Source organism: Lissotriton helveticus, chromosome 10, assembly GCF_964261635.1.
Source record: "Lissotriton helveticus chromosome 10, aLisHel1.1, whole genome shotgun sequence".
In the NCBI taxonomy this organism is placed as follows: domain Eukaryota; kingdom Metazoa; phylum Chordata; class Amphibia; order Caudata; family Salamandridae; genus Lissotriton; species Lissotriton helveticus.
Window position 1 is genome coordinate 1,196,161,811 of NC_136071.1, and position 144,179 is coordinate 1,196,305,989.

Here is a 144,179-nt window from a genome sequence, read left to right on the forward strand (position 1 = left end):
TAAAGTGTGTTTCACGGTCACTTGTGATGTGGTAGGGTACTTCGGACCGAGGGACAACATTCTGCAGTCATGATGGGGATGGGTGGACACACACCGAGAGTTTAGGTTCCCATTGAAAGTCCTTTCGGGAATAGTTGGCATTTTGAGAACATCAACTCCTGCCTGAAAGCGATGTCCAGGGGCACTGAGGATGGTAATGGACACAGGGACATCAGGATGGGACTAAGGGCTGTACCCGCTGGGATATATCTAGGGTCATATGGGGAGAATGGGCAACAGGTCCAAAGTAAATTATTTCAAAGCCAAAAATTCACTAAAAACATGTTAAATGGAAGCTGGGGTTTTTACTCTGGTTAAAGAACCAGTGCCTTGAAGCTCTCGAGGGAGAGGATGCAAGTCAAGGGTGAGCCCTGTGGCCTCGGCGGGCAGTTGACATGGTCCCAGGCATGGAGGCCACACCCCGGGCCCAGGGTGTGCGGGGCATGGTCAGAGGCTGTGCTGCAAGGCTCTTGGGGTGAGGCATGGCCGAATGTCTACAAATTTGATGTCGTCACCCCCTCTGTCTAGTATCTTGTGGGCAGTGGGATTGGGGCCCCCTGTGCCCAATACTTGCCTGGTATAACCATATGCTGAGCTCTGTAGATTTTTGGAGCAACAGAATACATCACTACAAGGCCAGCACATTCTCCAGGTTAAAATAATAAGCAGCCATTTATCAGAGGAAATAGCTTGATATTTGACCTCTGTTTTTGTATGGACAGAACAGCAACTCTGACAAGATAAAAACACACTTTAAAGGCATCCTTGTTACTCATTCACCTTGGGAACTGCAGCATGGTTATTTTGGGGTTGCTGCTGCACCCCTGCATTTCTACTTCCAGCGCCTATGTTGATGAGATGCGCGGCTCTTGGTCGGAGATGGACGGATCGCACATGCGCACTGGGCCTCTTGTGGGTGCCAAGTAGTAGAAAACGCTGGTTAACTGGCAGGTGGCAGGACACCTAACGCAAGAAACAAGGGATGAAGGGCAGATAGGTCTTGGTGGCTCTTAGAAGCTATAGATTGCTTCTAGGGGTTAATTGGATCCGCAGGGTTACTGGTAAATGCCCTAATTAAGCGGTCTAGGCTCGGTGGAGTGAGTGCTTTTATGCATGTTTGGGCAGTGGCCAGTATGGAAGACAAGAAGAAGCAGAAGAGGAAGCCCTAAGGTCTGCTCCTCCCTCCTCCGGGGAGGAGGTGCATCAGTTCATTGGATGGCGTAAGTGGTCTGAGACCTCTGATAGCCCTGCCCTGCTTACAGCATCTCTGGCGCAGGGCCTGATAGAGGAAGGTGTAGCAAGCGCCTAACTAAACCTAAAGATAAGATGAAGAGAAAAGCCCCTGACAGATCACCTGAATCTGGTCCTTCATGGAGGGGCGCAGCCCTACCTCGTCGGGTAAGTTCATCTCTAAAGAGGACCTGGCACAGATATTTCAACACATCTGAGATAGTCTGGGCTTGAGGTGGCTCCACCGCAGGAGGAAGAGGGGCTACTCCGTGAGTATTCGAAGCGTCCTGTGCTAGCCCAGGCACTCCATAAAAGAATAAGGGAGTTGATATTCAGACAATGGAAGAACATTGACCAATGCTCTTTGCCGAGGTTTTTACAAAAAATCTATGCGTGATTGGAAGGGGAAGAGATTTCAAGGTGGATTTGATTTTGGGCCCCCTAATTGGAAGGACAGCTATCAATCCTGATGACTGAACTCCTGAGGCTGCTCACCGAAAGGTGGATAGCATGCTGAAACAAATCGTCTGTTGCTAGTAATTTGTCTTGAAAAGCTGCGTCTTATGCCGCCCACACCTCCCAACCATTGGTGCAGGATTTCAAAACCCTTTCGGAGGCAATACAGGAGGAGACAGATTGTTCAGAGATCATTCTGCAGAAGCAGCAGAAAGATAAATTTGTAGCCGATGTATGTGAGAAGTTGGCCTGATGTGCAGTGTTCACTATTCTAGTGATCACTATATATCAGTCCAAACAACCCTTATTGATGATTGGTTGTAAGTCAACCTTATATACCAGCTATCCTAGTAGCATGGATACGAGCAGTCTAAGGCTAAGACTCTAGAGGGCGTGTTAAGCCAGCTGTTTTACCATCACATTACCCCTTGAACACCCAGTGAAAGGACACCACACAAGTGTTATGAAAATAAACAGTGTATTTATTAGAATCACAACAACCCTGTACTCTTTATGAGGACAGGGTGCTAGGCACACAACAAAACTCTTACGAAAATACTTAAGTTAGCACGTTATACACAAATGCCCGAGGGGCACGAAAAACCATATATTCTAAAAGTGGAATGCGAAATTACTAGCAGGTAAGTACAGTACTAATAGGCTTTGGAATCGCTAGGACTTGACTATAGAATCGTTAGATTACTTCTAGGAGGCCTAGGGGACTCGGGTGCAGAGTGTGCACTCTCACGCGGGATGCGGGACAAAGTCTATGGAAGCTAGTAAAGGCAAAGTTAGTGTTCACGGGCGAACCCGACCTGGTAGGAGGAAAACGACAGTGGATCCTGACCCTAGGATAGTGAGGCTATGCTGGGACACCGAAGTGCCGAAGTTACCTAGCCCAGGGGCTGCAGCTGCATAGGTCTGAAAAGACGTCGGGGATCTCGTTGCCGGACCAGGAGCCTGGAAGAAGGGAGTTGCTGGCAGGCGACCAGTGAAGGAAAGTTCGTTGGATCCAAGCCTGGATCAAGGAAGAAGAAACCTGAAAGCAGAGGGGACCAAGTTCTTGAATCACTAGCCAGTGATTAAGTGGGCACCAGGATGGCACCGGGCGAAGTCACCTCGACTAGGTGAGTGGGCGACGCTGGCTCTGCAGATCTCACGGACCAGGAGGCGTTGTCGGCGACCAGGATGGAGATGCGAGCTGTCCCACGATGGATGAAGCTGTCGGCGTCGAAGTTACCCAGGATTGGGCAACAAGCCTTGGCTAATTCAAGCCCACGCGGTGGACTCAAAATGGCGTCTTGAGTGGACCAGGAGGGTCCGGGGGGCTCCTCTTTTGGAAGGGAGCAAGGGCCAGCCTGGAGCAACCAGACCAGCAGCAGAAATGTCGTCGGGCGTCGTTCAGAAGGCCACAAGCCAGCGGGCTAGTAGCCTAACAACGCGGTGAGCAGCAAAAAGCAGAAGGGCCCCACGCAGATCGTGGAGATGCTGGGAGGCTGCACTTCGGTGCTGGAGCTGCTCAGGGTCGGGGCTTCTCGGACCCCAAAGCACTCACCAGGAAATTACTCGGCGGGCTTGCTGGAAAGAAGTCGTGCAGTCTTGAAGATGGCCGGTCCCTCGAGGTCTCGTCACACCCACGAATCTCAGCGTGACTGATGATGCAGGTAGAGGTCAGAGGTGCCAGGGAAGCCGGTTCTCGTCGAGCTGGGCAGTCTTGATCCGGAGGAGAGACTTGCAGCAGACCGCAGTGTTCTTAAGATGGTGCCTGCGGATGCAGGGTGACTACTCCTTAGTCACAAGGGAGAAATCTTAGGAAGAAGTCTTGAGTTCCTTTCGTGGAAAGTAGTTTCAGGATTCAAAGATGATCTGATTTGGAAGGGGGCCAGTTCCTACCTTTATCCTGTAAAAAGGGGCTGGCACGCGACTAAGTCCTGCCCTAGGGGTGGGACTAGGAGGGGGGTGGTTACACCCACTTCCTTGGCGGGCTTTTCCCCAGCACAGGGTCTGGAGTGACCCTGGAACTGGTTCCAGCCAGCCTATGCACAGTGAGCACCGGGGTGCCACGTGCAGTCACCTTCCTCTAAAGCCCTGCCTACCTACAATACACAAAACCCTGTCTGGGACGGTGCTGGCACCGCCCCTGGCAGGAAACCCTTTGTCCTTATCTCCTGCTCTGGGAGGACTCCCAGCAGCAGGAGGGCAGACTTGTGTCTCGGTGGCAGCATCCATTTTGTGGAGCTGAGGCTCTGTTTGACTTTAACCGGGGTTAGGGGTTACATACATGTCGTGTCCCTCTAGAAGGGTGGAATGCTAACCCCGTCGCCAGAATTGGCGAGGGGTTAGTATTCCAATTCGTATGACACCTTACTCGACATGTTTTGATAAAGCGATACCAGAGTTGGCATATAACCGCGAGGATTATAATGCACTTAAGAGTATATGGTATGCGATATCATGGAAACGGCTAAGGGATGGATCCCGAAAGCCGCAGACAGGCTCAGCTCATGCCAGAGCACCATCTCACACGATTCCAAGCACTCTGCCTTCAGGATTGTTAAGGCCTGCCATAGGAGTGACTGATAGGAGATCTGTGTGTCCATTTTTAGGGTTAGATATAGGTATACTATATCTAAAGCAAAGGGTGATTACACCACCTTGCCCCAGCTGTCGTGCAGCCAGTTGTGTCAGTTTAGTTAGTCAGCCCAGGGGTGGCATAATACATGCTTCAGCCCCTGGGAGACTTCTGGGTACACCTCAGCCCTGGGTACAGGGACTTGGAGAGGGCCCAGTGCCAATTCAGTACCTGAGTACAATTTGGATAGAGAGAACAGCTAGGCTGTGGGTCTGATTAGCAGGCCCACAGCCAGGGAAAGTCGTAAACCAGTGCAGCAAAAAGCAAAAAATCTGGGTGATCATAGGATTGCAGACCCTACTCTCCTACATGACCCCCCCCCCCCAAACTTTGGGACAATAAACTAACCTTGACCAGGTGAGTCTTCTTGCTCTAAGTGGAAATACCTGGAGAGCCCATCAGCATTGCTGTGATCAGTACCAGGTCTATGCTCCACTGTAAAATCCATCCCCTGTAGGGAAATGGACCACCTAAGCAGTTTGGGGTTTTCACCCTTCATCTGATTTAGCCACAAGAGGGGCTTATGGTCTGTCTGAATGGTGAAGTGAGTGCCAAACAAGTAGGCCCTCAGCTTCTTCAGGGCCCAGACCACAGCAAAGGCCTCCCTCTCAATAGCTGACCAATTTTTCTCTCTGGGTGTCAACCTCCTACTAATGAAAGCAATAGGCTGATCATTACCATCAAAATTCAGTTGAGACAGAACAGCCCCCACACCCAACTCAGAAGCATCTGTTTGGACAATGAATGGCTTGGAGTAATCTGGACTCTTTAGGATAGGTGCTGTGCACATGGCCTGTTTGAGGTCATTAAATGCTTTCTGACAGCTTGCTGTCCACTGAACTTTCTTTGGCATCTTTTTGCTTGTCAGGTCATTAAGAGGGGTCACTATGGACCCATAATTTCTGACAAACTTCCTATAGTACCCAGTCAGGCCCAAGAAAGCTCGAACCTGAGTCTGGGTGATTGGAGGAGTCCAGTCCTTGATGGCCTGTATCTTACTCTCCAGTGGCTGAACCTGGCCTCCACCTACAAGGTGGCCCAGGTATACAACCTGTGTCTGCCCTATCTGGCACTTTGTGGCCTTGATAGTGAGGCCTGCCTTTTGCAGGGCCTCTAACACTTTCCTCAGGTGGACCAGGTGATCCTCCCAGGTGGAGCTAAAGACAGCAATATCGTCTAGATATGCTGCCCAGAAGTCATCCAGCCCAGTGAGGACTTGATTCACCAACCTTTGGAAGGTGGCAGGTGCATTTTTCAGTCCAAAGGGCATTACCACAAATTGATAATGCCCTCCAGGGGTAGAAAATGCTGTCTTGGGTTTGGCCTCCTCAGCTAACCTGATTTGCCAATACCCAGCTGTCAAATCAAATGTACTTAAGAAGTTGGCAGAAGCCAATTTATCTATAAGTTCATCTGCTCTTGGTATTGGGTGGGCATCAGTCTTAGTGACTGCATTGAGGCCTCTGTAGTCTACGCAAAACCTCATCTCTCTCTTACCACCCTGGGTGTGAGGCTTTGGCACTAGAACTACTGGGCTAGCCCAAGGGCTATCTGAGGGCTCAATGACTCCCAGCTCCAACATTTTCTGCACTTCAGTTTTGATGCAGTCTCTAACATGATCAGGCTGTCTGTAGATTTTACTCTTGACAGGCAGACTGTCTCCAGTGTCAACATCATGGGTACACCAATCAGTTTGGCTGGGTGTCAGAGAGAACATATGTCTGAAGGATTGCAAGACTTGCCTGCAATCCTGTTGCTGATGTTCAGTGAGGCTGCCACAAAAGACAACACCATCAACTGATCCATCATCAGGATTCTGAGTGAGCAGGTCTGGGAGAGGGTCACTCTCTTCCTCCTGTCCCTCATCTGTGGCCATGAGCAAGCTCATGTCCTTCCTGTCAACATATGCCTTGAGCCTGTTAACATGGAGCACTCTGAGAGGGCTCCTGGGAGTTCCAAGGTCCACCAAGTAGGTAACCTCTCCCTTTTGCTCAATGATGGTGTGGGGCCCAGACCATTTGTCTTTCAGAGCTGCTGGGGCCACTGGCTCCAGCACCCACACCTTCTGTCCTGGCTGGTAAACAGTCAGAACAGCCTTTTGGTCATGCCAAGCTTTTTGAAGTTCTTGGCTGGCCTCAAGGTTTTTGGATGCCTTTTCCATATACTCAGCCATCCTGGAGCGGAGACCAAGTACATAGTCCACTATGTTGGTTGCAGGCTTTTTGAGAGGTCTCTCCCATCCTTCCTTCACCAAACACAGGGGTCCTCTTACAGGATGCCCATACAGAAGCTCAAAAGGGCTGTAGCCAACCCCCTTCTGTGGGACCTCTCTGTAAGCAAACAAGAGGCAGGGGATCAGGACATCCCATCTTCTCCTAAGAGTTTCAGGTAGTCCATGAATCATCCCTTTCAGGGTCCTGTTGAATCTCTCAACAAGCCCATTGCATTGTGGGTGGTAGGGTGTGGTGAACTTGTAGTTCACACCACACTCCTTCCACATTGCAGTCAGATATCCTGACATGAAGTTTGTACCTCTGTCAGAAACGACCTCCTTAGGGAAACCCACTCTGGAGAACACTCCAACTAGGGCTCTTGCCACTACAGGTGCTGTAGTGGTCCTAAGGGGAATAGCTTCAGGATACCTGGTGGCATGATCCACTACCACCAGTATAAACTTGTGCCCTGATGCTGTCTGGGGTTCCATTGGACCAACAATGTCAATCCCCACTCTTTCAAAGGGAACCCCCACCACAGGTAGTGGTATGAGGGGGGCCTTTGTTGTGCCACCTGACTTACCACTGGCTTGGCAAGTGACACAGGAGTGACAAAACTCCTTGGTATTCTCATTCATATGGGGCCAGTGAAAGTGTGAGACAAGCCTGTCCCAAGTCTTTGTCTGACCTAAGTGACCTGCAAGGGGAATTTCATGGGCCAAGGTGAGAAGGAAACCTCTCAGAGACAAGGGGATGACCAGCCTCCTGGTTGTACCAGGCTTGGGGTCTCTTGACTCAGAGTACAGGAGTCCATCTTCCCAGTATACCCTGTGGGCACCTGTGGCATTCCCTGCAGCCTCAGCAGCAGCCTGCTGTCTGAGGGGTTCAAGGGAAGGGCAGCTCAACTGTTCCTTCCCCAGGTCTGCTCTGGAGGGTCTCCCTGAGCCCAGAAACTCAACTTGATCAAGTTCAAGCTCTTTAGGCTCAGTTTCCCTCAGTTCTCTCAGATCAGCCTCCTAAGAGACTTGATCCTCAACCTGGGGTAAGGGGGAAGGCAAAGCCTTACCCTTACTGCTCTTCTTCTTGGAAGGTGTCTGGTCCATCATTTCAGGATCCAGCACCTGTTCAGTGGGGCATTTTCTGGCCTGTGACCTAGTCACAGCAAGCACATGTGCTGGCAAGCCTAACATTTCCATGTGAGTCCTCTGCTCCACTTCTGACCATTGTGACGACTCCAAATCATTGCCCAACAAACAATCAACTGGGAGGTCTGAACTGACTACAACTTTCTTTTGTCCCTTCACTCCACCCCAGGAGAAAGCCACAATTGCCACACTATGACTAGTAGTGACATTGCTGGCATTGGTCACCAGGAAATCAGTACCTGGCATGATCTGTCCAGGGTCCACAAAGTTAGGTGTCACCATGGTGACACTGGCACAAGTGTCCCTATAGGCCTGAGCCATTTTGCCATTAATCAAAGGTGTCTGCCTGTATTTGCCCAAAGTATTGGGACTTATCTCAGGGGACATATCCATATCCCCTGTACAGACAAGGACAGCCTGAGTGAGTGTGCCAACTAAGTTGTCAGACCCCTCAGTACCCAAGGTTAACCCAACTAATGCCTTGGGAGGTACACTACCACTACTGACTGTACTAGGGGGTGCAGTTGCCTTAGGGGCTGTAGTGGCAGGAGTTTGTCCTCCTCTTTTGGTGCACTCACTAAACCAGTGAGATTTACTTTTACAGTACTGGCACCACCTTTTTGACTGGCCTTCTTGAGTCTTCTTCTTCTGGGAAGCCTGACCCCCACCCTCTTTGGTTTGTTGGGGACCTGGTGAAGACTTCTGGTCATTTTGCTCATTCTTAACATTACCCTTCTGGTCTGCTTTCTTCTGACCACCCTGGTTCTGGTTCTGGTTCTGCTTGATCCTTGTCCTGACCCATTTGTCTGCCTTCTTTCCCAATTCTTGGGGAGAGGTCAGATCTGAATCAACAAGGTGCTGGTGCAGCAACTGGTTCTGACAATTGTTTAAAATTTGTTCTCTCATCATTAGATTATACAATCCTGTGTAATCTGTAACCTTGCTACCCAGCAACCAGCCCTCCAAAGCCTTAGTGGCACAATCCACAAAGTCAGACCAGTCCTGAGACTGAGTTTTCTGGGTGTCTCTGAACAGCAACCTGTACTGCTCAGTGGTTAAACCAAACCCATCAACCAGTGTATTCTTCAGGACCTGGTAATTGTTAGCATCCTCTACTCTTGTAGTGAGGAGCTTATCTCTACCTTTACCATCAAAGGAGAGCCACAGTATAGCTGCCCACTGACTCTGGGGAATGCACTGCACAGTGCAGGCCCTCTCCAGAGCAGCCATCCATTTCTGGATATCATCCCCTTGCTTAAAGGGGGGCACTATTTTAGTCAGGTGTTTAGTATCTAAACCCTTCTCTCTATCTCTTGGGAGATTGCTGCCACCAGTGGGTGCTAGCCCACTCATCTGCTGCTCTCTAGCAAAGGCAAGCTTCTCTTTGGCCAGGGCAAGTTCTTCCCTTTCAATCCTCAGTTCAGCTTGTCTCATTCTAGCTTCATGCTCTTTTCTCTGAGGGGAAGTAAATCTCCTCTGTGGAGGATTCCTTCTCCCCTGAGAAGAGGCATTAGAGTACAGAGATCTACTGGAGTCCCTAGAAAGAGATCTATCTCTCCTAACTCCAAGGTTAGGCCCACTTCGGGTTAGTACTGGGGGTCCCCCAGATCCTAGCCCAAGTAAGTCTAAGTTGGCCCTGGTTAGCCTTCTGACTACCTCAAGACCTTTGTCTACCTCATCCCCAGAGAGTTCCTCTTGATCCTCCTCCTCAACTGCAGTAGCAATGTTGGGGAGATCTGGATCCCCAGAGGTGCCCTCTAAGGCTGGCATGTTCTCATGTAACTGAGAAAGCTTTCTGGCATCATATGTCTCTAAGAGACCTATCAGAAAGGGAATGGTGGGGTTAGACCCCTGCTTCAGTTTTCTGGAGACACAGATCTGTCTCATCTCCTGGAAACTGAGAGCTGCATATCTTGAAGTGACCTGTGGAGGGTCAACACTGACCAGGGGAGTCTCAGTAGAATCTCCCTGGGTAGACATGCTTTTCTAGTGAGGTGTAAGTGGTGCACTTACCTACACTATATGTTTGCCTACTGATCCCTTGCTAGAGTTGTAGTTTAGGGTGTGCTAGGCCCTAGGAGCTACAACAGCTGGTTCAGTAGAACTCAGAGTATTCTAAGCTAAGTTATATGTACCTTTAGTACTTATGTGATCTTTCACAAGATATTCTTAGGGCATGTGTGGTAAAACAACAGCAAGCTCAAATCCCAACCGCTGCTCACCAATGTGAGAAGTTGGCCTGATGTGCAGTGTTCACTATTCTAGTGATCACTATATATCAGTCCAAACAACCCTTATTGATGATTGGTTGTAAGTCAACCTTATAGACCAGCTATCCTAGTAGCATGGATACGAGCAGTCTAAGGCTAAGACTCTAGAGGGCGTGTTAAGCCAGCTGTTTTACCATCACATTACCCCTTGAACACCCAGTGAAAGGACACCACACAAGTGTTATGAAAATAAACAGTGTATTTATTAGAATCACAACAACCCTGTACTCTTTATGAGGACAGGGTGCTAGGCACACAACAAAACTCTTACGAAAATACTTAAGTTAGCACGTTATACACAAATGCCCGAGGGGCACGAAAAACCATATATTCTAAAAGTGGAATGCGAAATTACTAGCAGGTAAGTACAGTACTAATAGGCTTTGGAATCGCTAGGACTTGACTATAGAATCGTTAGATTACTTCTAGGAGGCCTAGGGGACTCGGGTGCAGAGTGTGCACTCTCACGCGGGATGCGGGACAAAGTCTATGGAAGCTAGTAAAGGCAAAGTTAGTGTTCACGGGCGAACCCGACCTGGTAGGAAGAAAACGACAGTGGATCCTGACCCTAGGATAGTGAGGCTATCCTGGGACACCGAAGTGCCGAAGTTACCTAGCCCAGGGGCTGCAGCTGCATACGTCTGAAAAGACGTCGGGGATCTCGTTGCCGGACCAGGAGCCTGGAAGAAGGGAGTTGCTGGCAGGCGACCAGTGAAGGAAAGTTCGTTGGATCCAAGCCTGGATCAAGGAAGAAGAAACCTGAAAGCAGAGGGGACCAAGTTCTTGAATCACTAGCCAGTGATTAAGTGGGCACTAGGATGGCACCGGGCGAAGTCACCTCGACTAGGTGAGTGGGCGACGCTGGCTCTGCAGATCTCACGGACCAGGAGGCGTTGTCGGCGACCAGGATGGAGAGGCGAGCTGTCCCACGATGGATGAAGCTGTCGGCGTCGCAGTTACCCAGGATTGGGCAACAAGCCTTGGCTAATTCAAGCCCACGCGGTGGACTCAAAATGGCGTCTTGAGTGGACCAGGAGGGTCCGGGGGGCTCCTCTTTTGGAAGGGAGCAAGGGCCAGCCTGGAGCAACCAGACCAGCAGCAGAAATGTCGTCGGGCGTCGTTCAGAAGGCCACAAGCCAGCGGGCTAGTAGCCAAACAACGCGGTGAGCAGCAAAAAGCAGAAGGGCCCCACGCAGATCGTGGAGATGCTGGGAGGCTGCACTTCGGTGCTGGAGCTGCTCAGGGTCGGGGCTTCTCGGACCCCAAAGCACTCACCAGGAAATTACTCGGCGGGCTTGCTGGAAAGAAGTCGTGCAGTCTTGAAGATGGCCGGTCCCTCGAGGTCTCGTCACACCCACGAATCTCAGCGTGACTGATGATGCAGGTAGAGGTCAGAGGTGCCAGGGAAGCCGGTTCTCGTCGAGCTGGGCAGTCTTGATCCGGAGGAGAGACTTGCAGCAGACCGCAGTGTTCTTAAGATGGTGCCTGCGGATGCAGGGTGACTACTCCTTAGTCACAAGGGAGAAATCTTAGGAAGAAGTCTTGAGTTCCTTTCGTGGAAAGTAGTTTCAGGATTCAAAGATGATCTGATTTGGAAGGGGGCCAGTTCCTACCTTTATCCTGTAAAAAGGGGCTGGCACGCGACTAAGTCCTGCCCTAGGGGTGGGACTAGGAGGGGGGTGGTTACACCCACTTCCTTGGCGGGCTTTTCCCCAGCACAGGGTCTGGAGTGACCCTGGAACTGGTTCCAGCCAGCCTATGCACAGTGAGCACCGGGGTGCCACGTGCAGTCACCTTCCTCTAAAGCCCTGCCTACCTACAATACACAAAACCCTGTCTGGGACGGTGCTGGCACCGCCCCTGGCAGGAAACCCTTTGTCCTTATCTTCTGCTCTGGGAGGACTCCCAGCAGCAGGAGGGCAGACTTGTGTCTCGGTGGCAGCATCCATTTTGTGGAGCTGAGGCTCTGTTTGACTTTAACCGGGGTTAGGGGTTACATACATGTCGTGTCCCTCTAGAAGGGTGGAATGCTAACCCCGTCGCCAGAATTGGCGAGGGGTTAGTATTCCAATTCGTATGACACCTTACTCGACATGTTTTGATAAAGCGATACCAGAGTTGGCATATAACCGCGAGGATTATAATGCACTTAAGAGTATATGGTATGCGATATCATGGAAACGGCTAAGGGATGGATCCCGAAAGCCGCAGACAGGCTCAGCTCATGCCAGAGCACCATCTCACACGATTCCAAGCACTCTGCCTTCAGGATTGTTAAGGCCTGCCATAGGAGTGACTGATAGGAGATCTGTGTGTCCATTTTTAGGGTTAGATATAGGTATACTATATCTAAAGCAAAGGGTGATTACACCACCTTGCCCCAGCTGTCGTGCAGCCAGTTGTGTCAGTTTCGTTAGTCAGCCCAGGGGTGGCATAATACATGCTTCAGCCCCTGGGAGACTTCTGGGTACACCTCAGCCCTGGGTACAGGGACTTGGAGAGGGCCCAGTGCCAATTCAGTACCTGAGTACAATTTGGATAGAGAGAACAGCTAGGCTGTGGGTCTGATTAGCAGGCCCACAGCCAGGGAAAGTCGTAAACCAGTGCAGCAAAAAGCAAAAAATCTGGGTGATCATAGGATTGCAGACCCTACTCTCCTACATGACCCCCCCCCCCAAACTTTGGGACAATAAACTAACCTTGACCAGGTGAGTCTTCTTGCTCTAAGTGGAAATACCTGGAGAGCCCATCAGCATTGCTGTGATCAGTACCAGGTCTATGCTCCACTGTAAAATCCATCCCCTGTAGGGAAATGGACCACCTAAGCAGTTTGGGGTTTTCACCCTTCATCTGATTTAGCCACAAGAGGGGCTTATGGTCTGTCTGAATGGTGAAGTGAGTGCCAAACAAGTAGGCCCTCAGCTTCTTCAGGGCCCAGACCACAGCAAAGGCCTCCCTCTCAATAGCTGACCAATTTTTCTCTCTGGGTGTCAACCTCCTACTAATGAAAGCAATAGGCTGATCATTACCATCAAAATTCAGTTGAGACAGAACAGCCCCCACACCCAACTCAGAAGCATCTGTTTGGACAATGAATGGCTTGGAGTAATCTGGACTCTTTAGGATAGGTGCTGTGCACATGGCCTGTTTGAGGTCATTAAATGCTTTCTGACAGCTTGCTGTCCACTGAACTTTCTTTGGCATCTTTTTGCTTGTCAGGTCATTAAGAGGGGTCACTATGGACCCATAATTTCTGACAAACTTCCTATAGTACCCAGTCAGGCCCAAGAAAGCTCGAACCTGAGTCTGGGTGATTGGAGGAGTCCAGTCCTTGATGGCCTGTATCTTACTCTCCAGTGGCTGAACCTGGCCTCCACCTACAAGGTGGCCCAGGTATACAACCTGTGTCTGCCCTATCTGGCACTTTGTGGCCTTGATAGTGAGGCCTGCCTTTTGCAGGGCCTCTAACACTTTCCTCAGGTGGACCAGGTGATCCTCCCAGGTGGAGCTAAAGACAGCAATATCGTCTAGATATGCTGCACAGAAGTCATCCAGCCCAGTGAGGACTTGATTCACCAACCTTTGGAAGGTGGCAGGTGCATTTTTCAGTCCAAAGGGCATTACCACAAATTGATAATGCCCTCCAGGGGTAGAAAATGCTGTCTTGGGTTTGGCCTCCTCAGCTAACCTGATTTGCCAATACCCAGCTGTCAAATCAAATGTACTTAAGAAGTTGGCAGAAGCCAATTTATCTATAAGTTCATCTGCTCTTGGTATTGGGTGGGCATCAGTCTTAGTGACTGCATTGAGGCCTCTGTAGTCTACGCAAAACCTCATCTCTCTCTTACCACCCTGGGTGTGAGGCTTTGGCACTAGAACTACTGGGCTAGCCCAAGGGCTATCTGAGGGCTCAATGACTCCCAGCTCCAACATTTTCTGCACTTCAGTTTTGATGCAGTCTCTAACATGATCAGGCTGTCTGTAGATTTTACTCTTGACAGGCAGACTGTCTCCAGTGTCAACATCATGGGTACACCAATCAGTTTGGCTGGGTGTCAGAGAGAACATATGTCTGAAGGATTGCAAGACTTGCCTGCAATCCTGTTGCTGATGTTCAGTGAGGCTGCCACAAAAGACAACACCATCAACTGATCCATCATCAGGATTCTGAGTGAGCAGGTCTGGGAGAGGGTCACTCTCTTCCTCCTGTCCCTCATCTGTGGCCATGAGCAAGCTCATGTCCTTCCTGTCAACATATGCCTTGAGCCTGTTAACATGGAGCACTCTGAGAGGGCTCCTGGGAGTTCCAAGGTCCACCAAGTAGGTAACCTCTCCCTTTTGCTCAATGATGGTGTGGGGCCCAGACCATTTGTCTTTCAGAGCTGCTGGGGCCACTGGCTCCAGCACCCACACCTTCTGTCCTGGCTGGTACACAGTCAGAACAGCCTTTTGGTCATGCCAAGCTTTTTGAAGTTCTTGGCTGGCCTCAAGGTTTTTGGATGCCTTTTCCATATACTCAGCCATCCTGGAGCGGAGACCAAGTACATAGTCCACTATGTTGGTTGCAGGCTTTTTGAGAGGTCTCTCCCATCCTTCCTTCACCAAACACAGGGGTCCTCTTACAGGATGCCCATACAGAAGCTCAAAAGGGCTGTAGCCAACCCCCTTCTGTGGGACCTCTCTGTAAGCAAACAAGAGGCAGGGGATCAGGACATCCCATCTTCTCCTAAGAGTTTCAGGTAGTCCATGAATCATCCCTTTCAGGGTCCTGTTGAATCTCTCAACAAGCCCATTGCATTGTGGGTGGTAGGGTGTGGTGAACTTGTAGTTCACACCACACTCCTTCCACATTGCAGTCAGATATCCTGACATGAAGTTTGTACCTCTGTCAGAAACGACCTCCTTAGGGAAACCCACTCTGGAGAACACTCCAACTAGGGCTCTTGCCACTACAGGTGCTGTAGTGGTCCTAAGGGGAATAGCTTCAGGATACCTGGTGGCATGATCCACTACCACCAGTATAAACTTGTGCCCTGATGCTGTCTGGGGTTCCATTGGACCAACAATGTCAATCCCCACTCTTTCAAAGGGAACCCCCACCACAGGTAGTGGTATGAGGGGGGCCTTTGTTGTGCCACCTGACTTACCACTGGCTTGGCAAGTGACACAGGAGTGACAAAACTCCTTGGTATTCTCATTCATATGGGGCCAGTGAAAGTGTGAGACAAGCCTGTCCCAAGTCTTTGTCTGACCTAAGTGACCTGCAAGGGGAATTTCATGGGCCAAGGTGAGAAGGAAACCTCTCAGAGACAAGGGGATGACCAGCCTCCTGGTTGCACCAGGCTTGGGGTCTCTTGACTCAGAGTACAGGAGTCCATCTTCCCAGTATACCCTGTGGGCACCTGTGGCATTCCCTGCAGCCTCAGCAGCAGCCTGCTGTCTGAGGGGTTCAAGGGAAGGGCAGCTCAACTGTTCCTTCCCCAGGTCTGCTCTGGAGGGTCCCCCTGAGCCCAGAAACTCAACTTGATCAAGTTCAAGCTCTTTAGGCTCAGTTTCCCTCAGTTCTCTCAGATCAGCCTCCTAAGAGACTTGATCCTCAACCTGGGGTAAGGGGGAAGGCAAAGCCTTACCCTTACTGCTCTTCTTCTTGGAAGGTGTCTGGTCCATCATTTCAGGATCCAGCACCTGTTCAGTGGGGCATTTTCTGGCCTGTGACCTAGTCACAGCAAGCACATGTGCTGGCAAGCCTAACATTTCCATGTGAGTCCTCTGCTCCACTTCTGACCATTGTGACGACTCCAAATCATTGCCCAACAAACAATCAACTGGGAGGTCTGAACTGACTACAACTTTCTTTTGTCCCTTCACTCCACCCCAGGAGAAAGCCACAATTGCCACACTATGACTAGTAGTGACATTGCTGGCATTGGTCACCAGGAAATCAGTACCTGGCATGATCTGTCCAGGGTCCACAAAGTTAGGTGTCACCATGGTGACACTGGCACAAGTGTCCCTATAGGCCTGAGCCATTTTGCCATTAATCAAAGGTGTCTGCCTGTATTTGCCCAAAGTATTGGGACTTATCTCAGGGGACATATCCATATCCCCTGTACAGACAAGGACAGCCTGAGTGAGTGTGCCAACTAAGTTGTCAGACCCCTCAGTACCCAAGGTTAACCCAACTAATGCCTTGGGAGGTACACTACCACTACTGACTGTACTAGGGGGTGCAGTTGCCTTAGGGGCTGTAGTGGCAGGAGTTTGTCCTCCTCTTTTGGTGCACTCACTAAACCAGTGAGATTTACTTTTACAGTACTGGCACCACCTTTTTGACTGGCCTTCTTGAGTCTTCTTCTTCTGGGAAGCCTGACCCCCACCCTCTTTGGTTTGTTGGGGACCTGGTGAAGACTTCTGGTCATTTTGCTCATTCTTAACATTACCCTTCTGGTCTGCTTTCTTCTGACCACCCTGGTTCTGGTTCTGGTTCTGCTTGATCCTTGTCCTGACCCATTTGTCTGCCTTCTTTCCCAATTCTTGGGGAGAGGTCAGATCTGAATCAACAAGGTGCTGGTGCAGCAACTGGTTCTGACAATTGTTTAAAATTTGTTCTCTCATCATTAGATTATACAATCCTGTGTAATCTGTAACCTTGCTACCCAGCAACCAGCCCTCCAAAGCCTTAGTGGCACAATCCACAAAGTCAGACCAGTCCTGAGACTGAGTTTTCTGGGTGTCTCTGAACAGCAACCTGTACTGCTCAGTGGTTAAACCAAACCCATCAACCAGTGTATTCTTCAGGACCTGGTAATTGTTAGCATCCTCCACTTTTGTAGTGAGGAGCTTATCTCTACCTTTACCATCAAAGGAGAGCCACAGTATAGCTGCCCACTGACTCTGGGGAATGCACTGCACAGTGCAGGCCCTCTCCAGAGCAGCCATCCATTTCTGGATATCATCCCCTTGCTTAAAGGGGGGCACTATTTTAGTCAGGTGTTTAGTATCTAAACCCTTCTCTCTATCTCTTGGGAGATTGCTGCCACCAGTGGGTGCTAGCCCACTCATCTGCTGCTCTCTAGCAAAGGCAAGCTTCTCTTTGGCCAGGGCAAGTTCTTCCCTTTCAATCCTCAGTTCAGCTTGTCTCATTCTAGCTTCATGCTCTTTTCTCTGAGGGGAAGTAAATCTCCTCTGTGGAGGATTCCTTCTCCCCTGAGAAGAGGCATTAGAGTGCAGAGATCTACTGGAGTCCCTAGAAAGAGATCTATCTCTCCTAACTCCAAGGTTAGGCCCACTTCGGGTTAGTACTGGGGGTCCCCCAGATCCTAGCCCAAGTAAGTCTAAGTTGGCCCTGGTTAGCCTTCTGACTACCTCAAGACCTTTGTCTACCTCATCCCCAGAGAGTTCCTCTTGATCCTCCTCCTCAACTGCAGTAGCAATGTTGGGGAGATCTGGATCCCCAGAGGTGCCCTCTAAGGCTGGCATGTTCTCATGTAACTGAGAAAGCTTTCTGGCATCATATGTCTCTAAGAGACCTATCAGAAAGGGAATGGTGGGGTTAGACCCCTGCTTCAGTTTTCTGGAGACACAGATCTGTCTCATCTCCTGGAAACTGAGAGCTGCATATCTTGAAGTGACCTGTGGAGGGTCAACACTGACCAGGGGAGTCTCAGTAGAATCTCCCTGGGTAGACATGCTTTTCTAGTGAGGTGTAAGTGGTGCACTTACCTACACTATATGTTTGCCTACTGATCCCTTGCTAGAGTTGTAGTTTAGGGTGTGCTAGGCCCTAGGAGCTACAACAGCTGGTTCAGTAGAACTCAGAGTATTCTAAGCTAAGTTATATGTACCTTTAGTACTTATGTGATCTTTCACAAGATATTCTTAGGGCATGTGTGGTAAAACAACAGCAAGCTCAAATCCCAACCGCTGCTCACCAATATGAGAAGTTGGCCTGATGTGCAGTGTTCACTATTCTAGTGATCACTATATATCAGTCCAAACAACCCTTATTGATGATTGGTTGTAAGTCAACCTTATAGACCAGCTATCCTAGTAGCATGGATACGAGCAGTCTAAGGCTAAGACTCTAGAGGGCGTGTTAAGCCAGCTGTTTTACCATCACATTACCCCTTGAACACCCAGTGAAAGGACACCACACAAGTGTTATGAAAATAAACAGTGTATTTATTAGAATCACAACAACCCTGTACTCTTTATGAGGACAGGGTGCTAGGCACACAACAAAACTCTTACGAAAATACTTAAGTTAGCACGTTATACACAAATGCCCGAGGGGCACGAAAAACCATATATTCTAAAAGTGGAATGCGAAATTACTAGCAGGTAAGTACAGTACTAATAGGCTTTGGAATCGCTAGGACTTGACTATAGAATCGTTAGATTACTTCTAGGAGGCCTAGGGGACTCGGGTGCAGAGTGTGCACTCTCACGCGGGATGCGGGACAAAGTCTATGGAAGCTAGTAAAGGCAAAGTTAGTGTTCACGGGCGAACCCGACCTGGTAGGAAGAAAACGACAGTGGATCCTGACCCTAGGATAGTGAGGCTATGCTGGGGCACCGAAGTGCCGAAGTTACCTAGCCCAGGGGCTGCAGCTGCATAGGTCTGAAAAGACGTCGGGGATCTCGTTGCCGGACCAGGAGCCTGGAAGAAGGGAGTTGCTGGCAGGCGACCAGTGAAGGAAAGTTCGTTGGATCCAAGCCTGGATCAAGGAAGAAGAAACCTGAAAGCAGAGGGGACCAAGTTCTTGAATCACTAGCCAGTGATTAAGTGGGCACCAGGATGGCACCGGGCGAAGTCACCTCGACTAGGTGAGTGGGCGACGCTGGCTCTGCAGATCTCACGGACCAGGAGGCGTTGTCGGCGACCAGGATGGAGAGGCGAGCTGTCCCACGATGGATGAAGCTGTCGGCGTCGAAGTTACCCAGGATTGGGCAACAAGCCTTGGCTAATTCAAGCCCACGCGGTGGACTCAAAATGGCGTCTTGAGTGGACCAGGAGGGTCCGGGGGGCTCCTCTTTTGGAAGGGAGCAAGGGCCAGCCTGGAGCAACCAGACCAGCAGCAGAAATGTCGTCGGGCGTCGTTCAGAAGGCCACAAGCCAGCGGGCTAGTAGCCAAACAACGCGGTGAGCAGCAAAAAGCAGAAGGGCCCCACGCAGATCGTGGAGATGCTGGGAGGCTGCACTTCGGTGCTGGAGCTGCTCAGGGTCGGGGCTTCTCGGACCCCAAAGCACTCACCAGGAAATTACTCGGCGGGCTTGCTGGAAAGAAGTCGTGCAGTCTTGAAGATGGCCGGTCCCTCGAGGTCTCGTCACACCCACGAATCTCAGCGTGACTGATGATGCAGGTAGAGGTCAGAGGTGCCAGGGAAGCCGGTTCTCGTCGAGCTGGGCAGTCTTGATCCGGAGGAGAGACTTGCAGCAGACCGCAGTGTTCTTATGATGGTGCCTGCGGATGCAGGGTGACTACTCCTTAGTCACAAGGGAGAAATCTTAGGAAGAAGTCTTGAGTTTCTTTCGTGGAAAGTAGTTTCAGGATTCAAAGATGATCTGATTTGGAAGGGGGCCAGTTCCTACCTTTATCCTGTAAAAAGGGGCTGGCACGTGACTAAGTCCTGCCCTAGGGGTGGGACTAGGAGGGGGGTGGTTACACCCACTTCCTTGGCGGGCTTTTCCCCAGCACAGGGTCTGGAGTGACCCTGGAACTGGTTCCAGCCAGCCTATGCACAGTGAGCACCGGGGTGCCACGTGCAGTCACCTTCCTCTAAAGCCCTGCCTACCTACAATACACAAAACCCTGTCTGGGACGGTGCTGGCACCGCCCCTGGCAGGAAACCCTTTGTCCTTATCTCCTGCTCTGGGAGGACTCCCAGCAGCAGGAGGGCAGACTTGTGTCTCGGTGGCAGCATCCATTTTGTGGAGCTGAGGCTCTGTTTGACTTTAACCGGGGTTAGGGGTTACATACATGTCGTGTCCCTCTAGAAGGGTGGAATGCTAACCCCGTCGCCAGAATTGGCGAGGGGTTAGTATTCCAATTCGTATGACACCTTACTCGACATGTTTTGATAAAGCGATACCAGAGTTGGCATATAACCGCGAGGATTATAATGCACTTAAGAGTATATGGTATGCGATATCATGGACACCGGCTAAGGGATGGATCCCGAAAGCCGCAGACAGGCTCAGCTCATGCCAGAGCACCATCTCACACGATTCCAAGCACTCTGCCTTCAGGATTGTTAAGGCCTGCCATAGGAGTGACTGATAGGAGATCTGTGTGTCCATTTTTAGGGTTAGATATAGGTATACTATATCTAAAGCAAAGGGTGATTACACCACCTTGCCCCAGCTGTCGTGCAGCCAGTTGTGTCAGTTTAGTTAGTCAGCCCAGGGGTGGCATAATACATGCTTCAGCCCCTGGGAGACTTCTGGGTACACCTCAGCCCTGGGTACAGGGACTTGGAGAGGGCCCAGTGCCAATTCAGTACCTGAGTACAATTTGGATAGAGAGAACAGCTAGGCTGTGGGTCTGATTAGCAGGCCCACAGCCAGGGAAAGTCGTAAACCAGTGCAGCAAAAAGCAAAAAATCTGGGTGATCATAGGATTGCAGACCCTACTCTCCTACATGACCCCCCCCCCAAACTTTGGGACAATAAACTAACCTTGACCAGGTGAGTCTTCTTGCTCTAAGTGGAAATACCTGGAGAGCCCATCAGCATTGCTGTGATCAGTACCAGGTCTATGCTCCACTGTAAAATCCATCCCCTGTAGGGAAATGGACCACCTAAGCAGTTTGGGGTTTTCACCCTTCATCTGATTTAGCCACGAGAGGGGCTTATGGTCTGTCTGAATGGTGAAGTGAGTGCCAAACAAGTAGGCCCTCAGCTTCTTCAGGGCCCAGACCACAGCAAAGGCCTCCCTCTCAATAGCTGACCAATTTTTCTCTCTGGGTGTCAACCTCCTACTAATGAAAGCAATAGGCTGATCATTACCATCAAAATTCAGTTGAGACAGAACAGCCCCCACACCCAACTCAGAAGCATCTGTTTGGACAATGAATGGCTTGGAGTAATCTGGACTCTTTAGGATAGGTGCTGTGCACATGGCCTGTTTGAGGTCATTAAATGCTTTCTGACAGCTTGCTGTCCACTGAACTTTCTTTGGCATCTTTTTGCTTGTCAGGTCATTAAGAGGGGTCACTATGGACCCATAATTTCTGACAAACTTCCTATAGTACCCAGTCAGGCCCAAGAAAGCTCGAACCTGAGTCTGGGTGATTGGAGGAGTCCAGTCCTTGATGGCCTGTATCTTACTCTCCAGTGGCTGAACCTGGCCTCCACCTACAAGGTGGCCCAGGTATACAACCTGTGTCTGCCCTATCTGGCACTTTGTGGCCTTGATAGTGAGGCCTGCCTTTTGCAGGGCCTCTAACACTTTCCTCAGGTGGACCAGGTGATCCTCCCAGGTGGAGCTAAAGACAGCAATATCGTCTAGATATGCTGCACAGAAGTCATCCAGCCCAGTGAGGACTTGATTCACCAACCTTTGGAAGGTGGCAGGTGCATTTTTCAGTCCAAAGGGCATTACCACAAATTGATAATGCCCTCCAGGGGTAGAAAATGCTGTCTTGGGTTTGGCCTCCTCAGCTAACCTGATTTGCCAATACCCAGCTGTCAAATCAAATGTACTTAAGAAGTTGGCAGAAGCCAATTTATCTATAAGTTCATCTGCTCTTGGTATTGGGTGGGCATCAGTCTTAGTGACTGCATTGAGGCCTCTGTAGTCTACGCAAAACCTCATCTCTCTCTTACCACCCTGGGTGTGAGGCTTTGGCACTAGAACTACTGGGCTAGCCCAAGGGCTATCTGAGGGCTCAATGACTCCCAGCTCCAACATTTTCTGCACTTCAGTTTTGATGCAGTCTCTAACATGATCAGGCTGTCTGTAGATTTTACTCTTGACAGGCAGACTGTCTCCAGTGTCAACATCATGGGTACACCAATCAGTTTGGCTGGGTGTCAGAGAGAACATATGTCTGAAGGATTGCAAGACTTGCCTGCAATCCTGTTGCTGATGTTCAGTGAGGCTGCCACAAAAGACAACACCATCAACTGATCCATCATCAGGATTCTGAGTGAGCAGGTCTGGGAGAGGGTCACTCTCTTCCTCCTGTCCCTCATCTGTGGCCATGAGCAAGCTCATGTCCTTCCTGTCAACATATGCCTTGAGCCTGTTAACATGGAGCACTCTGAGAGGGCTCCTGGGAGTTCCAAGGTCCACCAAGTAGGTAACCTCTCCCTTTTGCTCAATGATGGTGTGGGGCCCAGACCATTTGTCTTTCAGAGCTGCTGGGGCCACTGGCTCCAGCACCCACACCTTCTGTCCTGGCTGGTACACAGTCAGAACAGCCTTTTGGTCATGCCAAGCTTTTTGAAGTTCTTGGCTGGCCTCAAGGTTTTTGGATGCCTTTTCCATATACTCAGCCATCCTGGAGCGGAGACCAAGTACATAGTCCACTATGTTGGTTGCAGGCTTTTTGAGAGGTCTCTCCCATCCTTCCTTCACCAAACACAGGGGTCCTCTTACAGGATGCCCATACAGAAGCTCAAAAGGGCTGTAGCCAACCCCCTTCTGTGGGACCTCTCTGTAAGCAAACAAGAGGCAGGGGATCAGGACATCCCATCTTCTCCTAAGAGTTTCAGGTAGTCCATGAATCATCCCTTTCAGGGTCCTGTTGAATCTCTCAACAAGCCCATTGCATTGTGGGTGGTAGGGTGTGGTGAACTTGTAGTTCACACCACACTCCTTCCACATTGCAGTCAGATATCCTGACATGAAGTTTGTACCTCTGTCAGAAACGACCTCCTTAGGGAAACCCACTCTGGAGAACACTCCAACTAGGGCTCTTGCCACTACAGGTGCTGTAGTGGTCCTAAGGGGAATAGCTTCAGGATACCTGGTGGCATGATCCACTACCACCAGTATAAACTTGTGCCCTGATGCTGTCTGGGGTTCCATTGGACCAACAATGTCAATCCCCACTCTTTCAAAGGGAACCCCCACCACAGGTAGTGGTATGAGGGGGGCCTTTGTTGTGCCACCTGACTTACCACTGGCTTGGCAAGTGACACAGGAGTGACAAAACTCCTTGGTATTCTCATTCATATGGGGCCAGTGAAAGTGTGAGACAAGCCTGTCCCAAGTCTTTGTCTGACCTAAGTGACCTGCAAGGGGAATTTCATGGGCCAAGGTGAGAAGGAAACCTCTCAGAGACAAGGGGATGACCAGCCTCCTGGTTGCACCAGGCTTGGGGTCTCTTGACTCAGAGTACAGGAGTCCATCTTCCCAGTATACCCTGTGGGCACCTGTGGCATTCCCTGCAGCCTCAGCAGCAGCCTGCTGTCTGAGGGGTTCAAGGGAAGGGCAGCTCAACTGTTCCTTCCCCAGGTCTGCTCTGGAGGGTCCCCCTGAGCCCAGAAACTCAACTTGATCAAGTTCAAGCTCTTTAGGCTCAGTTTCCCTCAGTTCTCTCAGATCAGCCTCCTAAGAGACTTGATCCTCAACCTGGGGTAAGGGGGAAGGCAAAGCCTTACCCTTACTGCTCTTCTTCTTGGAAGGTGTCTGGTCCATCATTTCAGGATCCAGCACCTGTTCAGTGGGGCATTTTCTGGCCTGTGACCTAGTCACAGCAAGCACATGTGCTGGCAAGCCTAACATTTCCATGTGAGTCCTCTGCTCCACTTCTGACCATTGTGACGACTCCAAATCATTGCCCAACAAACAATCAACTGGGAGGTCTGAACTGACTACAACTTTCTTTTGTCCCTTCACTCCACCCCAGGAGAAAGCCACAATTGCCACACTATGACTAGTAGTGACATTGCTGGCATTGGTCACCAGGAAATCAGTACCTGGCATGATCTGTCCAGGGTCCACAAAGTTAGGTGTCACCATGGTGACACTGGCACAAGTGTCCCTATAGGCCTGAGCCATTTTGCCATTAATCAAAGGTGTCTGCCTGTATTTGCCCAAAGTATTGGGACTTATCTCAGGGGACATATCCATATCCCCTGTACAGACAAGGACAGCCTGAGTGAGTGTGCCAACTAAGTTGTCAGACCCCTCAGTACCCAAGGTTAACCCAACTAATGCCTTGGGAGGTACACTACCACTACTGACTGTACTAGGGGGTGCAGTTGCCTTAGGGGCTGTAGTGGCAGGAGTTTGTCCTCCTCTTTTGGTGCACTCACTAAACCAGTGAGATTTACTTTTACAGTACTGGCACCACCTTTTTGACTGGCCTTCTTGAGTCTTCTTCTTCTGGGAAGCCTGACCCCCACCCTCTTTGGTTTGTTGGGGACCTGGTGAAGACTTCTGGTCATTTTGCTCATTCTTAACATTACCCTTCTGGTCTGCTTTCTTCTGACCACCCTGGTTCTGGTTCTGGTTCTGCTTGATCCTTGTCCTGACCCATTTGTCTGCCTTCTTTCCCAATTCTTGGGGAGAGGTCAGATCTGAATCAACAAGGTGCTGGTGCAGCAACTGGTTCTGACAATTGTTTAAAATTTGTTCTCTCATCATTAGATTATACAATCCTGTGTAATCTGTAACCTTGCTACCCAGCAACCAGCCCTCCAAAGCCTTAGTGGCACAATCCACAAAGTCAGACCAGTCCTGAGACTGAGTTTTCTGGGTGTCTCTGAACAGCAACCTGTACTGCTCAGTGGTTAAACCAAACCCATCAACCAGTGTATTCTTCAGGACCTGGTAATTGTTAGCATCCTCCACTTTTGTAGTGAGGAGCTTATCTCTACCTTTACCATCAAAGGAGAGCCACAGTATAGCTGCCCACTGACTCTGGGGAATGCACTGCACAGTGCAGGCCCTCTCCAGAGCAGCCATCCATTTCTGGATATCATCCCCTTGCTTAAAGGGGGGCACTATTTTAGTCAGGTGTTTAGTATCTAAACCCTTCTCTCTATCTCTTGGGAGATTGCTGCCACCAGTGGGTGCTAGCCCACTCATCTGCTGCTCTCTAGCAAAGGCAAGCTTCTCTTTGGCCAGGGCAAGTTCTTCCCTTTCAATCCTCAGTTCAGCTTGTCTCATTCTAGCTTCATGCTCTTTTCTCTGAGGGGAAGTAAATCTCCTCTGTGGAGGATTCCTTCTCCCCTGAGAAGAGGCATTAGAGTGCAGAGATCTACTGGAGTCCCTAGAAAGAGATCTATCTCTCCTAACTCCAAGGTTAGGCCCACTTCGGGTTAGTACTGGGGGTCCCCCAGATCCTAGCCCAAGTAAGTCTAAGTTGGCCCTGGTTAGCCTTCTGACTACCTCAAGACCTTTGTCTACCTCATCCCCAGAGAGTTCCTCTTGATCCTCCTCCTCAACTGCAGTAGCAATGTTGGGGAGATCTGGATCCCCAGAGGTGCCCTCTAAGGCTGGCATGTTCTCATGTAACTGAGAAAGCTTTCTGGCATCATATGTCTCTAAGAGACCTATCAGAAAGGGAATGGTGGGGTTAGACCCCTGCTTCAGTTTTCTGGAGACACAGATCTGTCTCATCTCCTGGAAACTGAGAGCTGCATATCTTGAAGTGACCTGTGGAGGGTCAACACTGACCAGGGGAGTCTCAGTAGAATCTCCCTGGGTAGACATGCTTTTCTAGTGAGGTGTAAGTGGTGCACTTACCTACACTATATGTTTGCCTACTGATCCCTTGCTAGAGTTGTAGTTTAGGGTGTGCTAGGCCCTAGGAGCTACAACAGCTGGTTCAGTAGAACTCAGAGTATTCTAAGCTAAGTTATATGTACCTTTAGTACTTATGTGATCTTTCACAAGATATTCTTAGGGCATGTGTGGTAAAACAACAGCAAGCTCAAATCCCAACCGCTGCTCACCAATATGAGAAGTTGGCCTGATGTGCAGTGTTCACTATTCTAGTGATCACTATATATCAGTCCAAACAACCCTTATTGATGATTGGTTGTAAGTCAACCTTATAGACCAGCTATCCTAGTAGCATGGATACGAGCAGTCTAAGGCTAAGACTCTAGAGGGCGTGTTAAGCCAGCTGTTTTACCATCACATTACCCCTTGAACACCCAGTGAAAGGACACCACACAAGTGTTATGAAAATAAACAGTGTATTTATTAGAATCACAACAACCCTGTACTCTTTATGAGGACAGGGTGCTAGGCACACAACAAAACTCTTACGAAAATACTTAAGTTAGCACGTTATACACAAATGCCCGAGGGGCACGAAAAACCATATATTCTAAAAGTGGAATGCGAAATTACTAGCAGGTAAGTACAGTACTAATAGGCTTTGGAATCGCTAGGACTTGACTATAGAATCGTTAGATTACTTCTAGGAGGCCTAGGGGACTCGGGTGCAGAGTGTGCACTCTCACGCGGGATGCGGGACAAAGTCTATGGAAGCTAGTAAAGGCAAAGTTAGTGTTCACGGGCGAACCCGACCTGGTAGGAAGAAAACGACAGTGGATCCTGACCCTAGGATAGTGAGGCTATGCTGGGGCACCGAAGTGCCGAAGTTACCTAGCCCAGGGGCTGCAGCTGCATAGGTCTGAAAAGACGTCGGGGATCTCGTTGCCGGACCAGGAGCCTGGAAGAAGGGAGTTGCTGGCAGGCGACCAGTGAAGGAAAGTTCGTTGGATCCAAGCCTGGATCAAGGAAGAAGAAACCTGAAAGCAGAGGGGACCAAGTTCTTGAATCACTAGCCAGTGATTAAGTGGGCACCAGGATGGCACCGGGCGAAGTCACCTCGACTAGGTGAGTGGGCGACGCTGGCTCTGCAGATCTCACGGACCAGGAGGCGTTGTCGGCGACCAGGATGGAGAGGCGAGCTGTCCCACGATGGATGAAGCTGTCGGCGTCGAAGTTACCCAGGATTGGGCAACAAGCCTTGGCTAATTCAAGCCCACGCGGTGGACTCAAAATGGCGTCTTGAGTGGACCAGGAGGGTCCGGGGGGCTCCTCTTTTGGAAGGGAGCAAGGGCCAGCCTGGAGCAACCAGACCAGCAGCAGAAATGTCGTCGGGCGTCGTTCAGAAGGCCACAAGCCAGCGGGCTAGTAGCCAAACAACGCGGTGAGCAGCAAAAAGCAGAAGGGCCCCACGCAGATCGTGGAGATGCTGGGAGGCTGCACTTCGGTGCTGGAGCTGCTCAGGGTCGGGGCTTCTCGGACCCCAAAGCACTCACCAGGAAATTACTCGGCGGGCTTGCTGGAAAGAAGTCGTGCAGTCTTGAAGATGGCCGGTCCCTCGAGGTCTCGTCACACCCACGAATCTCAGCGTGACTGATGATGCAGGTAGAGGTCAGAGGTGCCAGGGAAGCCGGTTCTCGTCGAGCTGGGCAGTCTTGATCCGGAGGAGAGACTTGCAGCAGACCGCAGTGTTCTTATGATGGTGCCTGCGGATGCAGGGTGACTACTCCTTAGTCACAAGGGAGAAATCTTAGGAAGAAGTCTTGAGTTTCTTTCGTGGAAAGTAGTTTCAGGATTCAAAGATGATCTGATTTGGAAGGGGGCCAGTTCCTACCTTTATCCTGTAAAAAGGGGCTGGCACGTGACTAAGTCCTGCCCTAGGGGTGGGACTAGGAGGGGGGTGGTTACACCCACTTCCTTGGCGGGCTTTTCCCCAGCACAGGGTCTGGAGTGACCCTGGAACTGGTTCCAGCCAGCCTATGCACAGTGAGCACCGGGGTGCCACGTGCAGTCACCTTCCTCTAAAGCCCTGCCTACCTACAATACACAAAACCCTGTCTGGGACGGTGCTGGCACCGCCCCTGGCAGGAAACCCTTTGTCCTTATCTCCTGCTCTGGGAGGACTCCCAGCAGCAGGAGGGCAGACTTGTGTCTCGGTGGCAGCATCCATTTTGTGGAGCTGAGGCTCTGTTTGACTTTAACCGGGGTTAGGGGTTACATACATGTCGTGTCCCTCTAGAAGGGTGGAATGCTAACCCCGTCGCCAGAATTGGCGAGGGGTTAGTATTCCAATTCGTATGACACCTTACTCGACATGTTTTGATAAAGCGATACCAGAGTTGGCATATAACCGCGAGGATTATAATGCACTTAAGAGTATATGGTATGCGATATCATGGACACCGGCTAAGGGATGGATCCCGAAAGCCGCAGACAGGCTCAGCTCATGCCAGAGCACCATCTCACACGATTCCAAGCACTCTGCCTTCAGGATTGTTAAGGCCTGCCATAGGAGTGACTGATAGGAGATCTGTGTGTCCATTTTTAGGGTTAGATATAGGTATACTATATCTAAAGCAAAGGGTGATTACACCACCTTGCCCCAGCTGTCGTGCAGCCAGTTGTGTCAGTTTAGTTAGTCAGCCCAGGGGTGGCATAATACATGCTTCAGCCCCTGGGAGACTTCTGGGTACACCTCAGCCCTGGGTACAGGGACTTGGAGAGGGCCCAGTGCCAATTCAGTACCTGAGTACAATTTGGATAGAGAGAACAGCTAGGCTGTGGGTCTGATTAGCAGGCCCACAGCCAGGGAAAGTCGTAAACCAGTGCAGCAAAAAGCAAAAAATCTGGGTGATCATAGGATTGCAGACCCTACTCTCCTACATGACCCCCCCCCCAAACTTTGGGACAATAAACTAACCTTGACCAGGTGAGTCTTCTTGCTCTAAGTGGAAATACCTGGAGAGCCCATCAGCATTGCTGTGATCAGTACCAGGTCTATGCTCCACTGTAAAATCCATCCCCTGTAGGGAAATGGACCACCTAAGCAGTTTGGGGTTTTCACCCTTCATCTGATTTAGCCACGAGAGGGGCTTATGGTCTGTCTGAATGGTGAAGTGAGTGCCAAACAAGTAGGCCCTCAGCTTCTTCAGGGCCCAGACCACAGCAAAGGCCTCCCTCTCAATAGCTGACCAATTTTTCTCTCTGGGTGTCAACCTCCTACTAATGAAAGCAATAGGCTGATCATTACCATCAAAATTCAGTTGAGACAGAACAGCCCCCACACCCAACTCAGAAGCATCTGTTTGGACAATGAATGGCTTGGAGTAATCTGGACTCTTTAGGATAGGTGCTGTGCACATGGCCTGTTTGAGGTCATTAAATGCTTTCTGACAGCTTGCTGTCCACTGAACTTTCTTTGGCATCTTTTTGCTTGTCAGGTCATTAAGAGGGGTCACTATGGACCCATAATTTCTGACAAACTTCCTATAGTACCCAGTCAGGCCCAAGAAAGCTCGAACCTGAGTCTGGGTGATTGGAGGAGTCCAGTCCTTGATGGCCTGTATCTTACTCTCCAGTGGCTGAACCTGGCCTCCACCTACAAGGTGGCCCAGGTATACAACCTGTGTCTGCCCTATCTGGCACTTTGTGGCCTTGATAGTGAGGCCTGCCTTTTGCAGGGCCTCTAACACTTTCCTCAGGTGGACCAGGTGATCCTCCCAGGTGGAGCTAAAGACAGCAATATCGTCTAGATATGCTGCACAGAAGTCATCCAGCCCAGTGAGGACTTGATTCACCAACCTTTGGAAGGTGGCAGGTGCATTTTTCAGTCCAAAGGGCATTACCACAAATTGATAATGCCCTCCAGGGGTAGAAAATGCTGTCTTGGGTTTGGCCTCCTCAGCTAACCTGATTTGCCAATACCCAGCTGTCAAATCAAATGTACTTAAGAAGTTGGCAGAAGCCAATTTATCTATAAGTTCATCTGCTCTTGGTATTGGGTGGGCATCAGTCTTAGTGACTGCATTGAGGCCTCTGTAGTCTACGCAAAACCTCATCTCTCTCTTACCACCCTGGGTGTGAGGCTTTGGCACTAGAACTACTGGGCTAGCCCAAGGGCTATCTGAGGGCTCAATGACTCCCAGCTCCAACATTTTCTGCACTTCAGTTTTGATGCAGTCTCTAACATGATCAGGCTGTCTGTAGATTTTACTCTTGACAGGCAGACTGTCTCCAGTGTCAACATCATGGGTACACCAATCAGTTTGGCTGGGTGTCAGAGAGAACATATGTCTGAAGGATTGCAAGACTTGCCTGCAATCCTGTTGCTGATGTTCAGTGAGGCTGCCACAAAAGACAACACCATCAACTGATCCATCATCAGGATTCTGAGTGAGCAGGTCTGGGAGAGGGTCACTCTCTTCCTCCTGTCCCTCATCTGTGGCCATGAGCAAGCTCATGTCCTTCCTGTCAACATATGCCTTGAGCCTGTTAACATGGAGCACTCTGAGAGGGCTCCTGGGAGTTCCAAGGTCCACCAAGTAGGTAACCTCTCCCTTTTGCTCAATGATGGTGTGGGGCCCAGACCATTTGTCTTTCAGAGCTGCTGGGGCCACTGGCTCCAGCACCCACACCTTCTGTCCTGGCTGGTACACAGTCAGAACAGCCTTTTGGTCATGCCAAGCTTTTTGAAGTTCTTGGCTGGCCTCAAGGTTTTTGGATGCCTTTTCCATATACTCAGCCATCCTGGAGCGGAGACCAAGTACATAGTCCACTATGTTGGTTGCAGGCTTTTTGAGAGGTCTCTCCCATCCTTCCTTCACCAAACACAGGGGTCCTCTTACAGGATGCCCATACAGAAGCTCAAAAGGGCTGTAGCCAACCCCCTTCTGTGGGACCTCTCTGTAAGCAAACAAGAGGCAGGGGATCAGGACATCCCATCTTCTCCTAAGAGTTTCAGGTAGTCCATGAATCATCCCTTTCAGGGTCCTGTTGAATCTCTCAACAAGCCCATTGCATTGTGGGTGGTAGGGTGTGGTGAACTTGTAGTTCACACCACACTCCTTCCACATTGCAGTCAGATATCCTGACATGAAGTTTGTACCTCTGTCAGAAACGACCTCCTTAGGGAAACCCACTCTGGAGAACACTCCAACTAGGGCTCTTGCCACTACAGGTGCTGTAGTGGTCCTAAGGGGAATAGCTTCAGGATACCTGGTGGCATGATCCACTACCACCAGTATAAACTTGTGCCCTGATGCTGTCTGGGGTTCCATTGGACCAACAATGTCAATCCCCACTCTTTCAAAGGGAACCCCCACCACAGGTAGTGGTATGAGGGGGGCCTTTGTTGTGCCACCTGACTTACCACTGGCTTGGCAAGTGACACAGGAGCGACAAAACTCCTTGGTATTCTCATTCATATGGGGCCAGTGAAAGTGTGAGACAAGCCTGTCCCAAGTCTTTGTCTGACCTAAGTGACCTGCAAGGGGAATTTCATGGGCCAAGGTGAGAAGGAAACCTCTCAGAGACAAGGGGATGACCAGCCTCCTGGTTGCACCAGGCTTGGGGTCTCTTGACTCAGAGTACAGGAGTCCATCTTCCCAGTATACCCTGTGGGCACCTGTGGCATTCCCTGCAGCCTCAGCAGCAGCCTGCTGTCTGAGGGGTTCAAGGGAAGGGCAGCTCAACTGTTCCTTCCCCAGGTCTGCTCTGGAGGGTCCCCCTGAGCCCAGAAACTCAACTTGATCAAGTTCAAGCTCTTTAGGCTCAGTTTCCCTCAGTTCTCTCAGATCAGCCTCCTCAGAGTTTTGATCCTCAACCTGGGGTAAGGGGGAAGGCAAAGCCTTACCCTTACTGCTCTTCTTCTTGGAAGGTGTCTGGTCCATCATTTCAGGATCCAGCACCTGTTCAGTGGGGCATTTTCTGGCCTGTGACCTAGTCACAGCAAGCACATGTGCTGGCAAGCCTAACATTTCCATGTGAGTCCTCTGCTCCACTTCTGACCATTGTGACGACTCCAAATCATTGCCCAACAAACAATCAACTGGGAGGTCTGAACTGACTACAACTTTCTTTTGTCCCTTCACTCCACCCCAGGAGAAAGCCACAATTGCCACACTATGACTAGTAGTGACATTGCTGGCATTGGTCACCAGGAAATCAGTACCTGGCATGATCTGTCCAGGGTCCACAAAGTTAGGTGTCACCATGGTGACACTGGCACAAGTGTCCCTATAGGCCTGAGCCATTTTGCCATTAATCAAAGGTGTCTGCCTGTATTTGCCCAAAGTATTGGGACTTATTTCAGGGGACTATCCATATCCCCTGTACAGACAAGGACAGCCTGAGTGAGTGTGCCAACTAAGTTGTCAGACCCCTCAGTACCCAAGGTTAACCCAACTAATGCCTTGGGAGGTACACTACCACTACTGACTGTACTAGGGGGTGCAGTTGCCTTAGGGGCTGTAGTGGCAGGAGTTTGTCCTCCTCTTTTGGTGCACTCACTAAACCAGTGAGATTTACTTTTGCAGTACTGGCACCACCTTTTTGACTGGCCTTCTTGAGTCTTCTTCTTCTGGGAAGCCTGACCCCCACCCTCTTTGGTTTGTTGGGGACCTGGTGAAGACTTCTGGTCATTTTGCTCATTCTTAACATTACCCTTCTGGTCTGCTTTCTTCTGACCACCCTGGTTCTGAGTCTGGTTCTGCTTGATCCTTGTCCTGACCCATTTGTCTGCCTTCTTTCCCAATTCTTGGGGAGAGGTCAGATCTGAATCAACAAGGTGCTGGTGCAACAACTGGTTCTGACAATTGTTTAAAATTTGTTCTCTCATCATAAGATTATACAATCCTGTGTAACCTTGCTACCCAGCAACCAGCCCTCCAAAGCCTTAGTGGCACAATCCACAAAGTCAGACCAGTCCTGAGACTGAGTTTTCTGGGTGTCTCTGAACAGCAACCTGTACTGCTCAGTGGTTAAACCAAACCCATCAACCAGTGTATTCTTCAGGACCTGGTAATTGTTAGCATCCTCCACTCTTGTAGTGAGGAGCTTATCTCTACATTTACCATCAAAGGAGAGCCACAGTATAGCTGCCCACTGACTCTGGGGAATGCACTGCACAGTGCAGGCCCTCTCCAGAGCAGCCATCCATTTCTGGATATCATCCCCTTGCTTAAAGGGGGGCACTATTTTAGTCAGGTGTTTAGTATCTAAACCCTTCTCTCTATCTCTTGGGAGATTGCTGCCACCAGTGGGTGCTAGCCCACTCATCTGCTGCTCTCTAGCAAAGGCAAGCTTCTCTTTGGCCAGGGCAAGTTCTTCCCTTTCAATCCTCAGTTCAGCTTGTCTCATTCTAGCTTCATGCTCTTTTCTCTGAGGGGAAGTAAATCTCCTCTGTGGAGGATTCCTTCTCCCCTGAGAAGAGGCATTAGAGTGCAGAGATCTACTGGAGTCCCTAGAAAGAGATCTATCTCTCCTAACTCCAAGGTTAGGCCCACTTCGGGTTAGTACTGGGGGTCCCCCAGATCCTAGCCCAAGTAAGTCTAAGTTGGCCCTGGTTAGCCTTCTGACTACCTCAAGACCTTTGTCTACCTCATCCCCAGAGAGTTCCTCTTGATCCTCCTCCTCAACTGCAGTAGCAATGTTGGGGAGATCTGGATCCCCAGAGGTGCCCTCTAAGGCTGGCATGTTCTCATGTAACTGAGAAAGCTTTCTGGCATCATATGTCTCTAAGAGACCTATCAGAAAGGGAATGGTGGGGTTAGACCCCTGCTTCAGTTTTCTGGAGACACAGATCTGTCTCATCTCCTGGAAACTGAGAGCTGCATATCTTGAAGTGACCTGTGGAGGGTCAACACTGACCAGGGGAGTCTCAGTAGAATCTCCCTGGGTAGACATGCTTTTCTAGTGAGGTGTAAGTGGTGCACTTACCTACACTATATGTTTGCCTACTGATCCCTTGCTAGAGTTGTAGTTTAGGGTGTGCTAGGCCCTAGGAGCTACAACAGCTGGTTCAGTAGAACTCAGAGTATTCTAAGCTAAGTTATATGTACCTTTAGTACTTATGTGATCTTTCACAAGATATTCTTAGGGCATGTGTGGTAAAACAACAGCAAGCTCAAATCCCAACCGCTGCTCACCAATGTGAGAAGTTGGCCTGATGTGCAGTGTTCACTATTCTAGTGATCACTATATATCAGTCCAAACAACCCTTATTGATGATTGGTTGTAAGTCAACCTTATAGACCAGCTATCCTAGTAGCATGGATACGAGCAGTCTAAGGCTAAGACTCTAGAGGGCGTGTTAAGCCAGCTGTTTTACCATCACATTACCCCTTGAACACCCAGTGAAAGGACACCACACAAGTGTTATGAAAATAAACAGTGTATTTATTAGAATCACAACAACCCTGTACTCTTTATGAGGACAGGGTGCTAGGCACACAACAAAACTCTTACGAAAATACTTAAGTTAGCACGTTATACACAAATGCCCGAGGGGCACGAAAAACCATATATTCTAAAAGTGGAATGCGAAATTACTAGCAGGTAAGTACAGTACTAATAGGCTTTGGAATCGCTAGGACTTGACTATAGAATCGTTAGATTACTTCTAGGAGGCCTAGGGGACTCGGGTGCAGAGTGTGCACTCTCACGCGGGATGCGGGACAAAGTCTATGGAAGCTAGTAAAGGCAAAGTTAGTGTTCACGGGCGAACCCGACCTGGTAGGAAGAAAACGACAGTGGATCCTGACCCTAGGATAGTGAGGCTATGCTGGGACACCGAAGTGCCGAAGTTACCTAGCCCAGGGGCTGCAGCTGCATAGGTCTGAAAAGACGTCGGGGATCTCGTTGCCGGACCAGGAGCCTGGAAGAAGGGAGTTGCTGGCAGGCGACCAGTGAAGGAAAGTTCGTTGGATCCAAGCCTGGATCAAGGAAGAAGAAACCTGAAAGCAGAGGGGACCAAGTTCTTGAATCACTAGCCAGTGATTAAGTGGGCACCAGGATGGCACCGGGCGAAGTCACCTCGACTAGGTGAGTGGGCGACGCTGGCTCTGCAGATCTCACGGACCAGGAGGCGTTGTCGGCAACCAGGATGGAGAGGCGAGCTGTCCCACGATGGATGAAGCTGTCGGCGTCGAAGTTACCCAGGATTGGGCAACAAGCCTTGGCTAATTCAAGCCCACGCGGTGGACTCAAAATGGCGTCTTGAGTGGACCAGGAGGGTCCGGGGGGCTCCTCTTTTGGAAGGGAGCAAGGGCCAGCCTGGAGCAACCAGACCAGCAGCAGAAATGTCGTCGGGCGTCGTTCAGAAGGCCACAAGCCAGCGGGCTAGTAGCCAAACAACGCGGTGAGCAGCAAAAAGCAGAAGGGCCCCACGCAGATCGTGGAGATGCTGGGAGGCTGCACTTCGGTGCTGGAGCTGCTCAGGGTCGGGGCTTCTCGGACCCCAAAGCACTCACCAGGAAATTACTCGGCGGGCTTGCTGGAAAGAAGTCGTGCAGTCTTGAAGATGGCCGGTCCCTCGAGGTCTCGTCACACCCACGAATCTCAGCGTGACTGATGATGCAGGTAGAGGTCAGAGGTGCCAGGGAAGCCGGTTCTCGTCGAGCTGGGCAGTCTTGATCCGGAGGAGAGACTTGCAGCAGACCGCAGTGTTCTTAAGATGGTGCCTGCGGATGCAGGGTGACTACTCCTTAGTCACAAGGGAGAAATCTTAGGAAGAAGTCTTGAGTTCCTTTCGTGGAAAGTAGTTTCAGGATTCAAAGATGATCTGATTTGGAAGGGGGCCAGTTCCTACCTTTATCCTGTAAAAAGGGGCTGGCACGCGACTAAGTCCTGCCCTAGGGGTGGGACTAGGAGGGGGGTGGTTACACCCACTTCCTTGGCGGGCTTTTCCCCAGCACAGGGTCTGGAGTGACCCTGGAACTGGTTCCAGCCAGCCTATGCACAGTGAGCACCGGGGTGCCACGTGCAGTCACCTTCCTCTAAAGCCCTGCCTACCTACAATACACAAAACCCTGTCTGGGACGGTGCTGGCACCGCCCCTGGCAGGAAACCCTTTGTCCTTATCTCCTGCTCTGGGAGGACTCCCAGCAGCAGGAGGGCAGACTTGTGTCTCGGTGGCAGCATCCATTTTGTGGAGCTGAGGCTCTGTTTGACTTTAACCGGGGTTAGGGGTTACATACATGTCGTGTCCCTCTAGAAGGGTGGAATGCTAACCCCGTCGCCAGAATTGGCGAGGGGTTAGTATTCCAATTCGTATGACACCTTACTCGACATGTTTTGATAAAGCGATACCAGAGTTGGCATATAACCGCGAGGATTATAATGCACTTAAGAGTATATGGTATGCGATATCATGGAAACGGCTAAGGGATGGATCCCGAAAGCCGCAGACAGGCTCAGCTCATGCCAGAGCACCATCTCACACGATTCCAAGCACTCTGCCTTCAGGATTGTCAAGGCCTGCCATAGGAGTGACTGATAGGAGATCTGTGTGTCCATTTTTAGGGTTAGATATAGGTATACTATATCTAAAGCAAAGGGTGATTACACCACCTTGCTCCCAGCTGTCGTGCAGCCAGTTGTGTCAGTTTAGTTAGTCAGCCCAGGGGTGGCATAATACATGCTTCAGCCCCTGGGAGACTTCTGGGTACACCTCAGCCCTGGGTACAGGGACTTGGAGAGGGCCCAGTGCCAATTCAGTACCTGAGTACAATTTGGATAGAGAGAACAGCTAGGCTGTGGGTCTGATTAGCAGGCCCACAGCCAGGGAAAGTCGTAAACCAGTGCAGCAAAAAGCAGAAAATCTGGGTGATCATAGGATTGCAGACCCTACTCTCCTACAATGTATCATCGGAGGTCATCAGAAAACCGCTTCAGCTTCCGGAGCATCCATCCTAGCCTGATGAGCCCTGCCTCATCCGGAAAACAGATTTGACTGAAATATCTTCATTTCTCAAGGTTCCATCTGAAGATAAGAAGCTTTTTAGAGAACAACTTGACGCCTTGTTCAAAAGATCTCATTAGGATAGGGAGCATATTCTTCCTTATAAGGCGTCTTTGTCCAAGAACTCTAGATCTTGGAATAGGGAATACAAGGAATGCACCAGAAGACAACTGAGAACCGGTCAATCTTGCAGAAAGCGGTTCCAGGAAATCTCCTAAAGGGCAGGATACTTCCAGCCAATCTGGGATGGCTAAACAGCATTCCTGACAATTACTCTCGTCTTGAGAGAGGAGATCCAGCGGAGGGCGATTGTTAAGATTCTGTGGGATCAGGGAGACAAATATAATGGATCAATGAGTACCGAACACTCAAAAGAATGGCGACTTGATCTAATTCAATTCAATAGCACCAAGTTTAGTCAATATCACTATTACCATCCCGGCAAACCCATTGAAAATAAAAAAAATTGTGGTTGCGGATTCATACTTTGGTCGACAAGTACGCTATTGCACCGGTTCCTATTGGGGAGAGAGAAGGTACCTATTCCATCCTTTTTTGCTCAGAAAGGTGTGTGACGAGTAATGACTGATACTTAATCTCAGGAATGTAAATTTGTGGATCAAGACCATCCATTTCAGAGTGGTCATGCTACAACCGCTGATGCCACTGGTTTCAGAAGAAGAATTTCTCATCCCCATAGCTCGGCAGGATGACTACCTGCATATTCCGAGTCATCTAAACTATCAGGAGGTTCTAAGTTTTGCCCTGGGACCCGATCAATTCCAGGTCAGTGTGTTACCGTTTGTCCTCGAACCATCCCCTCGTGTGTTCATAAAGGTGCGTGGACCTCTGATGGCTCTCATACATCTGCAAGGAGAAACGATCCTTCCCTGTACGGACAAGGAGGGTACACATCGACAAGACACTGGAGGATTGAGGGAGCACAGATTCCTTGTAGACTGTGCAAGTCTCACCTTGTCTCAACCCAGGATCAGAGGTTCATTGGGGTGAGGTTCAGGATGGATGTGGGACAGGTGACTCTTCCAGAGAAAAGAGTAGTAGAAATCCATTCTCGTCTCATGTACCCTGATGAATGAAGAGAATCCAGCTCGTGCTGCTTTGTTACAGGTTCAAGGAGACCTGGTGGCAACAACTCTCCTTGTGCCTCGGGCGAGGTTTCACCTAAACAAATTGGGCAGATATATTCTGGATCATTGGCTTCCAGTGGCCAGGACCCAACGCTGGCAGTTCCAACGTCTGCCAAGAACAAGAAGGAGCTAGCACGGTGGGTGGTCTCTGCGGACACCCTGAAAGGAGCACCATTGACGACAAAGGTGCAAGTAATTGTGGCGATAGATGCCAGGGCTTCAGGATGCAGAGCCCGGACCGAGTCCTGACAGGCTCAGGGTCAATGTTCTGCGGAACGTCAAATCAGAGCTTCCAGGTGGAAAGAACTACAGGCAGCAAGTGGCTTCAACCCTAAGGGCCTTTGCCCATCTGCTACAAAAGAAGGCGGTTGTCATTAGGGCGGAAAACAACACTGCAAAGACTTACCTCAGGGGCGGCTCTAGGTTCATGGTGGCCCTGGACAGACAGCGTAGGTAGGGGGCCCCGGAAGAGGGTCCTGGAAGAGGAGGCCCCAGAAGAGGCGTGGAGGCCAGTGAAGAGGGGGGGGGGTCAGGGTGTTTGGAAGTGGAACGGAGCCGGAGGCCGCCAAATCCCTGCCAGGGGCCGCCACGCAAATATGTATCCATCTTCAGAGGATTATCATATTAAGGATATATATTGGTGTGGTGGTCCCTGGGGTTTGGTGGCCCTGTGCAGGTGCACAGCTTGCACATGCCTAAGGCCGGCCCTCTACCTCTGCAAGCAAGGAGGGACCAGGGCTTTCTCTCTGTTCTAGATAACGATAAGATAAGTGAACAGGGGTTTGTCGGAGAGGTCGGCCCTTTGGATCCAGGTCTGCAGAAGAAAATCAACGCCGTCGTCTTATGAGGCGCTGGGATGCTTCCAGTGGGTGGTCTGCAGGTCGACGGCTAACTCCACAGTCCCATAATTTGGTCCAGATCATGCAGCTTCTCCAGCATGGCTTCAATCTTGGCGTTAAACGTCCACCTCTTAAGACACAGTGGGCTGCGATGTTGAGGGGTCCATGGGGGGGGGGTCTAGAGGTGGGTCAAGACTCCGTGAAGGTCAGTCAAGGGTTTGAGTAATCTTAGACCTGCCCCCTGCCCGTTCTACCTGCTTGGGATTTGCTATTCGTTCCGCCGGCAGCGAGCCCTTGGAGTCCTTGGATCTTAGGTTCTTGACGCTAAAAACATGTGTCCTTGTTGATATTACTTCAGCAAGATGATTGGGGGAGTTAGGATCTCTGTCTCTCAGTATCCATTTTTATGGGTATTTGCGGATAGACTTGCCCCACCTTCAGCCCATCCTTCATTCCCAAGTTGTCTCTTTTTCAAACTGAACATGAAATTGTCAAACTCACTTTACTTTGGCAAATAGTGCCATAAAAGTATGGGATACAAATATTATACATATAAAATTACCAAAATGATAAAACTTTCACAAAATCAATAAATACAATCATTCCAGTATAAAACATTCAGTGTGTACATTATCCGCCATCACACAGTACAGATAGAAGAGCCCTTCTTAAGACGCTGAGGGTTTTACCCCATAAACACTCCCCCCTCAGCTGTCTCTGAGGGGTTATGGCCCTTCATCTTTAAGCCTTATTTAACCCCTTCCACGCTCATGACGAGCTGGGCTCGTCATGAGGTAGCCTCCTCGCACGCTCATGACGAGCCCAGCTCGTCATGAAACATGGGAATGAGAAAAACTCAGCACAGGAGGGGAAAATGCATAGCATCGATGTGGTTAAGGTTCTAAAGGATCTAGCGGGTGCCGCACATCAACCAGAACCTCCAACGCTGTCTACATCACAGTATAATAATGGCCTTGCGCAATATTCTAATGACAAAATAGCTAACATTTATTCATCCCTCAGTAGAGATGAGGTCCCTAACCCCTCCCCTACTATAATCCCGAGATCTAGTGAGATGATAGACACTCCTGAGAATCAATTGACAATCTGGCAACCCTTAGACCAGCATACATTTGAAGAAACTCTCAATAGCATCAAGTCTGGTTCCCCTAATGATCCCATACCAGCAGGTATCTTTAAACAACTAGATACCGACATATTAAATGTCATTAGATTACTGCTAAATGCCTCACTAGGGGAAGCGATACTGCCAGCCGAATGGAAGCACGCGATGGTAGTACCGCTATTGAAAAAAGCAAACGGCGACCCAGAGATTCTTTCGAATTTTAGACCAGTATCAATTCTCCCTTTATTTTCCAAAAATTTAGAAAAACATGTAAACAATCAATTGGGGGAATATATCACCACCAACAAGCTATTACATCCCTCTCAGTCAGGTTTTAGAGCCGGGCACTCGACCGAATCCACCCTACTGGGAGTTACAGAAGCTATCCGTCAAAAGTTAGACAATGGGGGCACGGTGGCACTCATTCTTTTAGACTTGAGTGCCGCCTTTGACACTATATCCTATGAAACGCTACTGGAAACCCTAGAGGGAATAAGGGTAAGTGGCACAGCATTGAGGTGGCTAGAAAATTTCTTAGCAGACAGGTCATATCAGGTATTCTCCAAAAATAACATCTCTAAGATCATAACTCCCCCACATGGAGTTCCTCAGGGGTCAATCCTGAGCTCGCTGTTATTTAATATTTATATCACCCCTCTAGCGTGCATTGCGGAAAGATTTGGTCTTACAATCTTTTCATACGCAGACGATACACAACTGGTGTTCTCCTTGTCATCAACTGATAAAAAGAGTCCCTCCTCCCTCCGCTCTGGATTACAGAGCATGGCACAATGGATGCACTCCAAGAAATTAAAATTAAATGGAGACAAAACCGAACTGCTTATATTCGGGGATCAGAAAGATCTATGGGGACCAGTTCATTGGCCTACTGAAATGGGGCCTCTCCCCACGGCAGTTCCGTCCGCTCGTAATCTAGGAGTAATAATAGACGACAAACTGACAATGCGTACTCAGGCCGCTAAAACAGCTTCAGTCTGTTTCGTCATTCTCAAATGGCTGAGAAAAATCTTGTGGCAACTTCCTGAAGGGGCGCAGAGAACGGTAGTTCAGGCCTTGATTGGGTCAAGGCTGGACTATGGCAACATTCTGTTCTTAGGTGCCAACAAAGAAATTACACGCCGACTACAGGTCGTCCAAAACGCCATACTTCTCCATCTACCTAGGCGGGCACATGTATCGGAACATCTACGTAAACTACATTGGCTCAAGATGGGCAATAGAGCTAAATTTAAGGCCTTATGTTTTATGTTCAAAATAAACATAGGAGAAGCACCAGCATACCTCTGTAATCTGGTCCATAAATACATCCGACTCGTAATCTCCGATCTATCTATCAGGAGAGGTTTGTTGTCCCAAGATTCAAACGAGCACGATTAGGAGGACTCTCCTTTGGATACTTGGTGCCAGTGCTGTGGAACTCTATCCCACTTACACTGCGCCTAGAGCCTAACTATATGAAATTTAGGAAAGGTATTAAGGCATGGCTTTTCAACCAAGAATGAAAACTAGCAACTTATGACCCCCTGGAATGTTTGGATCCAAGGCGCTGGGAAACCCTCAGGGTAGCTGTTGCGCCATACAAATGGAATAAATAAATAAATAAATAAAAATAAATAAGCCATACTCGTCCCAGAAATGTAGCCACTGAACACACGTGCACAGAGCAGCCACTGGGCGGCGCCCTCTGCGTTCGTTAAACAATACAGAGAGCTGCAGGCGACGGGAACCAGAATGTTCTTTGGTTCAAAGGTTTATCATCTGAGCTGTGAACAGGAGAGACTCGTAATCAATGAACACGTCAGCCATGGGTCTCTGCTCTCCTGGTCTTGTTACCGCTTTTTAAATCTCTTGGGAGTCATTAAGCAGGAAAAGGGAGCACGAGGGGGTGATGCATCAATTACTTAATGGTAATTAATTGCATTACTAAATTGTATCCTTTCCTTTGATTAATTAGATGTTTGGCTTCCGACCCTGATCATACGAGGCCAGGAATAGAGTTTGAGTCAACAAAAGTAGGTTGATGGGAGGGAGGGATTTATATACACGGTTTTCATTGGAGGGCACGTCTGTGACGCTCATCGCCTCTCCTGAAAGTGATATATATGTACAAAGAGAAGCACTTGGACTAACACGAGTACAAACTAACAGCAGCATTTCTGAGAGGGGCCAGAGCTCCAGCAGCAGTTCCAGCCGCTGCCTGAAGGTGGCGGCGTTACACTTCTTTTCAAGAACCACAGATGTGCCCAGACATCCATGGAGCCCAGTACAGATGTGTTCCTGCACAACTCCCCGTGGCTGCAGAACAAGTGAGAGAGCAGAGGCTGCAAACGCCACTTCCGGTGCCAGGGGGCGCTCTTGCCCCACTGAGAGGTGTCTGCAGGGCCTTCCCGGGCTTCTCACCTCCTGAGCCTGTGGGAACGCCCCTGTCACTGCTGTTTGCTTGTTTTCCAGGCTCAGCCTGTGAAGTCCATAGTCTCACACACCTTCAAGACAGATGCATTAATATCTCCCATTCGTTTTATTTATGTGTGTGGTTTTATGTAGCGCTGTCATGGCCCATAGGCATCACGGTACAAAAGGGGGTGGTGATGGACGGAGCATCTGAACCAATCAAACACTCACACCCAGTCAAAAGATCTGGGTTTGATCCATCACCGTTCTTTAGCCCACTCTGCCACCCCAGTTCAGACATGGCCATATGCAAATCAGTCTGACCCTGTGCCTCATGGGAACAGTCCAGCCCGAACTGCCAAGCCAAGCCTTCCCTGGACCAGAAACAAGCTTCCAAGGACCGGTTTCTGACATTCCAGCCATCTTCAGCCCGGCTTGCTTGAATCCAGTGGCAAAGTGAGCAAGGGACTCACGTCTGAGCATACCCTGCCACACTTATGGCGGCCAAAAGCGGTACAAAAGGGGGTGGTGATCTTTTGACTGGGTGTGAGTGTTTGATTGGTTCAGATGCTCCGTCCATCACCACCCCCTTTTGCACCATAGGCATCACAGCACTTTACAATAAAGCCAAACGTACCAATAACAAATGGAAAATATACATGTACCCTGAAAGGTGGAGAGAACGCCAGGTCGGCCACATTCGCTGTAAGAGACGGCACTGACCGGCTGTCACGGCAGGTGGGACATGAACGCGCCAATCACCAGCTCCGGTGCAAGGAGCAGGATGGATCAGTGCAACCGCTCCTCGTGCGCCTCAGGGAACTCTTAATCTGCCTTCACAGAAGGATACAATGTGATATAGATGCGGTCTGTAACCTTACAGGTGCACTCTGGGACCTTAAAGGTGACTGTGTAATCTTACTGGGGCGCTCTGAACCCTTATAGGTGCGCTCTGGGAGGTTACACAGGTGCACTCTGGTACCTTACAGGTGCACTTTGTAATCTTACAGGTGCGCTCTGAAACTTTACAGGTGCGCTCTGGGACCTTACAGTTGGTCTCTGTAACCTTACAGGTGCACTCTGGGACCTCATAGGGGCTCTCTGAGACCTTAAAGATGCTCTCTGGGACCTTACCCATGTGGTCTCCGTAACGAGGCAGGTGCACTGTGTAATCTTACAGGTGCGCTCTGGGACCTTACAGGTGCACTGTGTAATCTTACTGGTGCGCTCTGGGACCTTACAGGTGCACTGTGTAATCTTACTGGTGCGCTCTGGGACCTTACAGGCCGTCTCTACAACCTTACATGTGCACTTTGTAATCTTACAGGTGCGCTCTGAAACTTTACAGGTGCGCTCTGGGACCTTACAGTTGGTCTCTGTAACCTTACAGGTGCACTTTGTAACCTTACAGGTGCTCTCTGAGACCTTACAGGTGCTCTCTCGAACCTTACAGGTGCACTCGGGACCTTAAAGGTGACTGTGTAATCTTACAGGTGCGCTCTGGGACCTTACAGTTGGTCTCTGTAACCTTACAGGTGCACTCTGGGACCTCATAGGGGCTCTCTGAGACCTTAAAGATGCTCTCTGGGACCTTACCCATGTGGTCTCTGTAACGAGGCAGGTGCACTGTGTAATCTTACAGGTGCGCTCTGGGACCTTACAGGTGCACTGTGTAATCTTACTGGTGCGCTCTGGGACCTTACAGGCCGTCTCTACAACCTTACATGTGCACTTTGTAACCTTACAGGCGCGCTCTGAAACCTTACAGGTGCGCTCGGGGACCTTACAGGTGCTCTCTGTGACCTTATAGGTGCTCTCTGTGACCCTATAGGTGCTCTCTGTGACCTTACAGGTGCGCTCTGGGACCTTACAGGCCGTCTCTGCAACCTTACAGGTGCGCTTTGTAACCTTACAGGTGCGCTCTGGGACCTCATAGGTGGTGTCTGTAACCTTACAGGTGCACTCTGGGACCTTACAGCTGGTCTTTGTATGTAACCTTGCAGGCGTGCTCTGTAACCTTACAGGTGCGCTCTGTGATCTTACAGGTGCGCTCTGGAACGTTACAGGTGCGCTCTGCAACCTTACAGTTGCTCTCTGTGACCTTATAGGTGCTCTCTGTGACCCTATAGGTGCTCTCTGTGACCTTACAGGTGCTATCTGTAACCTTACATGTGCTCTCTGGAACCTTACAGGTGCACTGTGTAATCTTACAGGTACACTCTGGGACCTTACAGGTGGTGTCTGCAACCTTACAGGAGCACTGTGTAACCTTACAGGTGCGCTCTGAAACCTTACAGGTGCTTTCTGTATGTAACCTTGCAGGTGTGCTCTGTAACCTTAAAGGTGTGCTCTGTGATCTTACAGGTGCGCACTGTAACGTTACAGGTGCGCTCTGCAACCTTACAGTTGCTCTCTGTGACCTTATAGGTGCTCTCTGTGACCCTATAGGTGCTCTCTGTGACCTTACAGGTGCTATCTGTAACCTTACATGTGCTCTCTGGAACCTTTCAGGAGCACTGTGTAACCTTACAGGTGCGCTCTGAAACCTTACTGGTGCTTTCTGTATGTAACCTTGCAGGTGTGCTCTGTGATCTTACAGGTGCGCTCTGCAACCTTACAGTTGCTCTCTGCAATATAGTAGATGCAATCTGGAACTAAAATGTGCTCTCTCAGTCATTGCAGGTGTGCACTGAAACCTTATGGGTGCGCTCTTTAATCTTACAGGTACTCTCTGCAACATTACATGTGCGCTCTGGGAGCTAACAGGTGAGCTCTGCAACATTACAGGTGCTCTCTGTAACCTTACAGGTGCGCTCTCAGACCTTGGAGGTGTGCACTGAAACCTTGCAAGTGAGCTCTGTAATCTTCGAGGTGTGCTCTGTAATCTTACAAGTGCGCTCTGTAATTGTGCATGTGCTGTGGGACCTTACAGGTGCACTCCCCAACATTACAGGTGCGCTCCACAATCTTACTGACAGAGTTTTAAGTGGGCCTTAGACCCGGTAGTAATTAAAAACACACATTGAAACGGGCCCCTATCGGGCCCTATATTATGTCTTTAACTCTGCTGGCAAAAACACGGATCCGGTTCTGAACAATGAACTTTAAAAACGTTAAATGGTAATCCATGGCAGCAGGGACATCTTAAGGATTTTGTGGGCCCTGGGCCAAACGTATTTTTGGGGCCCCTGTTCAGAACAGTTTCGAGTTTATGATCCAGTTTCAGCTCTTTCATGCCCTCTTTGGCCAGGTCCCTGACAGCGCACAGGTGCACTCGTCCACATTCGAAATGTGTTTACATCTATTATTCAGGGATAGTGACGTGTTTTTAATATTGTAAAGCAGCAGCTCTCTAATATTACTGCAAATATCCTCTGTGACACTCTCCAATTTCTCATAAATGAGGTCGGTTTTGATGTAATAGAAACTTTTTTTATGGATGTTACAGGAAACAAACACATTTCTCTGCAAAATGCCTGTGACAGACTCTCACGCATCACCCACAGTCAAAACATATTTAAGTAAAATGGTATTTAAAACAATCTGTTTAAGTATTACTCAAGGTCCTCAATGCAGAACAGAGCTGGCTCTATCAGGGGCCCCCTGGAAGGCTGGGGCCCTGCGCCAGAGCCCACTTTGCCCACGCATGAAAACGTCTCTGCATGGCAGCGATGTCATTCATGTTGTTCTTACATCCTCGCGGAGTGTTATGTTGTGACTGTGTTTTTTTGTACAGCATGTTGTGTGTGAATAGTGAATGTGTCGAACTGAGTCCCCAGGGGGTTATAACAGGCCACGGTTGAGTTTGAAGGCAGTGCCAGCTTCTCACAGTGTTTGTCAGTGGATCAAAAGGGGTCAGAATACTTGGCCATCCAATCCTTGGCCTCTCTGCAGAGCTCACAGAGCAGCGGCCTCCTATTCAAGTTGCAATAGTGATTCTGTGTAAGACGAGGGGGGCGTCTGTGTGTTCGAGGCTGTGCCCTTGTCTGCATTGCCCGAGGCCTGCACCACCCCAGCCCCCCCCCTGCAGGTGGAGGTGGGATCCCGAGTTACGGAAGTGAGGTAAAAGGCGAGCTCTCCCCAGTGCTGCGGGCTTCAGCACGTGCTCTCGTGAGGACAACGAGGGTTAGTTGTCGAGATTTTATGCAGGTGATGTGTTCTTGTCGGGGTGCTCATATCGAGTGATGGGCTCATGTTGGGGTGCTCCTGTCCTGTGTGGTCTTGTTGGGGTGCTCCTGTCCTGTCGAGTGATGTGGTCATGTTGGGGTGCCCCGTCAAGTGATGTGGTTTTGTTGGGGTGCCCCTTCGAGTGATGTGATCTTGTTGGGGTGCTCCTGTCCTGTCGAGTGATGTGGTTTTGTTGGGGTGCCCCGTCAAGTGATGTGGTTTTGTTGGGGTGCCCCTTCGAGTGATGTGGTCTTGTTGGGGTGCTCCTGTCCCGTCGAGTGATGTTGTCTTGTTGGGGTGCCCCTTCGAGTGATGTGGTCTTGTTGGGGTGCTCCTGTCCAGTCGTGTGATGTGCTCATGTTGGGGTGCCCCATCTAGTGATGTGGTCTTGTTGGGGTGCCCCTGTCCTGTGCTTTTGTTGGGGTGCTCCTGTCCTATCGAGTGATGTGGTCTTGTTGGGGTGCTCCTGTCCTGTCGAAGGATGTTGTCTTGTTGGGGTGCCCCGTTGAGTGATGTGTTCTTGTTGGGGTGCTCCTGTCGAGTGATGTGGTCTTATTGGGGTGCCCCGTTGAGTGATGTGTTCTTGTTGGGGTGCTCCTGTCGAGTGATGTGGTCTTGTTGGGGTGCCCCGTTGAGTGATGTGGTCTTGTTGGGGTGCTCCTGTCGAGTGATGTGGTCTTGTTGGGGTGCTCCTCTCCTGTCGAAGGATGTTGTCTTGTTGGGGTGCTCCTGTCCCGTTGAGTGATGTGGTCTTGTTGGGGTGCCCCGTTGAGTGATGTGGTCTTGTTGGGGTGCTCCTGTCCCGTTGAGTGATGTGTTCTTGTTGGGGTGCTCCTGTCGAGTGATGTGGTCTTGTTGGGGTGCTCCTGTCGAGTGATATGGTCTTGTTGGGGTGCCCCGTCGAGTGATGTGTTCTTGTTGGGGTGCTCCTGTCGAGTGATGTGGTCTTGTTGGGGTGCTCCTGTCGAGTGATGTGGTCTTGTTGGGGTGCTCCTGTCGAGTGATGTGGTCTTGTTGGGGTGCTCCTGTCGAGTGATGTGGTCTTGTTGGGGTGCTCCTGTCGAGTGATGTGGTCTTGTTGGGGTGCCCCGTTGAGTGATGTGGTCTTGTTGGGGTGCTCCTGTCGAGTGATGTGGTCTTGTTGGGGTGCTCCTGTCGAGTGATGTGGTCTTGTTGGGGTGCTCCTGTCCCGTTGAGTGATGTGGTCTTGTTGGGGTGCCCCGTTGAGTGATGTGGTCTTGTTGGGGTGCTCCTGTCGAGTGATGTGGTCTTGTTGGGGTGCCCCGTTGAGTGATGTGGTCTTGTTGGGGTGCCCCGTTGAGTGATGTGGTGTAGTACTTCTGAATCACATTTCCAGGCTTTTCCATGTGATCACATTTCATCAATGTAGCGCTTAGATGAATGGCTCTGTTGCTGCTCTTCTCCGTCATCCACGAAGGCTGTGAGTGCTTAGAAACAGAGTGAAAGCCAAGTATAGCTCCTTATACATACCTGGATAAGAAGGAGTGCTAGAGAACACTCCAGGCGGAAGAGCAGGGGGCCCTAATTGACTGCAAAGTGCCAGTTTTCTTTTATTTGTTTGGTATAGCGCCTGGAGGCCTCAAGGTGCTCTGAAGGATGGGTCTCAACGTTCCCCAAACACGTGGTGCAGTTTACACCGACTCTGGGAGGAGGAAACGCAGAGACGGACCCGCCACCAGCCTTACCTTCATTCATTCACCACCATTTGAACCTCTTCTGTTTGCAATCATTTTGAAGCAGATGAATGAATAAATGGAGCTGTTCTTATATTTCCGGGGTCTTTCATGACAACCTATTCAATAGGTTGTCATGAAAGACCCCGGAAATATAAGAATAGCTCCATTTATTCATTAATCTGCTTGACTGAAATACCAGCAGAGCTTGTGGATGGAGGGGGCGTGACTGATCCCGCCCCAGCTTCATGTGCCATATGTGCCTTCTTTCCCCACGCGGCGCTATGCTTTCTGGGATTTGTAGGTTTTTTGTTGCTACTAACCCATAGCCCTACAAGTCCCAGAATGCACAGGTACCTTCGCCGGAGGCCCGCCGCTGGGTACAGGTTCCACACGCCGCGTGGGCCCCGTGCCAGCGCCCTGGCAGAGACGCCCTGGACGCAGAAACCGGGTGTGACTGGGCCTGAGTCACGCAGGGCGTGCTGGGAGTTTCGGGTGAGGCGGCCTCAGGGCGCTCACCAGAGTTTCTCCTCAGCTGGTTTCCTCCATCAAAGGGTGTCAGTGCTGCATGGTTGTAAATATAGCGCTCTGTGTAACACACTGAGGCCTGTAGCGCTTTTCTGGGTGCTCAGGTGGCATTGTTTTAAGGTGCTGCGGGTTTAGGGGCGCCCTTTGACAGCTGTTTCCCGCATCTGTCCGATGAGGACACTTGTCTCGATTGAACACGTCTTTTAACTCGAGAGTTGGACCAGGAGGAGGCGCTATCAGCGGCCCGTGGGTCTCACACGAACACAGCGCTAGATTTCTACACTAATATATCTAGGAGCTATTATTCTTTAGGCGCTGTGTATCACGACAGCCCCTGCAAAGAAACCCCCCCTCCCCCACTCATCCTTCCAAGGGGTGGGGGCTGCTGTGCACGTGCACCCGCGGTCATCCAGCTGTTTGTGGACAGAGGTGCGTCCAGCCCGGGCTCTCTGTCCCAATCCTACCCGGGAAGGATGGACCCTAGTTAGTGCCTGGAATGAAACAAGCGCTGACCACTCACCGGTCCGAGACTGAAACAACGGGGCAGATGTGTTATTTGCTTGGAAATAGCACATTTCAGTCCATCGATTCCCTGGGGGGGGGGGGGGGGTCACCGTTGAGCTGGAGGCAGCTGGGCACACTCACCCTCCTCTCGTGAGCACCAGCTGTAGCATCCAGGGCCCCTCAACGCTGGTGATTTCACACACACGTCAGTGTCATCACCACCGTGTTGTACATAGACGGCCTGCCCGGAAAAGATGCTGCAGAGAGATGGAGCATGAAAGCACCAATCACGAGCTCTGGTGCAAGGGCAGATGGATCAGCGCGACAGCGGCTCGTGGGCCTCAGGGAACTCTTGTTCACCCTTGACAGAAGGATACAATGTGAGACAGCTGCGGTCTGTAACCTTACAGGTGCACTCTGGAACCTTACAGGTGCACTCTGGAAACGTACGGGTGTTCTCTGGGACATTGCAGGTGCTCTAATGACCTTACAGGTGCGCTCTGAAGCCCTACAGGTGCACTCTGGAACCTTACAGGTGTTCTCTGGAACCTTACAGGTGCTCTCTGGAACCTTACAGGTGCTCTCTGGAACCTTACAGGTACTCTCTGGAACCTTATAGGTGTGCTCTGGGATATTACAGGGGTGCTCTGGAACCTTATAAGTGCAATCTGCAACCTTGCAGGTGCACTCTGGAACCTTACAGGTGTTCTCTGGAACCTTACAGGTGCTCTCCAGAACCTTATAGGTGTGCTCTGGGATATTACAGGTGCACTCTGGAACCTTACAGATACTCTCTGGAACCTATAGGTGTGCTCTGGGATATTACAGGTGCACTCTGGAACCTTACAGGTGCACTCTGGAAACTTACAGGTGTTCTCTGGGACCTTGCAGGCGCTCTCTGGAACCTTATAGGCGTGCTCTGCGATCTTACAGGTCCACTTGGGAACCTTACAGGTACTCTCTGGAACCTTATAGATGTGCTCTGGGATATTACAGGTGTGCTCTGAAACCTTACAGGTGCACCCTGGAAACTTACAGGTGTTCTCTGGGTCCTTGCAGGTGTTCTCTGGGACTAATACAGGTGCACATTGGAACCTTCCAGGTGCACTCTGGAACTTTACAGGTGTTCTCTGGGGCCTTACAGGTGCTCTCCGGAACCTTATAGGTGTGCTCTGCGATCTTACAGGTCCACTTGGAAACCTTACAGGTACTCTTTGGAACCTTATAGGTGTGCTGTGGGATATTACAGGTGTGCTCTGGAACATTACAGGTGCACTAAACTGGTACAAAAGGGGGTGGTGATGGACGGAGCATCTGAATCAATCAAACACTCACACCCAGTCAAGAGATCTGGGTTTAATCCATCACCGTTCTTTAGCTCACTCCACCACCCCAGTTCAGACATGGCTATATGCAAATCAGTCTGAGCCTGTGCCTCATGGGAACAGTCCAGCCCGAACTGCCAAGCCATGTCTTCCCTGGACCGGAAACAAGCCTCCGGGGACCTGTTTCTGGCATTCCAACCGTCCTCAGCCCGGCTTGCTTGAATCCAGTGGCAAAGTGAGCAAGGGACTCATGTCTGAGCATACCCTGCCACACTCATGGCGGCCAAAGGCGGTACAAAAGGGGGTGGTGATGGACGGAGCATCCGAATCAATCAAACACTCACACCCAGTCAAGAGATCTGGGTTTAATCCATCACCGTTCTTTAGCCCACTCTGCCACCCCAGTTCAGATATGGCTATATGCAAATCAGTCTGACCCAGTGCCTCATGGGAACAGTCCAGCCCGAACTGCCAAGCCATGTCTTCCCTGGACCGGAAACAAGCCTCCGGGGACCTGTTTCTGGCATTCCAACCGTCCTCAGCCCGGCTTGCTTGAATCCAGTGGCAAAGTGAGCAAGGGACTCATGTCTGAGCATACCCTGCCACACTCATGGCGGCCAAAGGCGGTACAAAAGGGGGTGGTGATGGACGGAGCATCCGAATCAATCAAACACTCACACCCAGTCAAGAGATCTGGGTTTAATCCATCACCGCTCTTTAGCCCACTCTGCCACCCCAGTTCAGACATGGCTAAATGCAAATCAGTCTCACCCTGTGCCTCATGGGAACAGTCCAGCCCGAACTGCCAAGCCATGTCTTCCCTGGACCGGAAACAAGCCTCCGGGGACCGGTTTCTGTCATTCCAGCCGTCCTCAGCCCGGCTTGCTTGAATCCAGTGGCAAAGTGAGCAAGGGACTCACGTCTGAGCATACCCTACCACACTCATGGCGGCCAAAAGCAGTACAAAAGGGGGTGGTGATGGACGGAGCATCCAAATCAATCAAACACTCACACCCAGTCAAGAGATCTGGGTTTAATCCATCACCGTTCTTTAGCCCACTCTGCCACCCCAGTTCAGACATGGCTATATGCAAATCAGTCTGACCCTGTGCCTCATGGGAACAGTCCAGCCCGAACTGCCAAGCCATGTCTTCCCTGGACCGGAAACAAGCGTCCGGGGACCGGTTTCTGGCATTCCAGCCGTCCTCAGCCCGGCTTGCTTGAATCCAGTGGCAAAGTGAGCAAGGGACTCACGTCTGAGCATACCCTGCCACACTCATGGCGGCCAAAAGCGGTACAAAAGGGGGTGGTGATGGACGGAGCATCCAAATCAATCAAACACTCACACCCAGTCAAGGGATCTGGGTTTAATCCATCGCCGTTCTTTAGCCCACTCTGCCACCCCAGTTCAGACATGGCTATATGCAAATCAGTCTGACCCTATGCCTCATGGGAACAGTCCAGCCCGAACTGCCAAGCCATGTCTTCCCTGGACCAGAAACAAGCCTCCGGGGACCAGTTTCTGGCATTCCAGCCGTCCTCAGCCTGGCTTGCTTGAATCCAGTGGCAAAGTGAGCAAGGGACTCACGTCTGAGCATACCATGCCACACTCATGGCGGCCAAAAGCGGTACAAAAGGGGGTGGTCATGGACGGAGCATCCAAATCAATCAAACACTTACACCCAGTCAAGAGATCTGGGTTTAATCCATCACCGTTCTTTAGCCCACTCTGCCACCCCAGTTCAGACATGGCTATATGCAAATCAGTCTGACCCTGTGCCTCATGGGAACAGTCCAGCCCAAACTGCCAAGCCATGTCTTCCCTGGACCGGAAACAAGCCTCCGGGGACCGGTTTCTGGCATTCCAGCCGTCCTCAGCCCGGCTTGCTTGAATCCAGTGGCAAAGTGAGCAAGGGACACTGGAAACTTACAGGTGTTCTCTGGGACCTTGCAGGTGCTCTCTGGAACCTTATAGGTGTGCTCTGGGATATTACAGGTGCACTCTGGAAACTTACAGGTGTTCTCTGGGACCTTGCATGTGGTGTCTGGGACCTTATATGTGTGCTCTGTAGAGTAGATAACTACCCAATACTACTAGTGACGGACAGGTAGTAGACAAGATGGTGGCATGTAGAGACAAGATGGAGGCGTCTAGAGACAAGATGGTGACGTCTACAGACAAGATGGAGGCGTCTAGAGACAAGATGGTGGCGTCTAGAGACAAGATGGAGGCGTCTAGAGACAAGATGGTGGCGTCTAGAGACAAGATGGAGGCGTCTAGAGACAAGATGGTGGCGTCTAGAGACAAGATGGTGGCGTTTAGAGACAAGATGGTGGCGTCTAGAGACAAGATGGTGGCGTCTAGAGACAAAATGGGGGCGTCTAGAGACAAGATGGTGGCGTCTAGAGACAAGATGGAGGCGTGTAAAGACAAGATGGTGGCGTCTAGAGACAAGATGGTGGCGTTTAGAGTCAAGATGGTGGTGTCTAGAGACAAGATGGAGGCGTGTAAAGACAAGATGGTGGCGTCTAGAGACAAGATGGTGGCTTTTAGAGACTAGATGGTGGCGTCTAGAGACAAGATGGTGGCATTTAGAGACAAGATGGTGGCGTCTAGAGACAAGATGGGGGCGTCTAGAGACAAGATGGGCGCGTCTAGAGACAAGATGGTGGCGTCTAGATACAAGTTGGGGGTGTCTAGAGACAAGATGGTGGCGTCTAGAGACAAGATGGTGGCGTCTAGAGACAAGATGGTGGCGTCTAGAGACAAGATGGGGGCGTCTAGAGACAAGATGGTGGCGTCTAGGGACAAGATGGAGGCGTCTAGAGACAAGATGGAGGCGTCTAGAGACAAGATAGGGGCGTCTTGAGACAAGATGGTGGCGTCTAGAGACAAGATGGTGGCGTCTAGAGACAAGATGGAGGCGTCTAGAGACAAGATGGAGGCGTCTAGAGACAAGATAGGGGCGTCTTGAGACAAGATGGTGGCGTCTAGAGACAAGATAGGGGCATCTAGAGACAAGATGGTGGCGTCTAGAGACAAGATGGAGGCGTCTAGAGACAAGATGGAGGAGTCTAGAGACAAGATGGTGGCGTCTAGAGACAAGATGGAGGAGTCTAGAGAGAAGATGGAGGCGTCTAGAGACAAGATGGAGGCGTGTAGAGACAAGATGGAGGCGTCTAGAGACAAGATGGTGGCTTCTAGAGACAAGATGGTGGTGTCTAGAGACAAGATGGAGCCGTGTAGAGACAAGATGGAGGTGTGTAAAGACAAGATGGTGGTGTCTAGAGACTAGAGACAAGATGGTGGCGTCTAGAGACAAGATGGAGGCGTCTAGAGACAAGATGGGGGCGTCTAGAGACAAGACGGAGGCGTCTAGAGACAAGATGGTTGCGTCTAGAGACAAGATGGGGGCATCTAGAGACAAGATGGAGGCGTGTAGAGACAAGATGGAGGCTTCTAGAGACAAGATGGGGCGTCTAGAGACAAGATGGAGGCGTCTAGAGACAAGATGGAGGCTTCTAGAGACAATATGGAGGTGTCTAGAGACAAGATCGAGGCGTCTAGAGACTAGATAGAGGCGTCTAGAGACAAGATGGAGGCTTCTAGAGACAAGATGGAGGCGTCTAGAGACAAGATGGAGGCTTCTAGAGACAAGATGGAGGAGTCTAGAGAGAAGATGGAGGCTTCTAGAGACAAGATGGAGGCTTCTAGAGACAAGATGGAGGAGTCTAGAGAGAAGATGGAGGCTTCTAGAGACAATATGGAGGTGTCTAGAGACAAGATCGAGGCGTCTAGAGACTAGATAGAGGCGTCTAGAGACAAGATGGAGGCTTCTAGAGACAAGATGGAGGCGTCTAGAGACAAGATGGAGGCTTCTAGAGACAAGATGGATGTGTCTAGAGGCAAGATGGTGGCGTCTAGAGACAAGATGGTGGCGTCTAGAGACAAGATTGTGGCGTCTAGAGACAAGATTGTGGCGTCTAGAGACAAGATGGAGGCGTCTAGAGACAAGATGCTGGCGTCTAGAGACTAGAGACAAGATGGTGGCGTCTAGAGCAAGATTGTGGCGTGTAGAGACAAGATGGAGGCTTCTAGAGACAAGATGGAGGAGTCTAGAGAGAAGATGGAGGCTTCTAGAGACAATATGGAGGTGTCTAGAGACAAGATCGAGGCGTCTAGAGACTAGATAGAGGCGTCTAGAGACAAGATGGAGGCGTCTAGAGACAAGATGGAGGCTTCTAGAGACAAGATGGAGGCTTCTAGAGACAAGATGGAGGCTTCTAGAGACAAGATTGTGGCGTCTTGCGACAAGATGGAGGCGTGTAGAGGCAAGATGGTGGCGTCTAGAGACAAGATGGAGGCGTCTAGAGACAAGATGGAAATGTCTAGAGACAAGATGGAGGCTTCTAGAGACAAGATGGAGGCCGCTAGAGTAGACAACTACCTGTCCTCATCCGAGCAGACCAAGGGCGTGTCTTCTCCTAGGGGGGCCTTCAGCAGAAGCTATCAGGAAAGGTGAACATTGTTGTGAGGCCATTTAGGGCCCACTGGATGAATCTACGGGAGATGGAGATTTTCAGATCCTCCGATGGACTTGAAAGGACAGGGCGTGAGGGAGATATGTGTCTGGGACCCTGAACTAGGAGTTGAACTAGGAATAGGTAAAGAGGTGATGGTTGTTTATTTCTCATGATTGTCAACTGATGGATTTTATCAACGTCGAAGTTTCCAAATCCAGCATGGCGCATTAACATGTAGTTTCTAGTACCAGGCGCTAGGGCTGAGCACTGCACCGGCCTGACCTGGGGAGCACTGCCCGCTACCCCAGCCTGATCTGGGGTGCACTGCCCGCTACCCCAGCCTGACCTGGGGTGCACTGCCCGCTACCCCAGCCTGACCTCAGGTGCGCAGCCTGCTACCCCAGCCTGACCTGGGGGGCACTGCCTGCTACCCCAGCCTGACCTGGGGGGCACTGCCTGCTACCCCAGCCTGACCTGGGGGGCACTGCCTGCTACCCCAGCCTGACCTGGGGGGCACTGCCGGCTACCCCAACCTGACCTGGGGTGCACTGCCCGCTACCCCAACCTGACCTGGGGTGCACTGTCTGCTACCCCAAGCTGACCTGGGGGTGCACTGCCCGCTACCCCAGCCTGACCTGGGGGTGCACTGCCCGCTACCCCAGCCTGACCTGGGGTGCACTGCCCGCTACCGCAACCTGACCTGGGGTGCACTGCCCGCTACCCCAACCTGACCTGGGGGTGCACTGCCCACTACCCCAGCCTGATCTGGGGTGCACTGCCCGCTACCCCAGCCTGACCTGGGGGTGCACTGCACGCAACCCCAGCCTGACCTGGGGTGCACTGCCCGCTACCCCAATCTGACCTGGGGTGCACTGCCCGCTACCCCAACCTGACCTGGGGTGCACTGCCCGCTACCCCAGCCTGACCTGGGGTGCACTGCCCCCTACCCCAACCTGACCTGGGGTGCACTGCCCGCTACCCCAACCTGACCTGGGGCGCACTGCCCGCTACCCCTGAGGTACTGGGTTTTTAAGAACCGGCACAGAACCGGTAACCCAGCGGTGCCAGGGGATCAACACACCAGAGACCTCGGGTTCTCCTGAGTCAGACCTACAGAAACTTCAGAGTCTTCCAGGTGAAGTCAAAGTTTAGTTTATTGGCTGCAACCAAGGTGACAGGGTCCTAGAAGTACAATACCAGTATATTCAGGAGACTGCACACTTTCACAAAGTTAGGCTTCTCTTCTTATGCACAATATTCACCCTTGGGCAAAACATTCCTTGGATTCGCGGTATTTCATTTATGGTTACTGATTACAAAAGAAAAGCAGAGTCATGATGACATGTACATATTTCACGTCGTGCTGCCCATAACAAATCATCCGGCAAGGCCCAACATTTCATCAGATACCGATGGACCCCTAATAAAAATGGTCACCTCCCCACCATAAAATAAGTGAGGAAAAGGAGTGGAGAAAGATGTGAGCGAGATATGGCAGGTGTGCGTGCTGAAATGGCTTTATGGCCGGTTGGGCCTAGATACTATCTTGCTCGGCCACTGGGAGGGAACTGACCTAACGAGTTCGGCCTGGGGCAATGGTTCTAACTTGTACTGGGGTCAGGAAGAAGTCGATTAAGGAGTATGTGTCCTTGTGGAATCAAATTCGACTGGATTAAGGCCTATGTAGAGGGCAACATGCAACTAAGGGTTCAGAAGGTAAATGACGATTTCGAGGTGAAATCGTCACTCGAATATGCCGAAAATACATGTACTTGATGTACTCGTCATTCTCGGTCTTTTGATACCAAATTCGTCCTATTTCGACGAAGTTTTTATTCTCGAGTCCAGTACTATTACGGATCCACATTTTTCAGAACCACAGACCCTCCTTTTGCCCTTACATAGGCAATTAATCTATCCTCATGTTAATCTGAGTCCAGATCTATATTCCTGAAGTCATTGAGATGTTGCTGCAACATCATTCTAGTGCTGAGTTCATGTCTTGACACAGGCTTCCTTACACATGATGTAGCACAGAGGCCACATATTGCAGGAGCACACTGTATGCATAGACAGAACAGGAAAAGAATGGCTAAGACCATCCCAATGACCATCACAATTTTCCATCCCCAGGCAGATATCAGTCCCCAGAACCATCCCATTAATGACCAATCTCCTTTATCCACATGAATAGATTCGGAAATCTTATGTAGTTTGGAGATGGCCCCGTACACTGTTGGAGCATTATCTGGAATAAAAATGCAACAACTGGACTGGATCAATTTGCATACTCCACCTCGGTCCGCCAGTATTACATCCAAAGCGACCCGGTTCTGAAGGGTCATCAGTCGATCCGACTGGAGCTCAGCAGTCAGGTTACTAAGGGCACCAGCAGTTTCAATCACGGTGGATTCAACTACCCTTGTTAATTGCCTTATGTTTCTGCTGTTAACCATGCCTCCCCAGAACGGCAGAACACCCATTGCAAAGTCACCAAATTCTTGACCTGCAGTGTCTTCTTTACTCAAAACACCTCTAACTACCCTTGTCCGATGGTAATCCGCCGCTGCTGTGTAGGTGGGAGGTAACAGGAATGAAACAAAACATGAGCCCGAGAAGTCAGGGGGCAACCATGTATAGGCTCTATCGTGGCGGATGAAATAAGTACCCTTAGCGGCTAAAAAGGCAGGGGAAGTCTGAGATCCAAAAACGTACGTTTCTGTGCAGACACTCTTCCCTAGCTGAGCTCTGGGATTCCTACCAATACCTTGCAGACACAGGTGACCTTGATGGGGTACGATCCAGATAGGGGACGATCTCTTGGCTTGCTGTCTCTCACTTAATGTAGTGCCATATCCGGTCACATTCCAACCTACATATGCAAGTATCTCATCATCCGGGGTATCTTCGTAAGAAGTTACTTCCTTGATCATGTCAACTATACCCTTCACTAGGGCGCTAGTCTTGAGGTTGTCTTTTACAGAACGTAGGGGTTGGATTTCTCGTGCATATATGAACATTGTCCTATATGCCCATACTGACCCATTGTGGCTAAATGGCAGGACCAAATAGGGGATACCTCTATCCGTGGTGTGAGGCATGAGACCACACACCCAACAGTTGGTTGTGTTCATTACAAGTTGGTGTTGGTGTAATAACTGAACGAAGGAGTTATTAATGAACTCTAATCTCCTATTTGATTCGTGGTCAGGCAAAGGGAGGAAGGAATGAGAGGAAACAGTAGGGGGAGGTATGGGTGATGTAGTAGGCGTGAATGTCACATGAAAAGAGAATAAAACATAGCTTATTAAAAAGACCATTACGCTAAATAGCATAAAAATACACATTATTATAAAAATTCTCTTCCTCATTGTTTTCAAAAGTCTCTGCTTAAAGTTCATTTGTTTGGCAGTTCTCTCCACATCAGGAAACTCCATCCTCTCTAAGGTGCTGCCCGCGGCGGTAGGTTGTTTCTGCTAAAGGATGCTTCCGTCAGTCTAGGGTGGCTCCCTTGGACCAACTGGAACCAGCGACCTATTGTCGTCAGCTGCACCCAAAAGTCTTTAATCAACCGCGACCCTAGCAGCGGAACCCGGATGGCGGTTCAAAAAAAAAAAAAAAAAATAAGCAAGTTACCTAGATGGGAGAATCTGCACTTTCAAAAATAGCATTTTTGGAAGGAAAAAACGTATTTTATTAGTCCACAGGTTTTTCTCGGATCATAAAATAAAATCACTTTTACTTTTAGTCTGTTTTTCTTGGTCGCAAATTATAGCGTCTTTTCCCGGGTACTGTCTGGTCCAGAAATAGTAGCTCAGGTTCCACAGAGTTCAATTGTTCTGATGCCGGCGTAGTTTCTTGAAAAATGCTCCCACTCTTGCAATCGCGTTTAGCTTCTTTTACACGTTCATCAGTTGTGTGCTCTGAGTCAGTGCCTCCTTTTCGGACCCATTGGTCATGTGGTAGAGGGAAGGGTATCTTCTTACAATGGATCCCGTGGACCCAATTGGCCTTCCCCTCCACTTTAACGGTCGACCTTGTAGACAGGAGGACGAGGTGAGGCCCGGTCCATCTGGGCTGGTCGTTTCTCGTTCTTCGGAAGTTCCTGACCAACACCCAGGAACCAGGGTCAATGGAGTGACCTGGTGTCTCAGAAACCGGAGGCATGGTGTTGTGGACCTGTTGATATAAAACACGCAATTTAGCCGTCAATTCATACAAATAGTCAAGCAAAATGGGGTGTTGCAGCTCGCTAAACTTCGTGGGCCTAGGCACTCCCCATATGTTGGCTGGCCGACCAAAGATTATTTCATAGGGGCTGAGTTTCATTCGCGAATGCACAGTCATTCTGGTGGATAGGAGTGCTAAGGGTAGAGCGTCAGGCCATTTAAGACCCGTGCTCGCTTGGATTTTGGCCAATTTAAGTTTAAGCGTGCCATTGTAACATTCCACTAGTCCAGCTGATTGGGGGTGATTTGCAGCGTGGAACTTCTGCCTAATGCCTAGCCCTTCACACACTCTTTTCATCACACAACCCACAAATTCACTTCCGTTGTCCGACCAGACCATTCTAGGCATTCCGAACCTGGGGAAGAACTCTTTCACAAGGGCTTTCGCTGTGGACAAGGCAGTAGTGTCCCTTAGGGGATAGGCTTCTACCCATCTTGAGAAGGCACAAACAACCACGAGCACATATTTTAAGTTGTTGCACCTCTCCATGTGTATGAAATCTAGCTGCAAAACCTCGAACGGATACGTAGGAGGTGCAAAATGACCAGCTGGAGTTGGGGTTCCCCTACCAGGATTGTGCTTCAGACATACCATGCAATTCTTGACAACATTCTCTGCACACTTGGGAATCCCTGAATTCTTCCACACTGGGGCCAACGACTCGCAAATCCCTTTCGCGCTGATATGGGCCATCCCATGAGCCATTGTAACCACTGCAGGCACATATGCATCGGGTAACAACCATCTCTGTTGCTCTGTCGATTCAATCCAACAACCATTTGCATCCATTCTCCCTGTACTTTCTCTCCACATGCTTAACTCTTTCTCCGTGGCCTCAGCTTGGATGGACTTCACACTTTCTATCGTGTCTTCACATATTCCAACATCACCAGTCCATCTTTCTGGGCTCGCAACATACATTCGGCTCATTACATTCTTTGCCGTTTCCTTAGCAGTTTCATCAGCAAATGCATTTCCACGACCAACATCATCAATCACTTTCTTGTGTGCACTACACTTTACGATCGCTACTTTCAGGGGCAACGTCAGTGATTCAAGAAGCTCATTCACCAACTGACCATGCTGAATCTTAGCTCCATGCGAAGTCAGGAACCCACGTTCTCTCCACAATCGTCCAAAACTGTGAGCCACTCCAAAAGCATACTGACTGTCGGTATAGTCAGTCACTTTCATTCCTTTGGATAACACACATGCTCTCGTTAATGCCACGAGTTCAGCGGCTTGAGCTGAACCATGTGGTATTCGCGCAGTTTCAACGATTGTGTGCAAAGTTGTGACAGCATATGCTGTAGTCACGTTACCATTTGGGAGTTTAAAGCAGGAACCATCCACCCATAATGTACCATCACATTCAGCAAGAGGAGTGTCGAATAAATCAACTCTTCCTTTCGTCTCTTCCTCTGTTCTGAGGAAACAATCGTGCTGTTCTGAAGCATCCGATTCCTCAGTAATTGGTAACAATGTGGCTATGTTCAAGGTACTGCACCTTTTTATGTGCTTATGGCTCGCTAGTAGCGTCAATTCATAACTGGACAGTCGAGCACTAGTTAAATGCTGTGTCTTGGTCCTATTTAACAATGTGTCTACTGCATGCGGGACCATCACGATTAGTGTATTATTCATTACTAGACCTGCAGACTGTCGAATAGAAACAGCTGCTGCTGCTGTGGCCCTTAGACAACTTGGTAGTGCTCGTGCTACCGGATCCAAAGTTGAAGAAAAATAGGCGCATGGCCGCTGTCTATCTCCGTATAACTGAGTCAGCACAGACAATGCACAGCCCTCCTTCTCGTGGACATATAATGTGAAAGGTTTACTGTAGTTGGGGTTACCTAATACAGGGGCCGAACATAATGCTGTGCGTAATTCGAGAAAACTTTTCTGACACTCTTCAGACCAAGGAATGGGATTGGGTGTATTTGTACACGTTAGTGCCGATAAGGGTTTGGCTAATAACGAAAAATTTGGAATCCACTGTCTACAGTATGATGTAATGCCCAAGAAAGCGCGTACTTCTCTCTGCGTTCTTGGCACATTCAATTTAGCTATTGCCTGAATTCTTTCTGGGGTCAGTTTCCTTCCCTCCTTCGATAAGAGATGACCTAAGTAGGTCACTTCTTGTCGGCAATATTGAAGCTTGGAAAGTGACACCTTGTGGTGCAGATCACATAAATGACGCAGTAATTCCAACGTGGCCATTTTACATATTCTCTCAGTATCCGCAGCGATGAGCAAATCGTCTACGTACTGTACGAGAGTGGAACCTTTGGGCAAAACCATTGTGTCAAGCTGACTTTTCAGAGCTTGACTGTATATTGAGGGGCTTTCACAGTAGCCTTGAGGAGCGCGTTTAAAGCGGAAGCTTCGACCACCTAAACTAAATGAAAAAATATCCCTGCTTTCCTCAGCAATCGGGATACTGAAGAAAGCATTCTTCAGGTCAATCACCGAAAACCAGGATGCGAATGCTGGAATCATAGTCAATAATGTTGTAATGTCGGGGACAACTGGGAATTGTGGCACCACTATCTTATTTACTTCTCTAAGATCGATCACAAATCTATACACAGGTGGCTGAGAAGGGTCAGTTCGTTTTAAAACAGGCAAAACAGGACTATTGCAAACATTGCCTCGTGTTTCTTCAATTACGTCTTTCTCAATTAACTCGTAAACAATCGCTAGCAAAGCTTTTTCGCCCTCATTGGATATTCTGTATTGGGGAATTCGTGGCATTTTGACATTTGGTTTCAATGTTACAATGTACGGTGGAATTTCTAAAAGACCTACATCATTTGGACCAGTAGCCCAAAGAATATCTGGAAGAAGTGCCAATTGTGCTGGAAGCGTATTTCTCGACAAATACATGGGAGAAACCACTTTCTTACCTAAAGTCAGTTGTACTCCTGAAGGAGAACAGTACAAAGTCGCATACAATCTTTTTAGCAAATCTAATCCTAGCAAATTTTCACCACAACCTGTTGTCAAAATAAGGGGTGCTTCGAATTCACAAGGACCAACAGAAAGAGATAAAGGGTCAGAAATCGGATTTCTAACCGGGGCGCCAGAAAAACCTACGGAAACGTTCATTTCGCCAGACAAAGGTGCGCCAGGGAGTTTGGAGTGCATAATAGAACTCTTTGTAGCACCAGTATCCAACAGAAAAGGCTCTGACACACCCGATGTAATCACCTCAACGTAAGGTCCACTCTGATCTACTGGAACTGAAACGACTCCCTCTCCTTGTCTAAGGCTGTCCTAGCAATCATTATTCTCCCACTGCTCATTTTCTGTGTAATACTCATCAACGTAGTATTGAGCTGTCCTGTCAGATACGTTATTTTGCTGGTCAAAGCTGTTCATAGAGTTTTGTGGTGGAAGAGGACGTGCGTCCTGAGGCGCGTTTCCACGCCCTCTACCTCTAGGCGCTTGCTGACTACCACGACCTCTTACGCCAGAAAATCCATGTGTTCGTTGTGGCAGGGCAGGACAGTCATATTTGTAATGACCCTCTTGTTTGCAGTATAAACACTGATTGGGACCTACGCGGTTTTGATTGTAATCGAATCTCTGCAAGTTTCTCTGAGGCTGCTGAAAAGTGTTCTGGTAGTGATTTGGACCATTATTATTTTTATTACCCCCACCACGTGGCGGATAGGCTTGCTGTAGCAAAACCTTCGTTTTGAGTTCTCTAGTTTTCTTTTCTACTTTATCTTTCTCATCCTTGTCTCTATTCTCGTAGTACTGTGCGGTAGCTAATATCTGGGCTGAAGATGAGACTGCCCAAGAACTTTCTGAATCTTTTAATTTCCTACACAAGTCTGGAAGTAGATTGTGCACAAATTTATCGACAAACAATCTCTGACCACCTTCTGTGGTCATATCTTGACCGCTGTGGTCAATGAATGTTTCTTCAAATCTGGTGAAGAAATCTGACACAGTTTCTTCTTTCTTTTGCTTGCATGCAGATAACTTATCCCAATTTACGCGTATCGCAGGCATTATCGTTTTCATGTAATCTACTATTCTACCAGGTAGTTCCGCTATCAGGGGCTCAGGCTTGGCACCACCAACTTGTCGTGCATCTGCAGCAGTAATATTAGCCCACGTGTCACCTAATTCCTGGTCATGATCTACATGGCGAATTTTTCCCCATAAGGGCTGTGGAACAACGTTCCCGAATAACATATCGATATCGGCCAAATTCATTATACATGACCCAGCAGTTTGCGACAATTCTTTATAGTACCCTGCAGGATTTTTACGCGGATCTGGTAGTGTTTGTTCGAGTGCTAAAACTTCAGCTCGCTTCCATGGAACATGTACCCATACTCGGTGAAAGTGGGGCAGGACAGGTGGGACAGCTGTCGCGTCACCCTCTCTCCACTGTGGGGGAACTTCTCTCATAGGGTATTGTCGTGCCTTTTTCCTACTAGATGCACTGGATTCCGATGGTGACCCAGAACTACTTCCCTTACTTCGATATGATAATAGCATTTCAACTGCTTTTTCTACATCGGGACCTACAATCATACCCTCTCCAAACTTAAATCGTACACGACACATCTCTTGCGGGATGCATTCTTGATCATTGTCTTCTAAATCCTCGCCAAGAAAAACACACATTTGTTCGAACACATATCTCTGTGTCGCTGTTTCCCATTGATAGAAAACTTCCATGACAGACTGTAATCATATTTTGCAGTGTCCATGACCCATTTCCGAGCTAAATTATTCAGGGAATCTCTCTCTTGATAATCAGGCAGTTGACTTCGCAACTGTCTTCGTCCTATGTTAGGGGTCGTAGCAGGCGACCCAAAAAGGGGTAAAAGAAGATTAGTAACAGTGCTGGCCATTTTCTGCCGAAGGGAAGGTGAAACTGAAGGACAAACAGATGAAAAAACGGGGTGAGATAAAGCGGGGGTAGAGATGGCAGAAGAGGTATGGGGAATAATAGATGTGGTACTAGGCAAAATCGTAGAAAACACAGGAGAAACAGAAGTTGTCGGTGGGCCTGAAGGAGGCTGCACCGAAGAAGTAGGAGCCAGCTGAAGAACAGCTGGTGGGTGCTGTGGAAGAGCCAGAGGCGCAGCTTGTGCAATTAAAGGTTGCGGGGGTGCTGTAGCATTCTGCGCATAGGGGGGTGGTGAAGTTAATAATTGCGACATTAATTGGTCTTTTTCACGCCCTTTTGCTGTCCCTTGCTGAAGAGACGGCAAAACTGGATAACACTTATCTATTGCCATTTTGCGTTGCCTGTGCAATTGCTCATTTATCTGCTCTTCCTCATTATCTTTGAACTGCACGGCAGCTTGCATTACTGAAAGTCCCCCTTCCCTCTTATTTTTCTTAGCTAATTTAATTTCTTTTTGTTTGGCTTCTTTGCGCCATAGGCGGAAAGAGTCAAACATCGCCGGCCGGGCTTTCTTTTTGAAGAGTTTAACTTCTAGGTTGTCTAATATTTCAGAATCAAAGCTACCATATTGGGGCCATTTTAAAACACCATCTTTCCTAATGTATTTAATCCATACCTCGTTGTAAACGATGGGGCCTACCCCATGTTTAACGTATAGCTCGTAAGCCGGATTTCCAACTGGAGGAACCGGACACGAGTCCTCCAATCGGGAGTCCTTATTATTACTACCAAGACAAAACCAATTTCCGAGTCTAAGACTAGGCATCCTCGCTCTTTAGTCTAGTTCCAAAACTTCAAAGGATTTATCGATTACGATATTTCTCGTGAATACACGAGTCCTTCGGTTATGGTGCTTGCAAGTACCAATAAAACCTTTATGTATCTCCAAGATACCACAAAGTAAGTCCAACTAAGGACTAGGAGACGCTCCACTTATACTTAACTGAAAAATATCGATGGCTTCACCAGAAGACTCGTCTCAGCGTTTCGCTCTACCGAAAATTTCAAGGGTCCAACATCAGGGCGATAGCCAGGGCAGCAGTCTTTGTAGCCGTCGGGAAGCGGGGAACCTCGCAGTAAAGACCTTCGGACCACGTCGACATGCAGGGGTCGATGAGGTGGTGGGCCCTCCTCCGGAATTTTCACACGAAGCTCCTCACGATCTTCAGGCTGATTGGTACCACTGGAATCGCCCCAACGCTGGGCGCCAAATGAGGTACTGGGTTTTTAAGAACCGGCACAGAACCGGTAACCCAGCGGTGCCAGGGGATCAACACACCAGAGACCTCGGGTTCTCCTGAGTCAGACCTACAGAAACTTCAGAGTCTTCCAGGTGAAGTCAAAGTTTAGTTTATTGGCTGCAACCAAGGTGACAGGGTCCTAGAAGTACAATACCAGTATATTCAGGAGACTGCACACTTTCACAAAGTTAGGCTTCTCTTCTTATACACAATATTCACCCTTGGGCAAAACATTCCTTGGATTCGCGGTATTTCATTTATGGTTACTGATTACAAAAGAAAAGCAGAGTCATGATGACATGTACATATTTCACGTCGTGCTGCCCATAACAAATCATCCGGCAAGGCCCAACATTTCATCAGATACCGATGGACCCCTAATAAAAATGGTCACCTCCCCACCATAAAATAAGTGAGGAAAGGAGTGGAGAAAGATGTGAGCGAGATATGGCAGGTGTGCGTGCTGAAATGGCTTTATGGCCGGTTGGGCCTAGATACTATCTTGCTCGGCCACTGGGAGGGAACTGACCTAACGAGTTCGGCCTGGGGCAATGGTTCTAACTTGTACTGGGGTCAGGAAGAAGTCGATTAAGGAGTATGTGTCCTTGTGGAATCAAATTCGACTGGATTAAGGCCTATGTAGAGGGCAACATGCAACTAAGGGTTCAGAAGGTAAATGACGATTTCGAGGTGAAATCGTCACTCGAATATGCCGAAAATACATGTACTTGATGTACTCGTCATTCTCGGTCTTTTGATACCAAATTCGTCCTATTTCGACGAAGTTTTTATTCTCGAGTCCAGTACTATTACGGATCCACATTTTTCAGAACCACACCCCAAGCTGACCTGGGGTGCACTGCCCGCTACCCCAGCCTGACCTGGGGTGCACTGCCCCCTACCCCAACCTGACCTGGGGTGCACTGCCCGCTACCCCAACCTGACCTGGGGTGCACTGCCCGCTACCCCAGCCTGACCTGGGGTGCACTGCCCGCAGCCCCTCAACCTTCGGAATCTCTAAAGGAGATAAGGTTTTGTAGGGGGATCCCGTTTCAACCAATAGAAAGGTGTGGCCAGGGTGACTGACGCTGGAATCTGGGGCTCACGGTTCGATCCCCGGCACCGGCGGCAGATCAGCCCAGCACCATGTGACTCTGGGCAACAGCTTGCTTAATCTTCCCGACGGCCCCCAGCGCCTGGAGACCCTTACAGGTGATTGTTCGCACTTTACAAATGTAGATTATTGTTATTATATACTCCTGTAGGGGTTTCTGTTCCCTTACAATACATGCAGCACCACTGGCCGCCTACATTTCTTCACCCTTCCAAAGGAAGAGAGAGTAGTGAGTGCCTAAGGGAATCTTTTACTATATTAAAAAGAGGGTGAACCAGAACACGGTGAAACCGGATCCATATAAAGTGTCATTAAGAGACAATGGTTTCACTTATCAGTAAAACATTTAATTTTGCAGCAGCTTCTGGAAGTTTCTTGCCAACAAGTGGAACCATTGTCCCTTGATGTGCAGCTTAAGGGAGTCTGTTGGCACGTGTCCTCCTTGCCTCTCCCAGTCTTTGCTCCTGTGGCTCTGATTCAGGCCCTGGAGGTGAGTGGTTGTTTAGTAGTAAAATATAGCAACATTAAGTGTTTAGAGGAGTTTAAAGGCTTTCCTAGAGCGAGGAAGGAGCGAAGCAACCCAAGAAGAGAAGGCGCCGGAGAGCTGAGAGGCACTCAGCTGTCAGTGGAATCTGAATTAAAAAAACATATCAACATTACCTCTACGTCCCTCGTCCTTGACCCGGTCCTTAACCTTGAGGTTAGTTACCCAATCACAGAACAGGAAACAAAACAGCAACTGCTACTAAACCACACCCACCTCCACTGGGAACAACAGGAGCCCAGCTCCCTTCAGCACTTCTTGGTTTGTTTCCTTTCCTGCAGACTGGGATAGGGAATGATATGGAAGAAAAGCTTCTGCCCCCTACAGTGTAGGATTCTTAGGGCCTCATTTATGTTTTTTTTGCCGTAGGGCAGTGCAGCAGGCGTTGCTGCTGCAAAGCACTACGGCAAAAGAAAAGGCAGGAATGCGCCTCATCTAATCGATACAGCGCATTCCTTTCCTTTTCACCGTCGCCGGCGCAATGGGCAGCCGTGCCGTGAGCCAACACAGGCACCTTTGCACCATGCGGCAAGGGTGCCTGCGTTGCAGGTATTATTATTTTTGTGCAGGAGTGAATCCTCCCGGAGACAAAAAATAACTCCCTCTTGACCTAAAACCACTTTGCTACTGGGAACCACCTCTAATATCAAAGTCATACATAAACCACATATTCATCTTTCTTTGTTTGTTTTCTTCGTTTATATTTGTAAAGTCTTTTTATCATTCATTAAATCATTTTTTTCTCTTTTTTGAAAACAGATAATTATTCACTGTATTTCATATCATTTTCTTTTAGATACATATACAAAAATTCATTTTATAGTTCTATTACATGAAAAAATATACATCTCTTAAAAAAGCAAGACAGTTATTATACACCAGGTCGAGAACCACAGACACATCCACTCACTCACACAACCTAATCACACATAACTCCTCTACAACTAAAACATATCCTGTTGTTATACACCAGTTGTCCACTATACAACCAAAATGTTGGATCCAACTAAAGAAATGGCTGACGCGTTTTGGTGGAAGAACTGCAATGTGGACCACCTTCATCAGGACCAGCCAGGGGCAATTTCAACAGTGTGTCTCGCTTTTTTAAGAGATGTATATTTTTTTCATGTAATAGAACTATAAAATGAATTTTTGTATATGTATCTAAAAGAAAATGATATGAAATACAGTGAATAATTATCTGTTTTCAAAAAAGAGAAAAAAATGATTTAATGAATGATAAAAAGACTTTACAAATAAAAACGAAGAAAACAAACAAAGAAAGATGAATATGTGGTTTATGTATGCCTTTGATATTAGAGGTGGTTCCCAGTAGCAACGTGGTTTTAGGTCAAGAGGGAGTTCTTTTTTGACTCTAGTTGTCTTTCCCCTTCACTCTCTGACCTTAAAGTATATTTGGAAGGGGGTCCCTACCTATATTCAATTGGAGGGAATCCTCCCTGCACAAAAAAAATCACAAGAGGCTTTTTTCTCTTTCTTCGAATGCTGCAGAAGGTAGCACACATAGCAAGAGGAAAAACAAGGAGAAATAAAGATATAAAGGTGTACGTTTTGGGTGCTGCCCCAGACTTACACTTTTTCTCGTAAACCTGAGGAACACCCCCAGCAACACCCATAGAATGCCCTTTTCATGCAGTTTTCTGCATGAAAGGGGCACATACTTATAAGGCCATGACAAGCCACGTAACACGGCTTTACGTGGTCTTATAATAATGCCAGTGGCACATTGCACCACCGGTACGTCAAAAAAGTGGCATTCCGGCTGCTTAAAAGTGCCCGTAGGGCCTCATATATAAAGCCCTTAATTTCTCCCTGCTTGGCTTCGAGAGGTAAATCCTACCGACGAGGAAGCAGCTCTCATGGAGGAGTTGTGGACTAGATGCCCGGGCGGTGATTGACAAGAATTCGTACAGTTATGGGCCTTCGATGCCTCATCATGTACAACATGTCATTATTAAAGGAACTGCAGCCGGCGCACCCGAAGCATGCATATGAGGCGGGAAACTGGTCTCTGTGAGTTGGCATGCCTTAATTATGCTGGCAAAACACACAAGATGATGGACGGAATGTTGAACATTGGCAAAACATTCACCCCCAGTCACAGATCTGGGTTTAATCCATCGTTCTTTTGCTCACCAAGCCACCCCAGTTCAGTGCCATATGCAAATCAGTCTTGACCCTGTGCCTCATGGGAACAGTCCAGCCCGAACTGCCAAGTCATGTCTTCCCTGGACCGGAAACAAGCATCCTGGGACCGGTTTCAGGCTATCAGCCGTCTTCAGCCTGGATAGCTTGATTTTGCCATTGTGCAACATTCAAGACTGATTTGCATATGGCTGGGTTCAAACTGGAATGGCATGGTGAGCAAAAAAACGATGGATTTAGGCCAAATCTCTGTACTGGGGTGAATTTATGACATTGTTCTGCATTCTGTCCATCAACTGTTGTTTTTGCATTAATTATGCTGGCGGCATTACTTGTGTGGGAGCAATCGGGCTAGGCACGTAGAAGCAAGTAGGAGTGATCGTGCTGTTTGCAGTCTCCCCTGTGAGTGAAGAAGGCGTGTTTATTACCATATATAATAAATGAATGAATATTACTTAACTGTTCGATTAATTAAAATCATTACAGTAAAAAAATTGTTTACAATGATTTAACCCCACCCCTCCCTACGCTCCACTCAATGTCTTTAGCCCTGTGATCAGCCATGAACCCATGACTCACTTGTACACATTTTCAGAATGGCTTGTAATTACTTGTATGATGAGACAAAAGAATGCTAAAGCCTGAAGGTCTGGTTTGATAAATTAAACTAAAAAAAGGATGGTCCCCCTTAGAACCTAGCGGGCATCCACCCTACTGCCTCCTTCATGTAGTAAAATGCACCATGCAATAGAAATGTGTGGTCATTAGCCTAATGGGCGGATGGCATCAGTCTGTAATGCCTCATTTATAGCAATCCTGATTGAGTGTGTGAATTCCCAAAGTCTTGCTAGTTTTCTTGTCGTTATTCGGTGAAGCACAGGGCCGAGGCCTCCCTGCAGGTCCTAACCCCCTTTGCGATGAGTATTGGACGAAAGAGATGCCGACGCTAGTTGTTCAATTTGGGGCAACAGCACAGGAGGTGGAGCCAAGATTCTTTGAAGTAGGAACATAGCCTGCACTCGGGAAACATCCATCACAACGCAACTTTTACGACGCACTACCATTACAATGCAGGATGTACAACGCAAGTCATTACAACGACTTGCACTGGAGGGTGCTGTAGGATAGGGAATAGTTTAATTTACTATCCAAAACCTTCCCTACTATCCACGGGGGACTGGAGTTGGAATAGAAAATTAAACTATTCCACTATCCAGCGCCCCCCAACGCAATTCGTTGTAACGACTTGCGTTGTAAAACCTGCGTTGTAAAGGCATGCGTAGTAAAAGCATGCGTTGTGATGACATACATCCCACACTCTGCGTTTTCTATCTTACATACCCAAGCTGGGTTAAAATCTGTGATGCGTAGCATAATAACCCTCATGAAGAGTATCTTTCTACGGACCTGTATTGTCAACGCCTTGTGTAATAGGGTTGGGCCTTTTCCAGAATGTAAGTTTTGTCCAGTGGCTCTGTGATCGAGATAGGGCGGAGGGTTTCAATGTCTTGTGCAAAAGGTCTCTCCCGTACCTGCTTGTTCACCGCTTTTTTCCAGGCGGATTGAGGAATATTAGGTCGTTGTAGACTTACTGCGTCTATCCTCAGGATGGTTGTAGCCTGGCTGAGGCTGGCATGCCAGGTGGAGCCTGCCTCCTCGAAAACGGACCTCGGGTGATATCTAAGAGAGTCTGCTGGTGCTTATAAGGTCGTTAGGTAAAGCTTTGTTAGAACCCCATGGCATGTCAGATCCGGCCTCCCATGGGCGAGCTCCAGTCTCAGCGTTGATTTCCTGGCTTGTTGCGGATCGAGCAACACTGATTTGTATGCCTTGGCCTGGGTTGTAATTAAAACCTGTCTAGTGCTCCTGGAAAAGCCAGATGGCCAAAACAGATGGCAGGTATCAATTTTGCTTTTAAGATCCTCTGTATTGGCTCGACTGAAGGACTTAGCTGATAACGGCTCAGTTGTTTCAATGAATGGATGACATTGTGGAAAAGTAAATTTTGCCATGTTCTGTGTCCCTACGCCTCATCCATCATATGTTATGTGTGCATGACCAATATGCATATGTTATTCCCCACGTCTGATTAATGACGCAATTACAGTTGTGTCCACCTCTAGTAAGCCAGTTTCCAGTCCCCGTGCATACTACGAATATCAGGCCTATGTAAAGCTACGTTGCCACGTTTCTCAGTGTGCACGTTATTCCATTATAAAGTCCCCGTTTCTAGGCCTCAAAAGGGCCCGGACATCAGATTCAGCTCCTGTCTCCTGAAGCCTCGCTGAGGAGCGATACAGCCCCCACCTGTATCCTCGACCTTTCACTTACTTCCTGCCTCGCAGTGCCCGGTGTAGCTTGGCTCTGCCTCTGAGTCTGCCAAAAGTATGTTATAGTTCCAGTTATCAGTTCAGTCCTCCTTCTCTGCATTCCTAAGCTACTGAACTGCATCAATAGTTTCCGTCATTGTCTAGCCTTCTCGTCTCCATGTTAGAGAAATACTGCATTTAATGGTCATTTAATATTCTTCATCACGCACTACATGTAGAATAATGCATGGTCCAGTCTTAGAATCAAGTTAGCCTTTCCCCTCTTGACTTCTAGTTTATATCAACATGTTCCCTAAACATCAGATACTAGATAGGGTTTAGGTACATGTCGCTCCGACCCTCCAGACTTTAGTCTCTGCTCCTAGCACAGAGTTCGTAGCCCCCAGCTTCTCCTAGTCATACGTCATTGCCAGTTTGCGCGCACCATCAGGTTAGAGGTCCCGGCTCCTTAGGTAGCCCCCTCCAAATGTTTCCGCCCCATTCATGACATATTCTGTTACGTTTGCATCACATGTCTATGTATACGCCCAGTTACACCTACTTTTACTCTTATCTTTCGCGACTGCTACGCGTCACGCCTTCTGCTCCACCCACTGTTACGCCTACTGCAATGTAATGCTATGTGTTTGCGTTATGTATATAAGTTCATGTATTATTATTAAAAGTTAGCGCGCTCATCCCAGACCCAGCCCCGGCAGCTGCCGGGCCACTCTAGCCCTGCCATTCTGTTCCTATGCAGGTTGTCCTGATCCTGTCCTTATGCTGTAATAAACCTGCAGAAACTCCTACTACCTCGAATCTTGACTCTTATTTATTGAGCTATCTGTTATGATATATGCCTAGTCAAAAATAGGGTATTATTTATTTATTTACCACATAATGGCGCCCGAACAGGGACTTGCCCTTTCCCCACGCGTCGGTGAAGCCACGCCGACCCCCTGACCCTCTGCAGCCGTGACGGAACCATACCGGCCACGTGCAGATATTTCTGCCTCAAGTATCCCTCAGGCCCACGGAGGAGACGGAGGAGGCGGTCCAGCATCCAAACGAGACGGTGGAGGAACGCGGCGAGTCCCGACCAGAGCCCAAGCCAAGAGTCCAAGGTCCGAGGTATCCGGAGGCCCACCCGTAACTGAAGTCCGAAGTTCGTCGTCCGTCCAGTCCAGTCCGAGGCCTTCCGTTCTTGCTGCCCGGTGAGTACCATTACTGGGGTAGTATCTAGACAGGGTCAGTCTAAATTGACTCCTGGTCCGTGGGTTGGTGGTACCCAGACTCACAAACGAAGTGTTCACCTAGGTGGATACGGGTCTTGATGCGTCCCTTTATGGGACCGGTATGTTCCGTACTGTTTCAGCAGTGCATCCAGTAACTCTAGTCTGTTCCGTTCTCGAGAAATTCTGTTCTGTTTCTGTTCTCAGTATTTTCAGGTAGTATTCTGTTCGAACTGTTATTTATAATGTTCTTCATGTATTTTAATGTTGTGGTATGAGTGCGACGTGATTTCGTGTTTATTGTGTATTGTATTGTGTCTAGATTACAGTCCAGTCATGCCTATATTTTCCAAGTTGCGTCAGTTAAAAACTAGAAAGGGTCTGCTGGAAGCAGCAGTTCCTGTTCCGCCTAGGGACAGTCCAGGTCATTTTATGTATCAGAAGCATGGCATAAGCGCCATATTATATCTAGATTTATGGGTAGATTATACCAAACAGTTAGAAGAAAAGTATAGATGGCCCGTATCGGGCACATGGGATCCCGAATGCATCATGCGAGTAGAAGAAGCATTATGGAAAAAGAAAGCCAGACAGTCACAGAAAGATGCCATCGAGTTATGGCGTAAAGAAGCTCATAAAAGAACCGAGAAAGAAATCAGAAAGTCAGAGTTAAGTAGAGAATCCCAAGAACGAGCCCAAGAAAGAGAATTAATCGAGATAGGTGAACAAGTAAAAGCCGAACAGTCAGACAGACAGAGGCATGCCCTCATTAAGGGTATGTATCCTCTTCTTGCCGAAGGCTTGCCAAAAGCGACCCCAGAGGCATCCAGTAATTTCCCGCCACCATTAGTTCCGACCAAGCTACGTCACAAACCGACCGCAGCTGATATTTTTATTTCGTCCTATTTGGACGACACAGTCCCTGAATATGCAAATCCTGTTCGCGCTCCGCCAGTCCCTGTAAATCAGGTAGTTCCTGCTCCTCCAGACACCGGAGTACCTGTTACGGTACCCCCGGGTCAGCCCGCCATACAAGTCCAGCCCACGTTACAATTACCGACCCTGCCAGGTCGGAAAGCATCAGTCGATGATTCCAGTTTAGGGGCCGCAGGAGGAGGTCCTCCTCAAACCCCGCCGCCACACAAGCGTTTAACGTTAGCCGAATTACATGCACAAGCATTACAGCGTACGCCTAGGTATCAGTCTGTTGCAGAAATAAGAAAATCCCTTGCCGAATGTGTCTATGATCCAGTCCCAGGCGAGGATAATATGGTTTTATATTCATTCCGCGTAAGAAAGGTGGCCGAGTATCTAGTCACCTTACCGAATATGAAAGAAGATCTAGACAGAATATATCGTTTCATCCGTACAGGGGATGATCCAGAAAGTATTAGTGATGCCATGTCTCAAAGGAAGGCCGAGATCCAGCTCATGATATTAAAGTTCCTGATCAATTGTCTAATAAGAGAACAAGATTACCCGTCTAAAGATTCCGCCGAAATGAGAATCCTGACAAGGTGGAGTGATAATATAGCCGAGGGTAAGCACAAGACCGTCGGTGCTATGGAAAGTATGTACAAGAAAATCCGTAAAGAGATAATAAAGATACACGAACAGCGTAAAGCAGCACAAGTAAGCGAGAAAGAAAGTATCTCCGATCCTGAAGAGGAAGAGGACGAGAATCCCACCAGAATAGCGTATGTAGGAAAATCTAGATTTCCAGATCGCCATTTACGTCCAGAACACAAGTCTATTTTCCATCATCCAGCACCAGAACAAGGTTCCCTAGAACAAGTATTTCAAGCTACCGATCACTTTCTGAAATCACGAATCGGTTATAGTGAATTAAGTACCATGCATGAACAAGAACTAGCCCGATCAGCAGTTCGATGGATTACTGATTCTACCACTTTTCCAGACGAAATAGTGGCACAAATGTTTCTGAAACTGCCCCCAGCCGAACAACGACTGGTGGGTATGTATATGATTCAGCACCTCATTACTCTGTATGAGGGTCAGCACTCTGATCCAGGCCCGTTACATGATGTCCTGAACGAGTTACTCCAGTACAAATGGAGAGGTCTAGGTACCGATTTAATTAGTGTCATTCTAGAACAGCGCCACAAATATAGAACGTTCTTGAACCCGCATTTTGTTCATGTCTCACCCCCAGAAAGTAAACCATTTTACATAGACAGACAGAATCCGTTACGAGAAGTCCACCCAGTCAAAGGAACGGGTGGCGAAATGCAACGAGTGTTTGTATACACTCCGATTACAAAGATGGAACTCCTTGAAATGAAGAAATTAATTCCTTGTCATGACAAAGATCCAGCGGGGTTCCATAGAGAATTAAAAGACATGCTCCGTATGGGAGAATACACTTACCCAGATATCATTAAAATGTTAAAGGTCCTGCTACCCGCAGGGGTGTATGAAAAGCTAAAGGAAAAGGAATGGGAGGTGGGAGAGAAAAAGATCGATTGGACAGCTCTAGAAGCTGAAGACAAGGCACGAGTACCAGGTACCGGTCTTGGAGATAAATGTAAAGAATTACCAGAATTATTGATTCAAGTTTTACCCAGATTATTGACAACTAGAAAAGAAGACTGGGATGCAATCTCAGCCTGTAAACAGAAACAAGATGAAGATATTAGTGATTTTTATTCCAGATTTGAAAAATGTTTTAGTATTAACAGTGGTCTCAAGACAAGTAGTGAGTCATACCCTCACCTTTTCGTTACTAAATTAGTCGAAAATTCAAGTCCACAAATTAAAAATCGAGTTTTGAAAGTCGAAAGCACCTGGCAAGCTAACACTCCGTCCCAGATGCTCCAGATGCTCCAGTACCACCAGAATAGAATCAGGGAAGAGCAAGAACACGAGAGAAAACGTATGAAAGACACGAAAATGAAAGTGCTAGTTGCACAATCCGTTCCTCAAGACAGTCAGAAGAGGGGTCCGAATCAAGCCAGTCATCCTGCAGCTCCCGTTAAAGGGAACTGCAATTATTGTAAACAGCCAGGTCATTTTATAAACGAGTGTGCAGTTCTGAAACACAACATAGCTACTGGTAAGACTAAAGAAAGACCACGTCCGCCTAGACAAGAACAAGTTACACCGATTCCTCAGTCACAGAATGCACCACAGACAGTTACAGCTCCGCAGCCTATTGCTGCAACACAGCATGTCACATCACAGATGTACCAGTATGCACAGTCTGAGTATCCAGAGTACCAGCCATATTCATGAAACAGCCTAGAGAGGGAGGTAGGCTTGCCTCTCATCGATATACCTGTAGATCAAGAAGGTCCCTATGTTCACAGTCAAGTATTAGGGAAAGACAGAAAGTTCTTGATTGATACAGGGGCAAGTAGGACCACAATTAGTCATGCCGAAGTTCCAGGGGCTCCGCTCTCAGGCTCAAGAAATGTTTCCCTTGGATTTTCAGGAAAACCCATTGTAAACGAGATATCAAAGCCAGTTACTCTAGAAGTAGGTCCATTGTCCCGTACTACTGATCTGTTACTTACTAAGTCATGTCCAGAAAATCTATTAGGCATTAAGACACTGAAAGAATTAGGTGCAGTTATTTGCTGTTCCCCAGAGGGAATACGTCTGTTCCTACGTGACTTCAAGGGTCACTATGTATTACGAGATTTTGATTCCAGACTGTCTAATGTTCCGCAGCATTTATGGGCGCAAGGTCCAACTGATGTAGGTTACATGCAAATCACACCCTATCGTGTGACTCTCAAACCAGGTGTAGTGTTACCACGAATCAGACAGTACAGATTGCCACCCGAGGCTGTAGCAGCCTTATCCAAAATTATTGACGAGCTCATTGTTCAAGGAGTAGTTGTAGAAACTGACTCCAATGTATGTAATTCTCCGATCATTCCAGTCATGAAACGTACTGATCCGAATGCACCCCCAGTATATCGATTAGTGATTGATTTACGAGAGCTTAACAAATGTATTATTCCGCAGTATCCAGTTGTCCCAGACATCTCTTCCCTATTGACAGCTATTGATTCCGAAGCCATGTTCTTCACTGTCATAGACCTCAAGAACGCATTTTTTAGTGTTCCAATTCATCCAGACAGCCAGTTTCTTTTCGGATTTTGTTTAAATGGAAGGAGCTATATGTTCACACGCGCTCCTCAAGGTTTCACAGAAAGTCCTAGTATTTACAGTCAAGCACTCAAGAGACAACTAGACAATATTCACATGCCAACGGACACTGCCCTGCTCCAGTATGTCGATGATCTACTGATCACAGCCCGTTCTGAACGTGCATGCGAGCGAGCATCCCTTACAGTTCTGTATTTCCTAGCCGAGATGGGGCACAAGGTGTCCCCTTCGAAGCTTCAATTCTGTGTCCAGCAAGTGGTATACTTAGGACACTTGCTGTCCAAGAGGGGTAGGCAGTTGACACCCGACCGTATCCAGTTAATAGCGAGTCTCCCCCAGCCCAGAACCCAGAAGGAGGTACGTGCCTTTATCGGCCTTACTTCTTATTGTAGACAATGGATTCCCCAGTATGCATTTCTAGCCAAGCCACTGATACAGTTAACGACACAGGAGGCAGCCGTATCGACTGTTCTCCCTTGGACATCTGAACATACACTTAGTTTCAATGAGTTAAAGAAAGCCCTATGTCAAGCTCCAGTTCTAGCTACACCGAACTACAGTAAGCCTTTTACACTTTTCGTCACAGAACGTGAAGGTACAGCATTATCTGTTCTCACACAAGATCAAGCAGGTCAATACAAGCCCTGTGCTTATTTTTCTAGCACACTAGATCCAGTCGCCCAGGCGTTGCCTGCGTGCCTCAAGTCAGTTGCAGCCACAGCACTAGCTATCAGACAAAGTGATTCCATAGTTTTAGGACACTCCTTGACAGTACAAGTCCCACATTCAGTAGAAGTTCTTTTAAACTGAACACAAACTCAGCACTTGACAATTGCACGTTTAACAGGTTACGAATTGACACTGTTTCAGCCACACATAGAAATTAGACGCTGCAACGTCCTGAATCCTGCTACACTGTTACCATCAGTCAGTTTGAACCCTGACCCACATGACTGTGTGGAAGTAGTTAACATTACGACAAAGTCAAGACAAGACCTGACAGACATTCCGTTACCAGATCCTGACCTGACACTTTATGTGGATGGTTCATGTATGAGAACTAGTACAGGAGAACTAGTCGCCGCGTATGCAGTGACTACTGACACCGAAGTTATTGAAACACACCGTATTGATACCCTGTCCGCTCAAGCAGCAGAGCTAGTTGCTCTGACACAAGCCTGTATACACGCTAAGAACCTGAAAGTTAATGTTTACACAGATTCACGTTACGCATTTGGAGTTGTACACGACTTCGGAGTGCTCTGGCAGGAAAGAGGTTTCATGACTTCTCATGGAACCAAGATTCAGCATGGTCTCCTTATTCAGGCTCTGTTAGATGCCATACATTTACCGACATCTATAGCTATCATGAAGTGCAAAGCACATACGAAAGTTACTGACATTATTTCCCAAGGTAATGATCTAGCAGATCGCACAGCCAAGCTTACAGCACAGACTCCAGACATTCCAGTTAACCTGACACGTACTCCAGATCCAATTACATGTATGACAGTTAAGGACCCTGCACGAGATGTCATAGATATCCAGTTACATGCTACTCCCGATGAAATCAAGAAATGGTCTGAACAAGGAGGGGTCCAGACAGATCAAGGATGGTTAACGAAGGGTAGAGCCACATGGTTTCTCCCCGACTCTATGGTTCAAGTCATTATTAATACCGCACATAGTCCAGCACATTTAGGAGAAAAAGCTATGTTAGACAGTATTCAGAACATTTGGTTCAACAAGCATTTACGAGCTGCAGCCAAGCAGAAAGTCCGTACCTGTATGATATGTTGTCAGTTTAATCCAGGTAAAAGTGTCCCGGTGGAACAAGGTGGTTTCCAGCCTCCTGACCACCCTTTTGAAGTCCTCCAGATGGATTATATTCAGATGGAGCGATGTCGAGGTTTCAAGTATGTCCTTGTAGTTGTATGCGCTTTGTCCAGATGGACAGAAGCCTATCCAGTCCCAGATTACACAGCCGCGACCACTGCCAAGCAGTTGGTTCGTGAGTTTTTCCCTAGATATGGACTCCCTAGAGTCGTATATTCTGATAACGGTCAGCCATTCTCATCTGAACTCATGAAGCACGTTTCCCTGTTATTAGGGTACCAGTGGAAGTTTCATTGTGTACGCCATCCTGAAGCAGCCGGTCTAGTCGAGAGACATAATCAGACTCTGAAAATCCGAATCGCCAAAGTATGTAAAGATAAGGGTGTGGACTGGCTAGTAGCTCTGCCAGTCGCTTTGTTTTATATGCGCATGGTTGCACATTCCAGATCAGGTCTGTCCCCGTATGAGGTCGTATTCGGCCGCCCCCCTAACATGTGGGGTACTCCTAGACCCCGAAGTATTACCGATGTTTCATGTAATATGCTGACAGATTACCTAGCTTCCTTGATGTCTGCCCTCAACTCATGTCGTTCACAGGTTGCTGCCGCATTTCCAGACAATACCGAGGTGGCACCGCATGAAATCGTTCCAGGTTCGATGGTACTCGTCCGGAATTTTGACAGATCAAGTCCGCTGGAACCACGTTGGAAGGAGCCACGTCAGGTCCTCTTGACCACCCGTACTGCCGTCAAGCTAGAAGGCAGGAAGGGGTGGGTCCACCTTTCTCATGTAAAACTTTTCAATGGACTGAAACCCGTTTCTAAAAACATTTCCAAGGATTCCCAGGATTTTAAAGACTGCCAGAATATTGCTCTTAAGGACTGTCCCGCAAATGACATTGATACAACCCCTCCCTTGGTAGAGAAAACTCCGCAGCAGGAGTATAAGTTAAAACTACGGTCTAGTAAAATAAGTCAGTCAGTTTGATTGTATAAGTCCTCCCCTAGGTGAAACGGTTAGACTGTTTCTGACATGTATAAAATAGACCCCCATAGTGAGAGAGTCAGTCAAAGTTCAATTCAATGTATCATTTTTCTAAGCTTCATATTATTCATCAGCATAATGATTTCCTGCACTAGTTATGCATTTTTCCTGTGTTTCCCAGTTCCTCATGTAAATAAGTCTGCTAATGTTACAGTAGAGCACACGTTTAGTGATCTGCCTCCTCACGAATATGCTTACCGCCTCGCTATGCGTAACAATTCATTTATCCGTATGTTACATTACTCACACCAGACCAGCAATACCACTAATTGTTGGGTGTGTGGTCGACTCCCCCCTTTCCAGACCCCGAAGGGAGTTCTGCCACTCTTTCCTTATCCATTTTCACATAATGGTTCGTGTGGAGCATGGTCCACGTTAACGTCATCCTCAACAGATATGTCTTTTCTTAACAGTACATGTTTCCCAGACAAGCAAGGTCTCCCCCACAGAACAGGGTCAGATCTAGAAAATGAAGTGTATAATTTAGGTAACTACTCGTCGAATTTCATGGTCCTGAATGTTCAGTCTGATACTACTCCAGACTTACCTGCTATTTCAGTACTACCAGTAAAAGGCGAATTATGTGTCCGAAACAAAGGTTCCGTACATGTAGGACATAGTGAATGTACTACTATTATCAAGTATAATGACAGTGGGAAATCTAATTTTAAAGCTTCACGTCATTCTTATTTTGTTTGTGGTCAAACTGCATATGTTCATCTGCCCCTCGATTGGGAGGGAACCTGTTACATTGCCTTCCTACTGCCACCTGTTTTTCTAGCCCCACCTGACTACCATAGGAATTCCTTCCTAGTACATACTAGACACAAGAGAAACCTCCCGATTGTCGATTATACTGAAACTGCCGCAGAACAATTTATTGATATTGATAAAGGTGTGTTCCCTTATTTAGGTACAGTTGTAAACAGTAAGCTAATCCGTAGATTAACAAGAACCCTTGAAGCAGTAGTAGATGAGACTGTCTCCGCTCTAGGTAACTTAACCGAAGAGCAATCCTTTATGAGAATTGTCGTTTTACAGAATCGTCTCGTCCTTGACGTCATACTGGCCGATAGGGGAGGGGCCTGTAGAGCCATCGGATCTAGTTGCTGCATTTTCATTCCAAATAACGCGCCGTCTGTTTATTCAGCTATAACCAGACTTCATAAAATTGCCCATCTGTTACACCAAGATCCAGGCACCTGGACATGGTCCGGTTGGTTCTGGAATATAATTTCCGCATGGGGATGGAAAGTCCTGTCCTTTCTAGGTATTGCAGTAGCGATCATATTTAGCTGCTGCCTCTGTATACAATGTGGCCCTGCGATTTGCGGCATTTGTGCTACCTCTTGTATTCCTAGTCCCAAGCCCCGTTCTAAGTCCCGTTCCAAGATAATTCGAGACGAGCAAATGGTACTGTATGAAATGATAGACGGTATCATGAATATTGATGTTTCCTGATGAAAACGTAGTGACAAGGAGGGAATGTGGAAAAGTAAATTTTGCCATGTTCTGTGTCCCTACGCCTCATCCATCATATGTTATGTGTGCATGACCAATATGCATATGTTATTCCCCACGTCTGATTAATGACGCAATTACAGTTGTGTCCACCTCTAGTAAGCCAGTTTCCAGTCCTCGTGAATACTACGAATATCAGGCCTATGTAAAGCTACGTTGCCACGTTTCTCAGTGTGCACGTTATTCCATTATAAAGTCCCCGTTTCTAGGCCTCAAAAGGGCCCGGACATCAGATTCAGCTCCTGTCTCCTGAAGCCTCGCTGAGGAGCGATACAGCCCCCACCTGTATCCTCGACCTTTCACTTACTTCCTGCCTCGCAGTGCCCGGTGTAGCTTGGCTCTGCCTCTGAGTCTGCCAAAAGTATGTTATAGTTCCAGTTATCAGTTCAGTCCTCCTTCTCTGCATTCCTAAGCTACTGAACTGCATCAATAGTTTCCGTCATTGTCTAGCCTTCTCGTCTCCATGTTAGAGAAATACTGCATTTAATGGTCATTTAATATTCTTCATCACGCACTACATGTAGAATAATGCATGGTCCAGTCTTAGAATCAAGTTAGCCTTTCCCCTCTTGACTTCTAGTTTATATCAACATGTTCCCTAAACATCAGATACTAGATAGGGTTTAGGTACATGTCGCTCCGACCCTCCAGACTTTAGTCTCTGCTCCTAGCACAGAGTTCGTAGCCCCCAGCTTCTCCTAGTCATACGTCATTGCCAGTTTGCGCGCACCATCAGGTTAGAGGTCCCGGCTCCTTAGGTAGCCCCCTCCAAATGTTTCCGCCCCATTCATGACATATTCTGTTACGTTTGCATCACATGTCTATGTATACGCCCAGTTACACCTACTTTTACTCTTATCTTTCGCGACTGCTACGCGTCACGCCTTCTGCTCCACCCACTGTTACGCCTACTGCAATGTAATGCTATGTGTTTGCGTTATGTATATAAGTTCATGTATTATTATTAAAAGTTAGCGCGCTCATCCCAGACCCAGCCCCGGCAGCTGCCGGGCCACTCTAGCCCTGCCATTCTGTTCCTATGCAGGTTGTCCTGATCCTGTCCTTATGCTGTAATAAACCTGCAGAAACTCCTACTACCTCGAATCTTGACTCTTATTTATTGAGCTATCTGTTATGATATATGCCTAGTCAAAAATAGGGTATTATTTATTTATTTACCACAACATTGTTGGCCTTAGTGCTAAGATATTTTCGGTGGATGTTTGAGTTGGCCCTTTCTGAGAACCAGACCCCAAGGTAGTTGTAGGCTGTTACTGTACCAATTTGCAGTTCTCGCAGCAGCCAGTGGGCTCCCCTTTTGTGTTGATGTTTCCCAAACACAACTACCTTGGTCTTCCACTGATTAACCGTAAATGGTTGTCCTCGTTGAAGCGATCCAGCGCATGTACGGCTCTGAGGAGGCCCACTCTAGTATGGTCCATTATTACTGTGTCATCTGCGCATTGCAGGACCAGGAGTCTTGCCCTGCCCAGCCTTGGAGATACTAAACTGGCATCTTGCAGAGCGGCCGCCAGGTCTGCGGTGTAAAGACTAAACAGGAGGGGGGCCAATATGCAATCCTGTTTGAGCCCGTTATTTGTAGAAAATTTAGACGTCACTGAGTTGGAAATTGTTTTGACCCGAACCCAAATGTCTTCGTATAGCGATGTTATTGCTTTTAATAATTTGGGTGGGTGCCACCAGGTGGTTAGTTTCCTTCCTTCTGTGGGCCACCTTGTCAAGATTGGTGCTATAATCCATGAAACAGCAGAACAATGGGAGGCTCTTCTTGACCGCCTGTGTTGATAAGTGAGCCAATGCCATGATGTTATCCATAGTTCAAAAGTGTAACCTAAATCCTGATTGGTAAAAAGGAATGATACCTTTTTCTTGTGCCCAAGACTCCAGGTCCGTCAAAAGTAATCAAGTACAGGACTTTGCTTCCAGGTCCAGAAGGGTGACAAGCTTAGATGGCTTAGAGCTGTTGCCTTTCTTGAAGATAGGAAAAAGTATGAACCCCTCCAGGAGTCCGGTGTCCTTGCTATTAAAAAAGTGTTATTAAAAAGCAGAGTTAAAACTGCTGCCCAAAACTCCGGTGCTGTTTTAAATAACTCCTTAGTTCCTTATTTTCATGATGGTCTTAATAACGGCATCAGCTTTTATTGACGTGCTTGGGGGCATGTTGTCCCCTCTTCCATTCTGTTTGATTCTAAGGAACCCTTTTCAAGAGAGTCGGTCGGGCACTGTTGTTTTCTGAGGTTTGACCTGCAGTACCCCGCTTCTAAGCTGATCAATTCTGTGGAACCTTCGTCAGGAGAGTCGATTGAGTATAGTTGTTTTACGTGGCTTGACCAGTCTCGTTCCGCAACCCCATTCTCCCTTGACGCTCCTCGATTGTTCAGCTGGTTAATGTGCCTCCACAGCCCTGTGTGATTATTTTCTTTTATCAGGGAGAACACTTTGAGCCATTCCTTTTCGATGTATTCTCTTTTGTTCTCCTAAACTTTCTTCTTGTAGGCTGACCTCAGGGCTGTGAGGGAAGGGCCATCAGTTGGAATTCCCCCTCTTTTCTTGGCTTCCAGGGCCCTTCGTAGAGTGCGTTTGACTTGATTATGTCCTTCGAGTGGCGTGGGGCTCCGGGAGTCAGCGGGGATTTATTGCTCGTCCACTTTTGTCATACATTCCCCAGGTTTAGTTGGAGATCTCCTACTATGTTCTCCCAGTTTTTTATTGGTGATACTTGATTTGGTAGGTTTATTCCACGCTGATTGCTCTACACCCATGCTGACAGTTTGTCTCCAATTTTTGCTGGCCATTTTATCCTATGGAGAACCATGTGCCGCTTTTCTCCTATTGATTCACCTGTCGAATGGAGGGTGGTTGCTGTTGGTACTACGAGTCGTATTGTGGCCCTCCGAGATCTGTGATCACTTTCGACCCTGTCTTCAACTTCAAAGTCTATCAGTCTCGCTGCGATGATTTCACTGGCTAAAATGCAGTCAATTGTCAAAATATTTCAGAAAGTTGGTTCCAGGCACCAGGAGGGAAAACATGATTCCTGTAATGAGTGGGTTTAGCACAGCTTGTGGTTTTTGAAAGAGTGAAAAGGTGTTCTGCCCGACCCCTACACCCGGGTGTGTTTTTTATTTTATCGAAGTCCCTCAAATTAAAATCCTCCGCTATAATTACTTGATGAGTTTTATATTGAATTAGGAGGTCGTCTAAGGTTCTTGTCAGGGAATGCATGAAGTCTTTCCAGTTAGTCTGTGCTGGATTGATGTAACATTGTATTAGCAGACGGCAAAGGGGTTGAGTTTAAATTCAGGCCTTTGATCAGTAGGACTTGGAACATTGGCGTTCTTGTTTGTATTCCCGTAGCTAAGAGTCTTCAGGTATGTTTTATAACAAACATTGGCATAGCCAATAGGTCTCACATTTGGGGCGTCATAAGTGTTTAGATAGAGCGATTGGCTTTGTTAATGTTTTTATTATGTGTTGTTTCAAAACGCTTGTGTTTTCCTGTAAAGACTGGACTCCCGAAATAAGACAAAAGCAGAATACCCAACATGGAAATTGGGATGTTTCCTTGCAGGCCTTTAATTGTAAAAATGCAATAGGGATGGGGAGAACATCGACAACAGCACAGTACATCTAAGGGCAAGATATAAACCCCGAACTCTAATGATTTGCTCTGCCTCAGCCTCGTCCACCTTTCATAAGCAATGTTCTGCCCTAATTTGCCTAGACCCCCTGTATCCACCAACAACTTTCACTGTGAAACAAAATGTGGTTTTGTACAGCAGCAGCATGCTTGAGGTCTAATACTGGTGTTCATGCCTCACCTCATTTTAAAACTCAGGATAAAAGTGTAAGCGAGCCTGTGGCACGAAAGCGCTATATTTGGCCACAGAGGCCCCCAACCTGAGGTATGAGAGCACAGCTCTAGAAAACAGGAGAGGACAAGCGACAACAATACCTGATATCAACACAACTATATCAGAGGTCATAAGATCCCGGCTCAATAATAGGCACAATGCTCTTTCATTCATGAAATCGAGTTCCATTTATGATTGCGGTCTGCTGAGGCCGGTGCCCCGCAGCATGCTTGGTAATGCATACATGGGAGGCAGATTAATATACAAAACAAGCAGGGGATTCTCGTTCAAATCCGCAGGAATAAAGAGCGGGCATGCACTGTTGTGGAGGCGGTAAGGTGCTCCTGGGCATGGGCATGTGGAGATTAAGAGCTGCACAGTGGGCGCCGAAAAAGGCAGCGCAGATGTAAGGTTTTGTGGCAGGGAAATGAGCAGAGACAGGCAAATGTAAACAAGCGTGGCCACGCGGCCGCGAAAGTGAAAGCGACCGCGCTAATTTGAAACATAACCCACAACAGATGGCACCCTGCGCGCCACTGCTCGCTGCCACAAGCTGGATGCCGTGGGAGTAAACATTTACTGAAAAAGGTGGGACATGCACCCGCCTGTGGCCAATTGCGTGCTTTCATTTTTGAAAGGCACACGCAAAGGCCAATACAATGTGTGGAAAATTAAGCCACACGCACGAGTTGTCAGAAAGTCTGGAGTGATTCCAAGAGGCCCTCTCCTTGAGCAGCGCATGTGCGTCGCGCTAGGCTCGACCTAAAAATGGCGACTAATCCTCCTGATGGCCGGCCAAAGATGTTCTGTTTGGTAGTTGCTACATGATACTCCTAGTACTCTGCCTGAGGGGTGTTGGACATGGCCCTTGTCTCCTGGAAGCATAATATGTCACCCTTGGCTAGGTAATCCTGTGCAAGTTTTTCCTTGGGGCTTTTACTGATCCCTGCAATGTTCCATGAGATTATGGAAAGTTGTTGATAGGGCGGGTTTTCATCCCTGTCCCCCCCCCACTGAACTGGCTGTTGCTTTTGTTAGGGATAATGCTGCTGCGTTCTTTGCACTCCTGTGGGATCTAGGACAAAATGGCTTAAGTATACAGGTTCGATGACTGTTGCAATAAGTGACCCAAATGTTAAAAGGGGCGCTTAGGCTGATCTGAATGCTGTAACTGGTTGCGTTGCTGTTGGTGCCATGCAGGACTGAGTGGGCCCTCTTATCCCCGTTGTTCTCCACGATCACATGTGGGTATTTCATTTGCCGGGCGGTTGGGCTTCTATGCCCCACTAAGATAGCTTTTGTGATTTGCCCAGTACTGCATGTTGGAGTCTCTTTTGCCTCAATCCTACCAGGGTCGAGTGACCAATGGTGTCCCCTCGTAGTTTCAAGAATGTTTGAAAAGGCGAAGGATGTTACTCCTGTTCAAGATATCCTGCTGTCCCTTGATGTGATATGAGGATCACCTCATGGCGCTTGTATTTGCCTCTGCGTTCAGAGCTTCTCCTGTTCTATGATCCTGGTCTTAAAGGCTGGTTGCGGAGCTTGAACTTGCTGATTTTTCCTGAGTGTTTCTTTGTTGGTTGCCTGCTTTCCTTCCTGATATGCTTGGCGATCTTGCCTTCCTCTCCGTAATTATGGGCGTTTGGGGCAAAATCAGCCGGAAGTAATTTCTGAGCAGGCACTTCAGTATTTACTGCCTGCTTGCCTCTTAATGGCACAGGGGCATATCATCAACGGCCAGTGAAAATGATCGCTGGCCGTGTTTAGCGTGAAGAAAATTAATGCCGCCTATCGCCTGGTGAGCGCACTATCAGCAACGTGCATCGCCGAGGCGATAGAAATCCAGGCAATACTGGCGATAAGGGGCAATTACCTGCGATACAAAAAAGAGTTAGACGATAACATTGCTGATAGGGAGATGTGGACGCTGGATAATAATCCACCTCCCATTACAAACATAGCCAAGTCAGAAAATTAGCAGGTTTAAGAAACTTGCAATATAGCCGGGTAGCGCTAGTTTAAATGTCGCTAGGCCGGATAGCGATTACATTGATGATAGGGAGAATGCCTGTTAGCGATCAAATTCGCTGTAGTCCACACGGGAACGCCTACCTCGCATCTCATTAGCGATGTTAGGCGATAAGATTATGGGCGCTAAGGCATGGATTCACGCGTTAGGGTCTCCATGCTGATAGGCCGCAATAATGTTAACCCCGGGCCCTTGATGATATGCCCCACAGTTCCTTACACACATGCACTAACTGCTCAGTGGGGGGCAGCGGTTAGCGATGTAGTGATTCAATGTAAATTGACCACCTGAGGATAGCGGGGCCTTTTTCAAATAAATTAGACTATTTAAACCTGCTCTATGGTAGTCTAGTGTCAGTTTTGAGTGGATTTATACAAGGAAGGTGCAGTTGGAGTGTTTTGAAAATGGGCAAACACTTATTGAAAAGAAGGAAAGTTTCTCCCCCTCTTGATGCTTCTTCATCCAGTCGGTCGTCTTCTCTTTCACCACCTAAGAAGAAATACTCCCCAGATGCAGAATTAATTATGAAACCGGTGATGGAGACGCTGGTTTCATTGAAGAAACATAAAAAAGAGACCAGGTCTCATGCTGTTCAATAAAGTTAATACTCTGACCTTTCTGACTTTGTCCTGTTGGAGGGTTCTTCCCCTCCTCCTCCTGATCATGAGTGGAAATATGTGTCAAAGGAGATATTGCCTGACGTCCTTGCCCATATCAAGAATTACATGGGATTTCCTTTTGGCGAGTTGACAGAGACTTCCAAGGATGCTGTTCTGCGCCAAGTTAAGAAGCCTGTGAAAGTTGAGGTTCCTATTCCTCAGCATGTCCTGGCTGTGCTTCTTAATGAGTGGAAGGAGCCGGATAAAAGTAATATTCCTCGCCTCGTGTCTAAGTTGTATCCTTTGGAAGGGATGGAAGAGGCACTTCCTGACTCGGTTCATGTAGACTCTGTGGTGGCAAGTCTTGTGGGCCGTTCATCGATGTCAGGTGAGAGCGTTCTCAGAGATCCCACAGATAAAAAGGGTGGCTGGCGCCCTCAACAGGGTCTTCTCTGATTCCCACTTGGCTCTTCGAAGCAGGATTTATGGACCTTACATGGTGCAGTCATTGTTGTCAGACTTTAAACAACTTTTGCAACCCATGCAGGAGGCCGTGCCATGTCCAGAACTGTTGGAGAACATGGAGGCTGAGTTGTTGTCGGATATCTCGTTTGATGCGCTCCGTGCAGCTGCAATCTCGTGTGGTGCGTCAGTGGCTGCAAGAAGAATTTTTTAAAAAGGTCTGGAATACAGACTCTGAACAAAAGTCTGTAGCCTTGGGAATGCCTTTTAAGGTGCATATGTTCTTTAGACCTGAATTGGAGGAGAAATTTCATATAATCGTTAAATAAAGGAAGCAATCAACTTCTTTTTATAAGCAAAGTCTGTCCAGAGGAGCTCCTCTCAGTTAAGGTGAGAAGGTTCAGACAACTTTCAAGGCGGCAGCAGAATATGGACCCAAGATCAAGATTTCAACTCAGAGTCTCTTCCAGGAAGTTTCAGAAGAAGGGAAAACAGATCCTCAGAACACCAGCCAGCGCTCCTGACTATCCCGGGATGGGGATAATAGATGGTCCAGAGTACGAGGTTGATGGAAGGATTCCATATTTCCAGCAAGCATGGCGCTTCACAACCGCAGACAAATGGGTTCTAGAGTTTCTGCAGTGGGCATTCCAGATCAAGTTCAACGCCCCTCCCACTCAATAAGGGACCTTCATCACCGGATCTAAGATCTTTCAAGAAAAAGGTGCCCTTGCAGGAAGGCATCCAAGCTCTGGTCAAGAAGACGGCCATCACTCCAGTTCCAAAGATGGAGGAAGGAGAAAGGGTATACTCAAATGTATGCCTTGTCCCCAAAGCCAACGGAGGGTTTAGAATTGTGATAGATCCCCGTGGAGGATCATTCCATTGATAGAACCAAAGGTCTGGTTATCACCGTTTAGCCATTGATGCCACTGATGGATGCTTACCTACAGATCCTAATGTGCACCGGACATCAGAAATTCCTCCAGTTCTGTGTTTGGGGCAAACATTGGCATTTCAGGGTGCTTCCATTTTGCTTCAGATCCTCTCCAAGAGCCTTGATAAAGATGGTGGCTCCCCTGGTGGTGCATCTTTGTCTCAAGGGGGGTCTTGATATTCCATTATCTGGACAATTGGCTGGTCCAATCTCCATCTCCTTCGATCCTCATCTTCAGTACATTGTGGCAAGATTCAACACTCATCTGAGCACGTTGCTTCTTCCAGTGGGCAGGATTATGCGACTCCAGGGGTTGTTGAGGAACCTGATGGAAAGCGATTCTGCCTCCCCGCTTCAAAGGTTGAAGATTCAGGGTCATATGGAGCAACTGTTTTTACAGTCCCTTCGATGAGTCTTCTAATGAGGCAACTGCTGATTCAACCGATTTCCCAAGAGGTCCCGTCAATCAAGGACATGAACCCTGTTCCACGGGCATTTGACGATAAGATCAGACAACACAGCAAAGGTGGCATATATCAATCATCAGGGGAGTAACCATTGCCGATCACAGAACGAGTTGGCCTGAAGCCTGGCTCGGTGGGCAGAAACTCATCTCTTTTCGTTGACAGCAGTTCACATCAAAGGTCTGGACAGTGTGTCGGCAGACACTTTGAATCAGTGGTTTCCCCCATCCCAGGATCTACAGCTGACAAGGACCATCTTCAGGGACATTTGCCAGAGACTTGGTCACCTCTTTCTGGATCTGTTTGCCTCCAAGCACAGTGCTCTTCTCCAGAAGTTTTGACCAGGTCCCCAGAGGTGGGAGTTTGGAGTTTGGATTCGCTGACCTTGGATTGCCCTGGAAGCTTTTTTACTTTCCCTCCAATTCCTATGATCCAGAGGCTCTTGGGCAGGATTCAGCCGGACGGGGACCAAGTACTTGTGGTGGTTCCTTACTGACCCAGACACAATTGGTTCCTTCTCTTGAGGAGCATGGCAAGGGGCCTTCCATGGTTCCTTCCTCTTTCCTGCTCCATTGATGTCCTGCTCACCGTCCTTCCCTCTCCGTTTGGAGGTTGAAATGATGAGGTTGGAGCAACAAAGTCCATCCCCTCAAATTATTGATGTTGTTCAGAAATCTAGACAATCTTCTACTCTTGCTTCCTATTCCAAACACTGCAACGTCTTTGATTCCGTGTGTTCTGCTCAAGAGTTCTCTTCGTTGGACTGTTCTATCTCTTCTATTCCATAGTTTCTCTTGGATGGGTTTCATAATAATCTTTATTTGTCAACCTTGAAGTCACAATGGTTTGCAATTAAGGCACTCCATGAGAAGCATGATCTGGTCAATGGAGCAGATCCGTTGGTTTCTAGGTTATTCAAGAGCTTTGCTCTCTCTTGCCCTTTGGTGAATTCTACTTTCCCTTCTTGGGACCTTCCCTCGGTTTTGAAGGCTTTGCAAAACCCCCACTTCAACCTTTGTGTGAGGTGAATCTTAAATTCCTTTCTTTTCAGGTCTTATTCATGGTGGCGGTCACTTCTGCTCATCGGTTGGGTGAACTGTCTGTCATCCTCCTTTTCTTTCTTTTCTTGATGATGCTGTGGTTGTTCATCCTGATCCATCCTTCGTTCCCAAGGTGATGTTGAAGTTCCATGTTTCTCAGGATCTGATTGTTCCTGCTTTGTATCCTAACCTCTCTCCTGCAGAGGAATGTAGGCTGGTTTACCTTGACAGATCCAAAGACAGCAGGAAGTCGAATTCTTTTTTGGTCACGTGTGGCGTTGCAGGGAAGGAGAAGAAAATATCCAAGGTCATGTTAAGTTTCTGGATCAAAGAGATTGTGGCCCTGGCATATACCGGCTCTGATCTCCCTAAACCTGCTGGTCCACAGGGTCGTTCCAAGAGGAGTGTAGCTGATTCTTGGGCTGAATTTCAGGGTGTCCCTTTGAGGGAGATTTGTAGGGCTGGAACTTGGGCTTCAGAAACTTTTGTAAAGTATTACTGACTGCATAACCTGTTGCATGGATGCCAGGACTTTGGCTCTGTGTATTACAATCAGCATAGACGCGAGGGTTGAGTGATGTTTGCTGGTTGTTATTATTAACAGGATTCTTGACATTAAATCACTTGGTGTTGCATCATGTCTGAATCTCTTGAGTGTTGTTTATCAAAATGCCTGTACACTGCTTTGCATACCTCATGGTTAAGGACTGGGTTGAGGATGAGGGACGTACAGGTAATGCCCCGATTACTTACCGGTAATCTCCATTGCTCTTAGTCCTACTCGTCCTTGCCCCAGTCATTCGTTCCCACTCTCGCTCCCTGTGGTGCAGCCTTTTGTTCAGGGGCTTGGTATTACAGGAAGTACTGGGGGAGGGCTATGCTCTTGCAGGTCCCAGTGGACGGGGGTGTGGCTAAGTAGCATTTGCTGTCCTGGGATTGGGTAACTAACCTCATGGTTAAGGCTGGGTCGAGGACGAGTAGGACTAAGAGTAATGAAGATTACCGGTAAGGAATCGGGGCATTAACCATCACAACAGGATCTGTAAAACCTTCCGAGACATAATCCAACTCAACGCCATCATCTCTTCAACAATTGAACTGTAGGATGGTGAGAAGGCGGGTGGCATCTTGGAGCCAAGTTTCAATGGAAAATGTCACCTTAGTTTTTCAACTTCAGAAAATGACCTTGATAGCAACCTCTTGCTTCCTTCTGATCGAGGCGCTGTGTCTAAAATTGAAATTATACAGGATTAGGACCAGAGGAGGAATTTCTGGTGGGTGATGCCACTGTCACCCCTACTCCTGGAGCTCAGAGCTCACTGGTCCCACCTGTCTGCTGTGGTGGGATAGCACCGGTCCCCGCTGCCTCAGGGCCTCTGGCGCTGGGCTGTCCACAGGGTCTATTCTGAACTGAGGGGGCATTTTGGACAGAGAACTATGCATCTGACTCTTTCAAAAACCTCTAACTGACCCCTAACCTGCAACCCCTGTATCCCAATGTTCTACATACTATCTTGGAGTGCCCTAGCACTGACTTAAGGTGCGAGAAGAGAGGGCGGCGGAGCAAGAACATGGTCACACCATCCTAACCTCCAGGTTTGGCCAACAGACTGTGACTCATTGGTGTTCACACAGGTCTCTGGCAAGAGGTTGCCATCTGTAAGGTTTCACACTCCGCAGGTACGCCTGCCACAGGTGAAGCGCTGGCACTCCGTGGGAACATTGGACCTGCTGCTATTGGGGGCGAGGGAGCCCCGCCTTGATGGCGGGGTGCCTCATCCATGGAATGTGTGCAGGGCCTGTGCTGTGCACCTCTTCTGAATGAGGTACATGGTGAGTGCAGGTGAGTTTCCTGGGTGACTAAAGTCACCGCGTGGCTTTAAAAGCGGTGCCACCCTCCGCCTGTTCAACATATTCTGACCTGCCTGTACTTCCTTCCAGTGAACTCGTGTGTGAGCCTCATATTGTTGTTGTTTTTCACTGAAAACTACCAAACTTATCATGGAGTCACCATTAAAACACATGAAAACCAGGTTCCACACATAGAGGTAAAAAACCTAATAAGGTTTGCCAATAATGGCACACACACACGAAGGCACACACATTTCCCTGCCCCAAGGAGGTAACTTTTGATATTAATGCAATTGAACACGTGAGCACATATGCAAACTAAATCTACAGGTCAAAAGTAAGACAGGAGAGATGTATTGTTAGAACTATGAGCCACATTTGAGGAAACCCAGCTCGATAGTCCCACTCTACGGGTATCAAGCAAAGCGTCAGCACCTCCCCCACCATATGCGGGTATGGAGGTGCTCTCGCCTGCTCTCCCCGCATAGGGATACTCCAATCCACCAGTTGAAGAAGCCGGCAGGCCCCCTACCGAACAGTGAACGGTTAGGCCCAGGCACGAGAGACTAACGGGCCAGCATGCCCCGGCAATCCCAGCGCAACTCAAGTTCCGTGGTAGGGCTCCCAGAAGTTCGACCCCCCTGTCCGTCATACCCTACACATAGAACCCCAGTGGTGCAGAGAACACTCACTCCCACCGGTTCGGACAAACGTTCCAGGGCGACAGGGAGATTTGTGGTGGTTCTGGACAGTGGGGGTGAGGAAGGGAGCCCCAGCACCTGGGAACTGATGGTAAAGGTGAGACTTCAGGACTTGCCCAGCCAACCACGGGCGAAAGACGGGAACCGATGCTCGAGGTAGAAGAGGCACACAAGCACACACGCATCGTATTGTCAACCACGGGCCGACCAGAGGAAGACCAGTAGTCATGATACTCGTGAACAATTCACCATCCAACTTTATATTAGACACAGGGGTGGTAAGGCCATGTCTAACGGGCGGGATGGTCTCTTCTTCAAACAGAATCTGTTGCCTTATGTTCCTGCCCCTCAGCTTCGCTCAGCACGCTCTCACAACCTGGTAGTTCCCAGGTTTAAAAAGTGAGCCTGGGGTGGCACGACCAAACTTTGGAATTCTCTTCCAGTGTGACTTAAGGAAGAAACTCCCCTGTTGCCATTCAGGAAGGCATTAAAGACGTGGCTTTTCAATCTTTGAGGCTGCTTTGTATTGGTCCAGTATGTCTTGTGCTGAGCAAGTACCATGATACCCTTGGGTGAATGTTTGCACTCTATAAATTTCCATTTAATTTCTTTATCAAAAGACACCACAGTCACACAAGAGTTCTCAGGTACGGTGTCAAGGATCCCCTTCATGAAACCCCTCGTACTAGAGATAGGAGGGATTTACACGAGAGGACAGTTATTATTTTCCCCTTCATCCCTGACCAATCTATTAGGACAAGATTTGCTGACCAAACAAAAAATGACCACCCAGTTTTCTGACGATGGGACCATGGGCTGCTCCTCCCCAAGGGGTACCAGCTTAGGACCCCTGACACTGAAACACCCCCACATCACAAGTATGCAAGAGCTGACAGTCCCTACTAACCAGACCACCTTCACTGAAGCTGTCTTGGATTACATGAGAACATTCTTGAATATGTGCAAACTTGTTCGGCAGTGGGCACGTCGCGTGCATTGCCTCCTAATTGAGACAGATAAAAAGATAACAAGCATTGGAAATGCAATAGGTCTCGCACCATTAGAGTTAGTGTTTTTAGAATTGTTTATGGGTTTTTTTTGTAAATGTTTAGCATTTTTGTTTCCTGTAGCCAATGCTAAAGTATTACAAATAAAAAAAGCCATAAACATTTCTAAAAGCTCTAACTGAAATGGTCTGAGAACTATTGCACTGTGTGAGGGTGAGGGTGAGTGAGGGTGAGGGTGAGTGAGGGTGAGTGAGGGTGAGGGTGAGTGAGGGTGAGGGGTTGAGGGTGAGTGAGGGTGAGTGAGGGTGAGTGAGGGTGAGTGAGGGTGAGGGTGAGGGGTTGAGGGTGAGGGTGAGGTGTTGAGGGTGAGTGAAGGTGAGTGAGGGTGAGGGTGAGTGAGGTGTTGAGGGTGAGTGAGGGTGAGGGTGAGTGAGGGTGAGGGGTTTTGGGTGAGTGAGGGTGAGGGGGAGTAGTTGAGGCTGAGTGAGGGTGAGTGAGAGTGAGGGTGAGTGAGGGGTTGAGGGTGAGGGTGAGGGGTTGAGGGTGAGGGGTTGAGGGTGAGTGAGTGAGGGTGAGGGGTTGAGGGTGAGTGAGGGTGAGGGTGAGGGGTTGAGGGTGAGTGAGGGGTTGAGGGTGAGGGGTTGAGGGTGAGTGAGGGTTTGAGGGTGAGGGGTTGAGGGTGAGGGAGGGTGAGGGTGAGGGGTTGAGGGGGAGGGGTCGAGGGTGAGTGAGGGTGAGTGAGTGAGGGTGAGGGGTTGAGGGTGAGTGAGGGTGAGGGGTTGAGGGTGGGTGAGTGAGGGTGAGGGTTTGAGGGTGAGGGGTTGAGGGTGAGTGAGTGAGGGTGAGGGGTTGAGGGTGAGTGAGTGTGAGGGGTTGAGGGTGAGTGAGGTTGAGGGTGGTTGAGTGAGGATGAGTGAGAGTGAGGGTGAGTGAGGGGGTGAGGGTGAGGGGTTGAGGGTGAGTGAGTGAGGGTGAGGGGTTGAGGGTGAGTGAGGGTGAGGGTGAGTGAGGGTGAGTGAGGGTGAGTGAGGGTGAGTGAGGGTGAGGGGTTGAGGGTGAGTGAGGATGAGTGAGAGTGAGGAAGATCACCTGCCAATGTGAGCCCAGCATTCACTCGAAAACTGAACTCCAGTTGTCTTACAGGAAGTATGCAGCGGGCGTAGATAAATGGGTGAATAGTTGCGACAGTCAGAGAAAGTGTATCAGGCCCTGCGAAGATTATATTTCTATAAAGCGTACTGGAGCTTTACAAGGCCCCTTACTATGTCAAACTCAACCCTACTTGTTGGGCCCTCCGAAGGAGGTGAGGCTGGGTTGGAACAGAGGGAATCGAATCAGTAATTCGAAATAGTGCTCCCAGACATGTCACATTGGCGCTAGGCAGGAGTAAGTACGCCATCTCTGCAAAGAATGCTCATCAAACCAGAAGGCAAAATGAATATAGTTTCTACCCTGGGAGTCATCCATTAATTCTATTTTAAAGTGCCCCAGAAGTAAGGCAATGCAAGAACTCAGTTAAAGACGGTGCGAGATAACTGTATTCTAAACTTTTTTTTTCCAAACAAAAGGGGGCAAGAATTGTTCAGTTACAAAACAGCTGAACGAACTAAGTAGTGCAAAACATACAAAATATCAGGCAATAACTTTGGAGCCACGGTGGCTTGCACTTGAAATCTAGTAAAGCAAGCTTTGCCAAACAATGTCCACAATAATGTCACTCAATGGTCAGTTTGTGGCATTGTTTTAGAACAGTCGACGTTTCGATCCCTAGCTCCTAGATAAGGGGGATCATCATCAGGACTCATTTAAATACAATTGCCTGGTGTCTATCGTTGGAGCCTGTTGGGATAAGGAACAGGAAAAAGGGGGGAGGAAAAACAGACAACAGCGACCTGTCAGAATTACTGTAATAGTTGCATTTCAATATGTCAACAACTGGTGTAGGGATCAAGTGCCACCATATTTGTAGACAACATAAGTTAAAACAATGTTGGAGTCGGGTACTCGTGCCACCTGTGAGATGTGTGCTCCTAGATAGCACTTGTGCATGTCAGGAAAACTGCTAGCTTTGTGTTATTCGTGGCGAGGTATACTGTGCAAGTGTTTTCACAAGTGTTCAAGAAGGTGATACTTATGTTCTAATGGATTTATGGGGGTGATCGAGTGTATGCGGAGGGTCAATTAATTTAGTGGCGAGACGTGGGAAGAGAAGTTTGCAAGGCGGCAGGGTAAAGTGAACGAATGGGCGGAACTTCGTAAATGGACTGCCTTACCCTAGTTCAAGCGAAATATTGCTTGAATCCGAATGATTAAGGTGTATAGAGCGCTGCGTCATTCCTTTTGAAAGAAAGTGATGAATGTCAGGGCTGGTTGCCGGGCATATGGCGTCAGAAAAGAATGTGAATAGCCAAGGGTTGAGCATTACCTTTTCTTCGCTCAGTGCGGTCCTTGGAAGTGGTTCCATGGTTCGTATTTGCTCGGAGTGGCTGGTAGGGCAGCTTAACCTCGCTGATTAGCGGTTTCTTGCTGTTGGAGCTGGGGAGTGGGAAAGGGTGTAGGTTGTGTCAGCGGTGCCATCCTTTACCATTGAAAGGTAGAAGGCATGGGGAGCACAAGGGTGCGCTCAGCATGATGATAAGGGCTTACCTCTTAGGAGTCTCGTGGAGGTTGCAACGGTGTGCGGCTCCGGTCCTCGGCACAATGGCAGGAACCTCGATAGTCTGAACTAGGCTTCGAATAAAAAAAAATGCGACACGGCGGGCAGGGGAGGGGGCGGAGCGGGTAAAATAAACAAACGAGACGGAGGGAAGAGAGGGGAGGGGGGAGGAGAAATGCGACACGGCGGGAAGGGGAGGGGGCGGAGCGGGTTAAATTAAACAAACGAGACGGAGGGAAGAGAGGGGAGGGGGGAGGAGAAATGCGACACGGCGGGAAGGGGAGGGGCGGAGCGGGTTAAATTAAACAAACAAGACGGACGGAGGAGAGGGGAGGGGGGAGGAGAAATGGTACACAGCGGGAAGGGGAGGGGGCGGAGCGGGTAAAACAAGACGGACGTGCACGCGCTTTTAAGCTCAATGCGCATGCGCATTGAGCTTAAAAGTCACGGGCACTGCAAGGAATCGCCACGATTCCTTGCAGTGGATAAAGAGTGGATAAGCCCCCATAGTCTCGCTTGCTCGATGCGCATGCGCATCGACAGGCGAGACCTAAAAACCTTTATATCCAATAGGGTATGCAAGGAGGAGGAGAGTTGTGATTACACTACATAAGCGCCCGCTGGGTCCCCTGGAACAGAACAAGAATTGGGGGCAACGCATGTGGGGCCAATAGCCATAAAGGCTAGATCCCATACGCCTTTCGAAATGTCGTGTGCATCTGGAAGTGGTGAAGACGAGGCTGCCTGGTGCTATGTGGTGCACCCACTTCAACTGGAGGACCCCTTTCTGCTGTTGAATATGATACCCGAACGTGTAGCTATCGTAAAAAATGCTGCACTTAAGAAAACAGAAAACCACTGCCAGGAAATGTCATTGCCGACCGCATGGGGAGGAAAGCCGAGTATGAGACAAGCGGGCTGACACACACACCCCACTCGACAACCTATGAGGACGATCCCTAACAGGAACAAGCCCAGAGAGACACTGCTAAATTGGACCAACACAAATTGAAAAAGGCCGCCCTCAAGGGTGCCTCGTTGGCTGCAAGTGCGCAAGTGGACTAGTCTTAAAGGAAGCTCCATCGTAAAACCCCAGCGGGTTTCAACCTAGCTATAGCAGCAGAGGCCAGGGAGGTTGGCAACAACAAGACCCTATGGAATGTGACTATTGCCGCAGGATGGGCCAACTGGCAGACAGATGCCACAAACAAAGATCGATGAGCCAGGGCCAGCCACCACAAAATCTTCATCCACAAAACCAAGCCCAGGAAAACCCGAATGCATTGTACATTCATCTGCAGGAAGGTCAGTCAGCCATCGCACCACCACAACACGGATCAGGTAGTTGGACAAACATGTGGCGACAGCAACCACCGACAGAGAACTCAACCCAACAGACACTGGGGCTATAGCCTCAGCAGGGGGGGGGGTGCTTGTCTGGCTTCACACACACACACACAGAGTCCAAATGTGTACCAAGATAAACCTCCAGAGTAAATACCACCAGTTCACCCACATCCCAAAACTTAACTGTACCAAAACCAATAGAAGGACTAATAAGACAATGTTGGGAAACAAACTTTTACTTGCATCTGGAGATTCAGGACTGCTGTATGTGTTCTATCGATCGGGTATCCTGATTAAAGATAAAGCCAAGGCCCCACTTTGCTGTTGATGTCCCAGAGCGGGGTTGGCTGGCCATACCCCAGGGGGAGGGCAGTCTGATGAGGGGGTGAGGTGTCTCTCAGACAAAGTACTTACAAACAGGCACTCAGGTCCCCGTGTCCAAGGTAAATAGGTACGGGATTCGATCACTAAATCGGAAGGCCCCAATCTCGGGCATTCGGCTCGGGATCCAAAGTTCCTTCATGGTGTGTAGCCCCACCAGTGCCCCCAAAAATCTAGAGGCCTCACGCCAAATGGAGGCCCCCTTTCAGTTCTAAAACGAGGCTGTCCTCCATGGTCAGGAGCCAAGTTTCCCATACGCTTGGGATAGTGAAGGCCCCACGACCAGCACAGCACATGCACAAGAACCAATACGTTGCGATACGCCTGGTTGGCATTGAGTCAGTCGGGAGGTTCACCTGGTTAGCCAGACATCCCAGAATTGCGAGGCAGTCCAGGCCCAGTAATTGTTCCTAGGTAAGATCGTCGAGGGTTCTTGGCCTTGGATCCGGGCTCCCCACATTCTCATAATCCCGGGGGTGCTTTCTTTTCTTTCCTTCGGGCTTTTCAAATCTCCAAAGTCAGGTCACTGTGCCATACCACTCAAAATCATGACAGGCGTATACCTGATACTTGAAAGTTCATAGCCTCAAGCCAGGAACAGCAGAGCCAAATTCACTGGAAAAAAACATGGTCTAAGGGAGTACATAGGAGAGGGGACTCCGCAGAGTCCATCACAGCTCCAGGCAAACAGAACGCAGAATGCGCTTGCCCCCATATCAGGCCTAGCAATTAACCGATGCACCGGGCCTTGTATACACCATCCGGAGTAAGCCGTAAGCCCGGCCTTGGACACCAAAAGACGGCATGATCAGGGATACATGGGGGCCACGGAAACAACGTTCCAACCGCCTCCGCCTCATGATAAGTGAGATACGCAAGATCTGGGGAAGCGCCCACAAACCAACAAAGGAGTCAAAGTTAGCCCAACAATGTAACTATCAAAAGATACCATGGTGCAAAGGTGCCTGTGTTGGTGCTAGGCAGCCCATTGTGTGCCAGTGCGGAGGGAAAGGCCAGGAATACACCGTATTGCATAAATACGGTGGGTTCCTGCCCTTTCACGCTGGTTAGGGCAGTGCACCAAGAAGGCTTGCGACGCTGCCCTTCTCTAATTCCCCATAACTGAGGCCTGGAGTTCCAAAGTTGGCTGTTCGGGCACTTAGGCCACATCTCCTCCCAAATACCATCCCAATCCTACAGACATCGATGTCTGTGTCCTCTGAGTGCCGCCATCTTTCCTGTAAATCTGGCGTCTGTGGTGGCTCCTGCCACGGCGGTCTGTTCGTTTACCAGCTCATGTGACACGTCCTCAACCATTCCCAACCGTTGTATCAAATAGGCGAACCACACTTTTTCTCTTAGGGTCTGATTCACAATGGTAAACTACAGTTTTGTGTCAGTTTACTATTTTTTTGCTTTCACAAACTGTTATTTAATAGTAAGTTTACATCAGAGAAGGCTCTGTAGTCGTGCAGGGGTACTCCCTACAAAACAAGCATTTGCAATGCAATAGGTCTCGCATTAGGAAAGTTTGAGCGATTGGTCTTGTAAATGACAATTTTTTTATTTATGTGTTGGTTTTGAAAATAGCGAAATTATTAGCTTTGTCATTTACAATGCCAATAGTTATAACTTTTGCAAATGTGACACCTATAGCATTTGTAATGCAACATGTTTTGTATTTACGTGACTTAGATGTATTGATATTACAAATAACAATGGCTTTTAATTCTTTAAAATAATTAATACTTAAATAAAAGTGATTGTAATTTATAATGGCAATAGCTTAAACTTGTGTAAATAACTTTTGTGAAGATTATGTTTAGTGTATTTTATTGAGACGAAAATCCAAGAACCAAAGTGAAATATTAACATCTTTTTGTGAGATTTGTAATAAAGCTTGATACATTGAGAGAACATATTTGAACCAGTTGTTGTTGAATGGTTGCACAGATTGATGCTGTGGTGGCGCTGAGTGATGTTGTAGTGGCGACGAGTGATGCTGTGGCGTTCAGTGATGCTGTGGTAGCGCATAGTGATGTTGTGGTGCCCCGGAGTGATGCTGTGGAGGCCGTGAGTGATGCTGTGGAGGCCGTGAGTGATGCTGTGGAGGCCGTGAGTGATGCTGTGGTGGTGCTGAGTGGTGCTGTGGTGGTGCTGAGTGATGCTGTGGTGGTGCTGAGTGGTGCTGTGGTGGTGCTGAGTGATGCTGTGGTGGTGCTGAGTGGTGCTGTGGTGGTGCTGAGTGGTGCTGTGGCGGTGCTGAGTGATGCTGTGGTGGTGCTGAGTGATAATGTGGTGGTGCTGAGTGGTGCTGTGGTGGTGCTGTGGTAATAATAATCCACATTTGTATAGCGCACAATCACCCGTTAGGGTCTCTAGGCGCTGGGGGCCGTCGGGAAGATTAAGCAAGCTATTGCCCAGAGTCGCATGGTGCTGGGCTAACCTGCCGCCGGAGCCGGGGATCGAACCCCGATCCCCAGATTCCAGCGTCAGTCGCCCTGGCCGCGGCGCCACACCGTGGTAGTGCTGAGTGATAATTTGGTGGTGCTGAGTGATGCTGTGGTGGTGCTGAGTGGTGCTGTGGTTGTGCTGAGTGATAATGTGGTGGTGCTGAGTGGTGCTGAGTGATGCTGTGGTGGTGCTGAGTGGTGCTGTGGTGGTGATGAGTGGTGCTGTGGTGGTGCTGAGTGATAATGTGGTGGTGCTGAGTGAATGTGGTGGTGCTGAGTAATGCTGTGGTGGTGCTGAGTGGTGCTGTGGTGGTGCTGAGCGATGCTGTGGTATGAGTGGTGCTGTGGTGGTGCTGAGTGATAATGTGGTGGTGCCGAGTGATAATGTGGTGGTGCTGAGTGGTGCGTGGTGGTGCTGAGTGGTGCTGTGGTGGTGCTGAGTGATGTTGTGGTGTTGCTGAGTGGTGCTGTGGTGGTGCTGAGTGGTGCTGTGGTGGTGCTGAGTGATGTTGTGGTGTTGCTGAGTGGTGCTGTGGTGGTGCTGAGTGATAATGTGGTGATGCTGAGTGTTAATGTGGTGGTACTGAGTGATGCTGGGGTAGCGCTGAGTGATGATGTGGTGGTGCTGAGTGATGCTGTGGTGGTGCTGAGTGATGCTGGGGTGGTGCTGAGTGATGCTGTGGTGGTGCAGAGTGATGCTGTGGTGGCGCTGAGTGGTGCTGTGGTGGTGCTGAGTGGTGCTGTGGTGGCGCTGCTGTCAAGGAAGAGGAAGAGGAATTAGTGGGCACTGGTTAGTAACGCGAATTCCCCAGTTGACTAAATTGCACAATTTACACACAGCTCACAAATTGAAAATGGCAGCCGACGTGCTACGAGAAAGGGAACAGGCGGCGGCTATGTTTAACGATGAGATACACGTCTTCAAAAATGGAAAGAAGTATTCAAATCACGCAATAATAGAAATAATTATTCATAATTGCGTGAAGTTGATAAAAGTCAAACTGCAATGACACTTACTGATGATGTAGGCCCCAATTTAAAACCACCATTGGAAAATCCTACAGGTCTCTTCTCTCACCTGTTGGTTTTGCCAGTGCTTTTTTGCCAGTGTTAATTAGCATCAGAAATGCTCTCTGCATTGTAGGGGCGGATAGTACAGTTGGCTCTGATCTGTGATTCTAGGTTGAAAGTTTTGCTGGTAAATATTAATAAAGTGTACTTACGAGGCCGTGGGAGCTCCAGGGTGGTAAGTGCACCAGATGCCGAGGGGGCTCCAGTTTCACCGGCTGCTCCGAGGTAGCTCATGCTCCAGAGTGAAAAGGTGCTCCAGGGTGCACCGCTGCTTCAAGGGGCGAGAATTCTGGGATTTGTAGTTCCTTCAGGGTGGGCTGGTGATAGGGGAGAGGCATAAACTTGTTCGGGTATATAGAGTGGTTTCAGAAAGAGGGACACACAGAGATGCCAGGGCAACAGAGACAGACCGGGCGATAGACATAAAAGAGGCAGAAAGCGGGACAACTAATGTGGGACGGAAATCAAGACGGGGAAAGGGACCAGAGTCAACACAAACTACGGCGGGAGGGGGGGACGGAAATAAAGTCAACATGGACAACGGAAGGGGGCAGTAAGAATGACAACACATACTACGGCGGAAGAGGGGTGTGAACAAAGGAAACACAGACAATGGGAAGGGGCTGGGAAGAAAGACAACAAACTACGGCAGTATGGAGGCGGTAACAAAGGGAACACGGACAACTGGAAGGAGCAGGAAGGACAACACAAACTATGGCTGGAGGGGGGCAGAAACAAAGGTAACTCGGACAACGGGATGGGGCGGGAAAGAAGACTACACAAACTACAGTGGGAGGGGGATGGGAAGAAGGGCAATACAAACTAAGGCGTGAGGGTACGGGATCAAAAGCAACATGGACAACAGGAGGGGGCTTTAGCAAAGTTAACATGGACGTACGGCACTCGGAGATAGCAGCAGAGTTTGGAACAAGAACAGGAAAGTTAAACATAGACATAAAAGAGGCAGAAAGCGGGACAAGCAAAGTGGGACAGAAATCAAGACGGGGAAAGGGACCAGAGTCAACACAAACTACAGCGGGAGGGGGGACGGGAATAAAGTCAACACGGACAACGGAAGGGGGCAGTAAGAATGACAACACATACTACGGCGGAAGAGGGGTGTGAACAAAGGTAACACGGACAATGGGAAGGGGCTGGGAAGAAAGACACCAAACTATGGCAGTATAGTGGCGGTAACAAAGGGAACACGGACAACTGGAAGGAGCAGGAAGGACAACACAAACTATGGCTGGATGGGGGCAGAAACAAGGGTAACTCGGACAACGGGAGGGGGCGGGAAAGAAGTCTACACAAGCTACAGTGGGAGGGGGGTGGGAAGAAGGGCAATACAAACTAAGGCGTGAGGGTGTGAGAAGTTGGCCTGATAGGTGATGTTTCCAATTCTGGAACCACCTGTTATCAGACCAAACAATCCCTTATGGTGTCTGGTTGTAAGTCAACCTTATTAGACAAGCTATCCTAGGGGTAGCATGGACTAAGCAGCCTAAAGGCTTAACTTAAGAGGTCGTGTTAAGCGAGCTGTTTTACCACATACAATCCTGTAATATCAAATGAAAGGACACCACACAAGTATATATTATAAAAATATATGTATTTATTACTAAAAACAATCCCCAGTATTCTTTATGAATAAAGGGGCACAAGCGTTAAATCAAAAGCACAGTTTAAACATACAAAGTTGCACAATTATGGATGAGGGCGGGGGGCCACTCAAACCATATACTAAACAAGTGGTATAAGAGATACCAATCGAACAGTGGTTAGGCCTAGGGCCTAGGGAATCGCTGGGAGCAGTCAGGACAAGCAGTGCTGAAGTCGGGAAAAGCCCGCATGCACCAATGTTAACCAATTGTGCGTAAAAGTTGTAAAGTTAAAGTTTAAGGACACTTCCGCTGAACCTAGAGGAACAAAACTTAAGACACAGACCCTAGAGATGTGTACCAGTGTGGGAACACCGGCGGAGCAAAGTTACCTCACCCACAGGAAGCGGGTGCACAGGGTCGAAGTTGAGTCGGGTTTCGTCACGCAGGCTCTTGGTGCTTGAAGCTGAAAGGGCTGCAGGCGGGGTGAAAGAGAAGTGTCCGGTGGAGTCCAAGGGTGGACTCAAGTCGAAAAGTACCTGAAAGCAGAGGGGACAGAGTCTGGGTCACTCAGCAGTGACCAGGGTGGAACCAGGACGGAACCAGGCAATGTCGGGCGCAATCAGGTGGTCGTCGAGGAGCTTCTCTCCGCTGTCACGTGGGCTCTGGGGCATCTGCGACGTCCAGGAGCAGGTCACGATCTGTCCCACGCAGGCTCTCGCCGTCGGTGCTGTCGGCTTCAAGATTGGAGCAAACAACACTTGGCAAAAGCAATCCACGCGGAACCGGGAGATTGCTTCTCACTCGAACCAGGAGGGTCAGAGTGGGGGCTCCTTTTCAGGGGAGCTGGTGCAGATTTGGAGCAACCAGATTCAGAGGTCGAATTTTAAAGTTCGTCGACACAGGGGCCACTAGCCGGCTGGCAAGTGACCGGGCCAACGCGTTGAGCCAAAAGAAGCAGAAGGGCCCCACGCAGCACTCGTCGAGTGTGGAGGGCTGAACTTCAGTGCAAGTGTGGCTCAGGGTTGGGGCTTCTCAAACCCCGGTGTACAGCTTCGAGGGTCACTCGTGGGCTGCACGGTCAGCGTCTCATGGTCAATTCAAGATGGCGTGCCCCACGCTTCCGGTCGCCTCCACGGGTCTCAGCTCTGCAGGGACTGTGGATCGGGCTGTTGGAAGGCAGGCAAGCTTGATCTCGTCGATCTCTGTCGCTCGAGTTCCGGCGGGAACTGCGACAAAGCAGACGTCGATGGCTGGATGGTGCCTGTTTGCACAGGGTGGTCACTCCTTGACCACAAGGGAGATTCTTCGGGCTTCTACGTCGAGTAGGATGGCGAAGGGTCCAGAGTTTCGTTTCTTATGTTTCATCAGGATAATCTGAAGTGTCTTGGCACTGCTCCCACTCTTATTCGAATCTGGGGGGCTGGATTACCTGCTAGGTCCCCTCCTATGGGTGGGACCCAGGAAGGGGGTGGATACACCCCTTTCCTTTGATCCAGGCCGCCCTGGCACGAGGGCTGGAGTGCCCCAGAACCGGTTTGGCCGGATTATGCAAAGGGCAGCCTTGTGCGCCCCAAGCAGTGTCTGGTTTCTTTCAAACCTCCCTGCTACAATCCACTATCTCCTGTCTGGAGGGTGATAACACCCCCCTGCGACAGGAAACCCTTTGTCCAGGCCCCATTTGGCTGAGTTTCGGTCAGCTGCAGGGGGTCAGACTCTTGTCTGTGGCAGAGGCATCCATTTTGTGGATCTAAGGCCTTTTTAGAAATTAACCGCATTTAAGTAAAGTAACATGTCTTACCCCTCTAGAGGGGTGGAATGCTATCCCCGTCGCCAGAACTGGCGAGGGGATAGTATTCCAAATCGTATGACACCTTACACGACATGTTTTGATAAAGCCAAACCAAAGTTGCTATATAACCGCGAGGATTATAAGGCACTTAAGAGTATATGGTATGGCCTTATCCTGAAACAGCTTAGGGAGTTGTTCCCGACGGCTGCAGACAGGCTCAGCTCATGCTAGAGCTCCATCTCACATAAAACCAAGCACTCTGCCTCCAGGATTGATGAGGCCTTCCATAGGAGTGGCTCACAGGTTTATATGTGTCCAGATATAGGTTTAGATATAGGTATACTATACCTAAGCAAGGGGTGATTACACCACCTTACCCCAGCTGAGTGATCAGCCAGTTGTGTTAATTTAAGAACCAGCCAGGGGTGGCAAAAGATATGCTGCAGCCCCTGGTAGGCCTTGGTGGCCCCTATGCCCTGGGCACCTATAGTGCATTATACAGGGGCTGACAAGGAGTCCATTTCCAATTGTGGTATGCACCTAGGGTACATGGAATCCATTTTACAGAGAGAGCAGATGGCCTGGGGCCCTGATTAGCAGGGAACCAGGTCAACTAAGTCAAAAAACCAGCTAAACACAGGCAAAATATCTGGGGTAACCATAGTCAGGTAGCCACCTTCCTACATAACCCCCCCCCCCCAAACGAAAGGAGATAAGGCTATCCGTGGCCAGGTAAGCCTATATTGCCTGAGTGGCCATATAAGGAAGTACCTGCACTAGCATGGGTACCCCCTGTCTCATGGTCCACTAAGCAGTCCCTCACCCTTGGGTTATTAGAGGGTCTCCACCATAGGGAATCACTACCTTGGGTGTGTTTATGCAAAGTCAAAGGCTGGTTTGGATATGGAGTATTGAAGTGAGGCTCTACTAATTTAGGGCTTAGCTTCCTCCAATTATCTTCCACCATGTGTGCCTTTCTTTCTTTAACTGAGTTGCACTGTGCTCTCAGGGTCAACCTCTGGCTACCTAAAGCTGGAGGCTGGGTCCCTCTGTTTGGCTTGCTGGAGGGACAGTTCAGGTTTGGGCCCCTTGGGTCCCAGGTTTGGCTGTGCCCAACAGAATCCATCTGTGGGAGGTCCCTAACTGTCTTTAAGGGGGCTCCCTCAGGAGTTTTTAAAGTTTTCACCTCACTAGGGCTACTAGTTTTGGTGCCCCTAATCTGTTGATGGGGGTGCTTTATTTGACAGGGGGCCCTCTGGGTCTCACTGTCCTTCTTGTCCTCTGCAGCCCTGGGCTGGCTAAGGCAAGGGAGAGAGGGGCAGGTTACCTGCTCCAGACTGGGTCCCACCTGAGAAGGGTCCACTGACATCAGGGGTTCTGTCAGGCTAGGCCCAACCACCTCTGGGGCAGTTCCTTCATCAGGGGTAAGATCAGTTCCCTGAGGAGGCTGATCCTGTCCTAAAGTCTGGTGAGGGGGAGATTTCTCTTCCTCCTCCATGCTCTCAGTTTGTGTGGAGTTATCCATCATTTCAGGTTTCACAACACACATATCAGTTTGAGTTTGGGCTGTGGCCATCACAGCCCCACCAACCTTTTCAGGAGGAGACTCAGTTTGGGTTTCTGCTGTTATCATAACAGCTTTGCTATTCTGTTCAGGAAGAGCTTTTGCTAAAGATGGGGCAGAGAGTTTCTCAGCCCTACCAACCTTTTCAGGAAGGACATCTTGAATTGGGGCTGTAGCCATTACAGCCCCACTAACCTTTCCATTGGAATTCACCATTCTAGAATGGGTTTCCTGTTCAACCTCAGCCCAGGCTGAGATTTCCAAATCATTACCAAGTAGGCAGTCTACAGGCAAGTTTGATGACACTGCCACTCTCTTTGGGCCAATGACACCTCCCCAGCTGAGACTCACTACTGCCATGGGATGATTTGTTTCGATGCCATCAATGTTTGTCACCTGGTATGTGGCACCAGGTAAAAGTTGCTTAGAGGGGACTATACCATCAGCCACCATGGTGATGCTAGCCCCTGTGTCTCTAAAAGCTTCAACTTTCAAACCATTGATGATGGGCTCTTGTCTATACTTGCTCAAGGTATTTGGGCAATCAGAGAAGTTGGCAAACCCCATGCCAGTCTCATAAACAAGATCATTGGGTGATGGAGACCTGGATAGGCCAGGGTCCACCTGAGCTCCAAAAGTAAACCCACCCAGATTCCTGGGTGTGCTCCCACTTCCTGGGGGATTACTGCTGACAGTAACAGGAGGTGTTGGAGCTGGCTTTGGAGGTATATTTTCTTTATTGCCATTTTTGGGACAACAGTTGTCTGTTTTGTAATGCCCCACCTGTTTACAGACATGACAATAAGGCTTTTTCTCTGTTGAAGAAGTGTCTTGGGACCCACCCCCATTCTTGGAGTTTTGGGGCCCTGGGGAAGTCTTTTCTTTATTTTTATCCCCACCCTTATCTTGAGGCTTGGTAGACTCCTTCTTCTGGTTACTGTCCTGATTCTTAGGCCTAATCCTGGTTCTGACCCACTTGTCTGCCTTCTTTCCCAAATCTTGGGGAGAGGTCATATCAGAGTCCACCAGGTGCTGGTGTAAGAGCTGGTTCTGACAATTACTTAGGATCTGCTCCCTCATAATCAAATTATACAATCCTGTAAAGTCATGTACTTTGCTGCCATGTAGCCAACCCTCCAGAGCCTTAGTTGCACAATCAACAAAATCAGTCCAGTCCTGAGTTTGTGTCTTCTGGGTGTCTCTGAACTTCAACCTGTACTGTTCAGTGGTTAAGCCAAACCCATCTATTAGGACACTCTTCAGGACTTTGTAATTGTTTGCATCCTCATGTCTAACAGTGAGGAGCTTATCTCTCCCTTTCTCTGAAAAGGAGTACCATAAGATTGCTGCCCACTGTTCCTCGGGAACCTGCTGTACCATGCAGGCTCTCTCAAGAGCAGTTATCCACTTGTGGATGTCATCCCCTTCCTTGTAGGGGGGCACAATCTTTGTCAGGTTTCTACTATCATAGGACCTGGGTTTCTCTTTAGGAATATTGCTGCCACCAGTGGCATCTAAGCCACACAATTTTTGCTCTCTTGCCAAGGCAAGTCTAGCTTGAGCCAAGGCTACCTCCTCCCTCTCTATTTGGAGTTTGACAGCCCTCATTCTGGCCCTATGCTCTAGCTTTTGAGAGGCAGTCATACCTCTCTGAGATTCTCTTGAGGCACTAGAAATATGAGAGTCCCCTGAGGGAGATCTCACTCTTCTGTTGCCTGGGAGAATGACATGGTAGGATCTGGGGAGGTGCTGGCCCTCTCCATTTCCCAGTAGGTCTAAGTTGGCCTGGTTAAGCCTGGCAACTAGGACCTGGCTACCCCTCTGATCCTGATCTTCTGGGTCCTCTACATCTGAGTCCTCTTCCCCCTCCTCTCCTTCTTCCTCCTGAGGGGTATCAGTTACAGGGGGGTTCACTCCATCTCCTGACTCTAAGGGAACTTCATTCGCCTTCTCTAAGTCATCCTGTTCTAGAATGGCTATCAGGATAGGACAGGTGGGACTTCTGCCCCTTTTTAACCCTCTTGAGATGCACAAGGCAATCAAGTCCTTTCGGGTTAATTTGTCATAGCTGGAAGTTGCCTTGGTAAGGTCAACTGTCACAGGAGCAGACCCTGAGGCTATTCCTGTGTCAGACATGACTCTAGTGTGGTGTAAGTGATGCACCTACCTACACTAAGTGTTTCCCTACTGTACCTTGCTAGTGAGTTGTAGTCAGGGTGTGCTAATCCCTTTAATCTACAACTACTAAGTTCAGTAGAACTTAATATGCTAAGCTTTTGATTTATATGTACCTAGAGGTACTTGATGTGATCTTTCAATTTGATAAAAGATTGCAATGGTAAAACAACAGCAAGCTCAAATCCGCACCGCTGCTCACCAATGTGAGAAGTTGGCCTGATAGGTGATGTTTCCAATTCTGGAACCACCTGTTATCAGACCAAACAATCCCTTATGGTGTCTGGTTGTAAGTCAACCTTATTAGACAAGCTATCCTAGGGGTAGCATGGACTAAGCAGCCTAAAGGCTTAACTTAAGAGGTCGTGTTAAGCGAGCTGTTTTACCACATACAATCCTGTAATATCAAATGAAAGGACACCACACAAGTATATATTATAAAAATATATGTATTTATTACTAAAAACAATCCCCAGTATTCTTTATGAATAAAGGGGCACAAGCGTTAAATCAAAAGCACAGTTTAAACATACAAAGTTGCACAATTATGGATGAGGGCGGGGGGCCACTCAAACCATATACTAAACAAGTGGTATAAGAGATACCAATCGAACAGTGGTTAGGCCTAGGGCCTAGGGAATCACTGGGAGCAGTCAGGACAAGCAGTGCTGAAGTCGGGAAAAGCCCGCGGGATTCGGGTGCAGTGCGGAAAGCGCACGCATGCACCAATCTTAACAAATGGTGCGTAAAAGTTGTAAAGTTAAAGTTTAAGGACACTTCCGCTGAACCTAGAGGAACAAAACTTAAGACACAGACCCTAGAGATGTGTACCAGTGTGGGAACACCGGCGGAGCAAAGTTACCTCACCCACAGGAAGCGGGTGCACAGGGTCGAAGTTGAGTCGGGTTTCGTCACGCAGGCTCTTGGTGCTTGAAGCTGAAAGGGCTGCAGGCGGGGTGAAAGAGAAGTGTCCGGTGGAGTCCAAGGGTGGACTCAAGTCGAAAGTACCTGAAAGCAGAGGGGACAGAGTCTGGGTCACTCAGCAGTGACCAGGGTGGAACCAGGACGGAACCAGGCAATGTCGGGCGCAATCAGGTGGTCGTCGAGGAGCTTCTCTCTGCTGTCACGTGGGCTCTGGGGCATCTGCGACGTCCAGGAGCGGGTCACGATCTGTCCCACGCAGGCTCTCGCCGTCGGCGCTGTCGGCTTCAAGATTGGAGCAAACAACACTTGGCAAAAGCAATCCACGCGGAACCGGGAGATTGCTTCTCACTCAAACCAGGAGGGTCAGAGTGGGGGCTCCTTTTCAGGGGAGCTGGTGCAGATCTGGAGCAACCAGATTCACAGGTCGAATTTCAAAGTTCGTCGACACAGGGGCCACTAGCCGGCTGGCAAGTGACCGGGCCAACGCGTTGAGCCAAAAGAATCAGAAGGGCCCCACGCAGCACTCGTCGAGTGTGGAGGGCTGAACTTCGGTGCAAGTGTGGCTCAGGGTTGGGGCTTCTCAAACCCCGGTGTACAGCTTCGAGGGTCACTCGTGGGCTGCACGGTCAGCGTCTCGTGGTCAATTCAAGATGGCGTGCCCCACGCTTCCGGTCGCCTCCACGGGTCTCAGCTCTGCAGGGACTGTGGATCGGGCTGTTGGAAGGCAGGCAAGCTTGATCTCGTCGATCTCTGTCGCTCGAGTTCCAGCGGGAACTGCGACAAAGCAGACGTTGATGGCTGGATGGTGCCTGTTTGCACAGGGTGGTCACTCCTTGACCACAAGGGAGATTCTTCGGGCTTCTACGTCGAGTAGGATGGCGAAGGGTCCAGAGTTTCGTTTCTTATGTTTCATCAGGATAATCTGAAGTGTCTTGGCACTGCTCCCACTCTTATTCGAATCTGGGGGGCTGGATTACCTGCTAGGTCCCCTCCTATGGGTGGGACCCAGGAAGGGGGTGGATACACCCCTTTCCTTTGATCCAGGCCGCCCTGGCACGAGGGCTGGAGTGCCCCAGAACCGGTTTGGCCGGATTATGCAAGGGGCAGCCTTGTGCGCCCCAAGCAGTGTCTGGTTTCTTTCAAACCTCCCTGCTACAATCCACTATCTCCTGTCTGGAGGGTGATAACACCCCCCTGCGACAGGAAACCCTTTGTCCAGGCCCCATTTGGCTGAGTTTCGGTCAGCTGCAGGGGTCAGACTCTTGTCTGTGGCAGAGGCATCCATTTTGTGGATCTAAGGCCTTTTTAGAAATTAACCGCATTTAAGTAAAGTAACATGTCTTACCCCTCTAGAGGGGTGGAATGCTATCCCCGTCGCCAGAACTGGCGAGGGGATAGTATTCCAAATCGTATGACACCTTACACGACATGTTTTGATAAAGCCAAACCAAAGTTGCTATATAACCGCGAGGATTATAAGGCACTTAAGAGTATATGGTATGGCCTTATCCTGAAACAGCTTAGGGAGTTGTTCCCGACGGCTGCAGACAGGCTCAGCTCATGCTAGAGCTCCATCTCACATAAAACCAAGCACTCTGCCTCCAGGATTGATGAGGCCTTCCATAGGAGTGGCTCACAGGTTTATATGTGTCCAGATATAGGTTTAGATATAGGTATACTATACCTAAGCAAGGGGTGATTACACCACCTTACCCCAGCTGAGTGATCAGCCAGTTGTGTCAATTTAAGAACCAGCCAGGGGTGGCAAAAGATATGCTGCAGCCCCTGGTAGGCCTTGGTGGCCCCTATGCCCTGGGCACCTATAGTGCATTATACAGGGGCTGACAAGGAGTCCATTTCCAATTGTGGTATGCACCTAGGGTACATGGAATCCATTTTACAGAGAGAGCAGATGGCCTGGGGCCCTGATTAGCAGGGAACCAGGTCAACTAAGTCAAAAAACCAGCTAAACACAGGCAAAAAATCTGGGGTAACCATAGTCAGGTAGCCACCTTCCTACAGAGGGTACGGGATCAAAAGCAACATGGACAACAGGAGGGGGCGGTAGCAAAGTCAACATGGAAGGACGGTAATCGGAGATAGCAGCAGAGTTTGGAACAAGAACAAGAAAGTTAAACATAGACATAAAAGAGGCAGAAAGCGGGACAACCAATGTGGGATGGAAATCAAGACGGGGAAAGGGACCAGAGTCAACACAAACTACGGCGGGAGGGGGGGACGGGAACAAAGTCAACACGGACAACGGAAGGGGGCAGTAAGAATGACAACACATACTACGGCGGAAGAGGGGTGTGAACAAGGGGAACAGGCGGGAGGGTACGGGATCGAAAGCAACATGGACAACAGGAGGGGGCGGGAGCAAAGTCAACCTGGACGGACGGCACTCGGAGATAGCCGCAGAGTTTGGAACAAGAACAGGAAAGTTAAACAAGCTTCTCGGCATTGCTGTGTCGGGGGTGGTGGGGTGGGTGAGGGAGCAGCAGGCAGATGCGAGTGGAGAGCGAGCTGGAGAGGGAGGCGGTGGGAGGACTAGGCAGCTGCGTGCACAAAGTAAAGAGACAATGAAAGCTCTTGAAAACAAATGCCTGTGGGGAGAATGCGCGTGATTGTGTTTACATGAACTGTTCGAAATCCGCGATGGTTTCAGAGCCTGGTTTAGCCTCTATACTCTTGTCTATTTATTCCTTGCGGAATATAATAGTCGAGACCTAAAAATAGGCCTGTCCTATCATTTTATATGCAGACTTCTCTGTTTGACTGCGTTTGTGAATAACAAAGAAAATAGTAAACCTACATAAAAGTGTACATTACCTTTGTGAATCAGGCCCTTAGTGTTTGTTGAATTTACCCAAAAGTTGCTTTTTTTGGGCTGTCTTCAGTCCACGTCCTCAGCGTTGGGGCGAGTGCGAGAGAGTTCCTCGTGAGTTCTAAGTCTGACGGGGGAGCTCCTAGCTATCGGCCTGATTCACAAAGGTCAACTTAGACTTTAGTGTAAGTTTACTAATTATTCTGTTTCCACACTATGAGTTAATAGTATGTTTAGAACACTGCACACTCCACAGTTGGGGTGGAGAGCTCCGCACATAAAAAGTTAAAGCCAGGCCTATCCTATCGTTCTATGGGTGGCGTTCTCCTCTCGTACGCAGTCGTAAACTTCCTATAAACTAGCAGTTTGGAAATACCAAGGGGCAGATTTACTACTTCTGGCGCATTTATGCTAATCAGCAGGGATGCACCAGAAGAGTTGCGATGCAACTGCCCTCCCGTGCGCCACCACTAATGCGCCGCATTTACAATGCGGCGCACCGTGGTGCAAGGAATGGGCAGATGCGTGTCGCATCCCCTGGCGGAAAGGCGGCACATTGCTGCAGTTGTGTCGCAAGCGCGACGCAGCTCCAGCAAGGCTCGAGGTGCCCCTATCCCTAACATGCTGCGTCAATCCTTACGCCTGCTTCAAGCAGGCGCAGGGTTTTGACGCAGCATGGCCCTAAAAGTGACTAAGTGAAATTGTGTCGATTTCCATTCAGCCACTTTTAGGAGGCATTCCTGTGCCGGAACGTCCCCCCTTGCGCCGGAACACCCACATGTGACGCAGGGCTTCACAACGTGATGCATCTCCCTAGATGCGTCACGTTGTAAATACCCCACAGCATGGCGCTGGTTTTGTGCCGGCGCAAATGTGGCGTACGGGGCTTGTACATTTGCCCCCAAAAGTTTAAGTGTAAGTTTCCCTTTGTGAATCAGTCCTGAGTCTTTTCAGCAAGGACACCCCGCCCTTCCCAGTGACACTGACACCTGCTGGGGCTCAAGGTCAGACAGAAGGCACCCAACCCACTGAGCTGTGAGTGTGAGATGTTGTGAGGCCTGCACTTTACACCCCCATGGGGACACACCCTGGGTGAGGAATGAGGCCCATTCCTGCCATTCCGCGGATGCCAGCACGTCACCCGGCTCTGAGCAGGGACAGGTGTCAGAGGGGCGTGGCCTGCTCTGCGGCCCAGGTACGTCACCTTTCAGGCGCCGCAGGTGTGTCCCTTCGGAGGCATCAACACAGCCCCTGCTGCCGCTTTCACAACATAGAATTAAAGACAAAGCACTGACCTGTGTGGTAGAACCGGACAGAGACAGAGATGCCATCTAGGGGCTGAAATGCAAAGCCAGAAACCTGGGCTCAATCCTAGCTTCTCTGGGTGAGAGACTGTGTGATCCTTGGCATTTCATTGTCTTCATTGTGCCTTTATTCGTCCTTCCTCAATTAAGAGCGCCTTGAGGTGCGTCAGCTCAGGGTGTGTGCTGTAGAGACACCCTCTTGTTTATGGTTTAATAGACTGTAATATTGTCCCAGATATAGAAACAGCCTGGGCACCTTACAGGGTACACAGGACTCCTGACGTGCCTCTTGGTTCACTAATGGGGTGGTCGTCAGTCACGACTCGTCAGTGTTGTTGGGGTGGGGGGGTGGAGGGTCAGGGGGGCCACGAATGTTTCTAAGTTCATGGTAAGAAACTATCGTTTCTATTAGATGCAACTCAAGGCTCTTCCTCTACCCCGGGCATTTTGGTGAATTGACATCCTTGGTAAGTTCTCTCGACCAATGGGGATTAAGGAACAAGGCATGACCTCCAGAAAAGAAGGAAGCTGCCAACAAGGGCCCCCACGTCATGAGCTGGGCACGGGATGGCAGTCGCGCATGTTGAAAGGAGGTCCCTGTCAGCGACCCCCCCTTCCCGCTGAAGAGAGGAGCACTGTAGTCTGTCGTGTGATTCACAAATCTGTGTAAAACACCTTTTAGGGTACTCGTGACACGAGCGCCCCTAGGAAGAAGGCACTCCACTGCGAGAATGGATGAAATCCGGAGCAGGGAGGCAAAGGGCACCTTCTGGAACCTAGCCACTGAGCTTGAAAGACCGGAAGCTGATGTGTGTCCTGCCCTGAGACACAGCCCCGCCTGTGACGGGAAGTGTGTGTGGGGGGGGGGGGTGACGTTGAAGGTACCTGCAGCACCCGCTCCCCCCGCCCCCCCCCGCCAGGAATGCCGTCCTTCGAGTTGAACCGGCGCAGAGCGCAGGCCTCGCGGCTCCGGGAGATTCCCGGCATTGCTCAGCGAGTCAAGGTCAGAAGATGATGGAGAGAGAAACCGAGAGACAAAAGGAAGAAGCAACGAAAAGATGAGGAGACAAAAAAGAAACACAGAGAACAGCAGGATGAAATGTGCACAGCTCTCACAGCTGTAAGAAGAGGTGTGTGAGAGAGAGGAACTGCGAAAGTGAAGGAGAGAGAGGGTGAGAGTGTGGGAGGGCTGGGGTGGGATCAGAAAGGTAGAAAGTGAATGTGTGAGAGAAGAAGTGTACAAATTCGGAGTGAGTGCGTGAGAACATGAAGGAATGCAATAGAGTGAAGCAGTGGGAGTGAGAAACAATGGGCGGGAATGGAGGTAGGGAGAGAAAATTGGCAGTGAGGCGAAGAAAGTGTAGAGCCCCAGGAAGATGAAAGGAGGAGCTGGGGTTTACAATTAGAATATCAAAGTTTGAACACTGACCTGCTGAAATATCGTGGCCAACGCATCGACTACCGGTATGTCAGGAAGGTAAGTATACACAACTATACACAGCTAAGTGCGGGTTTACAATTGCAACAACACATATCTGTACATTGATTATATATCTATATCTAGATAGATAGATAGGTAGATAGATAGATTGCTATAAAATGAACAAATTATCGAAAGTGAATTTTGATTAACTGAAAAACAAAACACACACAGTTAAATTGCCATACCTACCAACATATACATTTTATGACAGTTAGTAAATAACTATCATTTAAATGAAAAATTTACAAATAATTAAAAAACATGTTTTAACTCACAAACGAAACATAAATGTTGAACTTTCAATGTAGCAAAAATGATAAAAAAACGTAAATTTAAAAATAATACATTTATCATATTATATAAACTTGAAAAAATAATCGATGTAATTATCATAATTATTACATTTATTAGAAATGTTGAAAATATCCAAATATTAAAATGAAATAAATATTTAAACATATTTCAAATAAAAATGTAAATGATATATAATTAGAAACATATACTTAAGATATGTACATTTTCATTAAAATGAGTATAAAAATACAAATTAAAAAATGAATGCAGACGTAATATTGCTAGGCTGTGGGGCTCTGATGCGCTACCTACGCTAAGGGACTGGTGCAGGGACATGGATGAGGCAATGGTGGCGGAGAAAGCGGTTTTTGTCCATCGTGGATGCCCGGAGAAGTGGGGGCAAATATGGGGTGCATGGAATGAGTTCAGGGGTAATATATGCGAGCCCCCGCGAATAGACGAGGATGAGGTCACCTCGGCCTGAGGGTTGTTACCACGTGCATGTATGATGTCATATTGTTCTGCCCACTCTAACTAATTTTCTACTGCCCTATAACTGATATACTAATGGAGCTTGCCTGTATATGCACTGTATACGTTTTATGATGCTGAAACTGTATGCTATCTCGCCTTCCATGTTTAATTCAATAAAAAACATTAAAAAAAATGAATGCAGCAATTTTAAACAAACATTAAAAATTACAAATACAATATTCAATTTTATATATTTAGAAAATACACTTACACATGTTTATTTTCATTAAAAACAAACATAAAAAATACATATTAAAAAATTAGCACCATTTCTTAACTTAACAAACGTTAAAAATTAGAAATTTATATTACTCCCTACCCCTTTCCCCTGTAAATCTAACACCAATTCCTAAAATTATTATATAAAAAATATATAAAGGCGAAAACAAATACAATATATACAAAATTACACAAAATACACAGAACAAATCTATATAATTTACAGCCCTGTAACATACAATGCTTTAAAAAAAAAAAAAAAATTCTAACTTTACCTGCAATATGTTCAGCCATGATATTTTTATCATCACGATATTGAAGACATGATATTTAGGTCTCAATATTTTTCAGATGATATATTTTTTGTAGCATCTGAAACATTAAGAGCACAGCTTTTCTAAGCTATTCAACTAACCTACTGTTTTAGTGACAGGCTTAATAAAAATAGTTGAAGATATACATAAGTGTATCACATTTAAACAATGCATATCAAAAGAGGGACTATTCATTTTTACATGGCTAGATCAAAGGTCATTGCATATTGTGTTAGACTCAAATAGTTGTGAGCCTGTCTTGGTAGTGGATGAAGTTGAGAATATGAGGAGCATTATTCAGGAACATTTTCCAACATTTGTTCAGAGAGGAAATTGGGAGGCCTGAGGGATTTTCTAATAGAATTATAGTATAGTCGAATTCTGTACCAAGATAACCAAAGCAGGTATTCCCTTAATAGCAAGGGAAGAAGTCAAGACTGCATTGGAGAAATTGCTTAAAGTGAGGATTATGGAGAAAGTAAAGTCAGCTAAATGAGGGAAACAACCATCACAACGCAACTTTCACAACACACTACCATTACATCGAAACTTTTACAACGCAAGATCCATTACAATGCGTGCTATTACAATGCATGCCATTACAACGCAGATGCTATTACAACGCATGCCATTACAAAGTAAGTATGGGTAAGTATTTAATTTAAATAATATTAATTTAATTTTAATTTAAGATTCTTAAATTAATTTAATTATTTTAAATATTTCTAATTTAAATTTAATTTAATTTTATTTTAAATATAAATTAATTTACTAAAATTAATGTTAATACTTTAATTAAATTTAATTTTAATTTAATTTATTTTAAATAAACCCCCTGGAGTTAGAATAGTAATTTTAACCCCTACTCTATCCAACACTTACCCTACTATTACACCCCCCAGGAGTTAGAATAGTAATTGTAACCCCTACACTATCCACCACTTACTCTACTATTACACCCCCCTGGAGTTAGAATAGTAATTTTACCCCTACACTATCCAACACTTACCCTACTATTACACCCCCCTGGAGTTAGAATAGTAAATTAAAATATATTAAATAAAATTAAAAATAATTTAAATAAATTAATAAAAAATGTAATTAAATTAAAATTAAATCAATATTAATAAAATTATATACTTACCTATACTTAGGTTGTAATGGCATGCGTTGTGATAGCATCTGCGTTGTAATGGCATGCGTTGTAATAGAATTCATTGTAATGGATCTTGCGTTGTAAAAGTTGCGTTGTGATGGTATGCATTGTGAATGTATGCGTTGTAACGTCATACATTCGCTAAATGAATAACTTCCATGGTTGGTGCGTGACAGGTTACTGGCACAGTGAGGTTATGTGTGGATTTGAGAGAACTAAATTGAAATATCCTTGTGTATCAATTTCCAATTCCTAAAATAGACAAAATGCTTACACATGCCATCAGATAATGCTGCACTCAAAGAGCAAAAACCTTTCCTCCTTTGTGGATCTGTTTGGGTGTTACCACTTCTGCAGGAAGCCATTCAGGTTGGCCTCAACTGCAACCATTTTTCAAAGGCGTATGTCTCAGTTGTCAATGATGTACAAAGGGCCATGTACGTTGAGGACAATATACTAGTTATGAGTAAGAGTCGAGAGGAGCAAGAGCAGAGAAGAGCATAGTCTTCTATTGCAAAAGGATTTAAAGAATTTAGAGAAGATGGTTTGGAGCTAAGTTTAAGAAATGTAAAGGTGGAGAACACACAGTAACACATCTGTGGGATTTGTTGAGTGAGGAGGGGATTAATCCGCAGGGAAAAGTTAATCATAGCTGCTGAAAATGCATTAGCTCCTGTGTTAAGGATGATTTGAAATCATTCTTGGGGTTAACAGATTATGGGGCATATTATCAAGGACCAGTGTTAAAATTATCGCCGTTTTATCGACAGGAAACTGCCGATAAAACGGCGATAATGGGCTTGATAATACGCCCTTGTTAATTCCCATAAAAGCCCATGTTCTTGTGTTAACATGGGCTTCTACGGGAATTAACAGGGGCGTATTAGCAAGCCCATTATCGCAGTTTTATCGGCAGTTTCCTGCCGATAAAACGGCGATAATTGTAACACAGGTCCTTGATAATATGGCCCTTTGTATTTAAGTTTATATCTACGTTTTCAAGTTTGGAGCACCCTCTTCATCAAATATTTCAGAACACGGGTTGGCAAAGGGCTTTCACTGCAAGGCTTTGCCACTGAAGGGGTTTGATCCCTGTGCTGTTAGTATTTAGCACTATGGATGTCTTTGGGAAAGGGGATGGGGTGTGTTGATGCAGTGGGACCTTAAAGGGATAGACTTTGTTATTGCATACGCTTTAAGACCACTGTCTCCAGGACTGAGGAGAAGTACTTCTTTATTTAACAGGAGACTCTGGTGTGCATCTGATGCTGGAGTACTTCTGGGAATGTTTACAGAGAAGTGGTTTCATTCATAGGAGTGTCCACACACCACTCACAAAACATATAACAACTGGAAACCTTAGCAAAGCTTCTTGCAGGATTGACAGCTGTGGAATTTGCTTGCAAGACTTTAATTATGAAATTGAATATGTTCAATGGAATAAGAATGTTATCATAGAGTGTCTGAGTGTCTGAGCAGAATGTCTTTAACCGTGAGAGAACGATATGGTGATACATGTAATTAATTTAGCGTTGCTAGTGTACTTGCTATAGCTGAGTCCGAGGGGACAGCTCTATCTAAAGAGGAATGGCTTGGGGTAGATAGTAGTGATGTCGTTTTCAAGGAAGTGATGTAATTTGATAAGGACGAAAAAAGTCAAGGTTGAAAGCTGAAGTAAGAACATTTTAGACAATACATAATGAACTTAGAGAAGATGAACAGTTTTTTGTACTTGAGGTGGAAAAATTGTTCCTTCGTAGGGCTAAAGGAATAACATTGTCTGAGTGTGCCATGAAGGCCACGCAGGAGTTGTAAAAATAAAGAGAAGAGTTTGTGATATATATCTGTGACCTGTGATGGACAAAGATCTAGCGCCATCTATAAGGGTCTGTGTGGTATGTGAGTATGCCCACAAAGCACACAAGACTTTGAATCCAGGTGTGTATCTTGTAGAATGTATGAGTATGCCCTGGGAGAGTGTGAGTGTGGACATTATGGGTCCAGTTTGTTGGCATTAACCCCTTCGACGCTCATGACGAGCTGGGCTCGTCATGGCGTAGCCTCCTCGCACGCTCATGACGAGCCCAGCTCGTCACGTAAAGTGCGATTTTAAAAAACCCAGCGTACGGGCGGAATTCCGCCCGCACGCATGCGGTTAAGGAAAGACTGAGTATTTTATAATTATGCTTTCCTGTTTTCAGTTTCTATTTTTGGTAAATTCTATTTTTTTTTCCAATACCTTAAAAAAACAGTGGTTATCAGTGGTAACACATTTTCGTGCCATTAAAACCAACAAACAATGTTTTACCGGTGTTTATGGAATTTTAATTTAATTTTAATTATTGCTTGCTTTCTGCACTGGTGGTGCATGTGTATAGATAACGTATGCACAGGGTATATGGGGGCCAAATACATTTTTACAATTCAAACTTATTGTAGTACACCATTTAGTGAGTCTTTGGTCATGCAAGCTTGCTCTTTCCTTCCTATGTAAACGTTTATCTGTGAAAAGACCTTCTCAACAAAGGCACTTGAGACGGGCAATGCCAAAACAGCAAGTACGTAATTTGCTAACTCTGGCCAATGACATAGCTTTCCATGCCAATTCTGGTGCACCTGAAGATTGTGATTCTCTAGGACATGTTCTGCAACATATGCGTTGAATTGAGCACATATGCCCCCAGTTATTGAAGCGGTCAAAATTGAAGCAGTACTTTTCAAAGTCTGGAGAAAATTCAGAAGGGATCTAGAACTTGTGCAGAGTGCCTCAATGAGGCTTCATTAACTTCAGATGCCATGGTTGGTAAAGGGATATTTCTATGCATCATTGCGAGCCATTTCCCATAGACTGAAAAATAAAATTTCCTGAATTGCTCCTCAACATTTCTTTGCTTACCAAGTGGCAACAATTCTAACATGGAGCATGTTACAGTGCTAAATTCACTAAAAGTGTTGCCCAGCCTACTCTCAAGGAGAAGTTTCACATCTATACTAATTACGCGGAACACTTGGTAGACAAGGGTGTTTTCAGACTTTAGTGCTTTGATTGTGTCCACTACGGCAGTCACGTTTTCCTGTAAAAACCTAAGCATGCAGTAGACTGCACTTTTTTCACACCACTATCAATATGTGACCTAAGATCATCACCTTTCTTGCCTTTGGCATCATCACTAAGCAGAGATTCTGAAAAAGGTCACCACATGAATAATATAGCATTCAAAGCCTCCAGGACTGCGAACCACCAAGTAAATGACACAGTTAGTATGACTCTTTCTTTGATGCCACACAAAGCACAAAATGAGAAATGTTTGCATTTTAGTTCCGGGCCATAATGAAACAGTGCACCAGAATGGACTGCAAAGTCAATAACATTCTTCATTAACTCTGAAGATTGTAAAGATGCTTTCAGCAAACCATCTACCAACTGACAAGGGTCTCTTACAGGGAAGCACTTCAGCTCAGGTATCGATTTTGACAGTCCATCATACAACTATTTCATTTATGTAGCTGAATTACTGCAAACACAAACAATATCACTCCAATCGCTACAAACGAGGCTGATATATCAAATGATTTCACCCATTCTCTGTCCGTGGGTGAATGTGTTTGTACAAATTGGGAAAGATTCTTATGAAACCAGCCATTTTACCTATTAGTGAAATCAAATGTAGCCAAAATATCATATATGATTTTGATATTTCCCATTTCTCTACAGTTTATAAAATAACGAAATAAGACCTAAAATATGCTTCTGAATACTGCATCTTTAGACCAAACACCACAAAACTGAAAAAAAACTGAAGGAAGAAGAGACAATGTTTTAGTGACAACCCTAAACAACAAAACTCAAGCAGAATAATGTTAGCCCAGTCTTTCTTGCTGCTGCCTTGGCCCCTTCAGGAAGAAATAAAAATGACTCACTCTCCTTTTCCTTTCTTTGATTGGCATTTGGTTTGTTTGTGCTAGGGTGTTTTTTCAGTGTTTATATATTTACACCGGTGAAGCCTATTTTCATTTCAGTGAGTTTTTATCAGTTATTATAGGTTTACACCTAACACCAGATAGCCTAATTATAATTCTGTTTGGCAGGTTTTCTAAGTGGCTAGAACGTGGGGTAGTAGTAACGGTTGATACAGTAACAGTTATATGATTACTCAACAAAATATTCTTGAGAGAATAATTTTCCTCCAGTATTTAACTGATAGCATAACCCAATTAAAGTTGGACGTTATGGGGATTTTTTTTTTTAAGGCAGGTAGAACAAAACATAGACCTACACAATGATACCACCCAGGCAAAAATGATGCAGTGGAGAGATTTAATAGAGTTACTAATGAAATAATTCAATTAGATATTAAGAATAGTAAAAAGGTGTGGGTAGATTTGGAAAATAATGTGGGTGTTTCGCACCACCCTCCAGGAGATGAACAGACACACACTGTTCAGTATGATGAGATGACACATTTGCTCTATTATAGCATGGTCTGGGTAGTTGGCCCTATTAAAAGAGACCTGGTTGAGTCTGGCTGAAATAAATGATAGCATTTAGTAAATCTCAGGAATGGTACAAGAGGTATTATGACTTCAAGTATGGGACTTGCAATATGGATTTTTAGATGGGCTAATGGATGCAAGTGAAACTAGGTAGGGAAATTATCGACACTGACAGTAAATTAAAGAACCAAAGAAAGTCATTCAAGTTAAGAAGAAAGCAGTGATGTGAGTGACGGAAAGGTGCAACACCTCTGGAGAGCAGTAGTTACCAAGGGGGTCTCTCTGGAAGGAAGTGTGAGGAACATGGCAACTAGGAGTGCTCTGGAAAAGAGACACGGAATTGGTGGCTTGAGGATGCGAGAAAGTGTAATGTGTAGTGCTGTGCATGCAGAGCTGGCGTTTTGTTTGTTACGCAGGGGGTGTGATTAGTGTGTTTGTGTTAAATAGGTCGCCTTCACACTTAGTTTACCTTTAGGACAAGTGCGGTGTGGTTCTTGAATCAACAGGTCCTTGGGTCTAGTGGAGTGATGTGGTGAGTATACTAACTGTGGCGCAGGAGGGATGCGCTCTGCTGGGGTTGCTATAGTTAAACGACTTCTGGGCCTACGTGTCTTATGCTTGACCACTACATGGCTGTAGAGCTGTGGAACATCCACATCTGAAGAGTACTTTGAAGAGATGCAACCATTTTGATGCAGCTATCATTAATTGCAATTTACAGCTATTGTGAGTAGAGAAGAACTTTTATCTGCAACTAAGTGGCACCTGAATGGGGTCACGGGCTGCGCCATCCTACGCACATGTGTTCATGATGATATTTGAAGATCCCTAGATACTGAATGATGATAGAAAAGTCTAGATTTCAAAATATAGATGAAATTGATTGATGACTTGTTTCTTGATATGGGCTGAAACCTGTGAGAGACATGAGACAATGTCAGAGTATTGAATACACAGCATAGGACAATTAAGTTAACAAAAAGAAAGATACAACTAGTATCAGAATTATGGACCTAAGAGTTCAATGTTGGGACCAGAAGTGGCCTACATGGTTCTATAAGAAATACACAAAACAACAAAATCTCTCATAAAACAAAAAAATCATCCAATGGCTTAAAGAAAACAACTGCCTTATTCAAAACTACTGTGTTTAAAGAGTTGAAACCTCAAAAATCAGCAGTAAGGTTATGCAAAGGATACAATAATGGAGGCAATTAGAAAACACAATAACTTTGCATATGTATCTTAATAAATGTTTTGTCTTAATCAGAACCTAATTAGAAAGAATTGGAAATTAGTAATAGAAGAATTAAAAAAACATATTCAAGGGCGACGGAAGTTTGGGTAAAAAAGAAATTGTCACAGTAAAGAAATAATAATGTCAGTTGAAGAAAAAACTGTGAATCAATCACAGGTGATATTAATCCCTTCAAAGAGAGGAGTATTCCTATGTGTGGGATGTAGTTAATTGTACAGAAGTAATCTGGGATCGTTCTACTGAATCGTCTGTTATCTGGGGTCGGTGGTCCTTTAAAATATACTCGTAAGTAATATTTTATTTGCAGATTAATTAAAATCATTGCAATTTACCTAAAATGCCTGGGTATATACAATTTTCTTGTGGATGGATGAGATTGGACAGACACAAAAAAGGATAAAAGTTTGGCTTTCCGGGCCCAAGAGCACCAGTTGCAATAGAAATGTGTGCCGCAGCAGTACAGTCTTATTACTTGGCCCATGAGATTACCTAGTTATGGTCTGAAGTGTTGGAGAAGGTTGCTAAGTCACCAAGGGGAGGAGACAAAGTAAGTCTGCTCACTCATCATGAAACATTTGTATGCTGGGAAAAACCTGTTTTTTATGAACTATGAATAAAGAAGAATAACAAAACGAACGCTATTTGAAGAGGACCTCTTTCTTGATTCTATATTGGACCATTGTTTATCCTTATACCGTGTGAATCTCATGTTGTTCTATTAACTCTACTGGTGACAATAGCTCAATTTCTTATCCGTGCAATACGCACATAAAGACTAAAATAATTCAAAAGAATTTTTGGTGTGCTGTAATTAGAATCTCACCTTTCAAGCATCATGAAACATGTTGGATGTAATATTTATAAACCCTGCAGCCCTGAGGTTTAAATGACAAAATCAATGTTAAGTCTGTTTGCAGACTATTACGAATATGTGTAGTACAATGGCTATGCTGAGATTAGGTTTCAAATATGAAGCACACCAGTGGTAAGTACTTGGGGCTTTATTTCAGCCAATTCACCAGTGTCTGAGATTGATTTTGTTTCCCTCTCTGTGATTGGGCCTGGCATGGACAGAGAAGTGTTCTACATCTGTGTAATGGACTAGTAAGAGGGAAAGGGTGAGTGAGCAAGTTATGCACTGCCACCACTCTCATGGTTTCCTAATCATGGGATAAGTACAAAGAAAGGACACCAGTTTTAAGAAAATGGGTTTTGGGGAAGCATTGACACCTGTAACGCTGGAAGGTGCTGGTCCTGTGGTTTCTCAGGCTGTGATCTATACAGAGCCCAGGCAATTCTGCTCTTTGTGCCTCTTTTTCGGGGAAATGCAGTTGCGTCCCCGGCTTGTGTTAGAAATGTTTCTTCCAGCCATGAAGAGATGAAGGAGCAGGAATTTGTGATGGTGACGGCAGCCATCTTGGAGGTTCAGTCTATACTCGTTGTAGGAAGCTGTCTCTGTATACGCTCTACCAAAGTAAGGTATAGTGTGCACAGAGTCCAGTGGATCTCCAGAGGTTTGGCAGAGGCTAAAGTAGATGATACCTTACGCTCTTGTGTGGTAGTGTGGTTGGGCAGTCAGGCTTATCAGGAGGGTAGTGTTAAGCATTTGTTGTACACACTCAGGCAAGAAATATTATCACACACTCAAAGACTGAATCCCAAGGCCTTGAGTTGTTTAGATCAATTGATCAAGGCTATTTGAGCGGGAAATCATCAGTTCAATTTATGACCGCAGCCTGGCAACACGAGTCTTGGTACCCTTACTTGGACACCCTTCCGAATAAGTGGCTTAGATGTGAAATTTTAAGAGTAAGGATACGCAGTAATCCCTGGCTGTCAAATCAGAGGGAGAAGGTTATTAGGCTCCACCCGGATGGGACTTGTAAAAGCTTGCTAGGCAATAAGGGTGATATGCTGCATATTTTGTTAGATTGTATGGCGCTTATACCTCAGCGTAAATTGCATTTGAGACCCATTTTTTAAAAATATGAAATAAGGTCTCGTGCTCAGGCGATTGATTTACTCACAGAAATGCCTAACCTCGAGATTGCTATTGCAATTGGAAATTATATGAAGTCTGTAAAAAGCTCTTAGCAAAAGAGTGTAATAGTTTTAGAATTATACTGGATTTTAGTGATTTTATGAGGAGTATTTATATATTTTAACTTCATATTAATTCAATTTTACTTTCTCGGTCCCATCAGGGTAGAATTTTAAAGTTTAAGTATGTTTTTGTATCTGCTCGGTGAGCCCCAGATTGAATTTGGTCATCGAAAAGCAAATCTAGGAATAAGCATGTATTGATGAATTTGTCGTTTCTTATTGTGTGTTATTGAATATGTTTTTATCTTTGTTTTAATGTTAATATTGTTGGGTATTGCAGTTTAAAGACTAAGGTCTAAATAAACATTGCTTTTGACTGAAAAAAAAAAGACAGAATCCAGACCAATTGTTTGTATAAAAAGTTATTTTGTTGTTTTATTCCTAGAACTAAGATTTACTTAGTAGCAGTTAAGTTAAACTCTTCATACAATGTGACTTTTCAAAATACAGTGAACACTGGTGTTGTAAGAACATTCCGATTACTTTTTTAAAAGAGAAAATGATTTGTAAACTGTTCAGAAATGCTTGTAATGACTTTTCGAGGACTGTTCTAGTTTGGCATGAAACTCTCTCCTAACACAGACTGAACAACACAGGGCATTTGTACACAGGTTAGCTCTTTAGAAGGCAATAGGTTACTTTGTGTGCCGTATAAGACAGTTCAACACTTAGAAGAATTTTCAGTGAAAACACACCATTGAGTCCTATCAGAAAAACAAAGTTTTAAGTTACAGGTGAGTAAAACGGTAATAGGATTGGAGTTTTGGGAGGTAGAACCAAGGTTCCTCAGGGTTCAGGTTGGCACTCAAGCGGCACTACCGGCGGCACTCAGGCAGCTAGGTGCAGAGTGCAGGGTGCCAATTTTAGCCAATGGGGCTAGAGGGCACCTTAGTTGGGGAGGGGACTGCTCACGGGCAGGCTAGTGGCACTCAAGAGCCAAGCTCCTAGGGTTAAGGTCAGGGCAAAAGGTGTCCACACCACCAGGGGCGCAGGGGCAGCCAGGTGCAGGGTGACCAGGAGGTGTCTGGAGCACAATGCTTTGCAAAGGAGGACGTCGGTCACGGAGAAGGACTGCAGGCTGGAGCCAGAAGACTGGATAAAGGGAACCAATGACTGGAGGATGAAGAGAGAAGTGTAGCTGGACACCAGGACACCGTTGGTCAGGTAACTCCGGACTCAGGAGCTGCGGATGCAGCGGTGTCCTTTCGTGTTAGATTCTTCTCACCGGTTCTGGTCGCGATTGGGGGTACACTTCAGGATGAGGCTGCAGATGTCGAGGTGAAGGTCAAGGAGGTCGTCCAACCCTGGCACTCAAGTCAGGATCGCCGGGGGACCTCGCTGGGGTGTTGGGCCACTCAGACTCGGGCCGTGGGTGTCAGGTGCAGAGTGGTGAGGACTCGCAGATCCAGCTGGGGTTGGAGTCCTGGCTTGGGTTGGTGTTGGGCACATCCGGTGTCCACTGGAGATTAGTTCTTTTAAAAGGCAGGTCAGGTCCCCTGGGTCTTGAAGGCTGCAGGACACACTGGGTTCAGCTTGCAGGGGTTCAGAGCAGGAGACAGGCCAGTGGGGCTGGGGATGAAGCAGTTGTCGTTATCCTCCTCTGCAACATGGCTCTTTGTCCTTTTTCTTCTTGTCATGTCAAATATGTAGAGGCACGGTTCAGGGGTGCAACTAAATACTAGATTTAGGGGTGTGATAGGGGTGTGCAGGTTGGGACCAATGGGTCCCTTCCCTGGGGCATCTACACCCCCTAATATGACACTCTCCAGTGGGAGGGGGGCATAAGCCTCTTCCTGATTGGAGGTGTCCCCCATCTACAAGATGGCATGGACTGAGATGCGTGCTTCACCTCGCCTCCCCCACCTGAGGTGTGGGTTTGGCAAAGGTGGGCACACCTCCCTTCCTGTATATAGAAGACAATGGTTCTGTCGGTGGCATGTATTGCTTCAACAACCGAAAAAATCAATGAGTTATTCAATGTTTGCTTCGCATCGCAAGAACACACAAGAGGACCATGTGGGGTATTGCATTATTTTTTATAAATTACTTCATTTATAAATACCCCAACATTCTGTGAGAGGCTGTCAACACACAAGGCAAAATATAACGTGATATGTGACAAAAGTGACATCTAGTGCTCAGTGATATTGTAGCGGTGCACAATATGCACAGGGTGATTAAAATATGTACAAAAAATTGGATGGCCAGAACACAAATATTGGAAATTAATGATTCTGTGAATTCAATGAATAGATCTTTTTTCACAGAGCCTTAGGACTGGTCCAGGGGATATTGTCGACGTTTCAACCCAGGGTCTGCACTACTAGTAAGTCGGTGCGGGTCTTCATCAGGACATAGGCGAGGGAGCTGACAGCCTAATGCTGCCCCATGGGGCAGATGGAGCGCCAAGACGAGGGCGAAACCTTTTATTTGTAACAGATCAGGAGGGACGTTTATCTCCGACTTTCAAGTACTTTGAAAGCATGGAGATTCACGTCTAAGTGCTTGTTAAAACTTGTCAATTCCGAGAATGATTGTACCACGCGGAGAACTCGCTTATCAGGATTTCCTCGCTGTAAGTAGATTCTTTTAATTTTGGACAGAATGGAATCCAGTGGGTATCGGCAACACAGAATGGAATCCAGTGGGTATCGGCAACACCAGGCGTGAGTCCAGGTCTGCCGGTTTCAATCAGCTCAAGTATACAGTCTAATTAGTCTTAAGTATATAAAAATATTGGCTATTTTTCTAAACTGGTGTGTTGTCCTTTTGTATTGCTTACACTGTATTACTTACTGTTGGTTATGTGCTAATGCTTTAGACACTGCCTCTAAGATCAGCCTGACTGCTCGTGCCAAGCTACCAAGGGGGGGTGAACAGGGGTTATTTTAGGGGTGTAACTCCCTTATTCTGACTAGGAAGAAGGGTCCCTACTGAAACAAAGGTGCAAACCCTTGCCAACTAGAGACCCCCATTTCTAACAGAGAAGCATAGCAACGTGCCTTGCTGCGCTGCCCTACGCCAAAAATCCATAAATGAGGGTCTTACTGTATAAAAAGGTAATAGTGAATACCCCAAACCACAAGAAATGAAAGCGTATTAGGAAGACGAGGTCGCCTCGTATATCCAAGATTCCTTTTAATGAAAATATTTCAACAACATGTATGAAATGTACATGAAAAAAATCTTTTTGGGGGAATCCAGAAGTAAAGCATGATACAATTCCATTAAATAGTGATTGTCAAGTTCATTGAATAAGGACAGAACACGTTACATATATAAAAAACTGGCTGAGAACCACTACAATCAAAAGGGGCCATTCAAAGAGCCTCACACAATGACATGCCACCAGTCTTTTGTGTAGTGAGGAGGTTCACTGTGGAAGTAGTAATTTAGTAAGATGTATTCAAGCAGGTAACAAGTAGTAGAACAGGTAGTTGTGTTATGAAGGGGAGCCCCAGAAGGAGCAGCCTGTCAGCTGCTCAGCCCATGCTCCACTGTCCCACTTCACCTCTCTGTGTCCCAACATTTCGAGGCTCATCAAGACTCCAGCATTCTATTGGGCACAGAGCACAGGCACTGTCTGAGCAGGAGGTGTAAAATACATTACATTACAAATGCAGGATACTACATTTTGCTTTGCCAATGCTTGTTAGATGTTACAATCCCAGGAGTGCTTGCTTGGAGATTGGCACTGCCCCAACCTGCCCATCTCTTCAAAGGCGGCCGTGCAGGAGGGGGATGGTTAAATATCCCAGTTGGCCTCGGATGCCTTCCTCCTCGGTCCCTGGGTGTGGCGCAGTGCTCTGCCCGGTTTCTGCGGTGGTGTCAGTCTCACTTTCGGTTTATTCCCTTTTCTCAAACAGACTTCCCTGCGGCTCTACAGGGCACGTGCGCCGGCCCAGGACAGATGCAACAGGGATTAATAAAGAGGGTATAATTAGCTAATAAGGCCGCCATTTGTAACAGGTGGCTGAGGACTGGCAGAAGTCACTCCTGGGAGTGTTGCAACCTGTGTGGAATCATGTGAGGGAGGAGGGACGGGTTACACCACATTCCAGGGACAGTTTCAGGAGAGTTTGTACTTACTGTGGTAAAAATAGAAAAGGGTTCAGGGTAAATATTCTATTACGCCAGAAATCTCCAGTTAGAGCACAGTTAGGCCTGGAGTAGAATCATTCTTGAGGTGTGTGTTGAGGTGACCTCAGGGCCTCCTGTGGGCCAGGCCTACAGACTCCTGCCTGATGGGTATTCATGTCTGTGCCTTCAGAGGGGATGTCTAAAGGTACAGCAGAGGTTCCAGGCGAAGGAGTGTTGACCGCTTCATAGGGGCATATTATCAAGGGATTTATCTCCGCTTTTTTGGCTTTAAAAGCCAAGAAAGCGGAGATAAAATTATCTCCCAATCAGCAACAGGGTGCTAACACGCAAATTCGCAGGTTAGCACCCTTTTTCTCTACGCTTCCCCTTGCATCTGTAATGAGATGCAAAGGGGCGTTCCAGAGAAAAATAATAGGAGAAATGTTGTTAAGCGACATTTCTCCTATTATCAAGGATTTCGCTAACCCTGTTAGTGATAAAAAAAGCAGCGCTAACCGCGGTTAGCACTGCTTTTTTTACACCTGGTATTTTCCTGACTTAGCCATGATATCCTATGGAAGGTGGATATCATGGCTAAGTTTGTGAGCCCCTATCATCAAGCTAACGCCAAACTTCGAGAGATTATCGCTGGTTTTCCAGCGATAATCTCTCATTTGGCAGTTAGCGCGAGGATTTTTATCACTTCTGAGATAAACCTTGCTAATAGCAAGTTATCTCTGCGATAATTTCCGGCGATGCTTAGCGATAAAAAATTTGTTGCTAAGCATCGCTAGCGATAAATATCGCTAATCGTTGATAATATGCCCCATAGTGCTTTATTTGTTTACTTTAAGTCATGTTGCACAGCAGATATGAAACATCTTTAAAAAACAGGATCAAAGCCAAAATAGCCCTGTGCACGCTATTTGGCTTTGTTCATTTTTTTTAACCCCTTTACTGCCAGGACTTGCCCCCCACCCATGGCACGTCTTTTTAAAAATTATTTGGGGTAGTTCATGCTTAGGCCCCCATAACATTTTGTCCACATAAGGTATCAATGACAAGTTTGCGTCCTTTTGCCAGGGAAGCCCCACCTAAGTGACTGTAATAAAGACGTGGCACAACATGTTGGATTTTTATATTTTAAGATTTTATTATCTTTATTTTTTTCTTACTGTTTCAATGGGATTAAATAGATGCCCCCATCATAGATGTATCACTGTACAATATTGTTTATGTTACGAAGCCCTATCATACCAATCTATGTGCGGTTGCTGACACAATAAAATTTGTCTTTAAATCCTGAGGATTCTAAAGGTACCAGCAGTTTGTGGATATCCTTGGAGGGGACTAAGAAATTAGGCAAAATACAGCTACATTTTGGGCTTTAGGGGGAAAATGGAATAAGTGTGCTGCAGAAGAATGCGTCTGGTGTCTTCCCTGCAAATTGTATCAACAAAGGGTTTGCAGTGCTAAACTAACCATCTTCTCAGCTTTCAGGAACTGGCAGACATTTGTCAGAAAACCAAAAGTTTCTACACAGTTTTGGCATTTTACTGGGATGTAGCCAATTTTCCTATTTTTTGTGCTTTCAACATCCTTCCAGTTAGTAGTAGAAATTGATGTAAAACCAACAATGGATCCTAGGAAGCTATGCATTTCTGAAAAGTAGATTACATTCTGAATTCAGCAAGGGGTCATTTGTGTAGATGCTTCAAGGTTTTCCTAAGGAAAGTAAATGTTCAAATAAAAGAATATTGATATTTAGTTGAAAAAACAGTCATTTGTGCCAACATTTTCACCTGTAATTTCTTCTATAAAAGATTTTTGAAAGCTTTATACCGTCATGCCCATGGGATCCTTCTGGTTGCGTGGTTAAATGAAGCTTGTAGGTACAGCAAGAACCTGAGGTACCCAGAGCCGATAACTGATTTGCCCCTTGCAATGTTTTTTCCTTGTGTACAGGGTATACAGTAATTCATTTGGTAAAATACAAAAAGACAAAAATTGGTATCAAGTAAACCTATGTATTTCTGAATTTGGAACAAGATATGGAGTTTAGAAGCACTGGTTATTTGTGCATCTCTGAATTTGTGGGTACCCATATTAGCATGTGAATTAGACAGATGTATGACGTTACAACGCATACTTTTACATCACATGCCTTTACAACGCGGTATTTACAACGAATACCATTACAACGCATAGTGCTTTTAGGCGCTGGATAGTGATTTATTTAATTTACTATTCCAACTCCTGTCCCCGTGGATAGTAGGGAAGGTGTTGGATAGTAAATTAAATATATTCCCTATCCTAGAGTGCCCCCCAGCGCAATGCGTTGTAATGGTTTGCGTTGTAAAAATTGCTTCGTAAAGGCACTGCGTGGTAAAAGTTGCGTTGTAAAGGTTGTACACCAAATTAGACGGTATTGTTCTAATTGACTTCCTTTTTACACACTGTCTTACATTTGGAATGCAGAAATGCATAGAAAGACAAATAGTAATAACATGTGTTCTACTATTTTGTGTTTCCCTGAGACTCCCAATAAAAATGGTACCTCACTTGTGTGGGTGGGCAAGTACCCGCGACAGGGGATGGCCCAAAACGTATTGTGGAGAAATCAAAATTATGCATCACAAAACGACCTGTTTTTGCAAGGAGACTCCTGCGCTTTTGACCCCGGGCTAGGCGGCCATCTAGGGAAACCTACCAAACTCAGACATTTCTGAAAACTAGACACCCAGGGGAGTCCACAATCCCCTGCAAACCTAAAATTTTGCTAAAAAGTCACATTTTCATCACATTTTTCTTTGAGGGAAGGTTGTGAAACCACAACACTGGCAAAAATTTCCCACCACCCAGCGTTCCCCTAAGTCTCTTGATAAAAATGATATCTCACTCGTGTGGGTCCCCAAAGCAGTGTCAGCCTATAATCGTATGAAAATTAAACTGCTCTTCTCGACCTACTTTGGTTCCCCCTCAGTTTTTTTATTTTTTTTAGGTTCCACTGTTTTGGGCACCCACACAAGTGAGATATTATTTTCTTCAGGAGACCGAGGGAAACGCTGGATGGTGGGAAATTTGTGCCAGCGCAGTGATCCTACAAAGTTTCCACACTGAAATGTGAGGAAAGTATGAATTGTTAACTAAATTTGAGGTTTGCAGGGGATTCTGGGCAATAAAACGCTGGAGGATCCACGCAAACCACACCGCCAGCCAAGCGGCATCCATGCACACCGTCAGCCAAGCACACCGTCAGCCAAGCACCATCCAAGCACATTGCCAACCAAGCGACAGTCCACGTACACCGGGAGACGTGTGACATCCACGCAGACTGCTAGCCAAGCACCAGTCCACGCACACAGCCAGCCAAGCGCTACTCCACACATACTGTTAGCTAAGCACAAGTCCACACACACCGCCAGCAAAATGCAGGTTCACACACAGCCAGCCAAACGCCAGTAAAAAAAGGCCATCAAACGAACTCCAATTCTCACACACATGAAGGTTTTCTGCCCCCGTTGGAAGCAGTTGTGCCTAAACGTATCGCTAATCTGCCCCGGGGGGCAGAAGCAGCCAAACTTTGTTCACAAAAAAGGGGAGCAACCCTTGGCATTTTGTGGCAGCCCCACCCCTCTTTTATAAAAAAAAAAAACGACCAGCCATGGAGACTAGTGGTCTTTTGCCCCCCCTCGGGGGAAGATCGGGAGATATTGCCCCCATCTCCAACCCTGGCAGGTAGAAAGACTGTGGCAAATTTTTGGGAGGGTTGGGGGCATTAAAGTGCCCATTTAGGGCAGCCCCCACCATTCTTTTATAAAAAAAAAATCCCTGGTGCCTAGTGGGCTTTCTGCCCCCTGAGGGGCAGTTTGGGGGCTATCGCCCCATCTGCATCCCAGTGGAGCAGAAAGACTGTTGTTAGTTTTTGGGGATGGGTGGGGGCAAAATGTTGCCTATTTAGGGAAGTCTCCACCCCTAAACACACAAAAAAAGAATCCCTGGTGTCTAGTGCGCTATCCTTTCCCAGGGGCTGGCAGAAAAGACTACATTTGCCCGATGTAATGTGGGGGGAGCAAAGTTCCTGGCCCAAGGGGCTGCTCACCCCTCCCTGGTGCCTAGTGGGTGGATCCCTGTTTGGGGATTGCCCTCCTGGGGCGATCCCCAGGAGGGATCCATTAGGGAAGGGTGCCATTGGAAGGGGGAGATTCTCCCCTTTCCAATGTTACCTCTCCTGTGGGTTTTTGTGCTCAGCGGCTGATATAGCCCCACAAGCACCAAAGCACTGAAACTGAAGAGAGCCGATCGACTCATTTCAGTTTCAGTTTCATATGTAATGACATCAGCGCGCCATGCGTGCGATTGTCATCACATATGAAAAAAAAATGCCTCTGGAGCTTGGGTTGGTGTCCCACGTACCTAACGGTTACATCCATGGTACACCAGCACTGCAGCACTGGACGTAACCGTTACATCCATGGCATGGAACCGGTTAAAGAGGATGTGGCATTACGGCCAGAACTGCTGCATGTGAAACTGGCCAACCAGGATGGAATCTTGGCGTTGGCTCAACGTCCTATGATTCTGTGCAAATCACTCAAAATTCCCCGGGCCTAAAAATAAAAATTGAACTTGCCCTCGTGTAAAGTAAATGGTGCTCTTGTAAAGCGCTCCAATACATTTGGATCGAGTAATCACTTTAAACCTGTCAAATATATACCATAGACTGCTCTCTTTCCATGAAGACCCATATTAATCAAGTATCAGGCGTTTGCTATGGGATCATGCATAAACTTCAAAAACATTTTAAATGGCTACCTTTAGAAGCCAGAAAGCCACTGGTGCAGGGTCTAATCAAAAGCCGCTTAGACTACGGCAATGCACTGATCGTAACAATTAACGAGAATTTACTCTCTACCCTGCAAACACTGCAGAATGTTGCGGCGAGATTGGTGCTAGATCTTCCTCCTAGATCTGCCTCCGTTCCAAGCCTCAAGAAACTGCACTGGTTACCAATCCGCCAAAGAAGCCATTTTAAAGAGCTAAGCCTGACCCGCAAACTACTCCATAGTGTCGGGCCCGCATATCTTGCAAAAAAATTGGTCTCGTATCGTCCCATAAGATCATTAAGATCCAGCTCAGAATCTCTCCGGGTTCAGCCACGTGTTCAGACGTCACGCAACGGATGTCGGTCCTTCTCCTATGTGGCTCCGCAACTCTGAACAAATGACCCCCGCATCTCTTGTTAATCACCAATCTTTCCGTAAAAACTTAAAAACCTGGCTTTTCCCTAAATAACCAGTGCGATATCAGGCCCATGCCTTTCGTCAAGGTTTGTGTGTTCTTCGCTGCTAAGCGCCTTGAGACCTCACGGTGAAATGTGCGCTCTACAAGAGCATTTGACTGCTGACTTATGACTTAAATATATATATTTTTAAATAGGAACAAGAACCCGTGGCCTCAGGGTTGAACACTGATGACAGCTGTGGGTGCTTTCAGTTGATTCACAAGCCAGGTCCAGTGAAAGTGCAAAGCCATGAAAAGCAAGCACGGCACGGGCAATAAACGATACAAGGGGGAAGGGGGGGACAGCGAACGACACTGTAAGGGGGAAGCAACGAGGTGTGACCCGGGAAGAGGCTGCAGGACCACTTGGAGGAGAAAGATGGCCTCCAGATGCAAATTTAACAACGTGGGAGGGGACAACGACCAAATCGCGATTTGGGAAGCAACGAGGTGTGACCTGGTAAGAGGCTGCAAGACCAGGGGGTGGGGGAGAGAGGCAGCCTGCGGGTGATAAGTCACAAAAAAAACTGTGAGGAGAGACGACGGCCTGCAGGTGCTTGTATGGAGTGCTCGTTCGTAAATAAAAAAAAAGTACCTGGAGAGTGAGTAGACAGTGGAAGGACACTGGCCAGTAACCAGTGACCAGAAGCTGTACTTGGTCCAAGCTCCAGGGCATGGGCGGCAAAAACAGAGCAGGAAGTGAAAGCAGAAGACGTGCAGATGACGCGCTGGCCAATCAGAAGCATGTAAATTAGAGCAACACTAAATCAAAGAAGGGTAAGTTCTGGTAAGGAATAGGCGTGTTCTAAGTCCCTTGTAACATTTAAAAAAAAATACCAGAGATTTCGCGAGTGTAGGTGAAACCTAAAAATGAACGAAAGAAAAATGGACGAATGGGATAAAAGAATAAAGTTGAGCAGGAATATAATTCATACCTTCTCTCTGATCACACCAGACTGAATAGATGATTATTCGAGACAGAGTAATAAAAATTGTTTATTGGTATTTGCACTTCCTCAAATCTGATACTCAGCGGAAGCTTCTGGCTGGAAATAACCATCCCATTTCAGCAGGTCATTATAGATGGGAAACAAACAGTGAGGCGTGTGGGTGGCAACTTGCCAGCTCTCTAACAGGCTCATAAAAGTCACTAGAAGCAGCTACTTAAACTACTTGTTGAACAACACCCTGAGTACTATTCGTCGGTACAAAAATCACCTGCGTCTTGGCAGATGTCTAGATCAAGGTGAGTCCTGAGATTAAGTCTTCTGCTGAACAAGCCAACAACCTCTACAGGATTAGCATCTACAGCTGTCGAGCTGACCGCCTGGAGGGTTATTGCATATGTTGTGCGTGGTCATCCAGTTAGCAAAGTTGTTGAGCATGTTTTATTTGGAAGTTGATAGCTCTGTAAATACATCACAGTGGGCCTACTGTAGTCTTTTCTTTGGAAACCCAAGATTACAAGATCCACTTGGTCCTGCCCCATTTCTATTTTTGTTAATGCTTTTAGCGACTGCAAAGGGTACAAAGCTTACTGTAAATCAGCCCATCTGAACAATACGGCCATACAATGTGTTTCGACCCTTTCTGGGTAAATTATTAGACCTTACTCAGGATATTCCTACATCTGTACGTGGAAGGGAGTTGAAAACGTACCATTAGCCCCGTATTGGGCAGAAGAGGAAGGAATATTTTTATGCTTAAAGTGGCACATCCTGAGTTGAGGCAAGCATGGTGTTGAGTGCCCATGCTGCTGGAACCATCCTGATCTGTCTGTGCTTGTGGCCTTCCAGAGGGGTGTTCTGGGAACTGTTTGAAGTACAGTAAGAGAATGGCAGGAGGAGGATCGCGGAATGGAGCCCTGGGTGAAAGATGTCAAGCTTGGACTTTTTTGTTGCTTGCCAAGTGACCGCCATGATGTTCAGAATGCGGGCACGGCTAAGACTTATTATAAGCTCTTTCCAAGATGGTGGTCTGGTCATAGTATTTTTCCTGAGGATCCTAATTCAAGATGGAGGAAGGTCCTTTTTCTGTGATGTCAGTTCCTGTCACTGTCAGTCACAGAAAAAGGCAAATACGTTTGCTCCTGTGTTTGTTGTCGTATTCTTTGCCCCACATCTCCCAATATTGTCTCTGATTTTTGTTGGTTGATGCTGGCACTTTATGTGAGATTCTACTTCTGGAACCTGCCCATTTGAGAGCAATTAATGCCTTAATATTCTTTTCATCACTAATCTTCATCATCAGTCAAGATACTTAGCCACATGCGTTCTCATGACGAGCTGAGCTCGTCATGAGCAACGGTGGCCGTGTGCTCATGACGAGCTGAGCTCATCATAACGGCTGCAGCGCTCGCATGCGGGGCTAATTCCCCCGCTGTGCTGAACATTCCACAGAAACGGGTGTGGCTGTGACGAGCTCAGCTCGTCACGAGCAGCGGGGCGCTGTGCGCGCCCCTCCTACCCCCAGCACACCGGGGGAATTACCCCGTTGTGGAGGGGTTAGGATTACCTACAAGTTTTTTTTCCCTTTGTAGGTCTTTCCTCCTTTTTGGGACCCTCTTAAGGGGACACGTGGCATCTTTCACATACATTATTCTGTGCAGAATGCCACCGCGGCTGCTGGGAGGAGTGTCACTTTCTTCTGTGAATCTAGAATGGGACTTAACAGGAGGTCCAAATGTCCAGTCCCTTAATACCTTGTATAGATTTGCATTGAGGTTTGAAAGTGTTGGTAACCTGTGTTATACACCCTGTAGTGTATGTTTCTTGCTTTTAACAATCATTAATTGTTGAATTATAAGCTCGCTCTGGTGGTTTTTGTTTCCTTCTACGACTTCTGTGGCCTTCGTGGTGGCTTGGGGTATCTCTGCCTTTTGATAGTCCATCTTTGCCAACCAATGGCCACTTGATGCTTCACGGCGCCATCGGGAATGGTGATCTCTCAACTGGGCCTGGCTCAAGGTTTCTCTGGCTTCTCCTTTGTTTTTGGTGGTGGTCCTGAGTTGGAGCTGGTGCCACAGTTGTGGTGCAGATACAGATGGTTCTGGGGGTGAGCACTGGGTTTGGTCCATTTGGGTCTGCGTTGAATGGACAGGAAGTGTGCATCAAAGATGGAGGTAATAGAGTTCCGATAAGTTGTCAGTGCTGGAGCCTTCATTTATTTTCCTTTACATTTAGATGGGCAGACTGAACATTTCCATTACTAATAGACCGTGCTGACGACACACAACTCTGCTTAAAAGACATCCAAGACCCGAAGCCACAAAATTGTATGGAGAGCCCACTCCCTCCAGATACCAAAGCCCCATTTAACGGCCAAGCCGCTTCAATATACACCCTTTGCCTTGTACAGAGCTCTTCACGGCAAATGCACTCCCTCCAGACACCCCTGCCCCATTAGGCGGCCAAGGTGCTACTACTCACACCCTTCGCCTTGTACAGAACTCCTCACCCACCAGACGCGCAAGCCCCATTAGATGGCCAAGCCTCCCCAAGCCTACGCACACCCTTTGCCTTGTACAGAACTCCCCACCCTCCAGACACCCAAGACTCATTAGACTGCCCAGACCCCCCTGCGCCCACGCACACCCTAGGCGGCCCAGCCTTTGCCTTGTACAGAAATCCTCGCCCTCCAGACAAACAAGCCCCATTACATGGCCCGGACCCCCCACGCACAGCCTTCGCCTTATACCGAAGTCTTCATGGAGAGCGCACTCCCTCCGGACACGTAAGCCCTATTAGATGGCCCGGACCCCCCACGCACCGCCTTCGCCTTATACAGAAGTCTTCACGGAGAGCGCACTCCCTCCAGACACGTAAGCCCCATTAGGCACCCAAGCCCCTACTACGCACACTCTTTTTTTTATAATAAGACATTTTATTGCCATTTAACATTCATACAGTATGACACATAAAACTTGACAGGGTATCATTCCCAAGTTTCAGATCCAAACTGAAGAGAACATATGGTGTAGCACACACTGCTAACTCACAGGCTATAAGAACCACATGGCACCTATCCTGCTCCTTGCCCCTCACAGCGACCCTGCCCCACCCAGCCCATCAACTCCCAGAAGTGGGCACCTGATTGTCCAAACACAAGGATCGTGTGTCGCTAGGTGCGAGTTGCATCCGTCGGTACAGAGCCCAAGCACTCCAGATCTTGCCATTCTTGTGTGGGTAATCCTAGCTACGTATATCATTTTTTCCAGAGTCAAACGCCTGCCAGGTCCAGAGCCTCCAGTCCAATCCAATCCAATCCAATGCCAGTCCCAGTACCAATCCCAATCCCAGTCCCAGTCCCAGTCCCAGTCCCAGCCCCAATGCCCATACAATCTAATCCAATCACCATCCCAGTACCAATCCCAATCCCAATTCCAATCCTAAATCCAATAGAATCTCAATCCTAAATCCAATCCAATCCCAATGCAATCCCAGTGCCAATCTCAAACCCAATCCCAATCTGATCCAATCCAATCCAAATACCAGTCCCAATCCAAGTCCCAGTCTCAATCCGAATAGCAATCCAATTCAATCCAAGTCCCACTAACAATCACAATCCCAATGCAATCCAATCCAACTCAATCCAATACCCCTCCCAATCCCAATCCCAATCCAATCCCAAATCCAATCCAATCCAATCCAATCCCAGCGCCAATCCCCATCCCAATCCCAATCCCAATCCCAATCCAATCCAAATCCAATCCATCCCCAAATCCAATCCAATCCCAATCCAATCCAATTCCAGCGCCAATCACGAACCCAATCCCGATCCAATCCCAATCCCAGTCCCATTCCCAATCCCAATCCCATTCCAATTCACTTCAAGTCCCAGTCCCAGGAACAATCCAAATCCCAATTCAATCCAACCCAATCCAAATCAGTCCCAATCCCAATCCCAATCCAAATCCAATCCCAATCCCAATCCCAAATCCAATCCAATCCCAATCCAATCCAATCCCAAACCCTATCCTAGTTCAAGTCCCATTCCCAATCCCAATCCAATTCAATTCAAGTCCCAGTCCCAGTAACAATCCAACTCCAAGTCCAATCCAATTCAATCCAACCCAATCCAACCCAACCTAACCCAAGTCCCAGTCCACTCCCAGGCCAATCACAGTGCGGCTCTCTTGTACCTCTTGGTCTCTACATCGTTAGTGACATGCAAAATGGCAAATTTGGGATAATTAGGGAGGGACCAGCCCAGCACCCCACAAGGCATGTCTAAACCCTCTCCAAAAAGGTAGTGATAACTCAGCAGCCCCAATCTGTATGGAGAAGGTCCCCCTAATGGTTAGAGCAGCACAGAAAAAGTGGTGAAGTGATCGCACGCATTTTGCACAACCTGGATCTCATAAAATCGACCCGGTGTAGGTATTTCAACAGTGTAAAGCAAACCTTGGCCACACCAGCAGCCTCCTGTGGGGATCCCTAGGCTTCCTGCCAATCATTGTCCGTCAATTGGCCAAGGGGGTGGACTCTAGTCATGTGCTGTCTAAGGAAGGAATCGAGTGATAAGAGACTTTTGTGTATGTGTGGCAAGAGACTTTTTTTGTCCTCATCTCACCATCAAGCATACAAATATAAGCTAGAAACCAGCCTTCTAACTTGTGCGACCGGGGTTTCTGCAATTGCATTCGCTATGGGCCCAATCAGGCCCGCTTTCTTTTTTTTTTTGTAAAAAAAAACAGGTGTAATCATTGGACTAAAAAATTTAGATTAGCCTCATTTCTCTGCCCCAGTCTAGAAGCTGTGTCCAGATGCTGGGCTCGTCACTGACCAAGTGACCCGAGCCCAACTGCGCCATGGCCAAGGCACCCGGAACCAATTTTTCTTAAGGCGGGGAGATGGATCCTTCCATAGCCTACATATCTCTCTTCGGGCTATTAAAATCAGATACATTAAAAGGCCTTTCTGCCTACCAGTCAATGCAAGCAAAGGGTTGTTATCTATGCCGAATATATCCGTAGGGAGATCAAGCTTGAAATTAACTTTCAAAATGGCACCCAGCGCACACTCTACGTTTTGCCAGAACCCCTTTAAGGCCCCACTCTCGTAAAATATGTGCAAATCGTTAGCTTGAGCAGTGTCGCATCTAGGGCACTTTGAAGAAACCAGGGGTGCAAATTTGGCAATCATCTTTGGGGTGTAATATAACCTGTTGATTACGTAAAAATGGTTCTTCTTTATAGGAAGCCGGTTTAACTACTTTGTATAACATCTGCAAGGAAAGCTCGAACATTTCTGGGGCCACCGTCTCCGGCACTGATGAGACGAGTCCCAAACTGCATGTTGTGAAAGACCCACAGTTTCAATCGCATCCACCATCTTCCCATACCAAACTCAAACCTCCTTTTTGATTGGGTGGATATTCTGACATTGGAGCTCGATTTCCCAGTTCCCACCAATGTGAGGTTTCTCCGCAGCATACCAGGAGGTTAGTTGTATGTATTTAAAAACCCTCCCCACCACCTTCAAAAGCCACCATCTCATTTAAAATCTTCCCCCAATTAGATTCCCCGCCATAGAAAGTGGAGCCCGGATATTTTTTAAACTGGAAACGCATATGAATACCAGAGTCTATCTGGGAGTGCCAAAACACCTTTCTGGAGTTTGCGTTTTAGTTTTTTCCAGGACAGTCGGGCTGATTTATTAGACCAGATAAAATAACCTATTTTACTTTGTATTTTCTCTATTTCTCTTTGGGGGAACTCTAGGGGAATAGTGCTAAAGAGATAAGTTACTTTTGGCAAGACAACCATTTTAACCAGGTTTACCCTCCCGTAAATTGTGAGTGGTAGATTAGCCCATCTTGAAAACAGCCGATCAATCTCCCTAGAAATCCTCTTAACATTGACCCTTGGTATATCTGCTGTGTTGTTCACAATCGTAATACCCAGATATCTGAATTCACTACTTATCTTACCAGTCCAATTGTCGACGTTCCATGTCATAACATCAGTCTTTGAAGTATTTACAAGATAGCCGCAATACAGTCCGAACTCCTCAAGGAGGACCTCCACTCTTGGTAATACCTCGGCAGGGTTGTTAGTGTACAGCAGCAAGTCATCAGCATAGAGAGCAAGCTTGCTGCTGTAGGAATGCACACTGAACTGAGAAATTAATTCCTCGACTCTTATGGCCTGAGCCAGGGGTTCAATATAAAGATCGAAAAGTAAGGGCGAGATGGGACAGCCCTGCCTTGTTCCCCTTAAGATGTTAAAGCTCGCCATCACAATGCCAATAAGCAATATCGGTGCCGTGGCTCCCTGGTAGCAGTTGATTAATGTCTGTATAAAGACTGGGCCGAATCCCATTGCCATCAGGACCTCCCAGAGGAAGGCCCAACTCACTCGGTCGAAAGCCTTCGCTGCGTAAAAAGCTGCTACAGCAAGGGGAGACGACCGGGTGACAGCGAGATCAATGGTACCGATCAACTGCAAAGTCTGATCCTGTATATGCCTACCTGGGATGGATCCCTTTTGATCTGTGCTTACCAGCTGTGGGACTATTTGGGCCAATCTTCCTGCTAAGATGGACATAAAAACCTTATAGTCTGCATTGAGCAGAGAGATTGGCCTGTACGAGTCTGCCCTGCATGGATCCTTTCCTGGTTTTAAGATAAGAACTATAATAGCTTCCTTCCAGGATTTCGGTACTCTCCCGTCCATGCTATATACAAAATTAAAGAGCTCACATAATCTTGGAATCAGCTCTGCCTGGATGGTTATATAGACCTCGCCTGGTAAGGCGTCTGTCCCTGCGGCTTTATTGCTTTTAATCTTGTTAATATGAGCCGAAACGTCGCTCTCTGTAATAGGGGAGTCCAGGGCAGGTGACAAGAGACTTTTAGATGTATGAAGTTTATGTTGTGTGGGTTCGATAAATAATACCTCTGCCTCCAGTGGACTGGAATTTTCTCCAAACCAGAAACAAAGGGAAGGAGCCTATTTTGGAGTTGCAAATATTGCTAAAATTTGTTCCTATGGAGGTAATACTGTGTCTGGAAATCAGCAAAGGATTTGTGGCCGATGGACTTTGGAGATGATACATTGACTATTAGCGATCGTCTCTTGGTCCGACTCCAGTTCCATGTCCCTTAGCCGCGCTACCCTCTTGACTGGAGTGGATGGATCGTAGCTTTTCAGCGCCACTGTAGAGTCTCTTGGAAGTCTTGCGTCTTCGCTTGGATATCTTTCAGCTGAATGAAGTTTCCTAGTTTCCGTTGTTTTCTTCCAAAAAGTCAGATTGGGTGTTAATTCCTTAATTGTGTTAGCTGGGGCCTTCGCGTGTGAAGATGACAGATTGTCATTCCTTCTGTGAGTTGTCTCTTAAGATGATCCTATATTTAGTGAAAGTTTAAATCCTGCCGTGCTTGTTGTCTAAGAAGTCCCTGAGGAACTAGGGGGCATATTACCAACCAATAGAGATCATTTTTGTCTCTAACTTATTTCGAGACAAAAATTATCGCCGCACATCGGCGATTTTTATCGCAGATAAACCTTGCTATTAGCAAGGTTTATCGCAAATGCGATAAAAAACGGCCGCAATGCATGAATATCGCTGAAAAGTCAGCGATATTCATGCATTATCGAGCAAATGCTCTTAGCCATGTTATCCACCTCCCATTGGATAACATGGCTAAGA